Genomic DNA, 144,179 nt, shown 5'->3' on the forward strand with positions numbered 1-144,179 from the left:
ACCTCCATCCTTTGCCAGCTTGCTACCCACGGCCCGGCTAGCTGTCTGAATCACCGTGACCCCAACCAACCTCACTACTCACTGGACCCTTATGATCACTCGGCTAAGCATGCCTCTCCTTAATGTCAATATGCCTTGTCCATTGCTGTTCTGGTTAGTGTTTATTGGCTTATTTCATTGTAGAGCCTCTAGTCCTSCTCATTATACCTTATCCAACCTTTCAGTTCCACCACCCACACATGCAATGACATCACCTGGTTTCAATGATGTTTCTAGAGACAATATTTCTCTCATCATCACTCAATGCCTAGGTTTACCTCCACTGTATTCACATCCTACCATACCTTTGTCTGTACATTAAACCTTGAAGCTATTTTATCACCCCCAGAAACCTGCTCCTTTTACTCTCTGTGGACGTCCTAGACGACCAATTCTCATAGCTTTTAGCCATACCCATACCCTTATCCTACTCCTCTGTTCCTCTGGTGATGTAGAGGTGAATCCAGGCCCTGCAGTGCCTAGCTCCACTCCTATTCCCCAGGCGCTCTTTTTTGATGACTTCTGTAACCGTAATAGCCTTGGTTTCATGCATGTTAACATTAGAAGCCTCCTCCCTAAGTTTGTTTTATTCACTGCTTTAGCACACTCAGCCAACCCGGATGTCCTAGCCGTGTCTGAATCCTGGCTTAGGAAGACCACCAAAAACTCTGAAACCTCCATCCCTAACTACAACATTTTCAGACAAGATAGAACGGCCAAAGGGGGCGGTGTTGCAATCTACTGCAGAGATAGCCTGCAGAGTTCTGTCCTACTATCCAGGTCTGTACCCAAACAATTTGAACTTCTACTTTTAAAAAATCCACCTCTCTAAAAACAAGTCTATCACCGTTGCCGCCTACTATAGACCACCCTCTGTCCCCAGCTGTGCTCTGGACACCATATGTGAACTGATTTCCCCCCATCTATCTTCAGAGCTCGTGCTGCTAGGTGACCTAAACTGGAACACGCTTAACACCCCAGCCATCCTACAATCTAAGCTTGATGCCCTCAATCTCAAACAAATTATCAATGAACCTACCAGGTACCACCCCAAAGCCGTAAACACGGGCACCCTCATAGATATCATCCTAAACAAATTGCCCTCTAAATACACCTCTGCTGTTTTCAACCAAGATCTCAGCGATCACTGCCTCATTGCCTGCATCCGTAATGGGTCAGCGGTCAAACGACCTCCACTCATCACTGTCAAACACTCCCTGAAACACTTCAGCGAGCAGGCCTTTCTAATCGACCTGGCCCAGATATCCTGGAAGGATATTGACCTCATCCCGTCAGTAGAGGATGCCTGGTTATTTTTTTTAAATGCCTTCCTCACCATCTTAAATAAGCATGCCCCATTCAAGAAATGTAGAACCAGGAACAGATATAGCCCTTGGTTCTCCCCAGACCTGACTGCCCTTAACCAACACAAAAACATCCTATGGCGTTCTGAATTAGCATCGAACAGCCCCCGTGATATGCAGCTTTCAGGGAAGTTAGAAACCAATATACACAGGCAGTTAGAAAAGTCAAGGCTAGCTTTTTCAAGCAGAAATGTGCTTCCTGCAACACAACTCAAAAAAGTTCTGAGACACTGTAAAGTCCATGGAGAATAAGAACACCTCTTCCCAGCTGCCTACTGCACTGAGGATAGGAAACTATGTCACCACGATAAACTCCACTATTAATTGAGAATTTCAATAAGCATTTTCTACGGCTGGCCATGCTTTCCCTGGCTACCCCTACCCGGTCACAGCACTGCACCCCCCACAGCAACTCTGCCCAAGCCTTCCCCATTTCTCCTTCTCCCAAATCCGTCAGTGATGTTCTGAAAGAGCTGCAAAATCTGGACCCTACAATCAGCTGGGCTAGACAATCTGGACCTTTCTTTCTAAATGATCTTCAAAATTGTTTGCAAACCCTATTACTAGCCTGTTCAACCTCTCTTTCGTGTCGTCTGAGTTCCCAAAGATTGGAAAGCAGCTGCGGTCATCCCCCTCTTCAAAGGGGGACACTCTTGACCCAAACTGCTACAGACCTATATCTATCCTACCCTGCCTTTCTAAGGTCTTTCGAAAGCCAAGTCAACAAACAGATTACCGACCATTTCGAATCCCACCGCACCTTCTCCGCTATGCAATCTGGTTTCAGAGCTGGTCATGGGTGCACCTCAGCCACACTCAAGGTCCTAAACAATATCTTAACCGCCATCGATAAGAAACAATACTGTGCAGCTTGTATTCATTGACCTGGCCAAGGCTTTCGACTCTGTCAATCACCACATCCTCATCGGCAGACTTGATAGCCTTGGTTTCTCAAATGATTGCCTCCCTTGTTCACCAACTACTTCTCTGATAGAGTTCAGTGTGTCAAATCGGAGGGCCTGTTGTCCGGGCCTCTAAAAGTCTCTATGGGGGTGCCACAGGGTTCACCAAAGCCCCATATACTAACCACCACTGCGACCTGTATGCTCTCGTTGGCTGGCCCTCGCTTCATACTTGTCGCCAAACCCACTGGCTCCAGGTCATCTACAAGACCCTGCTAGGTAAAGTCCCCCTTATCTCAGCTCGCTGGTCACCATAGCAGCAACCCCCCTGTAGCACGCGCTCCAGCAGTATATCTCTCTGGTCACGCCCAAAACCAATTCCTCCTTTGGCCACCTTCTCCTCCAGTTCTCTGCTGCCAATGACTGGAACGAACTACAGAAATCTCTGAAACTGGAAACATCTTTTTCTCCCTCACTAGCTTTAAGCACCAGCTGTCAGAGCAGCTCACAGATTACTGCACCTGTACATAGCCCATCTATAATTTAGCCCAAACAACTACCTCTTCTCCTACTGTATTTATTTATTTATTTTGCTCCTTTGCACCCCATTATTTCTATTTCTGTTTTGCACATTCTTCCACTGCAAATCTACCATTCCAGTGTTTTACTTGCTATATTGTATTTACTTCGCCACCACGGCCTTTTTTGCCTTTACCTCCCTTATCTCATCTAATTTTCTCACATTGTATATAGACTTATTTTTCTACTGTATTATTGACTGTATCTTGTTCTCAACTTGCCTACCTGGTTAAATAAAGGTGAAATAAAAAGAAATACAGAATAATAAATTATATACAAATAGTCATAGATATAATACATGATAGACAGTATACACAATAAATAATTGTATCTGATACATTACTCTACTTGGGATGTGCAGAAAAGACATGCCGTGCTGTGAGACTGTGTGCACGCGTGTGTGTGAGAGAGTAATGGACAGAGAGTTAGAGCAGGTTGGTCAGAGGGGGGGATGAGTAATGTAATCGCTTGATGGACTCAGTATTCTGGTGGTGAATCCTGAAGCTTGCCAAGGTGTTTATACTTGCCATGCATTCTGGAAATCAGACTGTTACCATCTGTTCATGTTTCCTTTACTGGTTCCCTCTCTTCCACAGAGAATGGTAGAATCAGGCTGGAGAAAACTCAATGCCAGTCGAAACAAGGATGCATCTTAAAATAGAGACTCCAGCAGCTACACAGACTGATTTAGTAAAGTGGCAAGTAACTACTGGTTACATGAAGTGGAGCTTGTGTTGTGTTTGTTGGATGACTCTGAGAGGGAAGATGACAGGCTGTCACCACTGTGTCATCTCCCCACCACTGAACATTTGAATAATGCATTTATAACACAGGGCCGACATTGTAAACAGTTGCATGTGATACATGAATGTACCACATTGTGCTGGATGCCTGCTGTACTGCCACCTCTTGCTTCGCTGTGGAAAGTTACAGAGGATATGCTTTTAATCTTGGCTGAGGATCACACAGTTGCTTGGAACGCTATATTTCTTCCTCTACAAAATACTGTAGCTCACATGCATGGATCTTATTTGCCAATTTTCCATTCTGACTCCGTGCACCATAAAAGGCAAATGCCCTTTCTCTTCTCCTCCATATAAACAAATCTTGGTGCAGTGGGTATACAAAGCATAAAACCCAGCCTTTGGACAAAGCTGAGGCTGGAAATCCGCTACCGACCCGGGACCTGCACAGCATCGCACACTATTACACAGAGCTCTTCACGGATCCACGAATACCCGAGAGGGTCCAGATCCAGAATTCTAAATAATGTCACCATTCTGGGTCAGATCTGATATGATTGTCATGGTTCTCAGGTATGTAATTGTAACTGACTTGTCTGGAAGGATCCATACACTATAAATCCGAACACGACTGCTGCAGTAGAGAGTGAAAGAGAAATTCTATAATTGTACATATTTATGCTGCAGCTCTTTGCTTCTCATGTGTGTAGCCTGTTGGCCAATCAGAAGTAAAAGCGGCAATAGGCTACATTCATAGAGCCACCATGTGGTGCAAAGGTTAGGAGATATTTCATCAATGTAAGATGTAATTAAAATTATGGAATAGGCTACAACAACCAAATTTGTATGTTATGTTTGTTATGGTTACATAAGACAGAAGGTTACTTAAGGCAAACATTAAAAGGAGGGTGGTTGGTCAGGGTGGATGGCTAGACATAATGTGAACGTCTAGCAATCCAAAGGTTGCGTGTTCGAATCTCATTACGGAAAACTTTAGCATTTTAGCTAATTAGCAACTACATACAATTCAAAAACATATTTTACATCTACTTGGCATGTTAATTAACCCTTCCCCTAACCGTAACCCTTTAATCTAACTCCTAAACGTAACCCYTAACGCTAACTCCTAGCCTAGCTAACGTTAGCAACAACAAATTGGAATTCGTAAAATATATGAAATGGATGATGGACATCCACAAATTAATACATACCATACGAACATATCATACTAAATGGAGTGTCTCGGATTTACGCACAGAATAATATGAAATGCTCTGAGACCAGGTTGTGCTGTTGATATTCTGAATGGACTTGTTTGTAATCGTGTAGGACGAGAAAGCGCATGCATCCTCAATTAGCCTAGCTAGCTAGCTAGCCAGCTAGCTTAACTAGCTTCTCCCAGTTTGATGCAGTCAAGACAGGTACTACATAATCATATTGGATGCTAAATAACCTAGCTATGGCAGCTATTAAGCTACTATCGTGCGATTTGGCTTTGTTGGTTGTGGTCTCTCGTCTATCCCTCCTCCCTGTTCCCCTGTTCCTGTGTCACTTGCTCACAGTCACAGACAGAATGGCTCCTCTCTCTACCCCTCTCCCTCACACTTTATGAGTTTAAAAAWRWWWWWTTCTGCTGCTTCCCTCACTCAGACCGGGTCTGGAGCTGACCAGGTCTTTACGGAATGGGTCTAGTTGTCCTAGGGTCCGTTCGGAATGGATCTGTCACACCCTGATCTGTTTCACCTGTCTTCGTTATTGTCTCCACCCCCTCCAGGTGTTGCTTGTTTTCCCCAGTGTATTTATCCCTGTGTTTCCTGTCGCTCTGTGCCAGTTCGTCTTGTATGTTTCCAAGTCAACCAGCGTTCTTCCTGTTCTTCTGCCTTTTCCATTCTCATTTTACTAGTCCTACCGGTTTTGACCCTTGCCTGTTACTGGACTGACCATTCTACCTGCCTTGACCACGAGCCTGTCTGCCATTCTGTACCTCCTGGACTCTCATCTGGTTTTGACCTTTTTGCCTGTCCACAACCATTCTCTTGCCTACCCATTTGGATTAATAAACATTGAAAGACTCCAACCATCTGCCGCCTGTGTCTGCATCTGGGTCTCRCCTTGTGCCTTGATAGATCTCTATATTTAACACATTTATTTGTGCATATTYTGGAGTTTGGATGGGAAAGCCCCAGGTCCATTTTGAAACGGGTCCAACTTTTTGGACCGTGAAGGCCTCTACTACAGTCCCCCCAAACCTCTGCCTTTTTCAATATTCAATGTGATTTTATTAGCTTGTCTTTGCCAATTTCTTGCGCCACCCTTGGTGGTGGCCAATAAGTGGGACCATGGTTTTTATAGAGATGATTGATGCAGCTCAGCCTTGGCACGGCCCCATATCCCTCCTCTTCTCACTCGCGCTGGGTTATTGCGCTCTCAGCCAGGGAGGAAAGACTGGGCAGTTTGATGTACTGTATTCCACTCATCTCCATCTGGGGAAATGAGTGAGAGAGAGAAAGACAAAGGGGAAGGAGGGGGGGGGGGCACTGTCTAGCAACTCCATTAMGGAATCAGTGTCCAATCTCCTGGATTGCACCTCCTGACCTGACACACCAAATCCCCTATTAAATAATTTAACAATTKATTTTATTTTTCTATGTTCCCCTCCACTAACTGGCTTATTGACTCTGGTGTGCTCTGTGGGAAGGCCTGCCTTTAAATTGGCTAAAGGGGAGCTTAACTGCTTCTGATTGTTATTAGAAGATGCAGAATCTCATTTATTTGTTCTGGTGAAATGCACCATGGGTTATGATCAGGTCTGTGTCTTTTACAAGGGTTTCCATGGTCGGATTAGAGATGGTGCTCAAATTCTCGGCTCATAATGTTTCACCTGAAGATTTACACCATTAAACGAGAGCAATAAAATGTCTRAGTTTAATGGATGCGCAGCCTGAAACGCTTGTTCTCATCACGTCGGGATGGTTTTACCCCTTCTTAACCCCCCCTCCACAAGCAAACACACACACACGTATTTAGGACTACTCACAAAAACATACCTTTCGTGTACCATGCTTTCTGACATCATTGCACAGAAGTTAGACTAATGAGTTTGGAATAAAAAAATTAAAAATCACTTAAAGTGACTTACTCCTTGAAAGAAGTACACTTGAAATTTTATCAGATGGCCTCCAACATTGAAAAAACCTTTAACTATTCTGAAGAACCTTAGTCACTCCAAAAGTGAACCATCCACTGTCAAAGGAACCCAGCGGTTGCGCCCCTCCCTCTCATACCCTCACTACCATCCCCCCCCCCCTTCCCATCTGTCGCTCCCCGAGCCGCGACACAGGATTTGCCACACCAACTCTCCCTCGCAGGAGCTCCACCCACACCTGCACAGCCAACCAACCAGGTAACATACTGGTGTCTACCACGACAACAGCCAATAACGCTCTGTTTCTTCACAAACAGCCCAATGGCCAAGTATGTCTACTTCTGCAGGGTCTCCTACCAGTCAAAAGACTTCTCGGTCCTTTGCATATAGATTTTTGCACTACATAGATGCTTCACAATATAAACCGTATATCATGTTCTATAACTAATCAGAATGTGGTATAACTGTTATGTAACCAATTTTATTGTTCCCCAATTTATCAATTTTTTAAAAAGAAAATAAACCATTTAGATGATTGTGACACATTTATATATTGCTTACAAAGCCTATATATGAATTTTATGAAACTTCGTAAGAACTTCAAATAAAGCAGAACCGAGTTCTCTCAGGAACCTTCAATCAAATCAAATGTTTGTCACATGCACATGGTTAGCAGGTGTTAATTGCAAGTGTGGCGAAATGCTTGTGCTTCTAGTTCCGACCATGCAGTAATATCTAACAAGTAATATAACCTAACAATTTCACAACAACTACCTTATACACACAAGTGTAAAGGAATGAATACGAATATGTACATAAAAATATATAAATGAGTGATGGCCGAACGGCATAGGCAAGATGCAGTAGATGGTATAGAGTACAGTATATACATATGAGACATATCGGTCCCCGAGAGACTGAAGAACTAAGGAATAACCATTTAAGAACCTTTTGTTCTCCAATGGACTACAGGCTAAGAAACAAAACAAAAATTACATTTCAGTTGCTAGGTACTGTATAAGATATGAAAATCTGGATAGCGCACAACCCTAGTCTACACTTTCTCTGATCTGCAATTATTCTGTTGTGTACATAGAACTTTACTGCTCTCCAGTCCCTGTTTACTAGTGCAAGGGGAGAAGCAGCAATGCATTTCTCACAGTCTTGTTTTCCAGGTGTTTTTCCTATTCGGATAAAGTTCATCAAGGAATCTTCAACTGCATCTTCCTCTGTTGACCAATACCTTTTTGTACCTTTGGCACCTTTGGAAAGAGATTACATTATACATGACTACATTATGCCACAACCATTTAAATAAAGGTTGACTACAATACAGTACTTGAACGTCTCTATTAACTCTACAAGGTTGCAACTGTATATGCAGAGTGTGTTGAGGTTAAGTTAACAATCCCAACTAAATAACTACATAGATAAGTGTGTGGGAGAAGAATGTGCAATGCTGACATCAAGGCAGGCTCAATCTGTATGGAATCTAAGTCCAACAATCTGTTTGCAATGTAAACCTTTTAATAAAAGCAATAAGTATTAAATCAAGGCCTCCCCCAAGAGAAACAATGGTAATCCTTCTGTGTTAACATCTATCCTAACACATTCATTCCAGATCTAATGTTTTGACTTGTGACCAATCCAAACTGAACCATTCTGTGATGGCATGGTTGGAAATACACTAACTGATGAAGACAGAATTGATCTGGACCTAGTTGGACCATATGTTGACACTACAGAGTGAAAATGTACTGACTTAAGGCAGCAGGAAACATGTTTACTGTGTGAGCCTCTCTTTTGTCCCAGCTTTTCCTTGGTTATTGGCCCAAATCACTGACATCTTTCCTTGAAAACATCAGTGGAAATCATGTCAGTTTCACCCAATCCAACTTCCTATCCTATGAACCGATCCATAAGCGATAACTGTTGGAGCAACTCAAAATGCAGGTTTATAACAGCTGTGCCATTCAAGCCTATTGAATATGGTATAAGAGGGATGGCTACAGCCACCCAAACCCTACAGGTTGATACAGCCATGTAGTGAGAGGGGAACACGCAATACAATGCTGAAATGAAGGCTCCATCAGGGTGTATCCTAACCTTTTTCACACCACTGTACAATCCAAACTGAACCATTCTGTGCTGGCATGGTTGGAAGTACACTAACTGATGAAGACAGAATTKATCTGTTGTGAAGGGTTCTCAAATAATTAAAGAGCAGCAGTAAAATAACTGGTACAGAGTCAATGTGCGGGGGAACTGGTTATTCTCTTATAAGTATTTGCATATCGCTTCTTTCTCTTGTTCTGATTCTCCAATCGAGCTGTTTTCTTCTGAGGAACTTCTGCATCTCGTTAGTCTTCTTGTATTGCTTCTTTCTCTTGACTCCTGATAATTTATCTGAACTGTCTCCCTYTGAGACTAAATCAACGTGTTTACTGCTGTCCCCCCTTGTCTTTGGTTCTGAAAATTCATCCGAATTGCCTTCCTCTAATGATCCTGATGACCCTCGGACATAATCATCTCCACTGTTGTCAATTCTGGTTATTGAGTCAGTCTTGTATCCAAGCATATCTTTGGTCAACTGTATTGAGGAAAAAAGTATCAGGATAACTAGACAGATAACAAAGTATTTGGACACCAGCACATTTTGATTAGTTATGACTCTGGGCCGTCTACTTTAGATTTTGTTATAATACAATGAATATGGGATGGAAGTGCAGACTTGCCAATCTTTCATTTACAAAGCTGATTCACTAGAACTTACAGTATGTGTTGGTGATGAATGACACTAACTTACGTATATGCTGGCTGTTCTGATCAATAGCGGTGCATCATCCAACACATGGACTATCGACCCAGAGGTACTGGCAGCCTTGTTGTCTGACATCTAAGGATACAACAAAATTATTTTAGTAATGTGCAAATTAGGCAATAGGATATGAAAATGATTCAACCATCCCCAATATCCTCATTCTAAACAACTGACAAACCTGAGCTTCAGGATGTTTTTAAATCCTATTTGCATTTACCCTCCACTAGACCCCTGGTTTCAATATGTGGAATAAAATGTAATGATAAATGATTTCAGGTTTGTACTGCTGTGAAGACATAGGCCTTAACATTGTCATTTTGGCTTTGCAAAAAGCATCAAGATAACTCATAATAAACTTTGGTTGCTGATGTTCATATCTTAAATAGTCTAATGGACAAGTCCCTATAAGCCTTTGTCAGGAATCAGGACTAGGTTAATAAAGCCAATGCAACTGCATGTTTTACAAATGGTAGGCTATCTTATGATAGGACTAGTTATAAAATGACATTATAGGCCAACACTGTACACTATAGGCCTATTTCTTTGCCGGATTGGATAAGGTCTGCAATTGTCTTGCCTAGTGTGGCAAATTGGCAAAACATGGGCTGGTCATGGATGAGAAGCACATTTTCAAAATGGGGTAGAACTGAGGGAACATAAGGCGGACTCCAGGATTTCAGCTTCCTGTATTAGCCGTTGTAATCCGCTTGCCCTTGCTGCTTTTATTTGTAGATACTCACCCCAACAGGGGAGGGATGTATAATCAAAATGTAAAAATTGTCTGCTTAATGCTTTTGAGGGAGCAGCAGAAAAGTTTATCCAACCTGGGCCCCCTTGCTAGAATTGGTAGTTGTAGCACTTGTATTAGCCATGTAATAGCAGCAGTGTTGTAGTCGAGTCACTAAAGCATAAGTCAGAGTCAATTCACAAGACCCTATGGCTAACTCTGAGTTGAGTCAAAGTCACCAATGTTTGGGTCATGAGTCAAGTCACAAGTCCCTTTGGCTGAAAATCCCTTGAATCCCTGTCCAAGAGTTCAAGTCTTAGACAATGGCCCCACATTAATTTAATATTAAGTTATTAACCCAGTCAGATAGTGGCAGGAGGAATTTGATCAATCATTTTTGATATCCCCTTTCTTTCTGTGCCAACAAATGTTTATATGCTACTGGTGAACCCGATTGTCAGCTCGCTAGCTAATCTGGTAACATGATTGAACATGGTGTAGCTGCACAGCTTCTCTATCTTTGATGTAGTCTAAACAGAAAATGACAGACACAGACAGACAGACTTTTATAAACTATAGTGAAGTCAGATAGTTGTGGCTAATGTTAACATTATGTGGTCAACTGATCTTAGATCTGTGAAAAGGTCTAAAGCAACATCAACACGTTTTTATGTCAAATCAAATCAAATTTCATTGATGTTATTGTGGTAGCGAAATGCTTGTGCTTCAAGCTCCAACAGTGCAGTAATATCTAACGAGTAATATCTAACAGTTTCACAACATATACCCAAAATACACGTAAATCTAAGGAATGGATTAAGAATATATTTACATATGTCAGAGCGGCATTGGACTAGGATACAGTGGCATAGTATAGAGTACAGTATATACATATGAGATGGGTGATGCAATATTTACAAACAATTAAAGTGACTAAGAAACCGTAGAATAGTATAGAGCACAGTTTACACATATGAGATGAGTAATGCAAGATACGGAGACATTATTAAAGTGGCTAGTGTTTAATTTCCTAAAAGTGGCCAGTGATTCCTAATCTATCTCTATAGGCAGCAGCCTCTGATGTGCTGGAGATGGCTGTTTAACAGTCAGTGGTGTAGTAYAGAATACAATACAGTATATACATATGAAATGTGTGATGCAACATGTAAACACAATTTAAAAGTGACTAAGATACAGTAGAATAGTGTRGAGTGCAGTTTATACATATGAGATGAGTAGATGAGATGCTAGATACGGAACATTATTAAAGTGGCCAGTAATTCCTAATCTATGTCTATAGGCAGCCGCCTCTGATGTGCTAGTGAGAAGCTGTTTTTAGTCTCTCGGTCCCAGCTTTGATGCACCTGTACTGACCTCACCTTCTGGATGATAGCAGGGTGAACAGGCAGTGGCTCGGGTGGTTGATGTCCTTGATGCTCTTTTTCGCCTTCCTGTGACATYGGGTGCTGTAGGTGTCTAGGAGGGCGGGAAGTTTGCCCCCGGTAATAAGTTGGGCAGACCACACCACCTTCTGGAGAGATTTGCGGTTGTGGGAGGTGCAGTTGCCATACCAGGCGGTGATACAGCCCGACAGGATGCTCTCAATTGTGCATCTGTAAAAGTTTGTGGGGGTTTTAGGTGTTAAGCCAAATGTATTTGTTCAAGAAACACTACACTACAGTAACAAAAAAAAATATATATAATTAACTAAATTGATTTGGAGGCAGCAGCCAATAAAGATGTATACACCCCTCATCCTGTCGCCGGCTTGCTGCCTTTTCTCCAACCAATCGCGCCCTCCAAACCATAGGCCTAGGCTACCACCAAAACATGATATTTTTGAGTATTGTCTAACCAATAAGCCTACAAAAAATGGACACTTGAATATTAGCTAAGAATCAAATTGTTGGTGTGTACTTCTGAATTTATGCTATGGAGAGTGGCAAGACCAATCATTTCAGTGTATTAGCTAGAGGAGCCACACTAATGGCAGCTGTCCGAAAGGATCAGAGTGGGAATATAAAAGACGGAGACAAACATAAATGAACAGGCACTGCAAATTGACAAAATAGCTTAATTGTCACCCTAAATGCATGACAATCACTAGTGGAAAGATTTCTCAGAAGAGTGGAGGCTGTTATACCAGCAAAGGGGGGCCCAGTCCATATTAATGTCCATGATTTTGGAATGAGATGTTTGATGAGCAGGTGTCCACCAATAGGCCTAYATGCTGACAAAATGCACCATATGTGTGGCCTGCAAACGTACCATTCTGGACCTTCTAAGATGTCGGAATAGACCCAAATGGATCAAAATGATTACATAAAAAGGACTAGTCTCAATGCAGTAACAGTGATTTTGGTATTGGAAAAACAACGATGTTTGAGAAATTATGTAAATCACCCTAAAACATACAATTTAGGTCAACAGCGTAGATTGTACGTAGACAATACTGTTTTGATAATGTGTTGAAGCCCAGGTAGAATAATTTTCTGGTCAAAGAATTTGGCCCATACATTTCTTATATGACTAATCAATAGCGAAAGCACAGAATGGTCTTGTGTTATCTCCTTATAATAAAGCCTATCAGGCACACTGCAGTAGATATGTAAAGTGGTGGTCTAATCCATTATGTCCGTTATGTGGCTTTGCCCATTGCAACGTTTGAAAATTAGGTGGATACCTTGTAGAACTAGTTAAGCTACATGATTTCGTCAGACAGGCCTGCAGCATTGACTGGCTAAATAGGTTGACTCTATAAATGTTACATTTACGCCATTTAGCAGATGCTCTTGTCCAGAGCGACTTAAAGTAGTGAGTATACACATATTTACAGTTGACATTTTTAGTAATTCAGCAGACACTCTTATCCAGAACGACCTACAAGAGCAATTAGGGTTAACCGCCTTGCTCAAGGGCACAACGACAGATATTTCACCTTTGTCAGCTAGGGTATTTGAACCAGCAACCTTTCGGTTACTAATGCTCTACTAATGCTCTAACCACTAGGATACCTCTGGGGAGAAGAACAGTTAAAATGGTGACAGTTTTAGAAGTCATCATTGTGAGCTGTACAGTAATATGGGTTGGGCCTCTCTGTTGATAAGAGAGCGGCATTCTCTTTCATTTATTTACAAGGCAATTCTGCAAAAACGTTGTTTTTATATTACTTCAATACTAAACTGAACATTCAGTAAATACCAGACTCGCTCTCTGGACTGGTTGGCATCAGAGTTCCGGCGGGTTTCCTCCCTATAGGGGGCTCTTGATGTTCTCTGCAGTACTGTATGTTCTCCATAGGGGGTGCTAGCTGGTTCACCATTTTGGGGATCCCAAGTGGCGCTGCGGTCTAAGGCACTGCATCTCAGTGCTAGAGGCATCACTACAGACCCCGGTTTGATCCCGGGCTGTTCGTGATCGGGATTCCCATAGGGCGGCGCACAATTGGCCAAGCGTCGTCCGGGTTAGGGGAGGCTTTCATTGTAAAATAAGAATTTGTTCATAACTGACTTGCCTAGTTAAATAAAGGTTCACATTTTTTTCTCTCAAATTAAGGTATAGCAGGTCAAATACACCCACCCACAAAAATACCACCTTTTAAGGACCCTGACATTTTTATTTGATTTACAAACCAGGCATATTAGCATGCTATTTCCAGGCAATTACTGTGGTTTTCATCGCGRGGACCATTTTTTTAACCTAAATTGTCCAAAGGCTCTAATATGGAAGATGTTTATGCAAGTGGAGGTCCCAATATGGTCTCAAAAACAACACACACACACACAATCCAACCAAACTCTTTCAACCCAACCAACCAACCCAGGTCTTCCAAACCAAGTCAGCCAACCTCTAATTGAAAGCACTGTGAGGCATATGAGCAGAGAGAAGACAGAACTTGGCTGCGTCTCTAACTGGGGACATCTGTCTAGCTGTGCATATCATGCCTCCTGCCTCCAAAGACCTTGCTGTTTTTAAAGGGACAACTATCTGCCTTCCTGATTCCCTAATCCCCTCTCTCTCTCTCTCTCTAGGCTAATGTCTGTGTTGTGAGCAGTGTGTTCAGACTTTACCATGGTTAACCACGGCTCACAGTCTCTTTCTATCTCTCTGCTCTCCAACAGGCTACACTCGTAGGGCACATTCAGATTTTGGGGGCACTAGAATTTAAAGAACAATTTTAATGGTTTTCCACCATGAGTAGCTGAAAATCTCTTCAACATGTTATACAATCATACGTTTCGGCACCTATTGCCTTTTGTCAATTCATGTACCTCAGTTGGTCCGCAAAGTTACTTTTTTAAAACTTTTATTTTGTAGGTATTTTCTTAAAACTGCATTATTGGTTAAGGGCTTGTAAAGTAAGCATTTCACTGTAAGATCTACACCTGTTGTATTCGGCGCATGTGACAAATAAAATTTGATTTGATTTGAGGTTGTGGCAATATTCTTGTAAGTGTGCGCTCCCATCCAGAAGTAATGGAACTCTACTTCTGCCCCACTGGGTCCCTTGTCACTGGATTAACCCCTGGCTATTCTGCAACAACAGAACTCAGGGAGGGGCTAAAGGGTCAGGATCCTGGATACAAGACTGACCCTTGACCTGTTGACCCAGGGGTGTTCTGGGACAGRGCTGTTGACACCACCCTTGTGGGGGAGGGATAAGCATACTGGTCACAGGGGCAAGAAGGGTTCAAACCAGCCAGGCAGGAACACAAACAGCCATGGAGGACAAAAATCAGACATGGCTGATCAAATGGTCCAAAGCCCCTGTAACCAGACACACGCTGTAGTGACTTAAACGTCTATGTAAATCATGCATTCATGTTATGCTATTGTGGTGGCAGAATTTGACAAGTTTTTCACAAGACTATGCTTAAAGCTATGCTGTGTGGGGGAATCTGCACTCTAAAAAGAGATTCAAATGTTCTTTCAAGCCTCTCATGCTTTAATCATTTGTGTTGCTTTTTGCATGCCTCTCATGAGAAAAAAATACTTGAAAATCTATTTTTGAGCACCGATCCCCCACACAGCATTTGATGCTACTATTTTCATCCACACACCCCAAGTTCTGAGTGAAGTGGTTTCAAGAACTTTTGCATTTTTAATGCTTGATCTCAAGTTACCATTCAGCCCATGTAGTTCAGCCAGAAGTGCTTACTTGGACAAATATATAAATTCATTGTTCAAACTTTTTGTTTTTGCTTTGCACAGTACAACAAAACTATAGAAAAAAATATATACGGTATATATTATGTTTTCCCCCAAACTGGGAGTAACCGCTTACTCTGATCTCTTTTCATTTCACTGAATTGTGCTATGTATTAATCAAAAAGTCCWATTTTTTAATAGCGCAGTTGAATGACAAAGAGTGGAGCCATCCATTTGATCCAAACAGGATGCACAACACCAGCACCTGATATAATTGGCTGTATTTCATTCCACGTCAGCCATAAAGTGGGCACCAGATCGTTTATGACCTCGCCCTTGCCAAAGCATGCATCTCCATAGGTTTTGGTGTTACGTGTGTTTTTGCTTCCCCATGCTTCACTTGTGCCTGTGAGCTCTAAAGTGGCAAATAGCCTATCGCCACTGATGAATTTGTGTCCCCTGGGACTGGCTTGTATCACTGTGGGCTATCAGCGCATACATTACTCAGTTTAAGAGAGAATGATTATCACCATTAACAATTCAATTATCTAGTGTGGTGGGTAGTAGTGGTAGCAGAACATCACTGATAGACAGAGGGTGATACAAATACACACCATTATCAAACACACACACATAACGGGGGGGGGGGGGGGGGGTATAAATAATATTTATTTAACTAGGCAAGTCAGTTAAGAACAAATTCTTATTTAAAATGACAGCCTACCCCGGATGACACTGGGCCAATTGTGCACGGCCCTATGGGACTCCCAATCACGGCCAGTTGTGATACAGCCTGGGATTGAACCAGGGTCTGTAGTGACGCCTCTAGCACTGAGATGCAGTGCCTTAGACTGCTGTGCCACTCGGGAGACCAAATATAATATAAAAGGATCAAAGGATCTATTACAGTATTGTGGGTCTGTTCTGTTCCAGGCTACTGCACCCACTCAGCTGGAGAGGATGTCTTGCTCTTAGCTGGTACATTGGAAATCAATACCATACATCATAGATTTAAAAATGCAACATTTGAAGAAGTCAAACGAGTACGAAGAAATCTCTGTCTGTGGACACCTTCATCTAGACTGTCCTCTCCTATCCTCAGTTCAGTGGAGATGACGGAGAGGAGGAGACGAGGAGATGAAGCCAATTGTCCTGTCCTCCTTCTGTAGCTTCTTGCTGACTTTGAGGTTATGGTGCCCCCTAGAGGGTGGTAGTAAAAACAGAGAGAACCAATCTGCCTCTACTCCCGGCCTTTGTTTAAATACCACATTAATCCCGATGACTGATAACTCATCCTCATGAATAATTATGGACAGTTATACTGATAATGACTGGCCTTTCAAACCCACTTTAATCTATTCAAAGAAATGCTATGTGTCTCAGCATTATCTATTTTTGTCCTCATAATTCAGTCCTGAAATATTGTTTTGGCCTGTTGACCTTTGTTTTCTTTAAAGGTGAAACACAACTGTATTAATGAATTGTGCAATACATTTTCATTAACTGTATCTTCATCCTAGCTCATTCCCACAGTTAGAAATATATTTGGATCAATAAAGTTTACTATTTTTACGTGACTTCTCTTGGAGGGGAGGCAGACTCATATCTACACTGGTTAATTCTTCAACAATATTCTGTAGCTTTGTGCTTAGTCAATGTCACAGACACATTCTATCATTATTGGGTTCCCTAAATAATTTGTAGACGTGTTGCCTACCCTGACAGTCACAGCTTTATACTAAAATAAGATGCCAGAGAAAGGAGAGAAGGCTGCACTATCCACGCTCTCTCTATTTATTACTCTCTCATTCCCTTCCATCTCTCTCTCATTCCCTTCCATCTCTCTCTCATTCCCTTCCATCTCTCTCTCATTCCCTTCCATCTCTCTCTCTCATTCCCTTCCATCTCCTCTCTCATTCCCTTCCATCCCTCTCTCATTCCCTTCCATCTCTCTCTCATTCCCTTCCATCACTTCCCTCCTCATCTTTCTCCTTCTCCCTTTCTCCTCCCCCTCCCTCAATCATTTTCACCTCCTCCACCTCCCTCCCTCCCCCTCATTCCCTTCCATCTCTCTCTCCATCCCTTCCATCTCTCTCTCATTCCCTTCCATCTCTCTCATTCCCTTCCATCTCTCTCTCTTCCCTTCCATCTCTCCTCATTCCCTTCCATCTCTCTCTCTATCCCTTCCTCTTCTCCTCATTCCCTTCCATCTCTCTCTCATTCCCTTCATCCACTCTCTTCATTTCCCTTCCATCATGTCCCCTTCCTTCTCCTCTCTTTCTCTCACTTCAACCATCTTCCCTTCCATCTCCCTCCCTCCTCCTCATTCCCTTCCATCTCTCTCTCATTCCCTTCCATCTCTCTCACCCTTCCACTCTCTCTCATTCCCTTCCATCTCTCTCTCATTCCCTTCCATCTCTCTCTCATTCCCTTCCATCTCTCTCTCATTCCCTCTTCCATCTTCTCTCTCATTCCCTTCCATCATCTCTCTCATTCCCTTCCATCACTGTCTCCCTCTCTCTTCTCCTTCTCCCTTTTCCTCCTCCCACCCTCCCTCAATCCAAATTTCTTCACCTCCTCCCTCCCTCCCTCCCTTCTCGCCTCCCTCCCTCCCCCATCCATCCCATCTTCTTCTCCTCCTCCCACCTTCCCTCCCTCCATCCATCCCATTTTCTTCTCCCTCCTCCATCCCTCCCTCCCATTTTCTCTTCCCTCCCTCCCTCCCCTCCCTCCCTCGATCCCATTTTTCTCCCCCTCCCATTTTATTCTCTCTCGCTCTCTCTCATGATGATGATGTGCTCCCTCCCTGTTGGCTGATGATTATCAAGGCAGTGTGTTGCTGTCTCAGCTCTGAGCTATATCAGACACCTCACCAGTCTCCACAGAACCCCCTAAAGGGGTGTCAGATCACCCTCATCCTCTTAGCAAAGATGTCCAATACCTAACCCAACAATCTACCCTCTCCATGTCACAAGGGACCACCACACATGCAGTAACACAGTGTTCACACAGAGTATTGCCTTGGCTGAGGATTACAAAAGATGTCTCCAACAGTTGAATGTAGCCTAGGTGATATTTAAAATATCAAAATAACTATTCTGCGTTGTCTTATACAACTACCTGGAAACTCATAGCAATGTGAAGTGTCCAATAATATAAAAAGTAGAAATGGTCTACATTGACATTTATGCACTATTTTGGGCAACTCATCTAAATGCTTCCCTCTAAGTCAGAGAAAGTGAAAACAAAAATCATATTTTAGGCCTCCTAGCATTTGTCCACATAAGATTCAGATCATACTTTGGTCAGCTTCTCAGAAAACCGCTCTGTGTTGAAAAATGAGTCTATAGAGACTCATAGCTCATAATCAACAGAGTGAACAAGGACAGCAGGCCTGTACTTAGCCTAGGTCCCTCAAAACCCAAAGGTCGTTAAGAGGTTTCAAGGCATTCAGAAAATCAAGAACTGGCTCAAATGACTTATTATATACAGTGTACACAAACCTTGCTTTTGCACCACAGACCCTAGCGGTTTTGGGTGTACCAATCCTGGCTGTAAACACCAGGCGAGCGTTAAACTGACTGACTACACTGTGAATACCATGCTGGTCCTGGCATGGCTACAGCTTGYCTTGTGGTCAGAACCTCTGCCCACACACTGAGACAAGCAACAGTTCATAAAGTCCAACTATTGCCACAAGAGGGTGATCTGGTTCCAGAGGCTCAGGCTGAGGAAAGAGTGGTAGTAATGAGCATTGTCCTTCTTTTCTCCCATGGGAATTTTTGTAATTACTCTTCCTGGGGTCCAAACACATTAATTATATTACCTATAAAACAGTACATCATATAACATTATTACACCACTACATATCTACAATACAAAAGGTAYGTAAAATACCACTATACAACAATATTACAATGTACGTGTGTGTAGAATGTGTGTGCTAGCACTTATATGCGTATCTGTACCTTTTGTGTGTGTCCCTCCACAGTCCCCGCTTTTCCATAAGGTGTATTTTTACCTGTTTTTTTACATCTGATTATACTGCTTGCATCAGTTAYCTGATGTGGAATAGTTCCATGTAGTAATGGCTCTATGTAGTATTGTACGCCTCCCATAGTCTGTTCTGGACTTGGGTATTGTGAGGTGACCTCTGGTGGCATGTCTTGTGGAGTATGCTGGGTGTCTGAGCTGTGTGCTAGTAGTTTAGACAGACAGCTTAGTACATTAAGCTTGTCAACACTTCTTACAATAACAAGTAGTGATGAGTCAATTTCTCTTCCACTGTGAGCCATGAGAGATTGACATGCATGTCATTAATGTTAGCTCCCTGTGTACTTTTAAGGGCCAGCCGTGCTGCCCTGTTCTGAGCCAATTGTAAAAGTCMCWCTTTGTGGCACTTGACCACACTACTGAACAGTATTCCAGGTGCGACAAAACCAGGTGGGACAAAAGGACTTCCAAAAGGACAACCATCTGGGCAGCACTCCACCAATCAGGCCTTTATGGTAGATTGGCCAGATGGAAGCCACTCCTCAGGAAATGGTGCATGATAGCCTGCTTGGAGTTTGCCAAAAGGCACCTAAGAACTCTCAGACCATGAGAAAAGAAGATTCTCTGATCTGATGAAACCAAGATTGAACTCTTTGGCCTGAATGCCAAGCGTCACTTCTGGAGGAAACCTGACACCATCCCTACGGTGAAGCATGGTGGTGGAAGCCTTATCATGCTGCAGGCATGTTTTTCAGCGGCAGGGACTGGAAGACTAGTCAGGATTGAGGCAAAGATGAGCAAAGCAAAGTACAGAGAGATCCTTGATGAAAACCTGCTCCAGAGCACTCAGGACCTTAGACTGKGGCRAAGGTTCACCTTCCAACTGGACAATGACCCTAAGCACACAGCCAAGACAACACAGGCGTGGCTTCAGGACAAGTCTCTGAATGCCCAGCCAGAGCCCGAACTTGAAGCCGATCAAACATCTGTGGAGAACCTGAAAATAGCCTTGCAGCAACGCTCCCCATCCAGCCTGACAGAGCATGAGAGGATCTGCAGAGAGGAATGGGAGAAACTCCCCAAATACATGTGTGCCAAGCTTCATGCACAAGAAGACACGAGGCTGTAATTGCTGCCAAATGTGCTTCAAAAAAGTACTGAGTAAAAGGTTTGAGTACTTCTTTAAATGTGATATTTCATTTTTGTGTGTTTTATAAATTAGCAAAAATTTATAGAATCCTGTTTTTGCTTTGTCACTATAGGGTATTGTGTGTAGATTTATGAGGGGAAAAAACAATTTAATCAATTTTAGAATATGGCTGTAACCTATCAAAATGTGGAAAAATTCAAGGGGTCTGAATATTTTCTGAAAGCACTGTACATTAAGTTACTTACATTGTGTCTGCCATCGCCCCTGGGATAATGTACATTTGATGCAGCATTATGACAACTCAGCGTCACAATGGAGGCTGCACCATTRAGAGCATCCTGACTGGTTGCATTACTGCCTGGTATGGAAACTGCTCAGCCACCGACCGCAAGGCACTACATAGGGTAGTGCGTACGGCCCAGCACATCACTGGGGCCAAGCTTCCTGCCATTCAGGACCTCTATACCAGTCGGTGTCAGAGGAAGGCTCTAAAAATTGTCAAAGACTACAGCCACCCTAGTTATAGACTGTTCTCTCTGCTACCGCATAGCAAGCGGTACCGGAGAACCAAGTCTAGGTCCAAAAAGCATCTTAACAGCTTCTAACCCCAAGCCATAAGACTCCTGAACAGCTAATAAAATGGCTACCCAGACTACTTACATTGTCCCCACTTAACACTTATTTTTCTTAAAACTGCATTGTTGGTTAAGGGCTTGTAAGTAAGCATTTCACTGTAAGGTGACAAATAAAATTTGATTTGTTTTGATTAACTGAGCTGGTCTTGGGTCATTGATAAGTCATTGTCTCAACGCAGCCTTGAAATGCGTGGACAGAGTCCAGGAGAACAGATGATTTGGATGGACTCCTGTAGAGTATCTTCTGTTTCCAGAAGGTGTCAAAGTTATCTATAAAAGTGATTCCAACAGAGCTACAGTAATCTTTTAGCCAGGTGWGTAATGCCAGTAGCCTGCTGAATCTTTCACACCCACGGCCCAGCGATGRTACCGGACCTGAAATTATTGTCCGCTTTTTGGAATCTTTCAGTACTAGAATCAGTTCTTTAAAATCAATTTTCAGTTGTTCTGAGCTAGCCCTCCTGATGTTGTTTGACCCCACATGGACTAAGACAGTGTCAGCTCCCGGCATCTGTCGTGGAAAGGTTGTAAGCATCCTTGTAATGTTCTTGTGCTCCTGGGTAGCACAGGGTTTTTGCACTGGGAAACGAGATGTTTCTCGCCATAGAGCTGCCGATGATGACAGCTGGGGAAAAGCTGAGGAGGTCCAGCCGTTCTTTCGCCTCGAGTGGTTTAGAAGACCCCTCAAGGACCGAAGGGTGGTGGGGCCCGATGGACCTGAGACGGGTGTAGTATCAATCATGGATGATGAATGGGACAGTTTCTCAGGCAGCCTCAAGTTCTGATGAGGGTGGGAGCTCTGAGGTTCTGAACCCCGGTAGAAGCCACTGGAGAGGGAGACAGAACAGAGGACGAAGGCGCAGGTATCTCCGGATCTAATCTCGAAACGGAAGCCCCAAAGGAAGAAGGCACCGGAACCTCTGGATCCAGGGTGGGAAAGCCGTTTCTGGTCTGTGTCCAGTCCGGGATTAACATATCCATAACACTTCCATGGCGAGTGACATATCTCCATGGCTGTTTGGTAGGATCAAGAACAGGAACATCCCCCAAGTCATCCGATCACCAGGGAAGGGGTAGACCGCTTCGGGAGGGATCCCTGCAGAGTACTGGCCAGTCGGCTGTGGAGAGCTGACACGGCGACAATACTTCCATCAGACCAGAGCGGCATCTGCCTACTGAGGTAGAAGAAAAACAAAAAGTAGGCGGACGTGGATTCCCCAGTAGCTTGTGTCAGGTTCGCTACTTGTTTGCTTAGAGTAGCCACTTTGCCCTTGTAGTCCTCTGCAAGCAAACAGTTGCTACATTGAAAGTCCGGGTGGTCCACATTGTCCCGGAATAAAGCAAAGTAAACACAGCTCCTGCAGCGTTGAAAACGTTCAATAGCGACCTCCATTTGAAACAGCTGAGCCAGCTAGGCCACAGAAGCTGTGTTTCTGTGTCTCTCTCTTTACATGGAATCTGTCAGGATCCCGGGACAGATAGTAGCGTACACAGCAACTGAGCCGCGGGACCCAAAATCCAACCTCCCCTCAAAAAAGTATATAAAGTCACATCTTGACAAAAACAATAAACCGATAAACTGAGGTCTCTCGTTCAGCGTTCAACAGCGAATCAAGAAGATACAGGAGGTTAAAGGTGAGAGATACTGATGTACATGCTAGAGATTATATAATTTGTGTTATTGTGATGTCGTGTTTGATTGATCACGTTTGATTGAGGCTGTGTAATGGAGGAACAAAACACATCTATCAATCGTGGACAATAAATCAGTCAAACTTTGGACTTCAACCATTACCTCAGAGATTGACGTCTTTCTATACAACCATAGCCCATTGCAATGCACTGAGACATACGGTAACTCTTCCTCTAATATTTAGTCAGGACACAGGGATACCACCCCAACTCTTATTATGATGATGGATAACCCACCCAGAAACAAGAAAAGATTAAAGCAAGTGTACACAGACAGACAGACAGACAGACATGAACCACCACACACAAACCAGTTGGGTGAAGATCAGCTGAGGGGAGGACTGCTCAAAAAAAAATTCTGGAACGGAGCAAATGGAATGGCATCAAACACATGGAAACCATGTGTTTAATGTATTTGATACCATTTCACTTATGCCACTCCAGCCATTACCACAGCCTGGTACGGCAACTGCACCGCCCTCAACCGCAAGGCTCTCCAGAGGGTGGTGCGGTCTGYACAACGCATCACCAGGGGCAAACTACCTGCCCTCCATGACACCTACAGCACCCAATGTCACAGGAAGGCCAAAAAGACAATCAAGGACAACAACCACCCGAGCCACTGCCTGTTCACACCGCTACCATCCAGAAAGCGAGGTCAGTACAGGTGCATCAAAGCTGGKACCGAGAGACTGAAAAACAGCTTCTATCTCAAGGCCATCAGACTGCTAAACMACAATCACTTACTCAGAGAGGCTGCTGCCTACATGGAGACCCAATCACTGGCCACTTTAATAAATGGATCACTAGCCACTTTAAACAATGCCACTTTAATAATGTTTACATATCTTACATTACTCATATCATATGTATGTACTTTATTTTATACCATCTATTGCACCTTGGCTATGCTGCTCGGCCATCGCTCATCCATATATTTATATGTGCATATTCTCATTCATCCCTTTAGATTTGTATGTATTAGGTAGTTGTTGGGGAATTGTTAGATTACTTGTTAGATATTACTGCACTGTCGGAACTAGAAGCACAAGCATTTCGCTACACTCGCATTAACATCTGCTAACCATGTGTATGTGACCAATAAAATTTGATTTGATCCTCCCCAATTAAGGTGCCACCAACCTCCTGTGGTGTAGATCCACCCACACCCCCTGTTCCAACATCAGCAGAATGTGACTGATCGTCCTCTGTTTTTTTTTTTTTCATTCAATTTTTGGGGCTCGTTAACTGGTTCTGTGAAACCAAGGTTTGGTCCTGCCAACAGTTCCTCACCCACCCAGATTCCACTGGCTGTGCATATGTCACCACCAACTGGGTGAGATCATTGCCCGCTTTCTGCGTAGACTCACGTGACATTATTACCAATAGAAACCAATAACAAAACATAGCCGTGCGATCCAGACTTGGGTTTTGCTGAAAAGTCCAGGATAAAAGGACTTTAAACTGARAACAGAGACAATGTCTTTGCTGTAATGTCTTGGAGTGTCTGGACAGTTTTGGGTGGTGTTCCCTTCTTTTTTGGTTTGACAGCTTCCAATTCCATTTTCTCACCCTCTCTGTAGACGCACACACACGCAAGCACACAAGCACAGACGCACACACAATACTTTCACAACCCACCCATGGGCATGTAACACACATCCATATATAATTACCAATTTTCCAAAGTAATGGCATAGGAATGGTGGCCCACCCAAAACAGAACTGGAAACAAAAAAAGGGACATACAACATGGAAACTTTGTTGCTATGGTGAAACAAAACAAACTGTTGAGTGTGAACCGTCTGTCTGCTCCGTTGTCTCTGGCTGTTCTCCAGTACAGGCTTTCAAAACACACAGACATGCTCAGGGTTCCTCTCGGAATCTAGTTCAAAACAAGGATGTGGGGAAAAAGAAAACAGGCTTGTATACAGCAGGGTATGCAGTGCCTGTTGTGAAACTGATGAGTAGGGGCAAGAGTTTACACCGACCATGTGACCTGACTGGTAAAAACAACCCAACCGATGAGCACGAAGGGACCAGAGGAAGCAGTGGCGTGTGCAGAGACCTCGTGGCTCCCTGTAGGAACATGTGGCCGTGCCAGACGGAAAGACTCATTCCTCTTTCTCTTCCTCCTCTTTTCCTCTGTGTGTCATTCCCTCTCGAGAGTGCTCCTGTCTTTCAGGCCAGGAGTTCGGTCAGCAGTCCAACCGCTGGAGGAAGTCAGTCTCCTCTCTTTCTTCTTAGACCCCCCCCCCCAGAGAGACACAGTATGCCCTGGGGGTCTATTCCAGATATAGTTTTAGTCAGGGGAACTACCTAATAACTAACCACTAAGAAGTTCAGCATTTATCTCCAGGATAATCTTCAGATGTACTGTATATACTGTTCCATTCAGCTGTGTAGAGGTGTTCTGCATATCTCCAACAGTATGAGGTCTGCAGTGCCTTGCGGTCGAGCAATTGCCATACCAGGCAGTGATGCACCCAGTCAGGATGCTCTCGATGGTGCAGCTGTAAAACCTTTTGAGGATCTGAGGACACATGCCAAATCTTTTCAGTCTCCTGAGGGGGAATAGGTTTTGTCGTGCCCTCTTCATGACTGTCTTGGTGTGCTTGGACCATGTTAGTTTGTTGGTGATGTGGACACCAAGGAACTTGAAGCTCTCAACCTGCTCCACAACAGCCCCGTCGATGAGAATGGGGGCATGCTCGGTCCCTCTGTCCTGTAGTCTACAATCATCTCCTTTGTCTGTGATCACGTTGAGGCAGAGGTTGTTGTCCTGGCACCACACGGCCAGGTCTCTGACCCCTCCCTAGGCTGACCCGTCGTTGTCGGTGATCAGGCCTACACTGTTGTGCCATCGGCAAACTTAATGATGGTGTTGCAGTCGTGCCTGGCATGCAGTCATGAGTGAACAGGGAGTACAGGAGGAGACTGAGCACGGACCCCTGAGGGCCCCTGTGTTGAGGATCAGCGTGGCGGATGTGTTGTTACCTACCCTTACTCCTGGGGGTGGCCCGTCAGGAAGTCCAGGATCCAGTTGCAGAGGTGCTTAGTCCCAGGGTCCTAGCTTATAATGAGCTTGTGAGGGCACTATGGTGTTGAACACTGAGCTGTAGTCAATGAATAGCATTCTCACATAGGTGTTCCTTTGTCCAGGTGGGAAAGTGCAGTGTGGAGTGCAATAGAGAATGCATCATCTGTGGATTCGGTTAGGGCAGTATGCAAATTGGAGTGGGTCTAGGGTTTCTGGGATAATGGTTTTGAGAATTGCCATTTCAGTTAGTTCAGTTTAAAAGTGTATTTAGTCTAGGATTAGGTTTAATCTGTGCCCGCGAAACCGCCCCTATAGTATAGACAATTTTTTGCCTTTTATGAATGTGTTATTCAATGCATTTATTTTTATATTTTATTTCACTTTTATTTAACCAGGTAGGCTAGTTGAGAACAAGTTCTCATTTGCAACTGCGACCTGGCCAAGATAAAGCATAGCAGTGTGAACAGACAACACAGAGTTACACATGGATAAACAATAAACAAGTCAATAACATGGTAGAAAAGAAAAAAAAAAGAGAATCTATATACAATGTGTGCAAAAGGCGATGGTAGGCAATAAATCGAATAATTACAATTTAGCAGATAAACACTGGAGTGATAAATCATCAGATGATCATGTGCAAGAAGAGATACTGGTGTGCAAAAGAGCAGAAAGTAAATAAATAAAAGCAGTATGGGGGTGAGGTAGGTAAATGGGTGGGTAGTTTACAGATGGACTATGTACAGCTGCAGCGATCGGTTAGCTGCCGGATAGCAGATTAAAGTTGTTGAGGGAGATAAAAGTCTCCAACTTCAGAGATTTTTGCAATCCGTTCCAGTCGCAGGCAGCAGAGAACTGGAAGAAAAGCGTCCAAATGAGGTTTTGGCTATGGATGATCAGTGAGATACACCCTGCTGAGCGCGTGCTGCGGTGGGTGTAGCCATCGTGACCAGTGAACTGAGATAAGGCGGCACTTACCTAGCATAGCCTTGTAGATGACCTGGAGCCAGTGGGTCTGACGACGAACATGTAGCGAGGGCCAGCCGACAGGGCATACAGGTCGCAGTGGTGGGTCGTATAGGTGCTTTAGTAACAAAACGAATGGCACTGTGATAAACTGCATCCAGTTTGCTGAGTAGAGTATTGGAAGCTTTGTAGATGACATCGCCGAAGTCGAGGATCGGTAGGATAGTCAGTTTTACTAGGGTAAGTTTGGCGCGTGAGTGAAGGAGCTTTGTTGCGGAATAGAAAGCCGATTCTTGATTTGATTTTGGATGGGAGATGTTTGATATGAGTCTGGAAGGAAGAGTTTGCAGTCTAGCCAGACACCTAGGTACTATAGATGTCCACATATTCTAGGTCGGAACCGTCCAGGGTGGTGATGCTAGTCGGGCGTGCGGGTGCAGGCAGCGAACGGTTGAAAAGCATGCATTTGGTTTTACTAGCGTTTAAGAGCAGTTGGAGGCCACGGAAGGAGTGTTGTATGGCATTGAAGCTCGTTTGGAGGTTAGATAGCACAGTGTCCAAGAAGGGCCGGAAGGATATAGAATGGTGTCGTCTGCGTAGAGGTGGATCAGGGAATCGCCCGCAGCAAGAGCAACATCATTGATGTATACAGAGAAAAGAGTCGGCCCGAGAATTGAACCCTGTGGTACCCCCATAGAGACTGCCAGAGACCGGACAACATGCCCTCCGATTTGACACACTGAACTCTTCTGCAAGTAGTTGGTGAACCAGGCAAGGCAGTCATTAGAAAAACCGAGGCTACTGAGTCTGCCGATAAGAATATGGTGATTGACAGAGTCGAAAGCCTTGGCCAGGTCGATGAAGACGGCTGCACAGTAATGTCTTTTATCGATGGCGGTTAGATATCGTTTAGTACCTTGAGCGTGGCTGAGGTGCACCCGTGACCGGCTCGGAAACCGGATTGCACAGCGGAGAAGGTACGGTGGGATTCGAGATGGTCAGGGACTGTTTGTTGACTTGGCTTTCGAAGACCTTAGATAGGCAGGGCAGGATGGATATGATCTGTAACAGTTTGGGTCCAGGGTGCTCCCCCTTGAAGAGGGGGATGACCGCGGCAGCTTTCCAATCCTTGGGGATCTCAGATGATACGAAGGAGAGGTTGAACAGGCTGGTAATAGGGGTGCGACAATGGCGGCGGACAGTTTCAGAAATAGGGGGTCCAGATTGCAAGCCCAGCTGATTTGTATGGGTCCAGGTTTTCCAGCTCTTCTCAGAACACTGCTATCTGATTTGGGTAAAGGAGAAGCTGGGAGGCTTGGGCGAGTAGCAGCGGGGGGGGCGGGGCTGTTGGCCAAGGTTGGAGTCGCCAGGAGGAAGCATGGCCAGCCATTGAGAAATGCTTGTTGAAGTCTTCGATTATCACGGATTTATCGGTGGTGACCGTGTTACCTAGCCTCAGTGCAGTGGGCAGCTGGGAGGAGGTGCCTGTCTCCATGGACTTAACAGTATCCCAGAACTTTTTGGAGTAGAGCTACAGGATGCAAATTTCTGCTTGAAAAAGCTGGCCTTTGCTTTCCTGACTGACTGCGTGTATTGGTTCCTGACTCCCTGAACAGTTGCATATCGCGGGGGCTCCGATGCTATTGCAGTTCGCCACAGGATGTTTTTGTGCTGGTCGAGGGCAGTCAGGTCTGGAGTGAACCAAGGGCTATATCTGTTCTTGGTTCTGCATTTTTGAACGGAGCATGCTTGTCTAATATGGGTGAGGAAGTAACTTTAAAAGATGACCAGGCATCCTCAACTGACGGGATGAGGTCAATATCCTTCCAGGGTACCCGGGCCAGGTCGATTAGAAAGGCCTGCTCGCAGAAGTGTTTTAGGGAGCGTTTGACAGTGATGAGGGGTGGTCGTTTGACCGCGGACCCGTGGCGGATACAGGCAATGAGGCAGTGATCGCTGAGATCTTGATTGAAGACAGCAGAGGTGTATTTGGAGGGCAGGTTGGTCAGGAAATGTCTATTAGGGTGCCCATGTTACGGATTTAGGGTTGTACCTGGTGGGTTCCTTGAGGAGGTGTGAGATTGAGGGCATCAAGCTTGGATTGTAGGACTGCCGGGGTGTTAAGCATATCCCAGTTTAGGTCACCTAACAGAACAAACTCTGAAGCTAGATGGGGAGCGATCAATTCACAGATGGTGTCCAGGGCACAGCTGGAGCTGAGGGGGTCGGTAAGAGCGGCAACAGTGGAGACTTATTTCTGGAGATTAATTTAAAAAATAGAAGTTCGAACTGTTTGGGCATAGACCTGGAAAGTATGACAGAACTTGCAGGCATCTCTGCAGTAGATTGCAACTCCTCCCCCGGGCAGTTCTATCTTGACGGAAAGTGTTATAGTTGGGTATAGAAACCCCAGAATTGGTGGCCTTCCTAACCAGGATTCGGAACAGGCAAGGACATCAGGGTTGGCAGAGTGTGCTAAAGCGGTGAGTAAGGCAAACTTAGGGAGGAGGCTTCTGATGTTGACATGCATGAGGCCAAGGCTTTTTCGATCACAGAAGTCAACAAATGAGGGTGACTGGGGACATGCAGGGCCTGGGTTTACCTCCACATCACCCGAGGAACAGAGGAGAGTAGGATGAGGCCGGCTAAAGGCTATCAGAACGGTCGCCTAGAGCGTTGGGGACAAAGAATAAAAGGAGCAGATTATTGGCGTGGTAGAAATAGACTGGGCATAATGTGCAGACAGGGTATGGTGGGGCGCGGGTACAGCGAGGCAAGCCCAGGCACTGGGTGATGATAAGAGAGTTGTACTCTTGGACATGCTGGTCTCAATGGTGAGGTCACCGCATGTGTGGGGGTGGACAAAGGATGTACAGAGGTACGGAGAGTGGAACTACGGGGTCCATTGCAAACCAAAACAAATAATGTAACTAGCCTGAACAACAGATGCAAGCATATTGATATTTGAGAGAGACATACAGTAAGGCATAAGTGATTGCAGGTCTTGATTGGGAGAGCTAGCTAAAACAACAGGTAAGAATACAGCAGCAATAACAGGGCTAGTCTAACACAGCAACAACAGGTAAAAATGGCGACGACTAGGCAGAGAGGGTCGGAAACTACACACAGATCCTGAGTTAGCACAGAGCCGACAGATAAAACACAAATAAACAGAATGGAGTACCGTGAATTAATGGACAGTCAAGCAGCATCAGCTATGTAGCCAAGTGATCATAGTGTCCAGGGGCAGCCGTAGATGGAGCAGGGAGCCTCCACTAAGCTAGCACGCGGCGTTTAAAGTTAGTAGCCCGGGGGAGGTCTGCTCAGACGGAGGGGTCTGCTCAGACGTGGTCGTGTCGACAGAGAATCCAAGCCGGATGGCGGTGGCGAAAGAGAGGTTGTGAATGTGAGAATTGTGTTGCTAACTGGTGCTAGCTTCGTGCAGTGGCGCTAGCTGCAAGCTAGCTGTGAGGATCAGAATAGTGGCTCAGGGATACGGCAGGAATCGGCGTTGTTGTCGAGAGACAGTCCGATGCTGGTAAATTGGTGAGTAATATCCAGGCTAATAACAGGGCTGGGTTGTGGCAGAAGGTAAAAGCTACTAGCAGCGGCAAAAAAAATGCTAAATTAGCTTGTAGCTGATTTAGACCAGTGTTATGGGATTGGCAGGGCTCTGTGTCGGCAAAAAAAGGTCCAGTCCAATTGGCAAAAAGAGGTATTGTAGCCCAAGAATTCGCTGGTAGACCTCTTCGGCTAGCCGGCAGATGGGCCTAGCTCGAGGCTAGCTCAAGGCTAACTGGTGCTTGCTTCGGGACAGAGGCGTTAGCCAGCAGTAGCTACTCGGTTGCAGTTAGCTAGCTGCGATGATCCGGTGTAATTGTCCAGAGCTTGCGTCAGGAATCCGGTGATGTGGTGGAGAAAATCAGTCTGATATGCTCTGGGTTGATATCGCGCAATAAACTGGTTGATATCAGCTGTTAAGAAAAATGGCTATAGTAATAAAGGCCAAATTCAATATTTTATCAAATAATTTTCATACATTTTTGGGACACCTAAATGGGTCCTAAAATTCKAAGTCAAATAGCTTAATGATCCAAAACAATTCCATGTCAGTTTAGAACACTCCCCCCCCCGACTTAGATTTACCGGGGTTAATGTMTTTTATTGTGTATTTCACTGTAATATTGATTGGTGTATGAGTACACTTCACATACAATTAGATTTAATTAGAGACAGTGTGAGAAAGACGATCCATGCATGATCCTCATGTATATCCTATGACTATATAACCATGGAAACGAAACTCTCTCTCTGTCACAAGACACTATGATTCGATTTCTTGATATTAAAACCACATGGGTTCCACAGGCTCAYCCCTGTCTCATCTGACCCTGAAGTTCACATTAACCTCTCAAGCATCTTTTCGAACAATTAACAGGCTATTAATTATGTCCCTCCTCTAGCCTTCTCTGATAGGCTACTGTGCTCACTTATTCATTCCAGACACTGAACCAAGCAAAACTGACAAAAGCCCCAGTAAATAATTAAGCCTCCCTCTCTACCAAAACCATGATAGTGCAATGTGTGTTTGATTGGATTGACCTTATAGCTTCTTTATAGCTCCCTATGAAATTAAGTTCAAATCCCAGGGGTGTTGGAGAATGTGTAGGTTACTTCGTAGCGCTTTTCCCCACACTCTTAGAAAAAAGGGTTCAGAGAGTTCTTTGACCTTCCCCATAGGAGAACCATTTTTAGTTCTAGTTTGAACCTTTTTTAGTTCCAGGTAGAACCATTATGGGTTCCATGTAGAACCCTCTGTTGAAAGTGTTTTACATGGAACCCAAATAGTTATCAGGAACCAAAAGGGTTCTAGCCAGAAGCAAAAAGGGTTATTCAAAGGGTTTTTCTATGGGSACAGCCGAAAAACCCCTTTAGGTTAGATAGCACCGTTTTAAACCTATTACCATGCTGAAGAAAACAGCATAAACCAGCATATGCTGGGGGCTATAGTGCTGGTTTTGCTGGTGACCAGCCTTCATTGTGCTTTGTACACTTGCTGACCAGCTTATGCTGGTATGCTGGTGATATCATAAGCTGGCCACCAGCAAAACAACCATCAAACTGCTTAATCATTCAAGACAATAAATTACATACACTGAGTGTATTGGGCATGGACTACAAGGTGTCAAAAAAGCATTCCACAGGGATGCTGGCCCATGTTGACTCCAATGCTTCCCACAGTTGTGTCAAGTTGGTTGGATGTCCTTGACCATTCTTGATTCACACAGGAAACTGTTGAGCACTCAAACCGGTGCTCCTAGCACCTACTACCATACCCCATTCAAAGGCACTTGAATATTTTGTCCGAATGTCACACATCCACAATCCATGTCTTAATTGTCTCAAGGCTTAAAAATCCTCCTTTAATATGTCTCCTCTTCATCTGCCCTGATTGAAGTGGATTTAACAAGTGACATCAATAAGGGTCATAGCTTTCACCTAGGATTCACCCTGTCAGTCTATGTCATGGAAAGAGCAGGTGTTCATAATGTTTTGTACACTCAGTGTATATCATAAGTCCTAGTTTTTCCCTAATATAGTTGCTGCCACATCAGCCTGCAAGTCACATTATGTTGGCTTGCAAAGCACTGTTTAACCTTCCAAGGTCGATGTCCACACACCTGAGGAAATCAATTAGCATAATACATGCGTCTCAATCCACCGCATCCGTTTATGTCGAACTTCCACTTCCGGGTCTTTAGATTCAAATTAAAATAACAAAATGATTCTTGTTATGACCTTCTTAAAACAATTCCATATAGCTTAGTAGAACCCACCCTCACCTGGCTTAGTCAGGGTTTATGGGTTTATTCCTATTGGAATCCTGCCAGAGTGAGGAAATCCAACAATTGAAACTTTTATTCAGCCACAATCTCCATTCAGAATGACTGCCTGGTTTAGAGAGGTCAATTGAGACCACTTAATCCATTGAAATAAAAAAAGTATTAAAATTAAAATGTATTCACTCACTACTGTAAGTCGCTCTGGATAAGAGCAACTGCTAAATGACTAAAATGTAAACTGGAACAACCATTTCAGTAAAAGGTGCAATAAGTCCACCTAACAGATTGGATTAGTTTAGAAAAATYWGTTATTTATCTTTGTGTAGCATAAGATTCCAAATTCCCAATCTGGCCCTCAACCATCACGGTCACCTAATAATCCCCAGTTTACAATTGGCTCATTCATCCCCCTCCTCTCCCCTGTAACTATTCCCCAGGTCGTTGCTGCAAATGAGAACGTGTTCTCAGTCAACTTACCTGGTAAAATAACGGTAAAATAAAAAWAWWAAAATAAATTAATGGATCAATATCTTGTTATGGCTGCAGGGGGCGTATTGAAAAACTGGAAAATATGTGCCAATTTTCAAACGGCCTCTTAATCAATTTTTGCTCTTACAATATGCATATTATTATTACTATTGGATAGAAAACAGTCTCTAGTTTCTAAAACCGTTTGAATTATTTCTCTAAGTGGAACAGAACTATTTTTACAGCCCATTTCCTATCCGGAAGTGAGATTTCCAAAATCGATGTCGCTCTTCAAGACCTTGTCTATAAAAGGGCATGTCACTTAGGACTGTAGAAACACGTCATACGCCTTCCTCTGGGTGTCATGCGGAAGTGAGAGAAGAAATGACTTGATTATCTCGTCCTGGGATTGAACACAACCTCTTGGAGTGAGACTTGCGCACTTAATTTTTTTTTTCTGGGCGCGAAGTAGGACCTGGACTCGGCTCTGGAAAACACTCGTTAAGGTGAATATGATCTCTGGCTTCGATTTTATTTGATACATGTCACAATATCATCTCTAAAGTATGTTTTTTCAATATAGTTTCATTATATTATTGAATTTTATTCTGGACTTTAGACGTGATGCGACGCAAGAATTGGTTCAGAAACGAGAGGTTAGCACACGCACGGCCAGTGTGCTTGCTAATTCAAGAGGGAAATCGTTGTTCTGGATCGAAATAAAGACGTTTCTGAACAAAGGACCCTTGGAGAACATTCTGATGGAAGATCAACAAAGATAAGGACCCAATTTGGGATGCTTTTTCATATATCTGTCGAACTGTGCTATGCTACCGTTTGACTAGAATCAATGCGCTGTGTGCTAGCTATTGTAGTAAGCTAATTAACGATATATTGTGTTTTCGCTGTAAAACCCTTCAAAAATCGGAAATATTGGCTCTATTCACAAGATCTTTGTCTTTCTTTAGCTATCCACCATATATTGTTCTGAATGTTTTATGATGTGTAATTAGTAGTTGACGTTGGTGTCTGTATTTTCTCTGGCTACTCCCGTGCGATTTCTGACTGTAGCTATGATGGTAGCAGTAATGTAAAACTGATTTATAGCTAAAATATGCACATTTTTTGAACAAAACATAGATTTTATTGTGTAACATGTTATAGGACTGTCATCTGAGGTAGTTTTTTCTAGGTTATTTAGGTTGGTTCTAGGTTAGTTAGGTTGGCTTGTGCATGCTACTTGCATCCTACTTGTGCTGTGAAAAATGTCTGTCCTCTTTTTTATTTGGTGGTGAGCTAACATAAATATATGTGGTGTTTTCTCTGTAAAACATTTAAAAAAATCGGACATGTTGGCTGGATTGACAAGATGTTTATCTTTCAAATGCTGTATTGGCTTGTTAATGTGTGAAAGTTAAATATTAAAAAAAATAGATTTTGAATTTCGCACCCTGCACTTGAGCTGGATGTTGTCATAGGTGTACCGGCGACGGGCTGCAGCCATAACAGGTTTTAAACATGCAAAAAAAAAAAATGATATTGGTTGCTTGACAACTCAAACTTAATTCTTCTGCAGCTCCATGTTCGCCATTGTACATACTTCAGACTGAGACTGCCATTGTTTAAGTTATTTGTGGTGGTGTACAAACCAACTCAGAGTATCAAAGTCAATGACGAATTTTCAAAACTGCACTTTACCCACAAATGCTTTCTGGATCTGGCCCAACCAATCAGTTTGTGGGACCAATCAGAATGGTTATGTGTTTGCATTTTAGTAACCTAACGTAAAATAATTAAAGAAACGCTTCCAACTAGATCCCCTACATATTGGTCTTGACTAGAATAAAAAAATCTGTCAGGGAAGGTCTCCTCTGCAGTGTTCAACCAATCCAGTAAAAAAATATATAATAATTGTTTATTATGGAAGAGGAGTTAAGATGGAGTGTCGCCCTTGTTAGCGTCCAAAAGTGGAGGTCGCGTCAGTCTCTTTCCATTTCCCCTAAAAACCAGAACATCTGGTTGCTGGGTACTCAGCAGAGGTTAGTACTCAGATCCAGACTCACTGCAGAGAAAAAAACTGACGTTCGTAAACGTGGCGTAGCCAGAAAAAGATATCGAAACAAACAATTATTAAACTATAAATGCAATAGAGATTGCTGGGAAATGGGAAAATGATGGGTGTGGGTTTGCCAGCTAGACCATAATGGTCAGACCAGCTTGACCAGCTAGACCATGCTGGACCAGCATAGCTACGTCCGACTTTGTGATCAGAATTTACACCTGTTGCACCAACCAAATATACTACTAGTCATAGCTAAGTCCAGCTTAAGCAATGTGCGTTCATGAGATTTGAAGCTTCATAATGACGGTTGCTAGGCAAGTGCCTGTTGCTAAGATTTTACCATCCTCGTGGCAGTTCTAATCTTTGGGAGGCATGTTACATTGCCCATCACTTCGCAAAGCCCACCACCTTGCACGTACGTTTTCTTAACCAGAATTGAATGGATTCATTTAAGAATTACTCGGAATGAATAGTACTGAATTATGAAAATATTGGAATAAAGCAGGCTAATGCCATTTAAAGTGGAACTGACAGTGTTTAAGAAACATGAAATCTTATTAAAATATGTTCATATACACCCCCAGGAAGAATGACAATAAAAATAAATACATTCTGACAAGCGAGCACTTAGATATGGTAATTTTCACATTGTCATAAATTCATAGAATGTTTGGGAATAACCTTTCTAGGACACGTGTTCCGCTAGCGGAACCCCCCCCCCAACATTCCGCTGAAATTCAAAAATATTTTTTWGAAATATTTAACTTTCACACATTAACAAGTCCAATACAGCAAATGAAAGATAAACGTCTTGTTAATCTACCCATCGTGTCCRATTTTAAAATGTTTTACAGCGAAAACACAACATATTTATGTTAGCTCACCACCAAATTCAAAAAACACAGCCATTTTTGCCAGCCAAAGATAGCTTTCACAAAACCCAGAAATAGAGATAAAATTAATCACTAACCTTTGAACATCATCAGATGACACTCATATGACATGTTACACAATACATTTATGTTTTGTTCGATAATGTGCATATTTATATCCACAAATCTCAGTTTACATTGGCGCCATGTTCAGAAATGCCTCCAAAATATCCGGAGTAATTGCAGAGAGCCACGTCATATAACAGAAATACTCATCATAAACTTTGATGAAAGATACATGTTTTACATATAATTAAAGATACACTGGTTCTTAATGCAACCGCTGTGTCAGAGTTTAAAAAAAAACTTTAGTAAAAAGCACACCATGCAATAATCTGAGAATGGTGTTTTTGTAGTTGTTTTAGGATAATTGCCGAAAATAACTTAGAGTTAACGTCACATTCTGATTTTTTTAAGCATGTATGTATTGAGAAAAAGCACATAAAAGTATTTTTTCACTTTAATTAGCTATCCATAATTTTTCCTTGACTGAAGTATAAAGCTCTACGTCCATGTGAGAAAAACACATTATGACACTTTCCATCCACCAGATGGGACTGATTTGAGAAAAGTACCTACTTTGCCAAAACCCCATTTGTTTAATAAATAAATAAAAACAGTAATAGTCACTACACTTTCCAAACCACAAAGGCTGGATTAAAACATTTTCTAAAAAGGAATTTATAAAACTGTTAAGAACAAATTCTTATTTACAATGACGGCCTACCCCGGCCAAACCCTAACGATTCTGGGCCAATTGTGCGGCACCTTATGGGACTCCCAATCATGGCTGGTTGTGATACAGCCTGGATTCAAACCAGGGTCTGTAGTGACACCTCTAGCACTGAGACACAATGCCTTAGACCGCTGCGCCACTCAGGAGGAACCAAAAGGAGTTGGTGGTGGGCTTCTGGAGGGACTGACTGATTGATGTCGAAGGTGAGTTTACCTAGACATAGTAGTAGTAGGTTTTATTGTCAAGTTTGCTCTCATAAACTTAATTATACACCAATTTACAATCACAGATAATAGTGAACTAGTAAAATTCTACACTAGCATAAAAGTTGTAAACAAATTCAATGTAACTTTGGTGACTATGTAAGTACTTTTTAAACCTCCGGCTTTAGGCTGGATGTGTCAATGTGTAGTCCATACATGTATCATCTATGAGGATAATTATTGTTTTACCTCATTTAGCCATTGTTAGGTTCTAAATGAACCGAGTGAAACTCACAGATAATTAGTAAAGCTCAAATCAAGTCTACTCACCCAAAGGATCGAACAGCTGAACAGACAAAGACACTATGCCACCAGCACAAGTATATATACCCCCATTTGGGTGAAGTATCCTCCTTCTCTCTAACTTTATTGCCAGGCAGGAAGTTAAGTGATAAGGACAATAAACTGGTCCTTCTCCCTTAATGTGACCTGACCTGACCTAGGCCCCTATTCTTCACTAAACTACATCTCTCCATCCTTATCAGTGCCTGCAACCATGTGATCGCCTTTCCTTTACTCAATACATTCCAAGCTTAATTGCCTCCACAATATACATTCCTCCTACAGATAACCATTAACTTCTGGTTTAGAAACCAGACTATGGCACTCAATATTTCAAGTTTAGGAGTCAAAACCCATCACCATGAAATTCCTAGTTTAAAAGGGGCTACCTTCTGAAAGCTGTGTAATTTTCAATACATTGACATTGTGGGCCAGCCCCCTAGCAACTTGAGTTTCATCCAATGAGCTTCGGCCCCACATCATTTGAGTAACAGTTATCAAGATGCACACACAGCGGAGAGATAGAGAAAGCAATGACATCCTGCATATATCTGAACAGATATGACATAATACACAATTTTAGGGGACACGTTTAGGCTCTTGGGTGCTACTTTCAGAACTACTGGCAAAAAAGTATGCAAATCTAAATGAGAATATTTTTAATATAATACAGTTTATCATAAGCAATATATACAAAACAACAATAACACAAAGACAAGGTTTGGAAAATACAGGATTACTTGGGTAGACATTTACCTGACATTTTTGTCATTTAGCAGGCGCTTGTATCCAGAGTGACTTACAGGAGCATTTAGGTTGAACTGCTTTGCTCAAGGGCTCATAGATAGATTTTCACCTTGTCGGCGCAGGGATTTGAACCTGTTACCTTTCTGTTACTGGACCAATGCTCTAACTGCTAGGCTACCTTAATTTGTTACGCTGTGGTAAATAGTATGTGCATTGATCAGTTTAGTGATGTATGGGATTGGAGAGTTCTGATAGCGGCCTGTCCGTGTTATGGGACTGTTCAGTTTGTGGCTGTTGCGGGTTACCAATCCAGAGACGTGCTGTCTGCATGGAGAAAGCCAGTTTACAAACTGGGAGCTATGCAGGGACTTAACTTCTCTAAGATAGGGGGCAGCATTTTCACGTTAGGATGAAAAGCATACCCAAATGCAACTGCCAGCTACTCATCCCCAGAAGATAAGATATGCATATTGTTAGTAGATTTGGATGGGAAACACTCTGAAGTTTCTAAAACTGTTTTAATCATGTCTGTGAGTATAACAAAACTTATTTAGCAGGCGATTCCCCGAGGACAAACCATTCAGAGTTCTCTTTTTTGAGGTCAGTCTCTTTTCAATGGATGTTCATTGGGAATACAGATTTCTAATTGACCTTCTTGCAGTTCCTACCGCTTCCACTGGATGTCAACAATCTTTAGAAATTGTGTGAGTGTTTTTCCTTTGTGTAATGAAGAAGTACGACCATTTTGAGTCAGAGTCACTTGTGTCCTGTTTGTTCGAGGCACATGACCAGAAGGCTAGCTACAGTTTGTTTTAATCCTGTATTGAACACAGATCATCCCGTCTTCAATTTTGTTGATTATTTACGTTAAAAAATACCTAAAGTTGTATTACAAAAGTAGTTTGAAATGTTTTGGCAAAGTTTACAGGTAACTTTTGAGATATTTTGTAGTCAAGTTTCACAAGTTGGAACCGGTGTTTTTCTGGATCAAATGCGGCAAATAAATTGACATTTTGGATATATATATCGACGGAATTAATCGAACAAAAGGACCATTTGTGATGTTTATGGGACATATTGGAGTGCCAACAACAGAAGCTCGTCAAAGGTAAGGCATGAATTATATTTTTATTTCTGCGTTGTGTCACGCCTGCAGGGTTGAAATATGCTTCTCTCTCTTTGTTTACTATGGTACTAACTCAGATAATAGCATCGTTTGCTTTCGCCGAAAAGCCTATTTGAATTCTGACATGTTGGCTGGATTCAAAACCAGTGTAGCTTTAAATTTGGTTTCTTTCATGTGTGATTTAATGAAAGTTAGATTTTTATAGTAATTTATTTGAATATGGCGCTCTGCATTTTTACTGGCTTTTGGCCAGGTGGGACGCTACCGTCCCACATATCCCAGAGAAGTTAATGTGAGGCAGATTTGGTCCTCCGTCTGTTATAAAGATGATTGTGTTGAGGGCTTCACGATAGCTGGCGTATCATGGTTAGCAGATGTTTTTGCGAGTGTAGCGAAATGCTTATGCTTCGAGATCCGACAGTGCAGCAGTATCTAACAAGTAATATCTAACAGTTTCACAACAAAACCTAATATCTAACAAATTCCACAACAAAACAATCTAGTAAAGGAGTGGGATAAGAATATAGAAGTATAAAATATATGGATGAGCAGTGACAAAGCGGTTAAGATGCAATAGATCGTGAAGGATACAGTATATACATATGAGATGAGTAATGCAGATATGTAAATATCTTTAAAGTGGCAGTATGACCTGCCCAGGATTATTATTTTTCACCAGTTGACCAGTCAAGGTTTGAGTGAGGCCAGGGTACCAGGCAGGGATTAAGTAGTTTGGAGTTGTGTCTCAGCCACGTGACACGTGATTGAATTGAGATATTGACTGCAAACGAAGTGTTCAAAAAAACATATCAATTGTGTATGTTTTGTACCTGAAAAAGCACTTTACACTGACTGAATGGTTGCTTCATTTATCATTTTTCTTTTGTAGGGAGAGACGCATTCATCAAGCCAGATGAGGGGAGAAACCATCACTAACTCTTGAAGATGTACTGGTTTTTGCCACTGGGGCATCAAAGATCCCACTGTTTGGATTTGATGAAATGCCAACCATCAAGTTCCTACACAAAGCAATGTTGCAGGAACAAAAAATAATATTTCCAAAGGCCAACACATGTGTGTTAAACTTGTGGTTTCCTGTACATGCCACTTGTGAGGACTTTATGAAGTGGATGACCTCCGGTATCCAACAGTCACCAAAGGCCTGAAAGAGGCACAGACAATCTGGGGTGCTGGCATGCAAGCTTGCGAACAACAGTCTATATAGAGGGGGATAATGGAGAAAAAAAAAGAGGAAAATGCGTGTTTCTTCATACAATTAATTGGATCTTAATTGATCACTTTTCTGTAGCTTTTTGTTGTGGACTACACATTATAAGATGTAAGTTGTGTKTTAATGTTCAAGAAGGACGAGGACGGGATTTAGCCGTTCTACTTAGCTGAATGGCTTATGACCTCAGTCGTGGTTCTCTGTGAGGGCGTAAAGTGGCTGTCTTTCCACAGCAACTATGAGGTTGGAAAGTACTGTGCTCACTCGGACGGGCTAGGTTCAGGCTCTGCGTAAGTCCACAATGGCACAGGCAATGCCTACAAGGAGGAAGCCAACAAACAGCAGGCATTGTGATTAGAGGTCGACCGATTATGATTTTTCAAAGCCGATACCGATTATTGGAGGACCAAAAAAAGCCAATACAGATTAATCTGTCGATTTTAAAAATGTATTTGTAATAATGACAATTACAACAATACTGAATGAACACTTATTTTAACTTAATATAATACATCAATAAAATCAATTTAGCCTCAAATAAATAATGAAACATGTTCAATTTGCTTTAAATAATGCAAAAACAAAGTGTTGGAGAAGAAAGTAAAAGTGCAATATGTGCCATGTAAGAAAGCTAACGTTTAAGTTCCTTGCTCAGAACATGAGGACATATGAAAGCTGGTGGTTCCTTTTAACATGAGTTTTCAATATTCCCAGGTAAGAAGTTTTAGGTTGTAGTTATTATAGGAATTGAAGGACTATTTCTCTCTATACGATTTGTATTTCATATACCTTTGACTATTGGATGTTCTTATAGGCACTTTAGTATTGTCAGTGTAACAGTATAGCTTCCATCCCTCTCCTCGCCGCTACCTGGGCTCGAAACAGGAACACATCGACAACAGCCACCCTCGAAGCAGCCACCCTCGAACAACTACTCCAAGACTCAGAGCAAGTGACGTTTGAAACGCTATTAGCGCGCACCCCGCTAACTAGCTAGCCATTTCACAACGGTTAAACCAGCCTAATCTCGGGAGTTGATAGGCTTAAATTCATAAACAGCAGAGCTGCTGGCAAAACGCACGAAAGTGCTGTTTGAATGAATGCTTACGAGACTGCTGGTGCCCACCATCGCTCAGTCAGACTGCTCTATCAAATCATAGACTTAATTATAAAATAATAACACAGAAATACGAGCCTTAGGTCATTAATATGGTCGAATCCGGAAATTATCATCTCGAAAACAAAACGTTTATTCTTTCAGTGAAATACGGAACCGTTCCGTATTTTATCTAACGGGTGGCATCCATCAGTCTAAATATTCCTGTTATATTGGACAGCCTTCAATGTTATGTCATAATTATGTAAAATTCTGGCAAATTAGTTCGCAATGAGCCAGGCGGCACAAACTGTTGCATATACCCTGACTCTGCGTGCAATGAACGCAAGAGAAGTGACACAATTTCAACTGGTTAATATCGCCTGCTAACCTGGATTTCTTTTAGCTAAATATGCAGGTTTAAAAATATATACTTCTGTGTATTGATTTTAAGAAAGGCATTGATGTTTATGGTTAGGTACACGTTGGAGCAACGACAGTCCTTTTTCGCGAATGCGCACTGCATCGATTATATGCAACGCAGGACACGCTAGGTAAACTAGTAATATCATCAACCATGTGATTATGATTGATTGATTGTTTTTTTATAAGATAAGTTTAATGCTAGCTAGCAACTTACCTTGGCTTCTTACTGCATTCGTAAGGCGGGCTCCTCGTGAGGCATCGGGTTAGAGCGTCTGACTAGTTAACCGTAAGGTTGCAAGATTGAATCCCTGAGCTGACAAGGTATAAATCTGTCGTTCTGCCCCTGAACAAGGCAGTTAACCCACCGTTCCTAGGCTGTCATTGAAAATAAGAATGTATTCTTAACTGACTTGCCTAGTTAAATAAAGGTGTAAAAAAATAAAAAAAATAAAAACGGAAACATTGGCGTCCAAAATTACCGATTGTGATGAAAACTTGAAATCGGCCCTAATTAAAATCGGCCATTCCGATTAATCGGTCGACCTCTGTGATCCCCTCTCTGGATGATCTCCTCCAATCAGTGCAGCATTGGAAGTCACATTACTATGACAAGTACAATAAAAATAATTATAAAAATCATACACAACATTTAATAAACTCTTCTCACTTACATGTTTGGTGAATTTGGTGGTTCCATGGGGGGGGGAATCACAGCTGTCTCCATACCCAACTAAGGTGTGTGTGCGTCTTTGTGTATAATAATGGTGTTTAAATTCATTTTTATGTAGGCTAATTGACATATTCATGGTATTTATTTGAGGTGAAAGTTGTTGGTGAAGTTGTAGTTCTGAATACACAAATCATGGTTGCTGTTGAGATGGCAAAAAAATACACAAACCTGGCATGCAAAACAACATTTAATTTCAATATCGTTCACCTAATACCTTTTTTGYACTATTGGTTAGAGCCTGTAAGTAAGCATTTCACTGTAAGGTCTACACCTGTTGTATTCAGCGCACGTGACAAATAAACTTTGATTTGAACTTCGGTTAAGGTACGATTCAGGGTTAAGGGTTTGGTTATGGTAAGTGTTGGATCTTGATTAGTCATTTCTCTGGCCAAGCGTGTCCTTATAGTCTCTCCCTGTTGAGACATATTGCTTGATGTTGTTGATACAGGAAAGGGGAAAGGGCAAAATAAAGTTTGATTTCGATTCTAAATGTTTTTCTAGACAACTGATTCCTGACCTCTTCGAACCTCAGTTATTGCCTGCATGTAGTGTAGAGTGCCACCTAGTTATGAAAATGCTTCATTAGGTGGACTGTTTACTACTCAATCAAGTCTGCCATGTTAATCAAATTTACAACATAAAACAGGCACAGGAGGTTAGTGGCACCTTAATTGGGGGGAACAGGTTCATGGTAATGACTGGMGCGGAATCATTGGAATGGTATCAAATACATGGTTTCCAGGTGTTTGATGCCATTCCATTTGCTCTGTTCCGGCCATTATTAAAGAGGCATTCTCCCCTCACAAGCCTCCTGAGAAAACAGGGTATTAAGCTGATATGCTTAATATTCCAACAAGTATGAAAAAGACCCTAGACATATCTATTTCAAGAGATAATTAAATAAAAAATAAATGAAAGCTATATGTACAACAACTAAGATATTACTTGTTTACTTCAATATTTTATCAAACAGCTATGATAATCAACTCTCAAACCACTTTTGAAATAGTCTAGTCTATAGAACCATGCATTGCCGGAAGAGTTAACACCATATTAAAACCAGAGGTGCCTAAGGCATTAACTATTTCCTTGTAAGAAGTGTATTTATTCCCAGTGTATACAGTTGATGTCGGAACTTTACATACACTTAGGTTTGAGTCATTAAAAACTAATTTTTCAACCACTCCACAAATGTCTTGTTAACCTCTTTGGGCTGCAGGGGCAGTATTGAGTAGCCTGGATAAAAGGTGCCCATTTCAAACGGCCTCGTACTCAATTCTTGCTCGTACAATATGCATATTATTATTACTATTGGATAGAAAACACTCTAGTTTCTAAAACCGTTTGAATTTTGTCTGTGAGTAAAAGAGAACTCATTTGGCAGCACACTTTCTGACCAGGAAGTGGAAAGTCTGAAATCGATGCTGTGTTCAAGGGCCTGCCTATAAATAGCATGAACGTATGAATATACCTCACGTCATACACCTCCCCTAGAATGTCAAGAGGAAGAGGAAGAATGAGTTGATATTGGTCTGAGAATGAATGCATCCTCTGGAATGACTGTCCCCCATTTCGGTTCTGGAAGCACGTGGAGGACCTGTAATTGCCTCCTGAAAGCTGTCGTTAAACGAATACTATCTCCGCTTTGATTATACATTCACAATATCATCGTAAAGTATTTTCAATATAGTTTTATTAGATTATTGAAATTTTCGGGACGTTAGGCGTGCTTCTGTCTGCATATCAGGAAGGATAGCTTCGGCGCCACTTGGCCAGTGTGCTTGCTAATCAAGAGGGAAAAACAACGTTCTGATACCAAACAAAGACGGTTCTGGACAAAGGACCCCTTTACAACATTCTGATGGAAATCACCAAAGGTAGGACCATTTGTGATGCTATTTCATATATCTGTCGAACGTGGTACTAGTAGTTTTGCGCACAGAATTTGGCCACCACCGCTAATACATAAGCCTATGTCGAATGAAGATATTTAGAATTCTAAACACTGCGATTGCATTAAGAACTAGTGTATCTATCATTCCTATACAACATTATTTTTTGTAATGTTTATAATAGCTATTTGGTCAGAAAGGTGAGTCAAATAGAAATATCGCACATTCTGGAAAAAGATGCTACTTACATAAATGGATAACCACTGATTTCAGCTCAAATATGCACATTCGAACAAACATAAGTGATGTATAACCTGATGTACAGGACTGTCATCTGAGGAAGGTTATGAAGGTTAGTGCAAAATATCTTTGCTGGTTATTCGCTAACGCTAACTAGTGCCTATTGCTATCGCTCAACGTGCCTGATGGAATAATTGCGGTTGTGCGGTAGGCTATTGTAGTAAGCCTAATATAATGCTATATTGTGTTGCTGTAAAACACTTTTTAAAAATCGGAAATACTGCTGGATTCACAAGATGTTTGTCTTTAATTGCTGTACACCATCGATTTTCAGAAATTTTATTGATGAGTATTAGCGTATTTCACGTTGTCTCTATTATTACTCTGGCTGGCTCTGCTATATCTGACGAGTAGCTGTGATGGTAGCAGCAATGTAAAAACTAGATATACCTCAAATATGCAAATTTTCAAACAAAACAATAGATTTATTGTGTAACATTGTCAAGGGACTGTCATCTGATGAACGTTGTTTCTGGTTAGTTTGGTTGTTCAGGTTAGTTTGCTTTGGTGTTCGTGCATGCTACCTGTCGGTGAAAAATGTCTGTCCTTTTTGGTATTTGGTGGTGAGCTAACATAAATATATGTGGTGTTTCGCTGTAAAACATTTAAAATCGGACATTTACTGGATTCACAAGATGTGTATCTTCATTTGCTTATGGACTTGTTCATGATGTTGAAAGTTAATATTCAAAAATATTTTGGGAATTTCGCCTCTCTGCGCTTTTCATGTGAATGTGGAGGAGTTCCGCTAGCGGAACGCCGGCCGTGTAACAAAACTCATAGTTTTTGGCAAGTCTGTTAGGACATCTACTCTGTGCATGGACACAAGTAATTTTCCAACAATTTTTACAGACAGAATTATTCACTTATAATAACTGTATCACAATTCCAGTGGGTCAGGATTTACAAATACACTAAGTTGACTGTCCTTTAAACAGCTTGGAAAATTCCAGAAAATTATGTCATGGCTTCTGAAGACTGATCAATTAAGCCTGAGCAATTGGAGGTGTACCTGTGGATGATTCAAGGCCTACCTTAAAACTCAGTGCTTCTTGACATACGGGAATACCAAAAGAAATCAGCCAAGACCTCAGAAAAAAAATTGACAGCACCAAGTCGGCTATCTCTGGGAGCATTACAAATGCCTGAGTGCCACGTTCATCTGTACAAACATAGACAAGTAAACCAACATGGGACCACGCAGCCTTATCCAGCTCAGAAAGGAGACGCGTTCTGTCTCCAAGAGATGAACGTACTTTGGTGCGAAAAGTGCAAACAATCCCAGAACAGCAAATGACCTTGTGAAGATGCTGGAGAAACAGGTACAAAAGTATCTACACCCACAGTAAAACGAGTCCTATATCGACATAACCTAAAGGCGCACGCACCACATGCCTGCCAAAACCGCCATAAAAAGCCACTATGATCACACCACATGGGGACAAAGATCATACTTTTTGGAGAAATGTCCTCTGTTCTGATGAAACAAAAATAGAACTGTTTGCCATAATGACCATCGTTATGTGGGAGTAAAAGGGGGAGGCTTGCAAGCCGAAGAACACCATCCCAACCGTGAACACGGGGTGGCAGCATCATGTTGGGCTGCTGCTAGGATTGGCACTTCACAAAATAGATGGCATCATGAGGCAGGACAATTATGTGGAATATTGAAGCAACATCTAAGACTTCAGCGGAAGTGAAGCTTGGTCCGATGGGCCAAGACAATACCCCAAGCAACTTCCAAAGTTGTGGCAACAGGCTTAAGACAACACAGTCAAGGTATGGAGTGCCATCACAAAGCCTATAGAAATTATGTGCAGAACTGAAAAAGTGTGTGCGAGCAAGGAGGCCTACAAACCTGACCCAGTTACATCAGCTCTGTCAGGAGGAATGGGCCAAAATTCCTCAACTTGTTGTAGGACCTCGTGGAAGGCTACCCGAAACATTTTTCAAGTTAAACAATTAAAAAGCATGCTACAATATTAATTGAGGTTTATGTAAACTTCTGACCCACTGGGAGATAAGATAAAATATGAAATAAATAATTCTCTTAACTATATCTGACATTTCACATTCTTAAAATAAAGTGGTGATCCTAACTGACCTAAAACAGGGATTTTTTACTGGGATTAAATGTCAGGAATTGTRAAAAACTGAGTAGAAATGTATTTGGCTAAGGTGTATGTAAACTTACAACTTCAACTGTACCTACCAGTGTGTGCTAACATTTGTAGATACAAGCCAATAAATCCCTCTGCCATCTGGTTTTGGAACAACATTTCCAGATATTGGAAGACACAAAGCAACTACTGTAGACTGTTTGGCTGGATGCATAGTCAACAGAGACAGTAGAAATCATCTCAGTAGCTAACTTCCCAACTATGGACATAAGAATTACAAAAATCAAGGTTTATTATTAACCATATGTCATATGGGTTCATGATCTAATTGGTCAAGGAAGTGTCTCATTCTATTTGTATTATATGTTATTAGGGTGTTTAAATTCTTTATTTGGTCTACAGTGGTTGCTCCACTAAAAGTTTAGCGATTATGCTGCGGGACTTAGAGGTAATTTGTGGTTTAGTACGGTACCCTGCATCACTACTTCATTGCTCCAGACCAGCGCAAGGGTGAGTTAGAGCACTGATTATACTTTGGGTCATGAGGCGCTACTGTGTCTCTATTACTGTAACCTACTCCCGACCAGTCACGTTGTACAGCGCCTTAGTGGCGAGGTTCAAGGCACGAGGGCATGGGCCGCAGAGCCGCTCACAGAAGTCAGACYTAGCCAATGGGGAAGGGAGGAGGAGGAATGGGGAGAGGGGGTGGACCCCGCCCCACCCCACTGGGTTGCACAGAGCAACGCTTTAAGGGGAATTGCACTAATAATGGCGCTGACTAGGGAAAAGTTCCCACTGTTATTAGTGCCAGTCTGCACGTTCAAACTAAAACAATGTAACTAATAATGGCGCAAAAATGCCCCTTAGAGATKAATTCAGAGGGCAGATATTATTACATATTAAAGCATTAGACCTCTCACTAAAGGTGTCACTCAAAAGTTATACTTAAATCCAAACTGGATTTAACTAAAAATGACATGAAAAGCACACACTTGTAAATCCCAAACTCTAAAAGTGATTGGAAAGGTAGATACAAATTATTTGTGACATTGTGGTTACAATAAAGAATGTAAACAAGATATTAACAGTAATGATGGACAGCTGATGTCATTTTGAAAACAGGTTTTCAAACACTTGTAGCCAGATTAGCAGGACAATAGACTCTTTATAGCCCGGCTACTGTAGGTGTGAAAGTCACACATTTCCAGTACTCGTCACCCAGCCCAAACTCCACCCTTAACCCAGTCACCATTCAAAAACGAGCTGTTTATCTAAAAAAAATGACATTGAGACCAAAGAGAACAAACAAAATGGACATTGTTTTCATCAAGCCAGCTGTTTTCTGTGGTGCTACCCGTTCCAAAGTTAGGACCATAACCACGAGAGGACTTGAAAATGAGCCGGAGAGGATAACCAAAACTTAAAGGTCTTTTGGTTTCAGTGCATTTTCTTAAAAAAAAATATTTAGTGTATCAATGTGTAGGCATACTGTGTAATAAAATGGATAATTAAATAAAGGTTCAATTAAAACAAGTAAAAAAATGAATCTGTACTAAAAACATKAATGTGTTTTTGCATAGCATACAACCATGCCAACAACCATCCGTGAAGATCATTGGACAAAGGGCTGGACAACGGGCCGCACCGAAAAAAAACTCATGGTTGCCAAGAAAGCAGCTAGTTTTGCTTGATTCTTAAAATGTGTACGCAGCATTTGTGTGTTGGAGTCATTTTTAATTCTTAATTTATCTACCGTTTCTATCATCGGCCACTGTAATAGATGGGGGCTCAGGGAGGTACCATTCTGCTCATCTGATGAAGGTGCACATGGATCAGATTCAAACTTTGAAGACCGAGATCGAGTCATTGAAGGCAGACCAGSAGAAAGAGAAACATTATCTATGTGCAGAGATACGAGCGACAGCTGAAGCATTGGTCCAGAGCCAGGCGGCATTGTCGGGGAATGACGCGTTGAAGAGGGCGAGGAATGAGGTGGAGTCACAATCCATACCAGGCCCACTTGTGAGCTCTAGAAGTYCACCTCCGACAGGCAGAGTCAACATACCTGGTGGGTTCATCATGTCGTCGGTTCACCCTGACATTTGTATTCCTCTTCTGACAACAGAACTTGACCAACTGCTCGCCAGGCACAGCAAGGGCCGTCCGGACCGTTATGCTGTTCTGCTATAACCTAATAAACAAATGCAGGTGGCTTATATCTTCAAAATGCTTTGTTATCCAAATGTAAAAGCATATACTGTACAGTACTGTATTTCTTCAACACCATCTTTATGCTTTCGTTAATAAAATACTCTTTCAAAATGCCGATGTTTATCTAGTTATGGATCCGTAACGAATTGCTATGGGAATAAATATCACTGAATTACAGAAATATTGGAACAAAGTTGTCTAATGAAGGTAACAAATTGTTTCTTACTGGAAAATAGTTATTCAAAACACACACGGTCACGTTGTACAGCACCATTATGGCTATTAGCAGGTAGCTGGAGAATAGACTTGCCTATGAAGAGGGTAGGGGAGAATTCTATCGTTAAATGTATTTCTTAGTTAGGTTGGCTGTATCACAACCGGCCATGATTGGTTGCAATTTCAGTTAATCTACCAGAAAAGACAAAACAAATCATACAAAAAAACTATTATTATTCTGTATCACATCCGACTGTGATTGGGAGTCCCATAGGGCGGCGCACAAACTGGCCCAGCGTTTCTCTCCCTCTGAAAACAAAATAAAAGTTTTGGCCTTTACAAATATTATTTTGGCCTTTCTTCAGATTACAATTGCTCACTATCATTTTTTTGAAAATGAAATAACCTCCAAAATATCGTAAATATTATCAAGTTGATGGCACAGTCATATAGCCTGGGGCCTACATAAAGCTGAGTGACTCACTCACTCATGGCTTTGGATCAAGCGTGCTCCTAAACCTTAGTGCTGCTTTTGATACCATTGATCACCACATTCTTTTGGAGAGATTGGAAACCCAAATTGGTCTACACGGACAAGTTCTGGCCTGGTTTAGATCTTATGTCGGAAAGATATCAGTTTGTCTCTGTGAATGGTTGTCCTCTGACAAATCAACTGTACATTTCGGTGTTCCTCAAGGTTCCGTTTTAGGACCACTATTGTTTTCACTATATATTTTACCTCTTGGGGATGTCATTTGAAAACATAATGTTAACTTTCACTGCTATGCGGATGACACACAGCTGTACATTTCAATGAAACATGGTGAAGCCCCAAAATTGCCCTTGCTAGAAGCCTGTGTTTCAGACATAAGGAAGTGTATGGCTGCAAACGTTACTTTTAAACTCGAGCAAAACAGAGATGCTTGTTCTAGTCCCAAGAAACAAAGAGATCTTCGTTGAATCTGACAATTAATCTTGATGGTTGTACAGTCGTCTCAAATAAAACTGTGAAGTACTCTGCGTTACTCTGGACCCTGATCTCTCTTTTGACGAACATATCAAGACTGTTCAAGGACAGCTTTTTTCCATCTACGTAACATTGCAAAAATCAGAAACTTTCTGTCCAAAAATGATGCAGAAAAATTAATCCATGCTTTTGTACTTCTAGGTTAGACTACTGCAATGCTCTACTTTCCGGCTACCCGGATAAAGCACTAAATAAACTTCAGTTAGTGCTAAATATGGCTTCTAGAATCCTGATTGGAACCCAAAAATGTGATCATATTACTCCAGTGCTAGCCTCCCTACACTGGCTTCCTGTTAAGGCAAGGGCTGATTTCAAGGTTTTACTGAAACCTACAAAGCATTACATGGGCTTGCTCCTACCTATCTTTCCGATTTGGTCCTGCGTACATACCTACCGTACGTTACGGTCACAAGACGCAGGCCTCTAATTGTCCCTAGGATTTCTAAGCAAACAGCTGGAGGCAGGGCTTTCTCCTATAGAGCTCCATTTTTATGGAATGGTTTGCCTACCATGTGAGAGACGCAGACTCGGTTCAACCTTTAAGTCTTTATTGAAGACTCATCTCTTCAGTAGGTCTATGATTGAGTGTAGTCTGGCCCAGAGGTGTGAAGGTGAACGGAAGCACTGAGCAACGAACCGACTTGCTGTTTCTGCCTGGCCGGTTCCCTCTCTCCACTGGGATTCTCTGTCTCTAACCCTATTACAGGGGCTGAGTCACTGGCTTACTGGTGCTCTTCCATGCCATCCCTAGGAGGGTGCGTCACTTGAGTGGGTTGAGTCACTGACGTGGTCTTCCTGTCTGGGTTGGCGCCCCTCTTGGATTGTGCAGTGGCGGAGATCTTTGTGGGCTATACTCGGCCTTGTCTTAGGATGGTAAGTTGGTGGTTCAAGATATCCCTGCAGTGGTTTGGGGGCTGTGCTTTGGCAAAGTGGGTGGGTTATAGCCTCCTTGTTTGGCCCTGTCCGGGGATATCATCGGATGCCACAGTGTCTCCTGACCCTCCTGTCTCAGCCTCCAGTATTTATGCTGCAGAGTTTATGTGTCGGGGGCTAGGGTCAGTCTGTTATATCTGGAGTATTTCTCCTGTTTATTCCGGTGTCCTGTGTGAATTTAAGCATGCTTTCTCTAATTTCTTCTTTCTCTCTCTCGGAGGACCTGAGCCCTAGGACAATGCCAATGCCTCATGAAATCTTGGCCATGTTCTGTTATAATCGCCACCCGGCACAGCCAGAAGAGGACTGGCCACCCTCATAGCCTGGTTGCCTCTAGATTTCTTCCTAGGTTTTGGCCTTTCTAGGGAGTTTTCCCTAGCCACTGTGGTTTTACACCTGCATTGCGTGCTGTTTTGAGCTGGGTTTCTGTACAGCACTTGAGATATCAGCTAATGTAAGAAGGGCTATATAAATACATTTGATTTGATTTGATCATGTTGTGGGGTGCTTTGCTGCAGGAGGACTGGTGCACTTCAGAAAATAGATGGCGTCAGAGTCAGTACAATTATATGGATATATTGAAGCAACATCTCAAGCTGTAATCCTTCGCAGAGGAATGGCCTAGTGGTATCTTGTTGCCATACACATAATTGTCAACAGAAACTGGTTACCCGATTTTGTCTTCGTAACGGTCCAACACAATCAACCACCACATGTTCGAATGGTTCACCATAAGAGCGTCTGCTAAATGACTTAAATGTAATGTATTGGACAAAGAGGAGCGGGAGGAATAACCTGATTTGGTTTTCCGGTTATCTGACATGTGTGCATGTCCGACAGAACTGAGCCACATCTTGTTTTAAACCCGGCCAAAAGAAATGGCGAAGGATCCGATCATAAGTTTTTGTGATTCCTAAATGACCGGACCACTGGTGATCATGAGCAAGGGATAACACATTTTGTCGAAAGGCTGTAGGAATCACTATTTGGTAAACAGCATTCCAATCTCCGCCCGCGTCATCATGGGATGTCCATTTACGCCATGAGGAGATTACCATCAATGAAGTAAGCCACGTTCTTCTTCTTTACATCTTCCAATCTTCCAACAACACTAGAAAAACATTTAGCAAGTTTGATGTCAACCTTTTGGTTAGCAATAAGCTGCTCACAAGTGACTGGTAACTGTATTGCATCAGCAATAAGTTCAACATTCTTCGCTTCTTTCCTGGGCTGTTTGTCAGAGGTGATCAGCTTCCCAGAGGTAGCACACAACCCATCCTCTTGATCAACCTCTTTGAACAGAACAGTGTTCGACAAATCTATCACGTCACCCTCTTCTCGTGCCTGAGCACGAGTGACAGCACAAGCAGGGAACACATGTGGATAACTCTGTGCCAGCTCATTGGAGAGAGAGTGGTCACTTTTATCCATTACTTCCAAAAGGGTACTACCTTTCCTCCGGCAATATCGTTACCCATTATAAAGGTCACACCTTTTACTGGCAACATAGGACGTACCCCCACTGAATATTCCACTGATTAACTCAGTTGTACTTTCACAAAGTGCAATGGCACTGGGACAAACCCATTTCAATACCCTGAACTAACACACTGGAACCACAGTATGTATCGTCGATAAGGGCAACACATCAGACAATATAAACGACTGCGCCGCACCAGTATCTCTAAGGATTTTAACCGGACGCTGAGACGCTTCGTCATTCGCTAGGGACACAAACCCCTCAAAATGAACGGTTCATAACTACGGTCGGGGACTGGGTCTTTTAAACTACATTTACCCTGAGGCACCCGTTTCGTTTCAGACCTCACAACCGTACGAATTAGACCAACACCTGTTGGTGGCTTGGCACCAAGAGCATCCCTTGTTTACGTTTTAGCAGGAAGCAATCATTAATCATATGCCCCACTTATGACAATAGAAACAGGGACGCTCATTTTTCTGGCGTGCTTGATATACTGCTGGCCGACTAGGGCTATAAGTAGGCAATTCAGTAGCTCTACTCTCAGTATGAGCCGAAAACACACTCTTGTGCGTCAACACAAACTCGTCTGCCAACACAGACGCTTCTGACAGGGATGATACTTTCTGTTCGTTTAGGTAAACTACAATGCATTCAGGTAAGCAATTTTTAAACTCTTCCAACAAGATTAACTCCCGGAGAGAGTTGAAATCAGTTACCTTACTAGCAGCATGCCATTTATCAAACAGATTTCCCTTGTCTCTAGCAAATTCCACATAAGTCTTACTAGAAGACTTCTTATGAGACCTAAATCTCTGTCGGTATGCCTCAGGCACAAGCTCATATGCACAAGAAAGTAGCTTTGACCACCTCATAATTCAAACTGTCTTCCAGAGGTAGCGCGGACAAAGCCTCTTGGGCTTTACCAGTTAATTTACACTGAAGTAATAGGCACCATACCTCTTCAGGCCATTTCAATGCTACGGCTATTCTTCAAATACACAAAAATAGGAGTCAACTCTGACTCTCTGAACAAAGGTACTAAGGCAATCTGCCTACTAATGTCAAAAGTGTTGGAAGCTACAGCTGGTGAGGACACCTCACTAACAGGCACAGCAGGAACGAAGGCTAGCCTCGCTGTCTCTGCCTCCAGCTCCATCTGGCGCATTTTGAACTCCATCTGACGTTGTTCTTTATCTGCCTCAATTTTACACATCTCAACTCCGCTGTTCTCGCCTTTCCTCCAAATCTAACTTCCTCGTTTTGCCTCAATTTTACACATCTCAACTGGAAGTCTCCGCCTAATTTGGGCTCTCTCTTCGCCTCCAGTTGGAACTGTATGGAACGGACATCCCCCTGCATCACCGGTTGACTGTGGAGAGAGTGGATCAAAACGGGGCAATGCGGCTGGAGCTTTAGCCTCGCCCTCAGACACCACTGGGCTTAAAGGAGCAGCAACATCCCCTACAGGGGTTGTAGGCTCAGGCAGCGGTAATACAAGCACCTGCTTCCTCCAACAAAACATTCAACACTAGTTGTTTTAACCTCCGCTTTAACTAAACTCGGTGGAATCGATACCAATAATGGTCAGCCAAGGTCATTAAATCTACTCTACGACATCTATCAAAACTCCCACGAAGGGTTATCCAAAAAGGACTTCAAATCAAAAGTAGCCATCTTGAACTACCACACCAGAGCCAACAAAATAGCAAACACTTATGCTACTTCAACTAGACGCTCAACACTGAACTAGACCACTAAAACAATCTGCACAAGCGCATGGGTGTCAGTAAAGACAGATCCCGGATGAGCCCCCACTTATGTTACGAATCCCTTTGGCCCGACAGTCTAGGGGTGATTGTAATGGACCCGTAACATAACTCATGCAAATTATAATAGTGAAAACATAAGTGAAAAACAAATAACCACGACTACTAAGAACTACCGTCAAACACTCAAGGTTTATTTATAAACACACGTAAGTGGGGAGCAGGAAAAGGGCTGAGCTGGACCAAGGAATGAAACAAAATAATCCAAAAACACCCCTAAGATAGACTAGCCTATTGCAACAACCACTAACTAACTAACCAATAAACACAGGGGTGGGTCCCGCCCAGTTCTAACTAGTGTTTTTAACAACGTTTACCTACGGGTAATGTATGCCCATGGGCGACTTATCTGGTTACCCCTTTTCCACCATTAAACAAACACTCAAACACCAAAACCATACTCACAGGTGGGGACAAAGTGACATGTAGATGCAAAACAAACAGAGATCTACAGACATATGACATTGACAGAGAGATTAGCTGGGGAGAAAACAACTGACAGGGGTTTTAAACCAAGGGAAAGGGACTGTGATTGGGTAAGGAAAAAGGAGCAGGTGTCTTCCGATTAGCGACTGATTGATGACTGATTGGGGAATGATGACATACTTCCAAAGTTGTGGCAAAATGGCTTAAGGACAACAATGTCAAGGTATTGGAGTGGCCATCGCAAAGCCCTGACCTCATACCTATAGAAGATTGTTGGCAGAACTGAAAAAGCGTGTGTGAGCAAGGAGGCCTACAAACCTGACTCAGTTACACCAGCTCTGTCAGGAGGAATGGGCCAAAATTCACCCTTGTGGGAAGCTTGTGGAAGGCTACCCGAAATGTTTGACCCAGATAAATAGTTTAAAGGCAATGCTACCAAATACTAATTGAGTGTATGTAAACTTCTGACCCACTGGAATGTGAAAGAAATAAAATATGAAATAAATCATTCTCTCTACTACTATTCTGACATTTCACATTCTTAAAATAAAGTGGTGATCCTAACTGACCTTAGACAGGGGATTTTTACTAGGATTAAATGTCAGGAATTGTGAAAAACTGAGTTTAAATGTATTTGGCTAAGGTGTATGTAAACTTCCGACTTCAACTGTATGTGGTAGTGGTGGAGTAGTTGCCTAAGGGAACATGGTCTGTGAATGTATTGTAATATTTTTTTAACTRCATAAACTACCTTATTTGGCTGGACTCCAGGCAGAGTAGCTGCTGCCTTGGCAAATACAAATACAAATACTCCACACACAGAAACTCATACAAGGCCCTCCCTCACCCTCCCTTTGGTAAATCAGACCGTAACTCTATCCTCCTACTTCCTGCTTACAAGGAAAAACTCTAACAGGAAGTACCAGTGATGCGCTCAATACAGAAATTGTCCAATGAAGTGAATGCTAAGCTACAGGACTATTTCGCTAGCACRGACTGGAATATGTTTTAGGATTCATCCGATAACACTGAGAGTTTACCTCGTCAGTCACCGGCTTCATTAATAAGTGCATCGACGATGTCATCCCCACAGTGACCGTACTTACATATCCCAACCAGACACCATGGATTACAGGCAACATCCGTACTGAACTAAAGGCTAGAGCTGCCGCTTTCAAGGAGTTGGACTGTAATCTGCATGCTTATAAGAAATCCCGTTACGACCTCCGACGAGCAATCAAACAGGCAAAGTGTCAATACAGGACKAGATCAAATCCTACTACGCCGGTTCTGACGCTCAACGGATGTGCCAGGGCTTGCAAACTGTCATGAATTACAAGGGGAACCCAGCCGGGAGCTGTCAAGCATCRCACGCCTTGCAGATGAGCTAAATKCCTTCTACGCTTGCTTTGAGGCAAGCAACACTGAACTATGTATAAGAGCAACATCTGTTCCCGATGACATTCACAAGGCCGTGGGGTTAGGGTTAGGATACCAGGATGCGTACCAGGATGCGTACTTAGAGCATGCACTGTCCAGCTGTAAGTGTCTTCACTGACATTTTCAGCCTATCCCTGACCCGGTCTGTAATACCAACTTGTTTCAAGCAGACCACCATAGTCCCCTCACCCAAGAACGCCAAGGTAACCTGYCTAAWTGACTATCGCCCTGGAGCACTCACATCTATAGCCATGAAATGCTTTGAAAGGCTGGTTATTGCTCATATTAACTCAATCATCCCAGACACCCTGGACCCACTCCTATTTGCATACCGCCCAAACATATTCATACATGATACAATCTCTATTGTTTATCTGCTCTCATCCACCTGGACAAAAGTAATACTTATGTAAGAATGCTATTCATTGACTACAGCTCAGCACTCAACACCATAGTCACCAAGCTCAGGACCCTGGGACTAAAAACCTCCCTCTGCAACTGGATCCTGGAGTGTAGGCAACAACACATATGCCACGCTGACCATCAACACGGGAGCCCCTCAGGGGCCCCTCAGGGGTGTGTGCTTMGTCCCCTCTTGTTGTACTCCCTGTTCAMCCACAACTGCGTGGGCGTGCACGACTTCAATACCATCATGAAGTTTGCTGATGACACGACGGTGGTAAGACTGTTCACCGATGACGATGAGGCAACCTATAGGGAGGAGGTCAGAGACCTGGAAGTGTGGTGTCAGGACAGCTACCTCTCCCTCAATGTCAGCAAGACAAAGGAGCTGATCGTGGACTACATGAAATGGAGGTGTGAGCACGCCCCCATCCACATCGATGGGGCTGTAGTGGAGCGGGTTGAGTGCTTCAAGTTCGTCAGTGTCCTCATCGCTAARGAATTAACATGGTCCACACGCAGCCACACAGTGGTGAAGAGGTCATGCCAGCACTTCTTCACCCTCAGGAGGTTGAAAAGATCCTAAAAAAGTTCAACAGCTACACCATTGAGAGCCCAGTACATCACTGGGCCTGAGCTCTCTGCCATTCAGGACCACTATAAGGCTGCTCTCGAACGGCTAGATGTTCTTTACCATTCGGCCATCAGCTTTGCCACCAATGCTCCTTATAGGACACATCACTACACTCTATACTCCTCTGTAAACTGGTCGTCTCTGTATACCCATCGCAAGACCCACTGGTTGATGCCTCACTCCCCCTTATCTGAGATATCTACTGCAGCCCTCATCCTGCACATACAACACCTGTTCTGTCAGTCACATTCTGTTAAAGGTCCCCAAAACACACACATCACTAGGTCGCTCATCTTTTACGTTCGCTGCAGCTAGCGACTGGAACAAGCTGCAACAAACACTCAAACTGGACAGTTTTATCTCAATCTCYTCATTCAAAGACTCAATCATGGACGCTCTTACTAACAGTTGTGGCTGCTTTGCATGATGTATTGTTGTCTCTACCTTCTTGCCCTTTGTGCTGCTGTCTGTGCCAATAATGTTTGTCCATGTTTTGTGCTGCTACCATGTTGTGCTGCTGCCATGTTGTGTTGCTACAGTACCATGTTGTTGTCATGTTGTGTTGCTACCATGCTATGTTGTCATATGTTGCTAATCTTTCTATGTTGTTGTCTTAGGTCTCTCTTTATGTAGTGTTGTGTTGTCTCTCTTGTCGRGATGTGTGTTTAGTCCTATATTTTTATTTAATTTTTATTCTATTTAATCCCAGCCTTCTGCCTTTGGTAGGACGTCATTGTAAATAAGAATTSGTCCTTAACTGACTTGCCTCGATAAATAAAGGTTAAATGAAATAAATAAAACAAATACATATTTACCATGCGGGGTCAGAGGAAGGCCCAAACAATTGTCAAAGACTCCAGCCACCCAAGCCATAGACTGTTCTCTCTGGTAATGCACRGCAAGTTGTACCAGTACACTAAGTCTGGAACCAACAGCACCCTGAACAGCTTCTACCCCCAAGCCATAAGACTGCTAAACAAGACTGCTAAATAACTAATAAAATGGCTACACGGACTACCAGCATTGACCCTTTTTTGCAATAACTCTCTTGCACTGACTCACTGGACCCACACACTCATACATACTTGCACTGACACCCCAACACACACATACACTATATACGCCCACACACAAATAACATGCGTACACATGCATACTGACACCACATWCACTCACYCMCYCACTCACTCACTCACTCACTCACTCACTCACTCACTCACTCACTCACTCACTCACTCACTCACTCACTCACTCACTCACTCACTCACTCACTCACTCACTCTCACACGCTGCTGCTACGGTCTATTATCTATCCTGTTGGTTAGTCACTTTAGCCATACCTATAAGTACACTACCGTATAAGTACACTACCGTTTGTGGTCACTTAGAAATGCCATTGTTTTTGAAAGAAAAGCACATTTTTTTGTCCATTAAAATAATATAAAATTGATCGGAAATACAGTGTAGACATTGTTAATGTTGTTAATGACTATTGTAGCTTGAAACGGCAGATTTTTTATGGAATATCTACATCGGCGTACAGAGGTCCATTATCAGCAACCATCACTCCTGTGTTCCAATCGCACGTTGTGTTAACTCATCCAAGTTTATCATTTTAAAAGGCTAATTGATCATTAGAAAACCCTWTTGTAATTATGTTAGCACAGCTGAAAACTGTTGTTCTGATTAAAGAAGCAATAAAACTGGCCTTCTTTAGACTAGTTGAGTATCTGGATCATCAGCATTTGTGGGTTCGATTACAGGCTCAAAATGGCCAGAAACAAAGAACTTTCTTCTGAAACTCATCAGTCTATTCTTGTTCTGAGAAATKAAGGCTATTCCATGCGAGAAATTGCCAAGAAACTGAAGATCTCGTGCAAAGCTGTGTACTACTCCCTTCACAGAACAGCACAAACTGGTTCAGCCAGAATAGAAAGARGAGTGTGAGGCCCCGGTGCACAACTGAGCAAGAGGACAAGTACATTAGAGTGTCTAGTTTAAGAAACAGACGCCTCACAAGTCCTCAAACTGGCAGCTTCATTAAATAGTACCCACAAAACACCAGTCGCAACGTCAACAGTGAGGAAGCTACTCCGGGATGCTGGCCTTCTAGGCAGAGTTGCAAAGAAGAAGCCAAAAGATTCAGATGGGCAAAAGATAACAGACACTGGACAGAGGAAGATTGGAAAAAAGTGTTATGGACAGACAAATCTAARTTTGAGGTGTTCGGATCACAAAGAAGAACATTCGTGAGACGCAGAAGAAAATAAAAGATGCTGGAGGAGTGCTTGACACCATCTGTCAAGCATGGTGGAGGCAATGTGATGATCTGGGGGTGCTTTGATGGTAGTAAAGTAGGAGATTTGTACAGGGTAAAAGGGATCTTGAAGAAGGAAGGCTATCAATCCATTTTGCAACGCTATGCCATACCCTRTGGACGGCACTTAATTGGAGCCAATTTCCTCCTACAACAGGACAATGACCCAAAGCACAGCTGGGGAGCAGGTAGCCTAGTGGTTAGAGCGTTGGATTAGTAACTGKAAGGTTGCAAGATCAAATCCCCAAGGTAAAAATCTGTTGTTCAGTCCCTGAACAAGTTCCTATTCTGTTCTTAACTGACTAGCCTAGTTAAATAAATAGAAACTATGCAAGAAGAGCAGTCAGCTGGTATTCAATCTAATGGAGTGGCTGGCACAGTCACCGGATCTCAATTCTATTGAGCAGTTGTGGGAGCAGCTTGACCCTATGGTATGTAAGAAGTGCCTATCAAGCCAATCTAAATTGTGGGAGGTGCTTCAAGAAGCATSGGTTGAAATCACTTCATATTACCTCAACAAATTGACAACTAGAATGCCAAAGGTTTTCAAGGCTGTAATTGCTGCAAATGGAGGATTCTTTGATGAAAGCAAAGTTTGAAGGACACAATTCATATTTCAATTAAAAATCATTATTTATAACCTTGTCAACAACTTGACTGTATTTCATATTCATTTTGAAACTAATGTATGTTTTCATGTAAAACAAGGACATTCTAAGTGACCCCAACTTTTGAACTGTAGTGTACATAGCTACCTCAATTTCTTCGTACCCGTTCACATCGACTCAGTATGGTACTCCCTGTATAAGAGCCATGTTATTTTTACTGTTTATTGTTATTCACTGTGTATTTATTTTTGGAATAGGACCAGTAAGTAAGCATTTCACTGTTAGTCTATACTTGTTGTTTTACGAAGTATGTGACAAATAACATTTTATTTTATTTTCCTGGACCAGACACTCACCTTAATAACACCTCTTAGTGTTAGTTATCTTTCTGAAAAGAGAGTGTGGTGTGTGTGTGTTTTGTATACAGCTGAGCGAGAGCATAATGGGTTAAACAGCCTATGGTTTAATTTAAGAGCAGTGACATTGTCTGAAGAGAGGAGCAGGGCTGTTGGAAGCCCTTCCTGACTGGAGCTCCTTACCAGGCTGGGCTGTAACCTGAGCAAAGGGGGGGGGGGGGGGAGAGAGAGAGAGAGAGTGGAAACGAGAGAGGGGGAAGAAACAAAGTCAGAGAGTGAGGGAAGGAAAGAGAGGGGAGGGAGAAAGAGAAAGCAACAGAGGGAGAGAGAAAGAGTGTGATGTCAAACCAGCTGAGCTCAGAAAGTAAACAGAGCTTCAGACTGCAGCATGCTTTCTGCGGTATGGGGACTGCAGCTGGGGGAAAGCCACGGGGGGACCCCTACGCTCCCTCACACCGGCACCCACCACTCCCCCGGGACTCATGGATCTTCCCTCTTCATCACCCTCWTCATCCTCATCTCCCTGTACCAGGGGCTAGCATGGCCCTACGGTAAGAGCCCCTGCAAAATCAGATATGTCTCTCTCTGTCTCTCCACCCTTCCTCCTGTCTTTATCTCTCCTTCTCTCTTTCTCTTAAAGGGCAGAAAGGCTTTCAGAGTGCCTTGTGAAAGAAGAGCCATACAGTGAGATGTTAAGTAGAAGCTTTTGTAGAGGGAGGAAACAGAGTTTGTTGTTGGTTTGACTTAAAGAACCTGCTGTGGGATCCTGTATGAGTCAACCTCTTGGTGTTTTAACTTGTTATTGTCCACTTAAGAGTCATCACGCTCTTTCTTTCCTCACCCATTACTTATTGTGCAACATGATTTCACATCTGCTGAGCACTTTAAATTATTTAATTTCAACTGACCATCTCTTATCTGAGATATGTGCTGGATCCCAAACAAAGCCACACATTCCTTGTAAATAGATGGAGCCATTCCGAGCCTGTTTATCATCCTGTTAAAAATTTGGCAGTCTGTGTCTATTGACAGAGTGTTGTGGATGAGGTCTGCTCAGAAGCATCTGTCTATTGGCCCTCGTGACCATTTGAACCACTGCAGGGTGTGTATCATATTGGAGTGAATAATGCAGTCTCTGCTGATGTGTCTACCATACGTGTCTCTCAGAACTTTCCAGTGAACTACACAGAGACTTACTAACTATAACTAACACCTTCGGGTGTTATGGCAGTACAACAAAGCCTAATGTAAAACGTTTTATGAGGTAGACTACAACCGTTTTAAATGCCTGTAATGAAGATACCTCCCTTCGGCGATGAGAGATGTGCCCGAGTTTACTACTTACCTGATATTAAACAGCAATTACAGCAGTGAGGSTGACTCAGGCTATTTATTTACCAGTCGCTTCAAATTCCTTATACAATCAGTTAATGAAGGATGAAATCGGGTTGAGCAAAACAGCAATCACTATGGAACTGTGCCTAGAGGGAAGGTTGTGGGTTTGATGGTTTTTCTTAAAGAGCAGAAGTGATTACACACTGGAGCCAAGTATTTGGGGTGAGGGCAGTGAGAGAGAGGAAAGAGAGGAAACTTCAGAGAGCGAGAGACAAGGAGAGAGACAAAGTGAGACAGGGGGGGCAGGAGAGAGATATAAAAACAAAGACAAAGACAGATAAATCTTGTGAGAATCCTTAACTCTAAGGCTCAAGCTGAGTTCAGTCAGCAACAGGCTGCAGGCTGCCTGGACATTCTTTCCTGTTGAATGTGGGGTTCGCCCTCCACTGTGCTTCCAAAGGACCTCTGTACTTCTTACACATTTTATACTCTCCAGTCAGTCAATGACAGCTTATTTGGCTAAGATCCCCAGGAGGCTGGTTTAGGCTAATGGTTGGTTAGCAGTCGTAAATAGAGACCAAGGTCACTGGCAGATGGAAGAGAGGGAGAAGGGAGAGGGATAAAAGGAGAAAGAAGAGGGGAGAAATAAGAGGGAATAGGGGAGAGAAGAAAAAAGGGGAAAGGGTGAGGGGAAAGGGCAGAGTGGAGGTGGGAGAGGTGAGAGGAGAAGAGTGTCAAGTTGGCATAAATGGGTCGGGAGACAGGCGCAGGAATRYATAATATTTTTTTTTATTAAGCCCAAATGACGGCGTGCCGTGTAAAGGCACGGGGGCGAAGACCAAACAAACACGTGACAAAACACAGGGTAGAAACCCAAAACAAAAGAGCGAGGAGTACGTCAAATAAATAGCACATGCCCACAATGATTAACACATGGGACGAGATCCTTAATCATCTGCGCAATCCACAATGGCACGAAAGCCAAAACACACAGCACAGGTAYTCACACGCACCATGGACATTGTAACAATAATCGACCGCACAATGGAAACCAAAGGGCACACTTATACAAGTACTAATCAGTGGGAATAGGGGACAAGTGTGCGTAATGAAAGTTCTGAAGGGATCTGTGACAAAGAGAGAGTGATGGGAGAAGGATATGGAGAGTCTGCCTGAAAGATTAGTGGAATCTGTGTGGGTAGCTGGACAGGTAGGATGACTGACAGTGAAGGTGAACAGGTGGTCACGTGTCAGGTGACAGAGGAATAGATGAGACTGAGGTAGGAATTCCTTTAACCATAAAGTGGTATATTTACTGAGTAGTCTGTGCTGCATAACAAAGGAAACAAAATAACATGTATCCAATCAAATTCATAATCACAAAGATCAAATCATAACAATCATTCATTATTAACATAATTAGGGATTTCAACAATCCAGTTCATTTAGAAGTCAATTGTAATCACCCGTGAGTCATTTAGGCTCTTAACTATTTATCATAAATCATGAAAGAATACAAACAGTGAATGGTCATTCAATCTATAATCCCCTTTAGTCTGATATCAAAGTCGATCAGTTAGCAAACAATGACGTTTTTCATTTCACCCTTTCAATTGTCTTCATGTGTACATGTAATTAATTAATTATATATTAACCATATCGATTGCATAATTGGCCTATGAGGATCCGTAGGGCCGCGTCATTGACAATTCACATTACACCATATGTTTGAAGCGTGCGCTCCAAGCCGCGCTCGGCGGTAATAACTATAAACAATAACTGATGGCCCACTCTCCCGATCGCAACAGATAGTTCAGATGAAAGGTAACAGAAGTCGTGGACTTACGTGGATTCATGGACGCACAGAACTTCTGGAGCAGATGGAGTTAACTTCTCTAGGATAGGGGGCAGCAAATTCACTATTGGATAAATAGCATGCCCAATTTCAACTTCCTTCTACTCATTCCCAGAATATAAGATACGCATATTATTGGTAGATGTGGATAGAAAAACACTCTGAAGTTTCTAAAACTGTTTGAATCATGTCTGTAAGTATAACAGAACTTATTAGCAGGCAAAACCCGAGGACTAACCATTATTATTTTTATTTTTTTTTAAGTCACTGTCTGTTCAATGAGTTTTCATTGGAATACTGATTTTTCTACTCCGCTTCCACTGGATGTCACCACTCTTTGGAAATAGGTTGAGGTTATTCCTTTGTGCCAATGAAGAAGTGAGGACCTGGAAACAGTGTAACGTCATGTGTACTGTTTGAGAGTTGCGCAAGACTAGAAAAGTTAGCGTTAGTTGTTGATCTCCTGTATTGAAAACAGATAGACCCGTCTTCAATTTGATCGATTATTAACGTTTACAAAATACCTTAAGTTGTATTACAAAAGTAGTTTGAAATGTTTGTCAAAGTTTAGAGGTAATTTTTGAGATATTGTAGTGACTTTGCGCAAATTGGAAGCTGTTTTTTCTGGATCAACGCGCGCCAAATAAATGGACAATTTGGATATAAATGGAAGGAATTAATCGAACAAACTGACCATTTCTGATGTTTATGGGACATATTGGAGTGCCAACAAAATATTATGTCAAAGGTAAGGCATGATTTATATTTTATTTCTGCGTTTTGTGGCGTGCCTGCAGAGTTGAAATATGCTACACTCTCTTTGGTTTACTGTTGTGCTATCATCAGATAATAACATCTTATGCTTTCGCCGAAAAGCCTTTTTGTCTGGATTCACAACGAGTGTAGCTTTAATTTGATATCTTACATGTGTGATTTAATGAAAGTGTCACGTTCCTGACCTGTTTTCTGTAGTTTTTGTATGTGTTAGTTGGTCAGGACGTGAGTTTGGGTGGGCACAGTCTATGTTTTCTTTTCTATGTTGGTTAATGGGTACCTAATATGGTTCTCAATTAGAGGCAGGTGTTTTCATCTCCTCTGATTGAGAATCATATTAAGGTAGTGTTTTGTCACATTGTTTGTTGTGGGTGGTTGTCTTCCGTGTCTGTGTTGTTTGCACCATACGGGAATGTTTCGTTCGTTCATCGTTTTATGTAGTCATTTTTCCTGTTCGTGCGTTCTTCGTGTTATATGTAAGTTCGTATTTCAGGTTGTCTACATTCGTTTTGTTGTTTTGTAAGTATTCAAGTGAAGTTCGTGTTTTTCGTCTACACTTAAAAAATTCATTATGTCTAAATACAACGCTGCAGTTTGGTTCAATCCCTGCTCTCCTCTTCGGATGAAGAGGAGGAGGAACGCCGTTACAGAACCACACACCAATCCAGAACCAAGCAGCGTGAGTTCGAGCAGTGGACATGGGAGGACGTGTTAAATGGAAAAGGTTGCTACACATGGGAGGAGATCCGAGCTGGAAAGATCGCCTTCCATGGGAACAGCTGGAGGCGATTAGGAGAGCGGAGGCAACGAGAGAGAGACCGGATTTATGAAGGTACGCAGCTAGCACGGAAGCCCGTGAAGAAACCCAAACATTTCTTGGGGGGGGGGGTTAAGAGGTAGTGGGCCAAGGGCAGGTAGGAGACCTGCGCCACTTCTCAGGCTAACCGTGGAGAGCGGGAGTACGGGCAGACACCGTGTTACGCAGTAGAGCGCACGGTGTCTCCTGTACGTGTGCATAGTCCGGTGCGGGTTATTCCACCTCCCCGCACTGGTAGGGCTAGATTGAGCATTGAGCCAAGTGCCATGAAGCCGGCTCTACATATCTGGCCACCAGTACGTCTCCTTGGGCCGGCTTACATGGCACCAGCCTTACGCATGGTGTCCCCGGTTCGCCTACATAGCCCGGTGCGGGTTATTCCACCTCCCCGCACTGGTCGGGCGACGGGAGCATTCAACCAGGTAAGTTGGGCAGGCTCAATGCTCAAGGGAGCCAGTACGCCTGCACGGTCCGGTATTTCCGCGCCACCTTCCCGCCCCAGCCAGTACCACCAGTGCCTACACCACGCCACAGGCTTCCAGTGCGTTTTTCAGAGCCCTGTTCCTCCTCACGCACTCTTCCTATGGTGCGTGTCTTCAGCCAGTGCCTCCAGTTCCGGCACCACGCACTAAGCCACCTGTGCGTCTCCAGAGCCCTGTACACACTGTTCCTTCTCCCCGTACTCGTCCTGATGTGCGTGCCCTCAGCCCGGTGCCACCATGCCGGTACCACGCACCAGGCAAATAGTACGCTTTGAGAGTCCAGTGTCCCTGTCCCTGCTCCCCGCACTAGCATGAAGGTGCGTGTCCTTAGCCCGGTGCCTCCAGTTCCGGCACCACGCACCAGGTCTACAGTGCGCCTTATCCGGCCAGAGCCATCCGTCTCCCCAGCGCCATCTGAGCCATCCGTCTCCCCAGCGCCATCTGAGCCATCCGTATCCCCAGCGCCATCTGAGCCATCCGTATCCCCAGCGCCATCTGAGCCATCCGTCTCCCCAGCGCCATCTGAGCCATCCGTCTGCCCAGTGCCGTCTGAGCATCCGTCTGTCCCGAGCCATTAGAGCCGCCCGTCTGTCCCGAGCTGCAGAGCGCGATAGTCAGTCAGGAGCCGCTAGAGCCATTCGTCAGACAGGATTCGCCAGAGTCGCCAACCAGACAGGATCTGCCAGGCCGCCAACCAGACAGGATCTGCCAGAGCCGCCAACCAGACAGGATCTGCCAGAGCGCCAACCAGACAGGATCTGCTAGACCGCCAGTGAGCCATGAGCGTCCAGAGCCGTCAGCCAGCCATGAGCAGCCAGAGCCGGTCAGCGAAGCCGATGAGCGTCCAGAGCCGTCAGCCAGCCATGAGCGCCAGAGCCGTCAGCCAGCCATGAGCGTCCAGAGCCGTCAGCAGCCAAGAGCGTCCAGAGCGTCAGCTAGTCATGAGCGTCCAGAGCTGCCATGTATACAGAACTGCCCCTCAGTCCAGAGCTGTCTCTCTGTCCGGAGCTGCCCTTCAGTCCGGAGTTGCCCCTCTATCCTGAGCTACCTCTCTATCTTGAGCTACCTCTCTATCTTGAGCTACCTCTCTATCCTGACCTACCTCTCTGTCCTGAGCTACCTTGTTCCCGGAGCTGTCCCTTATTTTTTGTGTTGCCTCTTATATTAGGTGGGTGAATAAGAGGTGGTCATTCTGAGGGGGAGAAGTAAGCTGGGATTGACTATGGTGGGGTGGGGACCTCGCCCAGAGCCTGAGCCACCACCGTGGTCAGATGCCCACCCTGACCCTCCCCTAGACTTTGTGCTGGTGCGCCGGAGTTCGCACCTTAAGGGGGGGGTTATGTCACGTTCCTGACCTGTTTTCTGTTAGTTTTTGTATGTGTTAGTTGGTCAGGACGTGAGTTTTGGGTGGGCAGTCTATGTTTCTGTTTCTATGTTGGTTAATGGGTACCTAATATGGTTCTCAATTAGAGGCAGGTGGTTTTCATCTCCTCTGATTGAGAATCATATTAAGGTAGGTGTTGTCACATTGTTTGTTGTGGGTGGTTGTCTTCCGTGTCTGTGTTTGTTTGCACCATACGGGACTGTTTCGTTCGTTCATCGTTTTATGTAGTCATTTTTCCTGTTCGTGCGTTCTTCTCGTGTTATATGTAAGTTCGTATGTTCAGGTTTGTCTACATTCGTTTTGTTGTTTTGTAAGTATTCAAGTGAAGTTCGTATTTTTCGTCTACACTTAAATAAATTCATTATGTCTAAATACAACGCTGCAGTTTGGTTCAATCCCTGCTCCTCCTCTTCGGATGAAGAGAGGAGGAACGCCGTTACAGACACACACCAATCCAGAACCAAGCAGCTGTAGTTCGAGCAGTGGACATGGGAGGACGTGTTAAATGGAAAAGGTTGCTACACATGGGAGGAGATCCGAGCTGGAAGAGATCGCCTTCCATGGGAACAGCTGGAGGCGATTAGGAGAGCGGAGGCAACGGAGAGAGAGACCGGATTTATGAAGGTACGCACGCTAGCACGGAAGCCCGTGAAGAAACCCCAAACATTTCTTGGGGGGGGGATAAGAGGTAGTGGGCCAAGGCAGGTAGGAGACCTTGCGCCCACTTCTCAGACTAACCGTGGAGAGCGGGAGTACGGGCAGACACCGTGTTACGCAGTAGAGCGCACGGTGTCTCCTGTACGTGTGCATAGTCCGTGCGGGTTATTCCACCTCCCCGCACTGGTAGGGCTAGATTGAGCATTGAGCCAAGTGCCATGAAGCCGGCTCTACATATCTGGCCACCAGTACGTCTCCTTGGGCCGGCTTACATGGCACCAGCCTTACGCATGGTGTCCCCGGTTCGCCTACATAGCCCGGTGCGGGTTATCTTCACCTCCCCGCACTGGTCGGGCGACGGGAGCATTCAACCAGGTAAGGTTGGGCAGGCTCCAATGCTCAAGGGAGCCAGTACGCCTGCACGGTCCGGTATTTCCGGCGCCCACTTCCCGCCCCAGCCCAGGACCACCAGTGGCCTACACCACGCACCAGGCTTCCAGTGCGTTTTCAGAGCCCTGTTCCTCCTCCACGCACTCTTCCTATGGTGCGTGTCTCCAGCCCAGTGCCTCCAGTTCGGCACCACGCACTAAGCCACCTGTGCGTCTCCAGAGCCCTGTACACACTGTTCCTTCTCCCCGTACTCGTCCTGATGTGCGTGCCCTCAGCCCGGTGCGCACCAGTGCCAGTACCACGCACCAGGCAAATAGTACGCTTTGAGAGTCCAGTGTGCCCTGTCCCTGCTCCCCGCACTAGCATGAAGGTGCGTGTCCTTAGCCCGTGCCTCCAGTTCCGGCACCACGCACCAGGTCTACAGTGCGCCTTATCCGGCCAGAGCCATCCGTCTCCCCAGCGCCATTGAGCATCCGTCTCCCCAGCGCCATCTGAGCCATCCGTATCCCCAGCGCCATCTGAGCCATCCGTATCCCCAGCGCCATCTGAGCCATCCGTCTCCCCAGCGCCATCGAGCCATCCGTCTGCCCAGTCCGTCTGAGCCATCCGTCTGTCCCGAGCCATATGAGCCGCCCGTCTGTCCCGAGCCGTCAGAGCCGATAGTCAGTCAGGAGCCGCTAGAGCCATCGTCGTCAGACAGGGAATCTGCCAGAGCCGCCAACCAGACAGGATCTGCCAGAGCCGCAACGCAGATCTGCCAGAGCGCAACAGACAGGATCTGCAGAGCCGCCAACCAGACAGGATCTGCTAGAAGCCGCCAGTGAGCCATGAGCGTCCAAGCCGTCAGCGCAGCCATAGAGCAGCCAGAGCCGTCAGCGAGCTCATGAGCGTCCAGAGCCGTCAGCAGCGCATAGCGTCCAGAGCCGTCAAGCCAAGCCATTGAGCGTCCAGAGCCGTCAGCCAGCCAAGAGCGTCAGAGCGTCAGCTAGTCATGAGCGTCCAGAGCTGCCATGTATACAGAACTGCCCTCAGTCAGAAGCTGTCTCTCTGTCCGGAGCTGCCCTTCAGTCCGGAGTTGCCCCTCTATCCTGAGCTACCTCTCTCATCTTAGTACTCTAGTCTCTTGATGCTACCTCTCTATCCTGACCAACTCTCTGTCCTGAGGCTACCTATTGTCCCGAGCTGTCCCTTATTTTGTGTTGCCTCTTATATTAGGTGGGTGGAATAAGAGGGTGGTCATTCTGAGGGGAGAAGTAAGCTGGGATTGGACTATGGTGGGTGGGGACCTCCCCCAGAGCCTGAGCCACCACCGTGGTCAGATTGCCCACCCCTGACCCTCCCCTAGACTTTGTGCTGGTGCGCCCGGAGTCGCACCTTAAGGGGGGGGTTATGTCACGTTCCTGACCTGTTTTCTTTAGTTTTTGTATGTGTTAGTTGTCAGGACGTGAGTTTGGGTGGGCAGTCTATGTTTTCTGTTTCTTATGTTGGTTAATGGGTACCTAATATGTTCTCAATTAGAGGCAGGTGGTTTTCATCTCCTCTGATTGAGAATCATATTTAAGGTAGGTGTTGTCACATTGTTTGGTTGTGGGTGGTGTTGTCTTCCGTGTCTGTGTTTGTTTGCACCATACGGGACTGTTCGTTCGTTCATCGTTTTATGTAGTCATTTTCCTGTTCGTGCGTTCTTCGTGTTATATGTAAGTTCGTATGTGTTCAGGTTTGTCACATTCGTTTTGTGTTTGTAAGTATTCAAGGAAGTTCGTATTTTTCGTCTACACTTAAATAAATTCATTATGTCTAAATACAACGCTGCAGTTTGTTCAATCCCTGCTCCTCCTCTTCGGTGAAGAACGGAACGCCGTTACAGAAAGTTTGATTTTATATCATTTTTTTGAATTTGGCGCTCTACATTTTTCCCTGGCTATTGGCCAAGTGGACGGTAGCGGCCCACATATCCTAGAGAAGTTAAGAAAGAGAAAGACAGCGCAGATCAGGCGTATGCGTTTCTCCTTTAATGTGGATGAGATCTGTCGGTCATTGCCACCTGACCTAATAAAGCGCCCCTGGCCCAGCTGAGTAAGTGGCCATGAATTAAAGGATTATTCCACCAACTCCATGGGCCTTTTCTACAGCCACCCTGGAAATTTGTTAAATTCCACACTCCTCAAAAAGGCTCATTGCTCCCCGTCCTCCGTCATCTCAGGGAGAGGAATTAGTCGAGCAACTGGCCGGATATATGTCCGGTTCTTTATCTGGATCTCCACTGATCTAACGCGACCATCGGTCCCAGGCATGGTCTTAGTGATACGTCCCACCGGCCAGGATGCTCGAGGCARCTGAGGGTCCACCATCATTACTACTTGGCCAGTTTCCAGGCTGGCCATTTCTCTCCGCCATTTCCCCCTGTGCTGTAGGCTTGGTAGGTAATCCCGAATGAATCGGGCCCAGAAATGGTCAGCCAAGATCTGGCTGTGTCRCCACCGGCGTCTGCCAACGAGGTTGGTATCAGCATACATGGCTTGAGGAAGTGACGCATCTCGGCGTCCCATCAAGGGCATATTCGGTGTAACCGGATCGGGGTCAGCGATGTCTGCAGAGAGATATCCCAAGGGTTTGGAGTTCAATATCCCTTTCACCTCTATCAGGACGGTCCGCAAGACAGTTTCAGTGACAGTTTGGTCCCCCAGGACGACTCGTAAGGCCGTTTTTACAGATTTGATCTCTCGCTCCCATGTTCCTCCAAAATGAGGAGCTCSTGGAGGGTTAAATTTGAATAGGATTTGTTGGTCCATCAGCTGATCCTGGAGGCTGGGTTCCATGGCTTGGAAGGCTTCCTCCAACCTGGCTTCTCCTGCCTTGAAGTTTGTGCCTCTGTCAGCCAGGATCTTGTAGGGTTTCCCCCGTCGGGARATAAACCGCCGTAGGGCCATGAGGAATGCTTCAGTATCCAAACTCTCCAGTAGGTCCAGGTGGACACACCTAGTCGTCAAACACTTGAATAGAATGCCCCAGCGCTTTTCCACTCAACGACCTAGCTTGATCGTCAAGGGGCCAAAGCAATCTACTCCTGTTGACCAGTAGGGTGGTTTGAGGAGGCGCAAGCGAGCAGGGGGTAAATCTGCCATTTTGGGCACAGTGGCTCCGGCCCGCCATCTCTGACATTCTACGCAGGCGTATTGGTGCTTACGAATGGCTCCTCGTCCTCCAAGTATCCAGTACTTCCGCCTCATCTCCCCATAGACCCTCTCTGGCCTTGGGTGGAGAAGCTTCTCAGCGAGTAACGTCATCAGCAGGATTGTTTATGCTATCAACATACCTCCAGTCCTGGACTTCTGTCAGGTCTGGGATTTCCGCAATGCGAGTTCTGACAAACACCTTATACCTGCAGGACTCCGATGTGAGCCAGGTCAATACAGTGGTCGAATCACTCCAGTTGATGACCCTTTGGATTGGCAAGGTGAGCTTGGCTCGCAAGGTAGAGGCCAACTGGGCTCCGGAAAGGGCAGCACTGAGTTCCAGCCTAGGCATTGACAACTGCTTCCTGGACCTGGCCATGACAAAGGAGACATGGGTGTGTCCTGCCTTATCCTCCACTCTTAGATAGGAAACAGCCCCATAAGCTCGCTCTGAAGCGTCACAGAACACATGCAGTTCCAGGCATGATCCCAGTTGGTCAGCACAGGGTGGTACATAACATCTTGGCATTTGGACTTCAGAGAGCTCCRATAACTCTGTTTCCCAACAGATCCATCGTTCCACTAGGTCAGCCGGGTGGATCGGTTCATCCCAGTCCCTCTTGGTCTGCCACAGGTCCTGGACTAAGACTTTGGCCCGGGTTGTGTATGGCAGGATATACCCAAGGGGATCGTATTGACTGGCCAGTGTCCAATAGATGGTGCGCAGAGTGGGGGTTTCGGTACTCAGGGCTGAGCGGTGCTTGTACCCAAGGGTATCCGGTATGCAGCTCCATCTCAGTCCTAGAGTGGGCTCTTGTGGGTTAGCACCAGACTGTGGTAGCCATAGTTCACTGCTACTGGACCTGGCTTGTGGCGGGAGGTGCTGGATAACCTCTGCGCTGTTACTCGCCCGCTGTCGGACCTCAAATCCCCCTTTGGACAGCTTCAGCCGTGGATGGGATGCTCTGTAAGCAGTTGTCCACATAGAAGGCATTTTCCACTGAATCCCATACGTCTGCGTCACTGTCTGGGTGCTCCCGTGCGTGTCTCTGCAGAACGTATATGGCACAGCAAGGACTGCAGGTGGTGCCAAATGAGAGTACTTGCCATTCAATAGATGGTGGGCTCTGCATCTCGTTCCATATCTCGCCATATGAACCGGAGCAGTGTGGTGTCGGAAGGCAGTAGACGAATCTGATGAAACATGGCTTTGATGTCTCCACTGATGGCTGTAGAGTGCTGCCGGAACCGGAGAAGGACACCGAGCAAGGAAGGACCTAAGGTTGGTCCGGGGAGTAGACAGTCATTCAGGCTTTGACCAGCAGCTTGGAATGAACAGTTGAAGACAAGTCGGTACTTCCCACCGTGTTGCTGGATAACATGGTGAGGGAGATACCAGGATTCGCTGAGTGGGTTTCCCTCTTCATGAGCGGTCACTTTTGTGACATAGCCTGCCTTCACAAGGTTATGAATCTCCCGGTTATGAACTTCAGCAAGCTCAGGATTCTTCACCAGGCGTCGCTCCATTCCACGCAGTAGTGGGAGTACAGCCCGTATTGTGGTTGATGAGAAAATGTTGGGGAAATTGAGCGTTTGGAAAAWAGAATATCATATTGTCTGAAAGAGTTCAGTTCAAGTCTCAAGTTAACAGACCAAATGTCTAAAACAAACGTGCAAATTTCAGGCTCCTGTTTGACCTAGATTTCAGTATACATTTTTACACACGATACACCATTTAACAAAAGTGGATAATAGAGAAACGGGTGTATGTATTCAAACGGGCTTGTGGTTTCTTATCGGACAGATGTTTATTTAAAGCATTGCAGAGGTTGTCCATGGAGACCTATGTTTGGGATCAGGATCCATATGTGTGAACAGAGCTACAGTATCCCCAACACACTCCATCCCACATACTGTACGCCACACAGGAGGTTGGTCGCACCTTAATTGGGGAGGATGGACTTGTGGTAATGGCTGGAGCGGAATGAGTTGAATGGCATCAAATTCATGGTTTGATACCATTCTATTTCCTCCGTTCCAGCCATTATAGTGAGCTGTCCTCCCCTCAGCAGCCTCCACTGGTATACCACAACCCCCAGAGTAGTTTCCTTTTCCACGGCCGCTAAATCGCTCAGACCTCAAAATATTAGACATCTGCAGCCAGGGAGCACAGAGTCAGCATGCACACACAGGCGCACACACGCACACACTACAGCTATTCTGCTCTGCGTACGGGGACAATTTGTTTCGTAGCAGATGCAATGTGTCATCTTATTGATAGTCAATGTTTCCTGACACAACTGTTTATTTCATACAACTCAGACAAAGAGCCTGACACAACAGTGGTGAGGCCACAAGACACACAGCTCCTGAATCACAACACTTCCTGTGACATAAACACATGTAGCCATCAACAAGCGGCAGCAGAGAAATATGGAGATTTTTAACAGCTATGACAGAGCCCTGAATGCAGACGGCATTAATCTCTGATACGACACTCACTGCTCAGCAAAGCCCAGCGCATCAGTTTTCTCGCTCGCCCACATGCATGAACACATGCATTAACACATGCATGAACACACGCATTAACACATGCATGAACACACGCATTAACACATGCATTAACACATGCATGAACACACGCATTAACACATGCATTAACACATGCATGAACACACGCATTAACACATGCATGAACACACGCATTAACACATGCATGATCACACGCATGCCCGCGCACTAGCTCTCTGTGGTTTCTGACTCTATTGTGATCTTAATGGTCCTCAGTTGTAGTAGCAGGCTTTATATAAGGAGGCAGTCTACGGTATGGTGCCATTTTTAGAGCAGAGGACAGGGTATAGTTTTTTTGGGGTGGGGGGGTAGGTACAGTACTCACAGCTGTGCCTCAAAGCATTTGGATGTGAAATCAGAGATGAGAGGAATGAAAAGAAGTGTGTGGACTTTTTATACACAACAGATAAAGAGACTGTAGAGCAACCTTGAGTTTGACCCAAAAATAGACATTTATAGGGGGACTGCCATGAGTTGATATGAGTTGGCCTGCTGCCAGGGCTGGATTGCATGCTGGTTTATGGTCAATATTAGGATTTTGGCCAATATTTTTTTTGTGTATCAGTCAGAGCAGCTACATATTGTACGTGGTGTATCAGTCCATATGGTTTGTCCTTTATATGCTCCTTGTGTTTGTCTGATAGTGTATGACCTTTCTGACGGTCTTGTTGCTGTGTGAGACCTGTGGCATAGAGGGGGCAGTAAGGCAGCAGGGTAGCAGGGCAATAGGACAGGGCTCAGATACAGACATATCAGAACCTCTGTAGGAGGACTGTCTGAGTGTATATTCTGCTCCCAAAAACAATGATGTCAGCATCTGGATCCACATCAAAGCCGGATGGCACATGTTAACAACCTTACAACCTGTGTCTAAACCCAGTAATGGGATGGGGTGGGGGATGATGTTTTAAAGGCGGAAAGTGGGTCTCCTCTCTCCACCATCCACCAGGTGACAGGGTTTCTTTGAAGATGCTCAGATTATTGCTATTTTGGTTCCCCCGGCTCCTTGACATTCTTGTCGGAGCACGTCTCCCACAACATCTGGGATGGAAAAAACAGATACCAATTACATAAGGCAAGAGAAGCCACACAAACTGCACAGTGATCTGCATGCCTAGCCAAAAGCCTGGAAAATAACTTACCGGGGAGTTTTCTATTTGTTGGTGTGTTTTTCTTTTTTCTGTTCTAAGCTGTGAGCAGTTAGCACAATTGCGTAGAGCTAGCAGGGCTGTTCACAAGCAACCCAATCAGAAATAGTCTGTAGGCTATGTGAGGAAAGAGACAAAGACAATATCACAAAACATGCAAGCATGTATTTCTTAATCAAGCTTGTTGAGTGGTAAGGGGTTGTGTGGACTATCAGTGCCATGGGCAGGAGAGATTAATCCAAGCACAATCCATATCAGGTTGTTACAATGCACCGGTGTGGTTGTGGGCAGATCTGCATAATATTTGCATAAAGATAATGGCCTCATACTGTGATTGCCTGTGCACATAGAAAGGGAGCCAAAGAGACTATACAAGATTATGCAAACACAAACATGAAACCGGTGCCTTCAGTTCAAAAGAGGGCAAAAAAGGTAAGATTGACACATTCAAAGTCCAGACAGACAGTCTCAGGTTCAATATTTAATGCCTAAAGAAAAGAGCTAGGAGAGAAAGGAGTGTAGGAAAGGATTTGGTAAGTCTGTGCTATTTCCCTCACACTCTCACAATTATTTTGTCAGGCTTGGCAATTGCAGAAAACACCTAATTTAAAGATAATTAGTTTAAAAAATGCATGCCGTAGGAAATTCGCACACATTTTTGCAGGGGTGAAAGTAGATCTAATATCTTCCCGATACGGGGACCTCCGAAGTGTACTAAACATTTTTATAGGCCTAATCATAGAATTAGGCTATATATAACCCTATTAATTAATTAGGAACTCTGTGGGCCTAAAAGTAAAGATTTGTATTAGACTACGTTTTAATGTGTCATAAACACAACCAGTCATGAGGTTTTCATCTGATTGTCAAAGAATTCCTTCAAAAGGCTCATGTAGGATACCCGTGCACAGAGGTGTGTTCAAAATATAGTTGAGATTTTTTTATTTAACTAGGCAAGTCAGTTAACAACAAATTCTTATTTATAATGACGGCCTAGGAACAGTTGGTTAACTGCCTTGTTCAGGGGCAAAACAAMWGATTTTTACCTTGTCTGCTTGGGGAATCGATCTAGCAATCTTTCAGTTACTGGCCCAACACTCTAACCACTAGGCTACCTGCTAGTGCTTATAAGTTCTGACACTTGGTAGGCAATTTGTTAGTCAACTTGCCTATAATTAGATACATACAGTAGACCTACATGTTACGTCCGTCGTCGGAATGAGACCAAGGTGCAGCGTTGTAGGCGTACATATTGAATTTATTAAACGAACACCAAAAAAACAAGAAAGATAAACGACACGTAAAGTAATGTAGCGCTAAACTAGCAACTAACAAAAACAAGATCCCACAACAGAAAGTGGGAAAAAGGGCTGCCTAAGTATGATTCCCAATCAGAGACAACAATAGACAGCTGCCTTTGATTGGGAACCATACTCGGCCAAAAACAAAGAAATAGACAACATAGAATGCCCACCCCAAATCACACCCTGACCTAACCAAATAGAGAAATAAAATGGCTCTCTAAGGTCAGGGCGCGACACTACAGTTTCTCTTCTGTCATTATTACTTGAAGCTAGTCTAGAATACTACGTAAATAAAGCCTTGCTCACCAGAATATTGTCATAAATCAATAGAATGATCAATGTATCATCAACAACCTAGTTGACATCTTTAGCCTAAAGTTTTCCCTTTCTCTGCTTCTCTCATGGAGCAAGAACGTTTAGGGACTGGGGAGATTTCCYTTGCAAAAATCTGTTTCTCTGGTTTTAATAAAATGAAAAGCCGTGAAAACGATCCAACATGTTTCTGATAACATTTCAGTTTGTTTTGGATGCATATTTTCTGGGGTTGAAAATGAAATGCTGTCAGCTTTTWTGTCGCTGAAAGAAATTGCACATTTAGGCTACACAACACTAGTGCCAGAGTGTGAATTTCACCATGACATTCAGGGTCCTCTATCGAGACATGCAGTTTAGATGCTGGAATTCTTTGGGAGTGGACCAACATCCACAAGTTAGACACATTTTTAAAGTGATTTGTTTGACAATTAGATGAAAATATAGGCCAAAAAAAAAACGTTAGAACGTTTTCACTGCGGTAAAAAAAAAGGTTTGCTCCCTATACTTTCAATGTTTTTTCAGAAAAACGTGGGTAAATGGCGCATTTCATTATGTTTCGCCGACAAAACTGTTCTCATGGGCGCACAAATCCAAAATAATGTAGACCTATGCCATTGCAAAATCGAATGCTTCTAACCGAACATTGACATCTTCTAACCGAAAGAGTCACCWTATAGGCTTACTGTCATTAACACATAGCCTACTTGTTGGATAGATTGGATGCAAATTGCTGTCTAGCTGTAGGCTAGTTGTCCAGTGATATTGTCCACCATCATCWGCTGATCCAGGAAAGAAAATAATAAAGCTAAATAAATGTTCTACTACACTGAACAAAATAATAAACACAACATACAACAATTTCAAAGGTTTAAATAAATGAATTAGGCCCTAATCAATGGATTTCACTTGACTGAGAATACAGATATACATCTGTTGGTCAMAAAAGGTAGGGGCGTGGATCAGAAAACCAGTCAGCATCTGGTGTGACCACTCATCTCCTTCGCATAGAGTCGATCAGGCTCTTGATTGTGGCCTGTGGAATGTTGTACCACGCCTCTTCAATGGCTGTGCGAAGTTGCAGGATATTGGCAGAAACTGGAACACGCTGTTATACAAGTCAAATTAAATTAAGCTTTATTTATACAGCACATWTCAGACGTCGAATGCAACGCGATGTGTTTTTTACAGGAAAAAATGAATAAAAAACTATGAAAATAATAGCTGAAATATTTACTACACAACAAACATAACATAAAAAACAAAGAATGACACAAACTTAACAAATAAAAAGCACCCTAAGGAAAGCAAAGCAAAAAATATGTGTTTTAAGATCTCTTTTAAATGTGTCCACATTTTCAGCCCCCCYCAGGTTCTCTGGCAAGCTATTGCAGAGGCTGAGGACATAATAACCAAAGGCTGCCTCTCCATGCKCCTTGGTTCTTTGGGATAGTTAAAAGGCCAGTGCCAGAGGACCCGAGGCACCTACTGGCTCCAAAACTTAAAAGCATATCTGACGTATTGGGGTGCCCAATCGTGTATGGATTTAAAAACCAATAGAACATATTAAAATGAATTCTAAAACTTACAGGCAGCCAGAGTGCAGACACCTTAAAACTAGTGTAATGTGTGCTCTCCATCTGGTCTTGGTCAGTACCCATGCTGCAGCATTCTGTATGTTTTGCACTTGACCAATGTCTTCCCAACAATGCTCAATTGGTGACATGTATGACGAGTATGCAGGCCATGGAAGAACTGTAACATGTTCAGCTTCCATCAATTGTGTACAGATTCTTGCGACATGGGTCTGTGCATTATCATGCTGAAACATGAGGTGATGGCAGCGGATGAATGGCACGACAATGGGCCTCAGGATCTCATCACGGTATCTCTGTGCATTAAAATTGGCATTGATAAAATGCAATTGTGTTCATTGTCCATAGCTTATGCCTGTCCATACCATAACCCCACTGCCACCATGGTGCACTCTGTTCACAAAATTGACATCAGCAAACCGCTCACCCACACGACTCCATAGACACTGTCTGCCATCTGCCTGGTACAGTTGAAACCGTGATTAATCTGTGAAGAGCACATTTCTCCAGTGGCCATCAGAGGTGAGCATTTGCCCACTGAAGTCAGTTACGACGCTGAACTGCAGTCAGGTCAAGACCCTGGTGAGAATGACAAGCACGCAGATGAACTTCCCTGAGACGGTTTCTCAGTTTGTGCAGAAATACTTTGCTTGTGCAAACCCACAGATTCATCCGCTGTCCGAGTGTGCTGGTCTCAGACGATCCCACAGGTGAAGAAGTCCGGATGTGGATGTCCTGAGCTGGCATGGTTACACGTAGTCTGCGGTTGTGAGGCCAGTTGGACTTGCTGCCGAATCTATAAAATGAAGTTGGAGGCGGCTTATGGTAGAGAAATGAACATTATATTCTCTGGCAACAGCTCCGGTGGACATTCCTGCAGTCAGAATACCATTTGTACAATCCCTCAAAACTTGAGACATTTGTGCATTGTGTTGTGTGACAAAACTGCACATTTTATAGTGGCCTTACATTATCCCCAGCACAAGGTGCACCTGTGTAATGATCATGCTGTTTAATCAGCTTCTTGATATGCCACACCTGTGAGGTGGATGGATTATCTTGGCAAAAGAGAAATGCTCACTAACAGGGATGTTGACAAATTAGAGAGAAATACTTTTTTTGTGCGTATGGAACATTTCTGTGATCTTTTATTTCAGCTCATGAAATATGGGACCAACTCTTTACATCTTGCTATTACATTTTTGTTCAGTGTACTTCGGGCCATGGGTGGCACAGAGAACACCAGTATCCATGCTCCAACCTGAAAAACAAAGCAATGAGCGTTCTAAACAGTTCACTGACTGTCACAACTTCTGCCGAGGTCGGTCCCTCTCCTTGTTCGGGTGGCATCCGATCCACCTTTCATTTTCCATTTGTTTTGTCTTGTTTTCCCGCACACCTGGTTTGCATTCCCTCATTACTCGTCTTGCATATAACCCTCTGTTTCCCCCCATGGCTGTGTGTGGAATTGTTATGTGTAAATGTATGTGTACTCCAGCCTGGTTTGCGCCAGGTTATTGTAACCCGTGTGTGTTTAGTTTTCTGAGTGCCGTGTTTTGTTCGCCTCAATAAAGGGCTCCGTTTGCTACGCATTTCTGCTCTCCTGCGCCTGACTTCCCTGCAGCCAGTTACGCACTCCGTTACCCCTGGCCAAAGCAAACAAATCAATGGATTAATCTAATGCATTGGAATAAAGGCATAGGCTATTTTTATCAAACGCATGGCAAACAACTGTCGGAAATTAGTAATTGCAATGAAAATCTATGCTAAAGGAGCTCAGCTGAAGCCGAAATACAGCACTACTGTGCTCTTGAGTGGCGCATTGGTCTAAGGCACTGCATCTCAGTGCTAGAGGCTTCACTACAGACACCCTGGTTCTAATCTAAGCTGTGTCACAACTGGCTGTGACTCGGAGTCCCATAGGGCAGTTCCCAGTGTCGTCCGAGTTTGGCCGGCGTAGGCCGTCAGTCAGTAAAAACTTGTTTGCTACTGACTTTCCTAATTAAATCAAGGTTAAATAAATTGAAAAACTACTGAGTAAACAGGTTTAAACCATGACAGAGAGGTGGGGGTGTGTTTATAGGGCAGTAAGCCATATCTCTCTGCTTTGCATAATACCTGCTCTTCAGGCACATGCCAATGCACCAACAAGCAGATGTGCTGCCACTAAGGCCTGGCAAATAGTCATTAGTAGAGGAAGGGGTTGGTCTCCCCTCAGAGATACTGTATGTGTTGTGCATTCCTGCATGGTCCAGCACTGACAGAGAGAACCCTTTTCGTCACACTCTGAGAAAACACAACACATTTATCAGCAGAACTCTGTCTCAGTAAACACAGTCTGTCTCTTTACACAGTATAAACACAATATAAAGGAGATAGAGCAACTAGCTCTCACAGTCTCACGTCAGAATTAGACRTCATGTTTCTCAAACAGCAAATTTCAAAATCGTTGCAAATGTCAAATTTTGAAGAGTTTAAGTTTAAATGTAGGCATTAACAATGACATCTTAAGGTTAAGCGTTAACTCCAAATGGTTAAGGTAAGAGTTAAGTTTTGGAATAGGCTTAAAATAAAAAATCTCAAAAACAACATTCTATCACTCGATTCCAATTTGCAACCTTTGGAATCAGAGGCAGATGCTTACGCCCATCTACAACGCCCTACCAAAACCGAAACCTACTTGAAGGTAACAGCGCTCACTGTTGCCCCTAGTGGCCGGTTTCCACGTCATCTCCCGACGTCCTCAGACATGGATGGACGTCGAATACTAACTTGTATCACAGGTGATGTGGCTGGATAGAGACCAACAATTCAGAAGTTCGGCTTCTCACCATCTAACGAACATGTCGGAAGGGGTAGTAGTTGATGGAGTTTGGTATGAGGGTTTTGGCGTGGATGGTGGTCTGTGAAGCCATCCCCTGGTCATGGACCGGGGAAGCGAGCTGGCCTCCCGGTAGTGTCAGCCCCCAGTTGTGAACTGTGGTTGTGCTGAGCCTGCTGGCAGGGTCAACCCCCTGCCGTAGGCAGAGGAACTGTTTGCCCTCTTGCTGGCGGGGACAGTCCCTGGTAGTGGCCCGAAGTGGAGCTGGCACCCCCAAAAGGAACATCCAGCCAACTGGAGGGGTAAGTAGGGGTTTTAGACTTCTGTTTGTTGAATGAGCGGGAAAGCGRTCGTGGGCGCTTTCCGGGCATGAAGATGTCTGGTGGCTGGATTGTTTGTGCATTGGCCAGACGGTGATGGTGGAAGTTAGCCTTGTTGTGGGGGAAAGGGGTGTAATCCCGTTGTGATTACACCTGGGGCGCACAAGGGTTTGTTGGACATATCGGACGTGTATTGTGTTTGAGCGGATCCAAGTGTTTTAGGCTTCAGATGACCAACGGCCGAGGTGCTTGATAATGGCAAGGTAGCTCGCCACATAAGCCATTATGTTGTGCCATGATAGCAGCTCTGATCCGGAAGAATTGGGAGGAGTAGAGGTGAGCAGGGTAACCGGCATGGGAGATGGTGGTCTTCAGGTGTGCCTGAAACCAGTGTCTGGTGATGGGGTGGCCTCTGTCTGTTATGAACAGAGGCTCGTAAGGGGAAGAGTAAAGGGCGTGGTAGTGGAAGTAGGAGGAGAGGGAGGAGAGGGAATGGTTTCTGGGTCGAGGATGGTGAGGTCAGAAAAACAAGGTTGGTGGGTTGGACTGAAGATGTGTGCAAGGGTTGTGAATTCCGAGCAACGGAGGAACCCAAAGAAAGCAAGAGTGAAGATAGCTTCCATGGTCCGGTTGGTGTGGAGAGAAACGAGTCCTATCCTGAGAGTGGTGATGCAGGCAGAGAGGATATCAAAAGGTGATGGGGAGCCGGGTGAGTGCGCTGGAGGGTTGTTGCCTCTTGCGGTGGACCCTCAGTAGAAGTGCAGTCTGGGATGTGTGATGGCTGTGCAGGGGGAACCATGTAAGACTGAGTATGAATTGCAGACAACTGAGGTAGGTTCTAATGGTGGTGTAGGGGCAGAGGTGCTGGTGGGCGTACGTGACATAGGATGGGATGGTGGGAAGGTCGAGGTTGGGGTAAGCAGAGTGCGTGCTGGTGGTGGAAAGTTCTGAAGGAGTTCCATGGAGTCCGGTAGGTTTGTAGGATGCTGGAGGTGAGGCCATGGAGGATGGTGGCTCTGGTTTGCTGGGTGAGTGTGTTGATGTCCAGTCTTGGTTATCGGAGGGCTCTTGACCTGAAATGCCGTGGTGGGAAGGGGGCTCAGGCATTCCCATGACGAGAGTGGCCACAGCAAGTGCAGCTTGTCAACCTGGCAGGAACCTGGGACCGGTTGCATAAAACATCTTAAGTGTTTCGCTTAAGGATATAGCTTTCAGGAATGATTTCAAGGAATTGTTTAAGGGCGTTACATAGAGCCCATCAAATGTTTTCCTTAGGAAAGGGCATACTTAAGGGGTTATATGGTAATTTGAAGGCAAAAAGAGTCTCTGGTTACCATGGATACGACCTGATTCATTGACTGAAAGTCTCATCAAGGATATCATATTTATTTAATTTACAGAGTAGGTACAGTGCATTTGGAAAGTATTCAGACCCCTTGACTTTTTCCACATTTTGTTACATTACAGCTGTTTTCCCTCATCAATTTACACACAATACCCCATAATGACAAAGCAAAAACTGTTTTTTAGAAATGTTTTMAATTTTTTTTTTTAACAAAAAGCAGAAATTTACATAAGTATTCAGACCCTTTACTCAGTACTTTTTTGAAGCACYGTTGACAGCGATTACAGCCTTGAGTCTTCTTGGGAATGACGCTATAGCCTTGGCACACCTGTATTTGGGGAATTACTCCCATTCTTCTCGGCAGATCCACTCAACCTCTGTCAGGTTGGATGGGGAGCATTGCTGCACAGCTATTTTCAGGTCTCTCCAGAGATGTTCAATCGGGTTCAAGTCCGGTCTCTGGCTGGGCCACTCAAGGACATTCAGAGACTAGTTCTGAAGCCACTCCTGCGTTGTCTTTGCTTTGTGCTAAGGGTCGTTGTCCTGTTGGGAGGTGAACCTTTACACCAGTCTGAGGTCCTGAGCACTCCGGAGCAGGTTTTCATCAAGCATCTCTCTGTACTTTGCTCCATTCATCTCTCCCTCGATCCTGACTGATCTCCCAGTCCCTGCCGCTAAAAAACATCCCCACAACATGATGCTGCCAAAACCATGCTTCACCGTAGGGATGGTGCCAGGTTTCCTCCAGTCATGACGCTTGGCATTCAGGCCAAAGAGTTCAATCTTGGTTTCATCAGACCAGAGAATCTTGTTTCTCATGGTCTGAGTGTCAGGACCCGGTTACGAACTCGGGTCTCCGGTGTGAGAAACAGTCACTTAGCAAACTGAGCCACTAATAGTCGACAGAASCCAGAAGATGAGGCAGACACAGCAGTACTTGAGACGGTGTTTTAACAAAGTAAAAAGGAAAGTACTTCAGGCAAAAATATAAATCCACAGCGTCAAAAGTAATTCCAAGAGAAAAAAGGTAATCCTCCAAGACAAAAGGTAAATCCACAAGGTGGTAGATACAGCAGGGAAAAAAACTCAAAATAAATAAACAAGAACAAAAACAGAGTACCTCAAGAGAATCCAACTGGAGTAACAAATGTACACAGCATTGCTGGGGCTGGGTGCTAACATTCAAACACAGCGCAAAGAACTGAGGAAAACTAAGGGTTTAAATACATTCAAGGGAAAYGAGGCACAGGTGCAAATAATAACTGGAAACAAGGGAAAACAAAAGGGTCAAAAAAGCACAATGGGGGCATCTAGTGGCCAAAACCGGAACAATCCTGGCCAAATCCTGACACTGAGAGTCCTTTAGGTGCCTTTTAGTACACTACAAGCGGGCTGTCATGTACATTTTACTGAGGAGTGGCTTCCATCTGGCCACTCTACCATAATGGCCTGATTGGTGGAGTGCTGCAGAGATGGTTGTCCTTCTGGAAGGTCCTCCCATCTCCACAGAGGAACTCTGGAGCTCTGTCAGTGACCATCGGGTTCTCCCCCGATTGCTCAGTTTGGCCAGGCAGCCAGATATAGGAAGAGTCTTGGAGGTTCCAAACTTCTTCCATTTAAGAATGATGGAGGCGACTGTGTTCTTGGGGACGTTCAATGCTGCAGAAATGTATCGGTACCATTCCCCAGATCTGTGGCTTGACACAATCCTGAGTTTTGCTCTGACATGCACTGTAAACTGTGGGACGTTATATAGACAGGTGTGTGCCTTTCCAAATCATGTCCAATCTATTTACTTTACCATAGGTGGACTCCAATCAAATTGTAGAAAGATCTCAAGAATGATCAAAGGAAACCTGATGCACCTGAGCTCAATTTCGAGTCTCATAGCAAAGGGGCTGAATACTTATGCAATATGGTATTTCTAAAAAYCTCTTTTTGCTTTGTCATTATGGGGTACTGTGTGTAGATTGAAGAGGATTTTWAAAAAAAATCTATTTTAGAATAAGTAACAAAAAGTGGAAAAAAGGGAAGGGGCCTGAAATCTTTCTGAATGCGCTGTAGCTAGCTAGCCAGCTAGCTTTGTTGCCATGGATTGTGCACCTTCCATTGTTTAGCTAAAAATGTCCTCCTCCTAAAAAGATTCCTCCTCCTCCTTCACCACTATCACCACCACCAACAGGATGTCCTGCTCTGGCTGCATTCAAATACTAAAGACAAGCCCATATATTAATTAAATGTGTCATCTGAAACTTATTAAGCTCTCCTCCCGAAACTGTGTTATAAACTACACTAAATGGGGCAAGCGATAATAAACTGTACACCCATGGCACTCCTGAGATCGTATTATATGATATCCTGACATATTAAATCATATCATATATATGATACACTGTGGTATATTGTTTTGATATCACATGAATGTGCATGGGGCAGCTTACCATTTGAGACCACAAAGCATGAATTTCACTATCTCTAGAGGTCGGAGACGATGTGTCGATTGATATGATGACAATGCCAGACCAGCCATAAAACCTGTTGACCCTTTCTTGTATTTGCTGTAATGGCCTTGTTTATAGCTAAATAAAAGAGACTTTTATTTGTAGGTTCTTTTCAATGTGTTACCACATTTAATAGCATAAATGCCATGTTACAAACGACATCCTAAGTAGCCATGTTCCCAACTGCCCTCATGCTTTAGTGGAAGTAACAATATTAATTAACCTATTAATCCCAGTTGCCCTGTAGGCCAATATAAATTACAGTATTTCTAAAAATATGAATGGATTTTTTTCATTTAAATCATTATTTTAACGAGTAATATAGTTTTTGCATTCTGAAGTTGCTACTCAATCAGCTGGTCGTTAAACTGTTCTCTTCTCATGTTTTGACCCAGTCGTTAATTCTAATCATTCTATTCATTCGACGTTGCTACGCTGAACAAATCTTTGGCATGTAGCTAGCTAGCAGAGATTCAATGATGATGAGAGACAAGAACTTCAATAAATAATTGAATACATATCCAATAGGCGTACATAGGCCGCACAACGCTGGTTAATGAATTAATGAAATTCTGAGAGTTTAAAGTTTCCATGGTGAATTATTTGTTTCATGTTCATTGTTGGGATAGCTATCGTACTGGCATTTGTAAAATTATACTGTGCTGCACAGGTCATAGAGGGAGACAGGTAGGTTTATACCACCCCCAACTGTTGCAAACCAAACAGTAGCATGGAAAAATAATGTGTACACGCTTTTTTCCCCAAGGAAGATGAAGTTTATGAATTTCCTGCCTGGGCTGCGGGACAGGGGAATTTTGAGATTAAAGGCCAGTTTATAATTGGTCTAATGACATGTCTGTAGACAATTAGAATACGACAAGTGTCACTGGTCAAAACGCATTTCATTTATACTCCGGAATGTCTGTAGACCGTCACTGCGATGGTCTTCCTTGTCACACAGATATGAAAAAAGTATATTGTTGTGGTTATCGGACGGCCACAGCAACCAGACCAAATCCTCCTGTGCAGGCGTTCTAATATTCTCAGATATAATTATCCACTTTTATTTCATCACAGTGTGGCAGTGAGTTATTTTCAGGAAGCTCAACATTACCTTGTAAATAATTAAGATGTTGAGGGTTTATTTTCCTCTAATAATGAATAAAAGTAGCTAAAGTTAAGACATTGTCAGCTATGCTCACTATTTGAAATGGCTAGCCAAGTAGCTAACTAGATGGACTGTTAACCAGCCTTAACACTTCATGGTATTTTGCATCCAGGATCCAAACAACCCGTTTTATAATCTTGTGTAATCCACTTTATTCTTTAATCATATCAACGAGGATGACTATTTGACAGTTTTTACCGCCCTAGCGTCTGTACTGCTGTACATTGCTGTAGATCAGTGAGTGTAGCAGATGTGAGTCTGGGTGGAGTCCAGGTCCATAACCACGGGGGCTAGATTAGTCTACACAGACACTTAAAAGATGCCATAGAAATCACAGGCTCCAGTCACTGTCGCCTCCACCATGGATCCCCTCCAGACTGCTGCTGGTAGTGCACTTAGTACTGAGCTCTGCAGAATATGAGGCAAGGACAAAGTAGACCTTCTACTGTACTTCTTATAAAAGCATAGGGTTCATTGTTGCTACCTTGCCGTCTAACCTCGATGCGTGAATAGAAAAACAAACTGGATACGTGAAAATATATTCAGCCACTGCTGGAGGATAAATGGAAGTTGGTCAAATTGTCAAAACTGGATGCTGTAAGGCTTGTTGGCTTAAACAAAATACACAAACAGGTCAGAGACAAAAACATTTAACACGGTTATTATGTTCATTCTGTGGAATGTGGCCATTTACAGTGAGCATGCCTCTGATGCGGTCTGGTTAAATGTATGAGTAATTGACTCCAGTAACAATGCTAGTGAGGCAGGCTGAATGTGGAGTTTTCTCAAATATCCCTACATGCTCTTTAAACCATTTATGCTGAGGTCTTAAATGCAGGGAGAGACAGGGAGGAAAGATAAGTTAAGAAGAGAGAGCAAGAGAGAAAGAGAGAGAGAGAGACACGGTGTGACTGTGGTGAGGGTCATGCGACCAGAGCTGGTGTAGAGTCTCTTGCGAACTCCATGCTTCTGATCCTCGAAAACCTGGCCCAGGTGACCTCTCCCTCCCCACAACCCGGTCCATCAGCCACCCTGGGGAGCGGTCGAGGCGTGGGTCACCCCCCCTCTCATTTGTACTTCTCTTATGCTATCTCTCTCAGTTGCTCTCCCTGTCTCTTTCTCTCTCTCTGCCCCCCCCCGTCCCTCCAAACGAGGCCATGCCGAGGAGGATGCTTGTGGTCTTCAGACTAGGAAATCCACAAAAATGTCAATATAAATAGACACTATGAGTTACTCATTTTTAGTCAGGGAGAAGCAGACAGCCGGTGAAATCTGAAAACATCATACAATACAGAAGAGACGAGTATGGATGAGAACAAGAATACTAGGCCACATGTGTTTTKAACACATAAAACCATCTGGGGGTTATTGAAGGGGAGGGACAGGCTTGTTGAGCAAGGGGCTGGTGTTTACATGAGTAATAGCATCATACTGGAATTATACTGGAATCCTGAGGTCATAGACATTATGTTAATAATGCATGCCCTGTGTAGACTACACCCTGTTTAGACTACCCTCCCTGTTCTCACTGAGTAGAACATATTGTTTTGTTGTTTTACATTTGCCATAACCCTTCTTTTCAGGTTTACCACAGCAATAATACGTCAGCCAAAGAACAACGGATCCAAAACAAAGAGAATTGCAAAATCACTCATTGACTTTTCCAAACAAAGTATGAAAGCAGCGCCATTAATCTTCACTTAGCACTGCTAATACATTTGACCTGGCCTCTTATGTAATCCATTCTCACAGTGATTAATATAGAACAGTATGCCATTCCTACACTGTTCTTGGATGGCAAAGATTAGATTCTTAAGGAGAAGTGCAGATCTTCCCAGGAGTAGAATATAATTTATGAGTTCATTAATGTTACAGGGCCAGAGAGATGTGGGAACTGTAGGGAGAGATATCTAATGGCATTCCAGGACATCTGTACATCCTGTCCAGCTGACTGTCCTCAAACAGACTCTCACAGATTAATCAAAGCCTCAACACTAAGTCACAAACTCTGTGTGTGTATGGGTGTGTGTGAATGTGTGGGCTAAAACACAATAACATACTGCTGAGGTTGTTACCATGACAGACCTGCACAGCAACAGGAGTTCGGGTTAAAAAGAGGAGCCAGAGAGCTTCCTACTAAATTGAACAGTTCAGGCCTCATTGGCTGAATTTACACCTCATATGAAAACTGGAAACATGTATGTTGAAGTCTTCAATGCAGGGAGAGACAGGAAGAGAAGATTAGTTAGAGAGAGAGAGAGCAAGAGAGATAGAGAGCAAGAGAGAGATACTTTTTTTACTAAATGAATGTTCCTCATCATTTCTGGGTAACAATTAAGTTTCTTACTGTGATTGTTTTCAATTAAAATGGTTAGAAAAAAACTTCAATATTTTGTTAGCAAAGAGCAATTTTTTTCAAGCAAGAATTTGCTAGGACTATCTAGGAGTGGTCTGAGCGGGGGGCCGATTGAAAACTAGCTGTTATTACCAAATTAATGATGTCTGATGTAAAAGAAAATTACAAAACACACACAGATGAGCAGGCAGAGGAGGAAAATATGGATAGGATTTCCCCATTAAGTAAATTCATTTTGTAAATACAACTCCGGATCCAGTCTTCTCCATCACCCTCACTTTAATAAATACCAGCTATAGGCTGTCAGGATAATGGAATAGTTCCAAAAACTCCAAGCTAAAACATTCAATTATTTGAAAGTGTCTGACTTATGTATTTGACCCTGATGTACTGGTTGGTTCCCAGACTACAGGTACCTATATAACCACTGTCCGGGCCCAGAGTGGAACGTCATGTGTCGGGGCTGCTGTGAGTACGACGTGGTCCGCTGTAAGTGTCCCCTCCAGGGCACCCCCGTTGGCTACGCTGTGCCTTGCTGCCGCAATGCCCTCAACGAGTGTGACCCCTGCATCATCCACCCAGGTAAACCTGTCCAACACACCACCATGCTGGCTCAAAACCTGGGATGTCTATTCATTCTGGTTCTTTTGTCTGGTAAACCCATGGAGGACTGGTTGAATGCATTCCTGCATGCTGTGTATTCGATTTTATTGACAACATGGTCAGATACATTATACCTTGGTGCTGGATTTGTTAATACATGTTTAATTTGCAAAAATACACAGTATATGAGGTCATTCTACCAGTACATGTCTGAAATGTCTGTCCCTACAGTATCCGTTAGATCCAGCATCATGTCTTGACTGATGTTGTAGCCTCTATGCCATCTGCCTCCAAGGCTCTGTTATAAGCCTGGCAGACATACAAGAGCAGTTGTCAGAGCTGCTAGGAGTACTGGGTGGAGGAGTCAAGCGCAGAGAGCAGGGTTTCAAGAAAGTGGATTTATTTTCCAATAGACAGGGAAACGATCATGCCCTAAACACACGGGCGCATGAAACGACGAGTCCAAAAACACCGGACTAAACTGTCCCGAGAAAATAATAAAATCCACATCACAATCCAACACCAAATAACAGAATACAAGCCCGCACAACAGCCAGCGGGCTACCTGCCCTTAAATAGCCTACCCACCAAACTAAACWCAAAACAGGTGCACCCAATCAGCCCAAACTAACAGAAACAAAAAATAAAATAATCGATGGCAGCTAGTAGGCCGGTGACGACGACCGCCGAGCGCCGCCCGAACAGGAAGAGGCACCATCCTCGGCGGGATTCATGACAGCAGTGTTATGTCACCTAGAGTGAAATKAAGTGAGTTTCGGCCAACCACATTAGAGAGCGATGCCTGAACCCAATTATTTTCCAGAAAATAGAGAGCTACATATTGAGAGACATTGTACAATCCATTAAATTGACTTTTACTTTCGTTGAGTGCATCCCTCTGTCATGGAAATTACCGTCAGGGACACCTGAAGTCAATCTTAAATTAATCATTCTTTATTAACAGCAAACTGGAGAGGTTCCAACAAAATCAATGCATGCACCATAGTACACGTCGGTCAGGAGCTCCCCTGGGCAGTCCCGTTAGTTCTCTTATATACTGCTTACACAGGCAAGTTATATTTGCATGATTTTGCTAATTCATAATTGATTAATCATTAACATTTGGTTCATGCATGTGACCGACCAATACCTCGTGAGCAGTGCTTAATTTGAGTCGGATCCTGCCGGAACAAGATCTGGCACCTCTCCGTTTTGGACTGTTTTATTCCGGAACCTAATTGGCCGGATCCGGTACCACTTGTGGCATGAAAAATTACTATCACTTTTTGCAATGTACAAGACCAAAGTTCAAGTTGTGGTGCCTCTTCGTTAATTCTCCTGCCCCTCACAAAAAAACATAATGTGAAAAAGTWGATTTTCAGCCTGGGCCTAATATTCTATGAGTTGATTTGGGTTAGGCCGGCCCAGGTTTATGGTTTGCGAAACATTGTAATGCTTTTTTTCTGATAAAAACTAGTTCATTGCATCCGCCATGGAGCCCAGTTTCATAATATTTCCCAGCTGCTTGCCGTTGTTTTGAAGTAATCACAAAAAAACAGACCTTATTTTAGGGMATTCTTCACCCTGCCAGCTCCTATTAGTTCTATTGAGCACCGTGGCACCAACTCGCCTTCCGAAAGTTCTATTCCCCACTTATGGTTCTACGTCACAATGCCTGCTTCACTATTGCTGGCAATGAGACCTGCTCACGTTGTTTATAGTTAAAATGTAACTAACCAAAAAATTACTCATGGAACTCTGAGGTCGTCCCATTGATTCCTATAGGGGAAATATAGGCATGTCTGTCTGTTTCGCCAAATAYCTCGCAATGTTTATATTTAGATTTTTTCAAGTCAGACACCATTTTAATCATGAGAATCTCCTATTTTTTATTTATGTAAGTCTGGGCAGCGAGCTCGGTTGTCATCAAATGCTAGCCCCAAAATACTTTTTGCCCTTGGAACACTGAGCTCACCCCATTGTTTTCCTATGGAGAGGAATGCCGGTCTATTTCGCCAAATATCTCACAATGTGTATATTAAAAAAAATTCAGGTCAGGCACCATTTTAATCAGGAGAATCTCCTCTTTGTAACTATGTAACTGTGTGCAGCGAACTCATTTGTAATCGATCACTAGACCAGAAATAGTCAGAAGTTTTCATTTTTTCCCTACTTTCTCATTACGCAGACATAAGCACAGTTGACATATTCCTTTTAATTAGAAATGACGCCAACAAAAACAATAAACAATACAAAACAACCGTGAAGCTTAAGGGCTATGTGCCACAAACAAAGTAAACTTCCCACACAGAAAGGAGGAAAAAGGGCTACCTAAGTATGGTTCCCAATCAGAGACAACGATAGACAGCTGTCCCTGATTGAGAACCATACCCGGCCAAAACATAGAAATACAAAATCATAGAAAACAAAAACGTATGCCCACCCCAAATCACAGGGCGTGACAATTTCAAATACAGTCGAGGGAAAACACAGGTTGGAAAGCAATGACTCCTGCTGAAAAGAGAAGACTATACTGGAAGGCTACCGAAATATTTGATCAACTTCCAAATATTGTTTTACAAAAGAGAGCGGGTAGGCTTTTGGCACGAGCGCATCAACAATCGCCAGTGAAACTGGAAAGCATTTTTTGGACTATAATTTCATCCTCATATTGTAGCCTACAATATAATGTCTCCACACACCTAGGCTCAGGCTATTGATGGATTCAAGACAATGTTGTTTTTATTGATCTCAGATTCTGAGATTGTCAGTGCCATTTCGATCATTTGTGCAGTATTAAAAAGGATTCTGCCAAAGTCTAAAGTAAAATGACGTAGAATTGCAWGAAATGTGTTTGTGTGGACCCTTGGCWACTAAAAATGTTCCTCATGTGTGCAACTTCTGTAAGTGCCTCTACTGTACTCTACTGCTCTATGCCACTACCGCAAATGCAATGATATGCATGCAACGCTATATAATAAAATAAAATAAAATCCCATGCTTTCTGATGCCTCAGAAGTCCCCAGGTCACCCCCCTCTAGCACTCACTTTTGTTCCGGCACCTTCTGATTTACAAATTAAGCACTGCTCAAAAGGCTTCTTCTCTCCAAGCTGAGACCTTGAAACTGAGACACCCCCTTTGGTTCTCAAAACAATGTTCTGGGCGTACTGCCAAATTGCTTATACCGATTGAGAGGATTCCTCCCAGGCACGATCAATCAGTCAGTTGCATGCAACCCAGTCGAATTGGTTATGAGAAAAGCACAAACATAACATTTTCCTTCACACCTCTATGTTTGCTCTCCTGTTGTGTATTTACTCTGTGTGGGAGGTCTGTTGGCAATAACAAGGTTAATACAGCATAAATAACCTAAGAGAAAACATATTGCTGAAAAAGCACAATGAGTAGATATAATATTTCACCACAAGTTGTTGCATGAATTATTGCCCAATGGGAATATGCTAATACTTTCTCTTTATCAACATATATTCTTCATCTGCTTCATCTTCACATCACATGTACTCCTCGGCCTGAACTATTGGCCAGACACCCACACATTCTTGACAGATACACACGCACGCGCATTCCTTTCCACTCGGAGGATACTGTATGGAGGAGGAGACATGCTAAAGTCATGTGATGTTTACACTGATACCTGTTGGTGTTTATTTGTCCTGCTGCTGCATCTCTGACACCCATATCTCTGACTCCCTGCCTGTCCTCATGATGTCTGCACTGCAGAGCACCACAGAACCCCCAAAGTGAAAATATATCTGAAACTCAGTCCTTCTGGGGGTTTTCTGGACATTTCTATTTCAGGAAGAACACATGTGTTTTTGAGGTTTTGTTACCCTGGTACAGTAGATGATGAGCCTGATGAGTTTAGCAGGACTGAGCTAAAGAGCAAACAGGCACTAAGGGGAATACAGTAGAGGTATGTGGCTGATTGTAACCGAACAGTCATTGGGAACGGTCAAACCAAGACTGTGACTGAATGCATCACCCTTATGGTGAAGAGGTTTTAGATGTTTTAGTGTTCAATCAGCACTATATAACCTCTCACTCTTTGTCTCTTTCTCCTCGCATTCACCCTCTTTCTTTTCTTTTCTTTCCTCTCCTCTCTCTGTCTTAGGTTGCAGCATATTTGAGAACTGTAAGGGGTGTAACAATGGGACGTGGGGGCCCAGAGATGATTTCTTCGTCAAGGGGAAGTACTGTGCTGAGTGTCGACCCGGCTGGTCAGGTGGTGACTGCTTGAGTGAGTTCACTCCTTCTCCCATATACCCCTACCCACATTACCTCCCAGCATGGTTACGGGTAAAACTCACCCTTAACCACAGATCTAGGATCAGTTTACCTTATTCCCCCAGTTCAAACAAAAACCATCAGGGGGATTAAATAATATCTCACCCTGTATCAAGGTTATAGGCAACTTCTACTAGCTTCCCTTCCATGCCTTCTACCTACAAGCCAGTTAATTAAACTGAACCAAAATAGAAATGCAACATGCAACAATTTCTAAGATTGTGCTGAATTACAGTTCATATAAACAAATATGTCAATTGAAATACATTCATTAGGCCCTAATCTATGGATTTCATATGAATAGGAATACAGATACGAATCTGTTGTTCACAGATAACTTTAAAAAAGAGGTAGGGGTGTGGTTCAGAAAAACAGTCAGGATCTGGTGTGACCACCATTTGCCTCATGCAGCGTGACACATCTCGTTCTCATAGTGGATCAGGTTGTTGATTGTGGCCTGTGGAATGTAGTCCCACTCTTCTTCAATGGCTGTGTGAAGTAACTGGTTATTGCCGGGAACTGGAACATACTGTCGTACATGTCAATCCAGAGCATCCCAAACATGCTCAATAGGTGACAGTTCTACTGAGTATGCAGGCCATGGAAGAACTGGAACATTTTCAGCTTCCAGGAATTGTATACAAATCCTTGCAACATGGGGCCGTGCATTATCATGCTGAAACATGAGGCGGATGAATGGCATGACAATGGGCCTTAGGATCTCGTTACGTTATCTCTGTGCATTCAAATTGCATACGATAAAATGCCATTTCATTCGTTGTCTGTAGTTTATGCCTGCCCACACCATAACCCCACCGCCACCATGGGGCACTCTATTCACAATGTTGACATCAGCAAAGCACTCGCCCACATGACGCCATACACTTGGTCTGTGGTTGTGAGGCCGGTTGGACGTACTGCCAATTTCTCTAAAACAACATTGGAGGCTGCTTATGGTGGAGAAATTAACATTATATTCTCTGGCAACAGATTTGGTGGACATTCCTGCAGTCAGCATGCCAATTTTACTCTCCCTCAAAACTTGTGACATCTGTAGCATTGTGTTGATCATTATATAAGGTTCACCTGTGTAATGATCATGCTGTTTAATCATCTTCTTGATATGCCACAACTGTCAGGTGGATGGATTATCTTGGCAAAGGAGAAATGCTCACTAACATGGATGTAAACAAATGTGTGCACAAAATGTTAGATAAATAAGCTTTTTATGCGAATGGAACATTTCTGTGACCTTACATGTTGTGTTTATATTTTTGTTCAGTGTACTATAGGAGAGACGTCTGGCACAACCGTATGTTGGGTGGATGAAACCCAAATGCCGCAGGGTTTTATCATTCAATGAGCTGAAATGACAAGTCAAGACACTGTTAATCAATATCCTGGAATCTCACAATACCATGTGATATGTCATGTCTGGAGTATAGCTTTAACAATATTCAAATAACAAAATGTGCTGTGAGGCACAGGTAGAAAGACTTTTCATCAACAGCAGAAACTTGGCATGTATTTGCGGCTCTAGGCCGCAGGCCTGTGGTTTCTGCGTATTTTGTATATTTTTTCCAGCCTGCAGTTTTAATTTGTCTCCCACTTGAAATGTATTCTTTTTTTCATGTATTTTGTATGTGCTATCTAGAAACTAAATGGGTTCTTTGGCTGAGCCCATAGGAGAACCCTTTTTGGTTCCAGGTAGAACCCTTTACACAGAGGGTTCTACATTGAACCCAAAAGTGTTCCACCTGGAACCAAAAATGGTTATCCTATGGKGACAGCCGAAGAACCCTTTTGGAACCCTTTTATCTACGAGTGTATACCATTTTCTTACTATGTAACTAGTAACCAACATGCAATTCCTCAACTCTACAAGGCAAAAACATACAGTGTAATTTGTAAACATTTCTAAAAACATAATTCCACTTTGACATTATGGGGTATTGTGTGTACTGTAGATCAGTGCCTTCAGAAAGTGTTCACACCCCTTGACTTGTCGGACTACAATTGATTTAATTGTCATTTATTGTTAACGATCGAGTGGAATAAATCATACATACTGTATACACATTGTTGTCCTTAAGCCATTTTGCCACAACTTTGGAAGTATGCTTGGGGTCATTGTCCATTTGGAAGACCCATTTCCGACCAAGCTTTAACTTCCTGACTGATGTCTTGAGATGTTGCTTTAATATATCCACATAATTGTCTTTCCTCATGATGCCATCTATTTTGTGAAGTGCACCAGTCCCTCCTGCAGCAAAGCATCCCCACAACATGATGCTGCCACCCCCGTGCTTCACGGTTGGGATGGTGTTCTTCGGCTTGCAAGCATCCCCCTTTTTCCTCCAAACATAACGATGGTCATTATGGCCAAACAGTCCTATTTTTGTTTCATCAGAACAGAGGACATTTCTCCAAAAAGTATGATCTTCGTCCCCATGTGCAGTTGCAAACTGTAGTCTGTCTTTATTAATGGCGGTTTTGGTTCTTCCTTGCTGAGCGGCCTTTCAGGTTATGTCGATATAAGTTTCCTCCAGCATCTTCACAAGGTCCTTTGCTGTTCTTCTGGGATTGATTTGCACTTTTCGCACCAAAGTACGTTCATCTCTAGGAGACAGAACGCGTCCCCTTCCTGAGCGGTATGACGGCTGCGTGGTCCTATGGTGTTTATACTTGCGTACTATTGTTTGTACAGATGAACGTGGCACCTTCAGGCATTTGTAAATTGCTCCCAAGGATGAGCCAGACTTGTGGAGGTCTGCAATTTATTGGCTGATTTCTTTTGATTTTCCCATGATGTCAAGCAAAGAGGCACTGAGTTTTAAGGTAGGCCTTGAAATACATCCACAGGTACACCTCCAATTGACTCAAATTATGTCAATTAGCCTATCAGAATCTTCTAAAGCCATGACATAATTTTCTGGAATTTTCCAAGCTGTTTGAAGGCACAGTCAACTTAGTGTATGTAAACTCCTGACCCACTGGAATTGTGATACAGTGAATTATAAGTGAAATAATCTGTCTGTAAACAATTGTTGGAAAAATTACTGGTGTCATGCACAGAGTAGATGTCCTAACTGACTTGGCAAAACTATAGTTTGTTAACAAGAAATTTGTGGAGTGGTTGAAAAACGAGTTTTAATGACTCCAACCTAAGTTTATGTAAACTTCCGACAACAACTGTATATTTTTTTACATACATTTCTACACTAATATATATTGATTAGATACTGTAAGTATTCAAYCCCCTGCGTCAATACATGTTAGAATCACCTTTGGCATCGATTACAGCTGTGAGTCTTTCTGGGTAAGTCGCTAAGGGATTTGCACACCTGGAGTGTAAGATAGTTTCCCATTATTCTTTAAAAAATTCTTAAAGCTCTGTCAAGTTGTTAACCATTGCCAGACAGCTATTTTCAAGTCTTGCAATAGAGTTTCAAGCGAATTTCAATCAAACTGTGACTAGGCCACTTAGGAATATTCCATGTTGTCTTGGTAAGTAAACACTTGGCCTAGTGTTTTAGGTTATTGTCCTGCTGAAAGGTGAATTTCTCTCCCAGTGTCTGGTGGGAAGCAGACTGAACCAAGTTTTCCTCTTGGATCTTACCTGTGCTTAGCTCTATTCTGTTTATTTTTACCCAAAACAAAACTATATAGCCCTTGCCAATGACAAGCACACCCATAATGTGATGTAGCCACCACCATGCGTGAAAACACGTACTCAGTCATGTGTTGGATTTGCCCAAAACATAACACTTTGTATTCAGTATTACTTTAGTGCCTTATTGCAAACAGGATGCATGTTTTGGAATATTTTTATTGTGCATAGGCTTCCTTCTTTCCACTCTGTCATTTATGTTAGGATTGCGGAGTAATTACAATGTTTTTGATCCATCCTCAGTTATCTCCTATCACAGCCATTAAACTCTGTAACTGTTTTAATATCACCATTGGCCTCATGGTGAAATCCCTGAGCGGTTTCCTTCCCCCCTGGCAACTGAGTTAGGAAGGGTGCCTGTATCTTTATAGTAACTGTGTATATAGATACACCATCCAAAATGTAATACATACCTTCACCATGCTCAAAGGGATATTCGGTGTCTCCTTTATTTTATTTTTACCCATCTACCAATAGGTGCCTTTCTTTGTGAGGCCTTGTAATACCTCCCTGGTCTTTGTCGTGAAATACACTGCTTGACTGAGGGAAGTTACAAATAATTGGATGTTTTGGGTACAGAGATGGGGTAGTCCTTTAAAAATCATGTTAAACACTATTATTGCACACAGAGTGAGTCCATACAACGTATTATGTGACTTGTTACTTTACTTCTGAACTTATTTAAGCTTGCCATAACAAAAGGGTTGAATACTTACTGACTCAAGACATTTTAGCTCTTCATTTTTAATTAATTTGCAAACATTCTAAAAACATAATTCCACTTTGACATTATGGGGTACTGTGTGTAGATTTGTGTCACAAAATCTCAATATAATCCATTTTAAGTTCAGGCAGTAACACAACAAAATGTGACCGACCTCGGTCTTATGTCGCAAAATTTGAAATTGTAGTTTTTACATTGGATAAAAGTAGAGACTCTGGTATATCATACACTACAGTTGAGGAACAATGTAAAAGTAATTCTGCTTTGAAAGTTGATACATTTGTAACCTCACTTGAATGATTTGGTAAACCTACTGGAGAGCTCTCCTTTGTGTCAGGTTTTGGCCAGGACTGTTCTGGTTTTTTGTCACTAGATGTCCCCATTGCACCTTTTTTGTACCTTTTGTTTTTCCCTTGCTCTAATTATTGTTTGCACCTGTATGTCGTTCCCTTGTTAGTATTTAATCCCTGTGTGTTCCTCAGTTCCTTGCTCAGTGTTTGTATGTTAGCACCCAGCCCCAGCCCAAGCCCAAGCCTTGTTGTGAACATATATTTTTCTCTTGTTGGATTTTCCAGAGGTTCTCTGGTTTTGTTCTTTTGTATTTTGTATTAGTCTTTTGAGGTTTGTTTTTCCCTTGCTGTTTTTACCACTTTGTGGATTTTCTTTGTATTTTGGAAGATATCTATTTTTTATTAAACCACCATCTCTAGTACTGCTGTGTCTGCCTCATCTTCTGGGTTCTGCCGATTTAGTGACTGTTTCTCGCACCGGGTCCTGACACTTTGTCTACACACATTCAGCATCGTTCACACCCTCTTAAACCTTAGTCCCACCCATCTCTTTAACTTCTTATGGCTGCAATCCCGCTAACGGGATGATATGACAACAGCCAGTGAAAGTGCAGGGCGCCAAATTCAAAAAACAGAAATCTCATAATTAAAATTCCTCAGACATACATGTGTCTTATACCATTTTAAAGGTAATCTTGTTGTTAATCCCACAAGTGTCCGATTTTAAAATATGCTTTTCAGCGAAAGCACTACAAACGATTATGTTAGGTCACACCAAACCACAATAAGCACAGGCATTTTTCCAGCGAAATATAGCAGTCACAAAAAGCAGAAATATATCTAAAATTAATCACTAACCTTTGATGATCTTCATCAGATGACACTCATAGGACTTCATGTTACACAATACATGCATGTTTTGTTTGATAAAGTTCATATTTATATAAAAAAATCTGAGTTTACATTGGCGCGTTACATTCACTAGTTCCAAAAACATACAGTGATAGTGCATAGCACATCGTTTCAACAAATACTCATCATAAATGTAGATGATAATACAAGTTATACACATGGAATTATAGATATACCTCTCCTTAATGCAACCGCTGTGTCAGATTTCAAAAAAACTTTACGGAAAAAGCAAACCATGCAATAATCTGAGACGGAGCTCAAGAAAATAGTAAAATTAGCCGCATGTTGGAGTCTACAGAAACACCAGAATACATGATAAATGTTTCCTTACCTTGATGAACTTCATCAGAATGCAGTCCTAGGAACCCAGGTCCACAATAAATGCTTGATTTGTTCGATAATGTCCGTTATTTATGTCCAATTAGCTACTTTGGTTAGCGCGTTTGGTAAACAATTCCAAAGTCACAAAGCGCATCCACTATGACGTGAGAAATGTCCAAAAGTTCCGTAACAGTCAGTAGAAACATGCCAAACGATGTATTGATCAATCTTTAGAATGTTGTTAACATACATCTTGAATAATGTTCCAACCGGAGAATTACATTGACTTCAGTTGAGCGATGGAACGGAGCTGCCTCTCACGTGAACGCGCGTGTTAATGCGTGGTCACCTCATGGCAGTGGTGAATCATTCCTGTCTCCTTCGGCCCCCTTCACATTAGAGTCATCAGACAAATTGTGACCTCCATTGTTTTTTTTGTCTATTGGTTCTATTGACTGTTGACATCTAGTGGAAGCCGTAGGAAGTGAAAACTCATCCATATCTCGCTGTAATTTCAATGGGATCTTGGTTGAAAATCTACCAGCCTCAGAAAAAATCCAAACAGGAAGTGGAACTTCTCAGGTTTTTGCCTGCCATATGAGTTCTGTTATACTCACAGAYATAATTCAAACAGTATGCATATATTAGCAACTATGACTGAGGAGCAGGCCGTTTACTCTGGGCACCTCTGTGCACCTTTCATCCAAGCTACTCAATACTGCCCCTGCAGCCATAAGAAGTGAGGCCAAGTACTAAACAACCAAAGATTTCAAGACAGGGCTGGTTTATACTATGTCTATTGACAGTTGTTGCAGTGACATCATGAACATGCTATTGTTGTCCGACATCAAACTTGTCGTTGTCGTTTTGAAAAAGTATAAACACAAAAACTACAGGCTGCATGACATCAGCAGCCTGGTGGTACAAAATAGCATAACTCCTGTAGTGTATTTTAACACCAATAAATCCACCCGTTTAAAAATTTATTTAGTGTATCTCAATCTAGCAAACCAGGCAACTAAAAGCAACTAAACAATGTTTTGGTTTGTTTTTAGCTTGTTAGCTAGCTAGCTAATGTTAAGTTAGCTAGCTAGCCAGTTCAAATAATGACCATGCCGTATAGCTGACAATGTCTTCACTTTAGCTCATTTGTCTTCATTATTACAGAAAAATAAACTCACAACAAATCATTATTTACAAGTTAATGGCGAGCCATTATTTTTTACAGAAAATAGCTTACGGGTGTGAGTGTGACAAAAGAAAAGCAGGGCTTTCTACCGGAGAATTTTAGAAGTTGGACACTGTCTCATTGACCTAATGTTATATTCTAATTTGACTTTGGTGCAGGTCACATTCTTCACATTACCGTCTCTGGTAAACACATACTATTTCAAATAAAATCTAAGTTGATTTGTCACATGCACAGGTTACAGAAGGTGTAGTGAAATTGTTACTTGCATAGTAGAGTATTTTGTTTAGACATGTAGCTAGCTAGCTAAATAATTAACCATAATCCCAACGTTACAACCCTGCATGAATCTTCAGGTAGCCAACCATTCAGGTTCAATGTTGGCTAGCTAGCTAACATTAGGCTATAACTAGCAATGCAAATGGCTCTGCGATACAAATAATATTACTAGACAGATCATACACGTAACATTAGCTAACGTGCCAGCCAGCTAACATTAGCTAGCTAGCTAACAGTATGTTTTAACTTCAAATGAAATTACTTTCTGACAAAATTAGAAAGTATAATATCTGAAAATGTAGCTAGCTAGACTATCTTAACCGTATACATGGATGGGCCCTTCTCCCTCTCTGTCATGAATGCCATGGTTGCCCTTAGTTTGAAGATGTAATCCGGAGCCAGGTGTTTTATACAACAGCCTTCTGTGTGTTCTCTTTTCATCTCCCTCTGCGTATTTGCAATCAAATGGCAGAATTTCCTTCATACCCTTAGCTATCATACTCTAAAAAAGTAGTGAGGCGCGACATACACCTAGTTCACTGAAATGAGTCACAAATGTGGAAAAAGTCAAGGGGTGTGAATACTTTCTGAAGGCACTGTATGAGCTACACAACACAATGATTTACTTATATTGAACAGAAACTGGCCAAATTATGATTCAAATGATCAACTAGTATGCTGTCTTACAGTAACATATAATTACATCAAGAAATGAATAGCCTATTGCATTGCATAATTATGTAAAGTGTGAACTCTGAGTGGTTCTTTTCCTGTTTACAGAGTGTGGAGGAGTGATCCGTAAACGTCAGGGCCACATAGTCCTGGAGAGTTACCCGACCAACGCTCGTTGTGAGTGGACTGTTCAGGTGGACCGAGGATTCACCATCGATTTCAGGTGGGTGTGACCAACCATGTATTTGACCTGGGTTGTCTCTGAACTTCAAGACCGAGTTAGTTCACTGAACTTAAAAACCTCTACGGGATTGGTGTCCCCATACCGGGACGGTTGAGCTAATGTGCGCTAATGTGATTAGCATGGCGTTGTAAGTAACAGCAAACTTTCCAGGACATAGACATGTCTTATATGGGCAGAAAGCTTAACTTCTTGTTAATCTAACTGCACTGTCCAATTTACAGTAAAATTACAGTGAAAAAATACCATACTATTGTTTGAGGAGAGTGCATAACAAAAACATTTTTTATAAATTGATACATTCACCTCTGAAGGTAAATAATGTACTTACATTCAGTAATCTTGCTCTGATTTGAATCCTGAGGGTCCCAGTGATAAAATGTACCACGGTTTTGTTTGATAAAATCTATTTTTATATTCAAATGTAAGATTCTACAGAACCCCTGCTGCCTCCGGCACCACACCTATCCCGCCTAGCCATCTAGATGTGTGAAAGTTAGTGTATAAGCTAATGATCCATCATGTATGACATTCCCAGGAGTGTGTAAACTTAAATGTTATATTACCATACCATTTTTGTATTTTCTCTATAGTTATGTACTTATTATATTATGGCCTTTCTCTTGCATTTCAAAGATGATGGAACAAAAAATATTTGGAAAACTCATGTTTTTTTGTTTGTATTATCTTTTACCAGATCTAATATGTTTTATTCTCCTACAGTCATTTCACATTTCCACAAACTTCAAAGTGTTTCCTTTCAAATGGTATCAAGCATATGCATATCCTTGTTTCAGGTCCTGAGCTACAGGCAGTTAGATTTGGGTATGTCATTTTTTGGCGAAAATTGAAAAAAAGGGTCAGATCCTTAGGAGGTTTTAATTTAAGCCTGGTGTTGCTAAATGACAGCTAGTTCTAGCTAGTCTAGCATTGTGAAACAATAAGTGTCACTTAGTCATATTTTCCTCTGACATGAAAAGGCCTCTCTGGTGACCATCTGTAATAGTTATTAATACTTGACCCATTTAAGACTAGGTTGGAACCACTCATAGTCTTGAGGAAAGTCATTGCATTTCATTTATGTGATGTATTTTTTTATGTGATGTATTTTTTCCAAAATACATAAAACTTTGAACAGGCAAGCATATATTTGAGGGCTTTTATCATAAAAAAAAGCCACATTGAATATTGAGCTGCATTCAGTCTGTTGGCACAATACGTATTACATACAGTAATAGCAGACTGTGTTAAAATAAACAGATCCATAGTAAAACATTAGCATTTTTCACATACACATAAAGTTCCAGGTTAAACTACACAACCATGTCAAGCTCAAACAAGCTCCATGATCAGATGACAAATGCGTCTGCAAGTACAGTAAAGAAATAAAACAGGTTTCCAGGCCCGCTTGGGCTATCGTCACACGACATGGTCTATTGACAGAAAGAGATTGATGAAATATCTCCAAGTGAAGAAATAGGGCCTCATACTGCTGTTTTATGTATTTTATGACATACAAGCCACATAAACCATGAATGAAATAGTGCTCCCCTCTGTTTCATGTTGCTCTGCTCATAGTTGGACTAATGGAAAGTTATGAGTTTTGGCATCAGCCAGCTAAACCTTACTGGCAGGGCCATCTTCTATTTATTACTCACTACTCTTGGCTACATCACGCGTATTTATTGCCGTACTAATGACGGACAACAACAGACTCAGCGAGTTACACAGCAACACACGCTGCACGCCAATACTTTTAAGGCCCTAAGATATTCCTGAAAACGAAAACCCAGGTTCAATTAGCACAAGCTCCCTTTTTTCTTTTTTTAACTAGGAAAGTCAGTTAAGAACAAATTCTTATTTTCAAAGACAGCCTAGGAACAGAGGGTTAACTGCCTTGTTCAGGGGTAGAACAACAGAGTTGTACCTTGTCAGCTAGGGGATTCAAACTTTCAACCTTTTCGTTGCTAGCCCAACACTCTAACCACTAGGCTACCCTGCCGCCGTTGACCTAAGAGACTTTGATAACACTTAGGGGAACTTGGTATTGTGACAAAGTCTGATTTAAAATATGAAGTAAAATTCTCYTTTGTATGTTGAGCCAAAGATCTTAAATCTACCAATATAGATTGTAAACTCACACTGCATCCAAATCCTTGTTCTCTGTATTCCCTGTACTGTTTCCAGCTGGCATCACTCACTGTTCTGTCCCAACACAAATCCAAGCATGTTCATTAAAAGGATATACACCAATATGTTTCTCTCACCAATAATCCTATTCCTTTAAACTCCAATTAAAACAGGTCCCAAACCCACACAGACCTCTGGATGACCTTATATTCACAGAGAAAGCTGATGAAGCGTGGTGGGAGTTGACATCAGTGTATTCACCAATCATACTATTTAGCTTGGCAGTGTGACATTTTGAGTTAATAAGCAATCAAACATAAATGACACTTCAACAACTTACAATCAATCACTTACAATCAGACCAGTCACACGTTTGTATTTGATGACTGATTCTGAAGAATGAGATGAGATGTTTACAGGCATCAAACACACATACCATACATTTGTCACTGTGTTCAAAATATACAACTCTGATGGAAATCTGTGGGGATCCATATTGAGTGTTATGTGCAAATGTACTCTTAAATTTAGGGTGAACACGTCAAGTATCCCTAAGATGTTTCTAATAGCACTGAAGCTTGACTATTAATATAGCGTCTGTTTTCTATAACTGGACATGTGTTAAACATCCGTCGTTGTAAAATGTATGTCTAAAATATGTTCTGTTTTTGCAGTCCGTGTCACTAACAATTGTATCGTCATATCTTACATTTTTCACCTTAGCTCAGGTGCATTATTGTCCCATTAGTTCCATACAGTAACAATTGTAGCTTTGTTGCCTCAAATTGGACAGCATTAGACATGATCTCAGCTGAAAGCCTTGCAGATTTATTTTTTATAACGACTGAGTCAATTTGTTTTTAGCATTGATCTCTTTTGCAGGCGAGGGAAGCATAAAAAAAGATGACTGTATGAAAAAGTACTCATCAGTGTTGCCTTGGTAAAAAGATTCCATATCCGTAATAGATTTCACTTCCACCACAATGGGAGGAATTTAAACATTCAATTCTCACCTCCATTTAAAAGGAAGTGGGTTGTGCAAAGTAGTGGAATCACTGTTCCAATCACTACTGCTGGCTGTAGTAAAAGTCAGGGGTGTGAGATGGTGCCAGCCAGGATGGCAGAGCCAGTAAAGCCAGGTAGGCGCTCCCTCTCAGAGCGCTCCAGTAAAACAAGGGCTCTAGCAGGAAAGAAAGAGACGTCTCCCTACTTAGAGTCAAGGGGGGCAACGAGGTGCAATAACACACCATTTACATCATGTTTACATTTACATTTTACATTTAAGTCATTTAGCAGACGCTCTTATCCAGAGCGACTTACAAATTGGTGCATTCACCTTATGATATCCAGTGGAACAACCACTTTACAATAGTGCATCTAACTCTTTTAAGGGGGGGGGGGGGTTAGAAGGATTACTTTATCCTATCCTAGGTATTCCTTAAAGAGGTGGGGTTTCAGGTGTCTCCGGAAGGTGGTGATTGACTCCGCTGACCTGGCGTCGTGAGGGAGTTTGTTCCACCATTGGGGTGCCAGAGCAGCGAACAGTTTTGACTGGGCTGAGCGGGAACTGTACTTCCTCAGAGGTAGGGAGGCGAGCAGGCCAGAGGTGGATGAACGCAGTGCCCTTGTTTGGGTGTAGGGCCTGATCAGAGCCTGAAGGTACGGAGGTGCCGTTCCCCTCACAGCTCCGTAGGCAAGCACCATGGTCTTGTAGCGGATGCGAGCTTCAACTGGAAGCCAGTGGAGAGAGCGGAGGAGCGGGGTGACGTATATACCAAGAGAGAAACCTCTTAATTGGTTTTAAATGGAAAATCCAGGCCTGGCTACTGCAATGAAAACTTTCTGGCTGAAATAAACAGAGGAGTGACGGGATGACTGAATGGTATATGTGACTAGCTGAAACAAACTGTGCCAATTGGCTTCCGTATACACACCTTATAAATGTCACTGCAAGAGAATAGGTACGTTGTCAAAATACATAATTTTTTCACTTGCAATGTTTTAGCTGTAGACACATCTATTTCCAGGTTTATTGAAGGTGTGGAGATCAATTTATGTGGATTTGTGTCGCAAACCAACCCCCAAAGCCTATACTCCCATTAGTACTTCACATTGAGGTAAACTGTCAAAACCACTAAATAAACTCAGTTGACCTCTGCTACAGGTACAATAATTTAGAACAGTCTCCCCAAGCTACTTCTAACCACCTCCCTCCCTCTATCCCTTCCTCTCCACCCACAGGTTCATGATGCTGAGCCTGGAGTTTGACCATTCCTGTCGCTACGACTACATCGAGGTGCGTGATGGTGACAGTATCAACTCTCGTGTGATTGGTCGGTTCTGTGGGAACAACAGGCCTGCTCCAATCCAGAGCTCTGGCAACTCCCTACACGTCCTGTTTGTAGCCGATGGCTATAAGAACTTTGACGGCTTCTTCGCCACCTTCCAAGAAAGCTCAGGTAGGAACAGTACCTCCCAGAGTAGATTTAGTACCGAAAGTTGGCAAATTGATGAATAAGATCTGGGAATATATTGTGGTTTGCAAATATCCCATCATAAGTTGGGAAAGTTTAGAAAAATACTTGAGGGGTTCGGTAGCAACCTGAATGTTAACTTATGGCTGTTATGATAACTAAGCAGAGCACACCCTTATCAAACTCATTCCAGGGAATCCCTGCTTGGCAGCCTAAGAGAGAAACCACATAAGTACCAACTTAACCTGTCACTCAGCTCCTCATTCAAACCCAATCACCATGAACACACATGGTAACACAGTACTCCAAGCACTCCACTCAAGCCAAAAAATACTTACCACAGGCTACTGTACATTTTGGGGATGGGTGTTGGAGAGTAGACATGAATTTAAACACCAAAGTATTTTCTCACCTATATACAGTTGATACATTTTTTGCCATATCCCCAAAATAAACAATCCACTACAAACKTTGACTGTATTTCAGATCAATACTCAGGACAGATCAATGGTTCCTCTCCTGGTCTCCTTTGATTAGTGCAGATGAAGGGTGGGAGCGAGTAAAACATGCAATTATTTGTATATTTTTTAACTACTGTTATGTAGCCCATGTCATGTGTCTAAGCATCCTGTGTGTTTTCAGCATGCAGCTCCTCCCCCTGTCTCCATGATGGAACCTGTATCCTGGACACGTCCCACTCCTACCACTGTGGCTGTCTGGCTGGCTACACTGGACAGAGGTGTGAGAATGGTGTGTACACTAAACTTTGGGTCAAACTATTCACAGAGGTGATGTGACTTGTGTTACTGGTGTCTTCCAGCTGTATAGTACAGTTAAAACAAAGACCTCAGACAACAAGCATGCAGAGTATCTATGTTGGAATTCTCCCATGACCATCTCTTCAGAGAGTCCCATTAGTGCTTACAACAATAAGTCAATCACTGATCATCTCCCTATTCCCTACTGGCCATCTCCCTATTCCCTGCTGTCATCTCCCTATTCCCTGCTGTCATCTCCCTATTCCCTGCTGTCATCTCCCTCTCTAGCCCTGTGCAATCAGCACGAACATGAGCTGTGTCCCATGTCGACAGATGGTCAATAAACCACTATGACCACCTGACAGAATTCTGACTTCATGAAACTGCACCTCACCATCTGAGTTTACTGTATGTATGGATAGTAAACATCTTGGAGAGAAAGACCGACCCAGAGCGAATGACGAGAGCGAGAGAGAGAGGCAGAGAGGAAGAGAGGAAGAGAGAGTGAAAGAGAGAATGACAGATATGGGCAAATGGAAAATAAGTGAGCAAGACTAAGCTAGGCTAAGCTTCCCTCAGCCCATCTGAATCTGGGTCAGTCACCTGCCTGCCAACCAAACCATGCCAGGCAGCCCTCTACCTCGTCCTGAGAGGGCTCCAACAGGGCCCTGTATAGCTGGAGCTCCTTCTGTCCACAGCTCCACCACAACCCTGCTTCTTTATGGTCGTCTGGACTCAGGCCTAGGTTTCCTTACCCAGCATCACACCCCTCCACCCGCCCCTCTCCTCCCCCCGGACCCTGTGAAAAACAGCCCGGGCCAAGAGCCTTGTAATTTTTTCAGGGCTAAAATTGAGTCTATTCAACTAATGTTGAACAAAACTGCTTCTRTAATATGAAGCAGCTTTTCCATTGGATGAGAGGAGATCATAAAACGCATAGGAGAAGTGGAGGGATGGAATTTCATCCATCTGGTATTCCCGTGAGGAGGGATGGACTGCTCATTTGTGAGGTAGATTTAGGATAACACTAATGTCGTATACAACCTTTGTTAGAATAACATGATTTCAAGAAAGGATTCTTTCCTAACTCTCTGTATATGTCCGATGCAGTCTTTATTTTAGACTGAGAATATTGAACCATAGTTTCCGAGACGTTGGCAGGACTTAGTGGTGAATTAATTGTGCTTCTTTAATCATAACATCCTCTGTTAGCATTCCTTCTTAATGGCACTATGACTCATCCAAGTAGAGAGAGCCCAGTGGGAGATATACTGGCGGAGACAGACAGACAGACACAAGACAGACAGACAGACAGAGACAGACACAGCGACAGACAGACGACAGACAGACAGAACAGACAGACAGACAGCAGACAGACAGACAGACAGACAGACAGACAGACAGACAGACAGACAGACAGACAGACAGCAGACAGACAGACAGACGCAGACAGACAGACAGACAGACAGACAGACAGACAGACAGACAGACAGACAGACAGACAGACAGACAGACAGACAGACAGACAGACAGACGACAGACAGACAGACAGACAGACAGACAGACAGAGGACAGACAGACAGACCAGACAGACAGACAGACAGACAGACAGACAGGCAGACAGCAGAGACAGACAGACAGGACAGACAGACCAGACAGACAGACAGACAGACAGACAGACAGACAGACAGACAGACAGACAGACAGACAGACAGACAGACAGACAGACAGACAGGACAGACAGACAGACAGACAGACAGACAGACAGACAGACAGACAGACAGACAGACAGACAGACAGACAGACAGACAGACAGACGACAGACAGACAGACAGACAGACAGACAGACAGACAGACAGACAGACAGACAACAGACAGACAGACAGCAGACAGACAGACAGACAGACAGACAGACAGACAGACAGACAGACAGACAGACAGACAGACAGACAGACAGACAGACAGACAGACAGACAGACAGTGGTATGGGAGGACTTGGGTGTGGGCAAACAGAGGACATGATTGGTTCTCAATTCAACATCCCTATACATTTTAGCTGTATTTCCAATAAGAAAATGACTCAATAGGGTTGTGCACGTTTTTTATTTTCCATGTCTGGAATTCCAAGCGAATTTCCCCTGTCCCGTCCCACGTGCGGCTCAACTGAAGGGTGGAAACACTGGATGGCAGGGAGACAGTGATTATAGGGAGGGTTCCTCTGATGGTTTTGGACTACACTGCTGTCAGACCACGGCCAGAGAGAGGGAGAGAGGCATGGGGCGGGTCCTGCAATGCTGTGCCCCAATAGTCACAGTAAGGACAGAGTGATATAGAATGAACATAATAAGTCTGTGTAGGTGTGTGTAGGTGTGTGCATGTGTTTGTGCAGACATGTGTGTGATTGGTATTTAGCTTGGTTCCAGATCAGAGAGAGGAGACCCAATGGTGAATTACAAGTTGATGTGTGCTATTTGTGTCAATCAAGTTCTCTATTTCACAGTCGGGCATTGTTTACTTGGCTTGGCTCATCGTACTCTAGCAACTCCATGTGGCGGGCCAGGCGCCGGCAGGCTGACTTCGGTCGTCAGTTGAATCGTGTTTCCTCCAACACATTGGTGCAGCTGGCTTCTGGGTTAAGCGGGCGGGTGTTCAGAAGAGCGGTTTGGCGGGTCATGTTTCGGAGGACGCATGACTCGACCTATGCCTCTCTCGAGCCTGTTGGGTAGTTGCAGTGATGACACAAGATTGTATTTGGATATCACAAAAAATCCAATTAAATAAGAATGTGTGAGGAAGGTTGTTTATATTTCAGTGTGTGTGTGTAGCACTACATTCTGAGGTTTCCTAATGACTTTGTACATATGCTTTTGTGTCCTTCCAGTTGTAGGGTGCAGGAGGCCCCCAGTACCTGTCCATGGCTCCACAGAGGGGATATTCCATCACTCAGGGACGCGAGTCACGTTCCGCTGTGACCCTGGGTTCGAGCTGAGGGGGATCCGCACCGCCATCTGCCTCCAGGATGGCACCTGGAGCGCCCCTGCCCCCCAGTGTGGTAAGAGGCCAGAGAGAGAGGGGCACAGCACAACGAACAATTTAGATGCTTGGTGAAAGATCCAACCTGATTGACCTAAAAGACCTTGACACTGTAGGTTTGTTTTATACAATACCATTTGAGACATGTTAACACAACAGCTCCTCTAAGGAATAAACATATTTACAACTCATCTGCAAATTCAACAGTGTCTGACAATCTGACTCCCAGCATCACTGGTCCTACATGTTATCTGTGTTCCTCTGCAGTGCCTATGGTGAAATTATGTGCCATCCCAGCCAAGCCTGTCCATGGAGACCACTTCCTAGTGTACGGGCCCAATGATGTCATCATAGCCCTGCAGTACCTGTGCTACCGGCCCTACAAGCTGAGCGGGACGCACCAGAGGACCTGTTTGCCCAACAACACCTGGAGCGGAACACCCCCCACATGTGGTAAAGGTTAGGATCAGAGCAAGGCATGATGGGAATCAGAGTTTGGAGACAGTGGGAACAGGTGTTGATAGACATCAAAGGTGGACCTACTATTATTAGGAATGACTATGACTACATGACCAGGCAATTGATAATATTTCACTAGTAGAATGTGTACAACCATTCAGAATGGTTAGCCAACTGTATAACAACACTTATTTCAATTCAGAAATTCACTTGTTTTCTCTCTTTTTTTCTTACAGTGAATAATACACTTGCTGAACCAGGCAAAGACAAAGGAAATGACAAAGCAAGAGATAGAGAAAAGGACAAAGAAAAGGATGCAGAAAAAGAGAAAGACACTGACAAAGACATTGAAAAACCCAAAGACAAAGAGATAGACTATAATACAGGTATCAAAGAGGACGTGGCTGGTAAAGATCCAGACACAGGCCTGAGGAACACAACAGTGGACGGTAAAAAAGATGGTAAAGATAAAAACATAGACATTACTCTGGTTAACATCCCAGGACGAAACGAGGATAAAACGAGTGACAAAGAAAAAGAAACTGGGCTAGATAAACCTACTGGAGGTACCAAGGATAAAGTGGACAGTAAAGAAACTGATGACATTGTAAACACAGTGGAGGGAGAGAGAGAAAATGACGTGGGGAAAACCACCACAGACATAGATGGCAGTCCAGATACTGGGGGAGACACAGACGTGTTACGGGAGATAGGAAAGACAACAGAGATCCCTGAGATAGTGGTGGTGGAGGAAGATAAAGGACAGGAGGAAGAGAAGAAGAAAGAGGAACCAGTAGATAAAAGCAGTGATCCAAACATAGTGGATCCTAATGACTTAAAACCAAGGGGAGACACATTTGCCATAGATTACACTGAGTTAAAACCAAGGGGAGACACATTTGCCATAGATTACACTGATTTAAAACCTAGGGGAGACACATTTGCTGTAGAGTACACTGTTACGGATGTGTTTGGCACCAATGACATAGAGCAGGGTATGAATACAACAATGTCTAAAGACATTGTGAAGATTTTTATTCCAACTAGAAACAACAACACACAGTTCACCCCATATTCATCAGGAGGTCAGGAAAACGAGAAGCTGGTGGAAAAGCCACACAAAGATATCGGAGCGACTAAAGATATAGGCTCAACTAAAGATACAATGGCAAGTACAAACAAACCTGAAGAGGAAAATACTGGAAAAGATTCTGACAAAACAACTAAAGAGGAGTCTGATGATGAGAAGAGAGAAAACCAAAGCATCAGTGGTAAGACTCAGAATCACCCCAAACACTTCAGGTGCATGTTGTACGATACACTGCATTATTGAAACAGATATTATAATGACCCTTAGCATCTTACATTTTGTTCTCCACTCTCTCGCTCGCTCTCCACCTATCTATCTTACATTCTGCATCTGGTCTATTTCCCCTCTCTTCCCTCCGTCTCTCCTTCCAGAGGAGAGATGTCCCCCTCTCCCACAGCTCTACCATGGGTACCAGCAGGTAGTGCCAGGGCTGGTGCCAGAGACCGTGGATTTCTTTTGTAATCACTCCTACGCTCTGAGTGGTGACGCCAGACGCACCTGCCAGCCTGGCGGCACCTGGGGGGGCACTCATCCCCTTTGTGTGAGAGGTAGGCACTGATGTGTGTGTGAGTTTTTGTGAGTCCATGCGAGCGTGCATGCGTGTGTGCCTCTACTTTGTGATTATCAACAAGGGACACACTGTAGCACCTGCCAGTTGAGCACTATTTTTAGCAGCCTCTAATCAACCCAACATTGATAATGAAAGCAGCTGCCAGCCTGTCAGTAGGTATTAATGGGAACCCTGTGTGTGTTTGTCTGCAGCCTGCAGAGAGCCCAAGGTCTCAGAGCTGGTCAGACAGAGAGTTCTGCCTCCACAAGCTCCATCCAGGTATGTCTAACGACGTATAATATATTATGTTACAGAGCACACATAATAATACACATTATATAGTCTACATTAATTCCAGACGTAAGCATTAACCAACACTATACTGTATAGCCACATTGCCATTGAAATCATCATATATCAAAACCACATACATAAAACGTATAGTATATGTGCATATATATCAACATCATTGGCACACCACACGAGAGGGACCATAAACACGATGTACTGTATGACCCTGATTAATGCACACATCACAACAGAAGACTTAGCTCTTTTTTGTGTGTGACAGAACCACTTTACCACGTGAAGCCCACATATAAATTACGGAGCGGCTGCGGATCTGACTTTTCCTGGATCTTTCTTCCCAACAGCTAAAGGTCCCACAGCTTCTGTGCATGTGTACGATTCTCTACTTTAGGCACAGTCTCTAATCTCTACTCGTAGAGAACGGGCTATTCTGGCAAATGGTGCTCGATCAAAGTTGAATCAATATCTGCAAGATCACATAATGATAGATTGTACATAACAGAACCGAATATAATAGCATACTGTAAATGTAACGTTACTATAAGACCAAAAACAGAGATTTTAGGATGATTTTGCGAATGGTCGCATTTTTCTCTCATGCGCGCATAACTAAACAGTGTGCCACCAGGCAAAATATGTGMATTGATTGAAACAAAAGACAGGTAGGCTATGCTACAGTTTGTTAACAMTACCTGCTCTACAATTTGCTCACTGTACGTCATTCAAAACAACACTGTACAGAACTAAGAAAATCATTCACAATTGACAGTGAGAAATGTGAAGGGAGAGTGACCACACATTTTTTGGGACGTTAAGTAGAGGTAAAGAAACACATGCTCAGAACGTGATACAGATCTTTCCGGGGTTCCAGGGGGGGCGGTACGGGGTGGAACGGGGCGGTTACCTACAGATCCGCAGCCTCTGCCTATAAATTAACCATTTAAAAACCTAAAAATAGTTATAATACTGCTAGCCTCTTTAGGTACATTATACACTAGTTTGTTTCTGTAAAGGCATCTCAATGGACCCCTCTCATCTCTCAGGAAGACCCCTGTGCATAAGCTCTACTCATCCTCTGGGTTTGTGAAGATGTTCCAGTCTGTCGGTCCCACCAAAGTTCCCCCAATGCTATCCCAGCTGCACCAGGGGTTCCACCACCTCCACACTCACATAGCGTACGAGTGTGCCTCTCCCTTTTACCAGCACTCAGGCAGTGCACGCCGTACCTGCCTCAAGACTGGCAAGTGGAGCGGACGTCATGTCTCCTGTTCGCCAGGTGAGGGCAGCAAAGCCACATTACTTGATGTATATCTTAATATAAGGGAAGGTTTGTCTTGCCACCTAGGCATGCTAGAATTGTGCTTTCAAACCACACGTAGACACTAAGCAATCAAGAAAATTGGATTGAAAAAGTAATATTCCAGGGTGTGTGTGTGATGTGGAATAAGGTTTCCAAACAGTATCAAGTGTTGTTTTATCACTTTGGCAGATCTGAGGTTTAACATCTTCCTTCCTCTTCTTTCCCACCCTTCTCACGCCCGGCCACACTTTCCTCTCCTCCACCCTTGTCTCTCCATCCTTCTCTTTTCCCAGTGTGTGGGAAGCACCCCACATTTGACCCCCAGAGCCCGGCAGAGTACCATTGGCCCTGGCTAGCCGCCATCTACCAACGCCCCACCAACGGAGCAGGGACCAAGCTGGACAAGAAGGCCAGCCTTGCGGGGTCACTAAAGAAGGGGACTGGAGCTGAATCAGGTGCTGGGGCTGGATCCCAGGGGCAGGATGAGGCCTCAGGCTGGCAGCTGGTGTGTAGCGGGGCCCTGGTGAACCAGCGGAGTGTGGTGTTGGCAGCCCACTGTGTGACTGAGCTGGGGAAGCTGTACCCTCTGGATGCAGCCACGGTCAAGGTGGTGATGGGAAAACACTACCGCAGTGACCTCCGAGAGACCAAGGGCCTGCAGCATCTCAAAGTAAGAGAGGGGATGGAGAGGGCTTAAGGGTGGGGAGTAGAGAGTGAGAGTGGCTAAATGGGTTAGTGGGTGGGGGTGGGTAGTGAGAGTGAGTTTGGAGAGGAGTAGGGAATGATGAATGATGTGGTTGGCTGAGACCACCTGTATTCAGCCACACACTGCAATGATTAGACTGAAATACAGCTATGGTGTACAGTTCACCACMCATGATGTTACACACTATAAGTACATTTTCAAGCCTTATGAGATGGTAAAAGCTCAAGGTCTACATCTATATAATACCAATGGCTGGGTGGTTTTGAACCTGTGTCCAATTAAAATGTATAATTTCACAACCATGACATCATGTCTACTCCATCTAGCCATGTAAAACAGCCCCATGTTTTTTTTTTACGTTCAGTCATTGAATAAGTGCCAGAAAGCTACTTTGACCGTAAGTAAACACCAATGTGGTTGTGCGACATGGCTAGTCTGGATCTAACTAACATATACAGTAGCGTATTGGCATTTTGCAGTATATTGTAAATAATATGGTCTAATGGTACATTATGCGCTTTATAAAGGKCTGTCAATTAATATACACCACATTACCAATAGTATGTGGACACCTGCTCATCGAACATCTCATTCCAAAATCATAGGCAGAAATATGGAGTTGGTCCCCTTTTTGCTGCTATAACAGCCTCCACTCTTCTGGGAAGGCTTTCCACTAGAACCTCACTTTGTGCACAGGGACATTGTCATGCTGAAATAGGAAAGGGCCTTCCCCAAACTGTTGCCACTAAATTGGAAGCACAGAATCGTCAATAATGTCATTGTATGCTGTAGCATTAAGATTTCCTTTCACTGGAACTAAGGGCCTAGCCCGAACCATGAAAAATAGCCCCAGATCATTATTCCTCCTCCACCAAACTTTACAGTTGGCACTATGCATTSGGGCAGGTAGCGTTCTCCTGGCATCCGCCAAACTCATATACATCCGTCAGACTGCCAGATGGTGAAGCGTGATTCATCACTCCAGAGAACGCGTTTCTACTGCTCCAGAGTCCAATGGCGGCGAGCTTTAAACCCTCCAACCGACGCTTGGCATTGCGCATGGTGAGCTTAGGCTTGTGTGTGGCTGCTCAGCCATGGAAACCCATTTCACTAAGCTCCCAACAAACAGTTATTGTGCTTATGTTGCTTCCAGAGGCAGTTTGGAACTCGTTAGTAAGTATTACAACCGCTACATGCTTCAGCACTCGGCTGTACCGTTCTTTGAGCTTGTGTGGCCTACCACTTCGCGAATGAGCCGTTGTTGCTCCTAGACATTTCCACTTCAGAATAACAGCATTTACAGTTGACCGGGGCAGTTCTAGAAGGGCAGAAATGATGAACAGATGAACAGACTTGTTGGGAAGGTGGCATCCTATGACAGTGCCACGTTGAAAGTCACTGAGCTCTTCAGTAAGGCCATTCTGCTGTCAATGTTTGTCTATGGAAATTGCATGGCTGTGTGCTCAATTTTATATCTGTCAACAACGGATGTTGCTGAAATAGCTAAATCCACTAATTTGAAGGGGTGCCCAAATAATTCTGTGTATATATCTAGTGTATGTRCACATGATTGAGGAGTGTGAGTGAGTTGCCAGGTAACAAGCACAGCTAACCACTGACAGCCAAGCTGTCACCCTGCTGTTACGTTTGGCACAGGATCTCTCTTTTTTTGACACCGCCTTTCTCTCTCTATTCTTTCTCTTACCATCCCTCCTCTCTATCTCTGACAATTCCTTCTTCATTCTGACTATCCCTTCGCTCCCTGACCATCCCACCTGTACTGTTTCTTTCTCTGACCAGTCTATTTTCTCTCACTCCCTGATAATAATTTATTTCTGTCTCTCTTCCCATCCCTCCTATTTTCCATCAGGTGGCCTCAATCTCTATCCACCCCAACTACGACCCCCTGGTTCTTGACTCAGACCTGGCAGTGATCAAGCTGCTGGACAAGGCTCGTATCGGGGAGAAGGTCCTGCCCCTCTGCCTACCTGATACCCAGGGGGGAGAGGTGACCTCCAGAGAAGGGTTGGTGATGGGCTGGGCCCCCCTGCCAGATCCCCGTATCGGGGAAGAGGAGCAGGCCAGGGTGGGTGTGCAGCACCTGGCCGACGTGGTGCCCTGCGAGCAGCAGTATGCCCGTAAAGGGGTGCCCGTGAGCGTCACGGACAACATGCTCTGTGGCCGCCAGCGACCCGACTACAGCCCATCTAACATCTGTCCCGCGGACACAGGGGGTATCCTGATCCTTCCTGCCCAGACAGGCTCCACCCAGGACCCCTCTCTTGCCTCTCCAGGGTGGCGGGACAAGTCCAAAGGGGAGTGGCGGCTGCTGGGGTTGGTGAGTTTTGGGTATGACCAGGGAGAGTGTGACCCAGACCTGTTTACAGTGTACACACATGTGGCCAACTTCAAAGACTGGATAGARAGCCATATGAAGTGACATCACCAGGATGTGACTCGCCCTGTATCTCTCTTTTATCTCTTTCGCCCTGTATCTCTCTTTTCCTCCCTCTCATCAACCAACAACTCAATCTTTTTCTTCATCATTATTCCCCCCCCTGTGATCAGTGAAGATGAGAGTAACACTGGACTGTACAGTGCTCTGAGCTGACTTTAGGAGGCCCTAACACAAACTGATCAGGTAGAGCTGCCCTCCACTCAGCACAGTACTTCAGTGTTCAGGTTTTACCTTAAATTTGGTGTTAGACTTGAAAACAACCTGAAAACCAGTTCCCTGGGAAAAGCTGGTTTTCATTGTATTCTTTGATATGTATATATAATGTAATGTATTATTATTATGGCTCTGCACGTGGTTCAAGGGATGTACATATTGTATAGAAGGACATAAAAGTCATGTTGTTTTTAATTAAAGATATGTGGTTGTGTGTCAAGACACGGCGGTCTGAGTTGTTCATCGACTGTGGTTCTGTGAGCTTTCATCCAGCATTAATTCAAAGGATACCATGTGATTCTACTAAATAGAGTTGAGAGAGAGAACCTGGTGCTTGCTATGTAAATCAGACAGCCATTTGGCTAGGGCCAGAGAAAGCCTATGAATTAATCCAGATCAAGTATAAACAATGAAGGGCTGCAATCGAACACCTGCAAATTGAAGTCATTAACAAAATAATGTATGTGCCTACACAGTTAATAATGTGTGTATAACACAGTTAATAATTTAAGTGTTGACCCCTCTGCAAGCATCTAAAGAGAAAATTTGGTAAGTAATCGATGGAGAAAGTGTAGTGTGAACATTTAGCCACAGGGTGGCAGTTTTAAAACGTCAATTTATATGGATTTATGTGGAGGGATGCTCTGGTATTGGTATTTTGGTATTTTATTAGGATCCCCATTAGCTGTTGCAATAGCAGCAGCAACTCTTCCTGGGGTCCACACAAAACATGAAACATGACATAATACAGAAGATGAATAGACAAGAACAGCTCAAGGACAGAACTACATCAATTAAAAAAAGTAGTTCTACATATCAATACATACACACAAACTATCTAAGTCAAATAGAGGAAACAGGGTCAGCCCAAAGCTCACACCCAGAGGGAGTGGGTATTCATACACACCAAAATGGTACTAACTCCACTTTCTCTCTTACAATGTCCACAACATCTACAAAACATGAAGTCAGAACTAGCCCACAAGCCCAGCACAGTTTTTGATCAGCTTGTACTTATCATGACCATATTTGTGTGATGTGTGTGATGTACTGTAAGTGTGTGTGTGTCCATTGTTCTCTGCTATACATTGCAGCACATCTACCTTCGCCCACCTTGCTCTTTCTTCTCACACTCTCTCTCTTGCACACACACACACACACACACACACACACACACACACACACACACACACACACACACTCACACATTCAGACACACACACACACACACACACACGACACACACACACACACACACACACACACACACACACACACACACACACACACACACACAATAAAGAATATATATAAAGAATAATAAGAGATAATAAAAAAATATAAATTTAGTAGAAGAGAGAAGGAGTAAAAGAAAAAGTAATATAGTTATGAGAGAAAAAAAAAAAAAAAAAAAAATATAAAAAATTTAATAGAATAGATATAAAAGTTAAATAATAAATTTAAAGATGAAAGTTGAAAATAATGTAAGGAGAAAGGATAAAATAAAAAAATAGAAAAAAATAAAGAAATAATAGATGAATAAAGATATTAAAGATTTATTATAATAAAAAAATAAAAAGAAAAAAATAAGAATATAATATAAAAAATAAGTGAAGATGATGTATTAAAAATTGAGATAAAGAAAAAGAAATTAAAATTAGATAAATAAGAATTAATATAAGATTAATAATATATAAGAAAAATTGTCAAATAAATAAATATTAAATGAATAAATAATAGATATTATAATAAGAAATAAATTAATAATTATAAGTATATATTGATGGAATTATAAGAATTAATATATAATAGAAAAAAAAAGATGATAATAATATTATATAATAGATCAAGAAATAATAAATATAGAATAAGGAAATTAAGAAAAGAGAAATGAGAAAAAAAGAAATAGTAAGAGATACAACACACACACACACACACACACACACATCACACACACACATTCAGACACAACACACACACACACAGTGTCTGAAAGATGAACAGATGAAGGGGTATTTCTACCACATTGGGGGAACTGCTGTGTCTGTGATTGTTATAGGCGCTTGGGTTATGAGTCATGAGGATTCTGGGAAGGAGAATGAGCTGGTGTTACTGGTGATGCTTAGGCTGGGGTGCCATCATTGTGATAGCACTTCAAAGCTTATGAAGAGTAAACAACCAACAATTGCATATACTGTTTGTGATTCAAATACAATAGTGGCCTCATGGCAATGTGAAATGGAAATGGCAGTGAGATGTCCATCTTTCATTGTACAGGAATAGGAAGCATCTTGGGAGGTGTCTACAAGATTGCATTAGCAAGCTGAGAGACATCATTGTAGAAAATCTGCTCTTGCCAACAATTACATTCTGACCATAGCCTTCCCTTGGACACTCACTGCCCTGATAGGAATAGTCTGTACAAAGGAAACTTGGAGGGAGATCGAAGTTCAAGAAAATCTTTTGATGGACGGCATCCTAGAGACAGTATACTTTCTCTTTCACACAGGAAGAAGATTTCTGAGCTTTTCTGTCCCCTTTCTCCTCCTGTTTAGTGGAAATGGACAAGGGCCTCATTTAGGCCCTTAATTCCCCTGGGGAGAGAGCTCTTCTACCCCGGCTGGAAGCAGACGTATTCTCAGGCCCCTGTTAGTTCACAGGTCAACATCAGTATAGCTGGCCAACACTTCACCACAACTTGACTGTTCTGCTGGGAACTAGAGAATGACCCTGAGACCAGTGGAAAGCACCTGACAATGCTGAGAAAAGTGCTGCGATGAGGGCTCTATAGAGTGTTGGCACTGAAGAGGCAGAGGGGCAAGGCACTTGACACCTGACGTAGGCCTACACAAAATGGCCGTTCACAGTCCAGTTTCACAGTCAAACCAAGCTGTACTACGGATGTCGCTAGTGCTGCGTGTTCTTTAGATCCGCCTTGACTCACTCGTTGGAGACTCCAGGGAGAGGGAATTAGACAACAAAGAGAACGCCTTCCTTCCTGTCGACATGAGAGAGACGTAGGACTAGTCTTGTGATGTTCTCAGGGTTCTGCTGTGTCCATGGAGACCGTGCATTTACATTTAACCTCCCCATTGGTGTTCTGTGACGTGTTTACGTCCCCTCGCTATCACTACCACACAGCCCACATACACACACACCACCACCACACCCACACCCACCCCCACCCTCCTAGCCCCTGATCTACTCACCCTGCCTGCCTGCCACCCCATCCTCTCCTGCTCCCCTCTCCATCTCCATGTCCACCCTATGCATAGCTATGAGGGGCTTTAGGCACCAAACAGAACACATATATTATTCAGTCCTATACATGCGCAGACACATATACAGTACTTGCACACATAAGCACCTATATTCACATACTACTGTGTACATACACACACCCACACTCACCGATTCGGTAGTGTATTTAACTTCTTGTCAATACGGGGGCGCTGTTTTCACTTTGGAAAAAATCGTGCCCAAATGAAACGGCCTCGTACTCTGTTCTAGATCATACAATATGCATATTATTATTACTATTGGATAGAAAACACTCTCAAGTTTCTAAAACTGTTTGAATTATATCTGTGAGTAAAACAGATCTCATTTGGCTTCCGTCGTCGACGGCGCGCGAGGGAGCTCGACATTGTCTTCTGAAAAGCGTCCGGTATACACGGCGAATATCTCCGGCTCTGATTTTATTTGATACATATGATAATRACATCATAAAGTAGGTTTTTTCAACCGAGTTTTATCAGTTTATTCAACGTTTATTGGGACTTTTGGAGTTTTCCGTTCTTTGCGCCAAGAGAGGATGGGAATGTTAGCAACCTTGGCTAGCATTGTGGCGCGAATTCGACAGAAATGGACATTCTAAAACCAAACAACGATTTATTCTGGAAATAGGACTCCTTGTACAACATTCTGATGGAAGCTCAGCAAAAGTAAGACAACATTTATGATGTTATTTCGTATTTCTGTGTAATATGTTGATGTCTATTCTCCGCCGTGTTGGTGAGCACTGTCTCACAATAACCCAAGCTGTATGTTGTGGTAATGTTATTTTTAAAAATCTAACACAGCGGTTGCATTAAGAACCAGTGTATCTTTAATTTGCCATACAACAAGTATTTTTATGTAAAGTTTATGATGAGTTCTTTGGTCAGATTAGGTGAGTGTCTAAAATATCTCCGGACATTCTGGGGAAATGTTGCTACGTATTCACAATGTATAACCACGATTTGCAGCTCTAAATATGCACATTTTCGAACAAAACATAAATGTATTGTATAACATGATGTTATAAGACTGTCATCTGATGAAGTTGTCCAAAGGTTAGTGATTAATTTTATATCTATTGCTGTTTTTTGCGAAAGCTACCATTGCGGTGAATAAATGCGTTTGTGTGTTTGACTATTGTGGTAAGCTAATATAATTTATATTGTGTTTTCGCTGTAAAACACTTAAAAAATCGGAAATATTGGCTGGATTCACAAGATGTTTATCTTTCATTTGCTGTACACCATGTATTTTTCATAAATGTTTTATGATGAGTATTTATGTATTTCACGTTGCTCTCTGTAATTATTCTGGCTGCTTCGGTGCTATTTGTGATGGTAGCTGCAATGTAAAACTATGATTTATACCTCAAATATGCACATTTTTCGAACAAAACATAAATGTATTGTATAACATGTTATAAGACTCTCATCTGATGAAGTTGTTTCTTGGTTAGTGACTAATTATATCTCTATTTTGTCGGTTTTGTGAAAGCTACCTATGCGGTGGAAACATGGTGAAAATATGCGGTTGTGTGTTTGGCTATTGTGGTTAGCTAATAGAAATACATATTGTGTTTTCGCTGTATAACATTTAAAAAATCGGAAATGATGGCTGGATTCACAAGATGTTTATCTTTCATTTGCTGTATTGGACTTGTGATTTCATGAAAATTATATTATATGATATCCCTGTCCCGTTAGGCTAGGCTATGCTAGTCAGCTTTTTTGATGAGGAGGATCCCGGATCCGGGAGGGTGATGAAGTAGAGTTAAAGCCCAGTGTGTGATTTTACGATCACTCATTTATTTGCAGGCCTCTGACGAGGTGACCAGGCGGAGGTGACAATGTGATTTATTGGAGCTTCGTTTATTTGGCTTCCACTACAGCAGAAACCATGCAATGGATTCTGAAGCTGGTTACTGCTTCTCAGAGTGAGTGAGTGAGTGAGTGAGTGAGTGAGTGAGTGAGTGAGTGAGTGAGTGAGTGAGTGAGTGAGTGAGTGAGTGAGTGAGTGAGTGAGTGAGNGAGTGAGTGAGTGAACAGCTCCTGACTTGTTTTAACTTTTTGGTTGTTAAGAGTGAGATTGACACGATTAAATTAGCAAAAATGTATAGGTAATCAAATTGTACAACTGAAGATCAACACAGGAGGAAAAGATTGACAGAGAGTGAGTTAAAAGACCAATCTTCATCATGATAGCTAGCCAAATTCAAATCTGTCAGCTAGCTTACCGTCTAGCTCCAACTGTTTACTGGTGGTAACCTTAGCAACATGGCCACTGAGGCAGCGCTAGCAGCAGCAGCAGAGACTGAGAGAACTTCCCCCCCCCTTTTTTTGAATATCCAGCAGAAATCACATCAGAGAAGGGAAGAATCAATTTTAAACACAGAATTCTGAGGGAGAACCCAGAAACTTTGTTTGCTGACTGCTCACAAAACAAGACTGTTACAAACCTGTTATTTTACACAGACCACACTACTGCCTGGCATACAGCTGTAACCAGTCATTTCAGCTATACCACAAAGAAAGGCATCTGCAAAGGAAGGCAAATCCACATTTTTGAGGACAGCGATAAGGACCAGGAAAACAGGTTTCTGCCGGTAAACATGTACCACAAGGTGTGCACAATATGGTGCCCAAAAACACAGGATGCACTCCACATCCTGTCCCAGCCTGACTTTGGCACATCAGGCCACATTATTATTCACACCGGCACCAACAACCTGATAGAGGAGCAGGAGAGAGTAGGCAGGATGTACACAGTGTTTTTGGGCACCATATTTTGCACACCTTGTGGTGGGGGAAGAGTTTATCCTCTTGGATGAATTTCCCATTTGAGTCAATGAGGATGGCCAACTCAGTGGGTTTTACCAGATTAGTGCGTTCCTGATCTGGGGCTGGGGTACACAGGGCCTGTGTACATGGAGGGGTGTGTGGGGGTGTGTCAGGGGGGGAGGCAGAGAGCTTCTCTCTGTAGTAGGTGTCCCCATGTGAGCATCCTTGTTGATTGATGGCAGCATTCATGCAAAACTGAAAGCGCGAACCACTGCTTTTAATCAGGGCAAGGCGACCGGAAACATGACCGAATACAAACAGTGTAGCTATTCCCTCCTCAAGGCAATCAAACAAGCTAAGCTTCAGTATAGAGACAAAGTAGAGTCGCAGTTCAACGGCTCAGACACGAGTGGTATGTGGCAGGCTCTACAGTCAATCATGGACTACAAAAAGAAAACCAGCCCCGTCGCGGACCCCATTTTCTTGCCCACAGACAAACTAAACAACTTCTTTGCTCGCTTTGAGGAAAATACAGTGCCACCAACACGGCCACCTACCAAACCCTGCGGGTTAACCCTCACAAGGCTGCCGGCCCAGACAGCATCCCTAGCCACGTCCTCGGAGTATGCGCAGACCAGCTGGCTGGTGTGTTTACGGACATATCAATCAATCCCTATCCCAGTCTGCTGTTCACACATGCTTCAAGAGGGACACCATTGTTCCTGTTCCCAAGAAAGCTACGGTAACTGAGCTAAACGACTATCGCCCCGTAGCACTCACTTCCGTCGTCATGAAGTGCTTTGAGATACTAGTCAAGGATCATATCACCTCCACCCTACCTGACACCCTAGACCAACTCAAAATTGCATCGTCCACAGACGACGCAATCACAATCACACTGCCCTAACCCATCTGGACAAGAGGAATACCTATGTAAGAATGCTGTTCATCGACTGCAGCTCAGCATTTAACACCATAGTACCCTCCAAACTCATCATTAAGCTAGAGACCCTGGGTCTCGACCCCACCCTGTGCAACTGGGTCCTGGACTTTTTGACGGGACGCCCCCAGGTGGCGAGGGTAGGAAAAAACATCTCCACCCCGCTGATCCTGAACACTGGGGCCCCACAAGGGTGCGTTCTCAGCCCTCTCCTGTACTCCCTGTTCACCCATGACTGCGTGGCCATCTATGCCTCCAACTCAATCATCAAGTTTGCAGATGACACTACAGTGGTAGGCTTGATTACCGACAATGACGAGACGGCCTACAGGGAGGAGGTGAGGGCCCTCGGAGTGTGGTGTCAGGAAAATAACCTCACACTCAACGTAAAAAAACAAAGGAGATGATCGTGGACTTCAGGAAACAGCGGAAGGAGCACCCCCGTATCCACATGGACGGGACAGTAGTGGAGAAGGTGGAAAGTTTTAAGTTCCTCGGCGTACACATCGCRGACAAACTGAAATGGTCCACCGACACAGACAGCGTGGTGAAGAAGGCACAACAGCGCCTCTTCAACCTCAGGAGGCTGAATAAATTTGGCTTGTCACCAAAAACACTCACAAACTTTTACAGATGCACAATCGAGAGCATCCTGTTGGGCTGTATCACCGCCTGGTACGGTAACTGCTCTGCCCACAACCGTAAGGCTCTCCAGAGGGTAGTGAGGTCTACACAACGCATCACTGGGGGCAAACTAGCTGCCCTCCAGGACACCTACACCACCCGATGTTGCACACACATCACAGGAAGGACAAAAAGATCATCAAGGACAACAACCACCCGAGCCACTGCCTGTTCACCCCGCTAACATCCAGAAGTCGAGGTCAGTACAGGTGCATCAAAGCTGGGACAGAGAGACTGAAAAACAGCTATCAGACTGTTAAACAGCCATCACTAACATTGAGTGGCTGCTGCCAACATACTGACTCAAATCTCTAGCCACTTTAATAATAAAAAATTGGATGTAATAAATGTATCACTAGTCACTTTAAACAGTGCCACTTTATATAATGTTTACATACCCTACATTACTCATCTCACATGTACACCTGTATATGCTGTACTCTATACCATCTACTGCATCTTGCCTATGCCGTTTGGCCATCGCTCATCCATATATTTATATGTACATATTCTTATTCATTCCTTTACACTTGTGTGTAAAAGGTAGTTGTTGTGAAATTGTTACATTACTTGTTTGATATTACTGCTTGGTCGGAACTAGAAGCACAAGCATTTTGCTACACTCGCATTAACATCTGCTAACCATGTGTTTGTGACCCTACGTTGGCAAAAAGAGCCTTCACTTGGCCAACGCACTGAAGAGTTTTGTGAACGATGGTGTGCTATACTAAATAAATGTTCATTGGACCTGATGACCCTGATCATTGAACAACTTAAAAATGATATTTTCGAGATCGCAACCTCAGTTGAAAATTCAAGCAAGCTCTACGAGACGAGCTTAATGACCCTAGTAACGCTGACCTTCAGACTAAGATTACAACCAAACTGAAGGAGAGGAAAATCAAGAAGTATAATCGCGATTTGGAAGATAAGAAAAATTGACTAATATATCTCTGGCGAGACTCTAAGCACAAGAAACCAAAAAACAGGACGAGACAAGCCGATGACAGACGCCGAGTGCCTCTGTCAGACCGACTATCCACAGACAGCGCTATCTCTGGCTCCTCTACCACCGGTGAGCGTTTTTTTCTACAACAGAGGGCGGGGACACCGGGGACAACGTCGAGGCCAACACCCCCAGCACGTAAGAGGGTTCGACACATACGTCGGGGGAAGAAGAAATCCACTACCACCCCGCGACACCTATCAATTGAGACCCAGGACGAGCCCACAGTCCAACAGGAGCTAAATGTCTTCAACTTATCAAGTAAGACCCTGACATCCGCTCACCTCAGTGTTCTCAATAAGGGGTTAACATTTGTACCCACTGCATACATGAATGACTTTGATGTCCAGATAGATCTATTCATGTTTTTCCGTAATCTGAAATTGCGTGAATTYTTTGATAAGAGTGAAACTTACATGACTCCACTTGAAATGTCCTCCTCAGTGAGATGTATACATAGGTCTACCACGCTAATCAATAGACTTACTTGTCCTACCGTGAGTCGAGGAGGAGATGGCGCCATTAAGTAAGTGATTTACTGAAAGACAGACAGAAACACAAATCCTATGATAACCTGAGTAAAGACGAGAGAATGGCTCTTAAGGACTTAGTCAGATCCTTCAATTATCATAAAAAAACGTGACAAAGGAGAAGGAATTTGCATACAAAACAAATGTGACTATGTGAATGAATGTCGCCGACAACTATGTCATGACGTTGCCCTCTTTGGACACCGCGAGCACCATCCCCTTACCTCGGCACCATCTCTCTCGGTRTCCTACAACCAGGCTGCTGTGGTCAGAGAGGTCGTAAATTCCTAGGGAAGATCCTGCCTCATGGCCAGACAGTATAGAGAGAGAGTGAGTGTCATAGAGAGAACAAAGGAATTTCTTCCACCTCACATAACTGGAGAACCGAACGACGTTTATGTTCTGGAGAAGGTATAAAAGATTGGTGAAGAATCCAGCTACGAACTGGTCCGTTTGGTACCATTTTGTGAAACTCATGGGAAACAATACGGCCACATTACCATAACGCTGTTTATACAATAGCCTCAGATATGAGGCTTACATCTAATTGTTGTATAAGATGAATGAGTGAGGATGATACTGTTTGTGAAATTGTGTAATGTGATTTTGGACTGTTTAATGAAGGAAACTCCAATTCCCTTTGGAGTTTAACTAAATCAGAGGACCGCCCATGAGCACAGTTATCCGTCCTGGGACAGGCCATTTTCTGCTCTTCCGAATAAAATCCCACCCGGGTTTTCTATCACCAGACCGAGCTTACCTCAATTACGAGATGGCTAAAGGATGCAGATCGAGCTAACCTCAATTTTGAGGGGGCTAAGGGTTGAGACGAGACCAGTACCTCTATCATAGAGGGAAATAAGGTTTAAGTAGATTGCTGAATCTTTTCACCATCCCACGTGGTTAAACTCTTAGACTTTCGATACCGACAGAATAAGAACAAGTCTTTGATAATAATTACTAGTCTGCAGCTAGGAATTCGGTCTCATTGAACGCGAAGACCGACAACCGCCAAAACATCTATTCTATAACGACATGAATGAATGTCACTCTGAACTATCCATTCTAACCACGACAGAGAGAGAGAGAGAGAGAGGGCAGACAGACTCTCCAACAGAAACAAACTTCTCAACAGAGATCCCGACGACACACTGAGCGTAAATATATATATTGATTGCAATAGTTCCCGAATGAGTGAGCGTTCATGTGCAAAGGATTAGCATTTCAATTGTTATAATTATCACTCTGTCTAACAAGCCGCCATGCCGGGTTGGTCCACTAGGGCACATCCGCTATCATTTCCTTGTAACCATATCTACTGTTTGTTATGCATTTCTGTGAGTACTTAGTTAGTAAATACATATTTTAAGTAAATTGATGTATGGATGACTCATAGTGAAGACTGGGTTCGTGTAGACAACCAACAATTTATGACATTTGGAATGAGACTGACGTGAGGTAAATAATAATTCATTAATTCGAAGACTAATTGATCAGATATAAAAATATCTGAAAGTTATATTAGGAAAATTATAACTTTGTAATATGAATATTTTCCTTGGTGCCCCGACTTCCTAGTTAATTACAGTTACATGATTAATCAGTTTAATTGCGTAATAATAATTACAGAGAGATATTTGATAAATAAGTATTCCGTTTTAATGATGCCAAAGACACGACAACTATCTGAAGGTGACTTCTACCGCAAACTGAATTGTGACCCTACCCTGGAATTCCAGCATAATATCTCATCCACAGTGGAAAGCTGTTTGTAATCAGGGCAAATCACGAAAAAAGAAGTTGAATTTCTATGTGTGAAATTTCCCAAGATACCAACTTTCTATACAGTCGCTAAATTACACAAACAAGTGTCTCCTCCTCCAGGTAGACCCATTGTAGCAGCAATCGACTCTGTGACATCCAATATTTCTACATTTGTGGATTACCACATTAAACCGATGGTTGAGAATCTCCAATCTTATTTCTAAGACACTAGTAATATGATCTCATTGATAGAGGGCTTAGGAAAGATACCAGAGGGCACCCTGCTGGCCACTTTTGATGTGGCGAGCTTGTACACTAACATCCCACACACTGGAGGCTTGCAGGCGCTACAACACTTCCTTCAGCAGAGAGCCTCTACCCTTGCTCCATCCAATGATTGCATCTTACAATTTACTGAACTGGTATTATCCCATAACTACTTTGTCTTTGAGTCAGACTTTTTCCTTCAGATTCGGGGTGTAGCCATGGGCTCCCCTTTTTCCCCCAACTATSCAAACCTGTATRTGGGACAAGTTGAAGAAGCACTCCTTTATAAAACAGAGACACAYCCCTTACTTTCTAAAATACTTCTATGGAAGAGATACATAGACGATGTCTTTGTGCTCTGGGAAGGAAGTCAGCAGGAACTAAATTAATTCCAACCTCTACTAAACGAGAGCTCTGAATACCTCAAATTCACCATGCAGACTGATGAGAGAAAAATAATCTACCTGGATTTATGGATTATCAAAGAGAATGATGCATTACACACAGACTTATACACAAAGCCCACAGACCACAATACCCTGCTATATGCGGATAGTATGCATCCCCTTCCCCTCAACAATGTTCTACCATATAGCCAGTTATTCAGGGTTAAACTAATCTGTGGCCACCAGTCAGATTTTGACAGCAATGCAAAAAAAAAWGACAGATAAATTCAAAATGAGAGGCTACAAGGACAAAACTCTTGATGCTGCAATGATGAAAATATCTCAAAAACAAAGAGCGGAATTACTAAAAACTCAACCAAAGAAAAACAACGCAACCGTCTTTGGCACCAAGTACACCAAGGGTTCGGAGAAAATGAAAGCAATCCTGAAAAAGCACTGGCATATTCTGCAATCAGGCAAAACAATCGCACATCTCTTCAAGGAACCCCCACTGGTGGTCTAGAAGCATGGTCGCAATATTGGAGATAGTTTGGTGAGATCGGACATGCCCCCTGAGCCCACTCAGACACTCTTGACACCTATCCAAAATGGGAGCTATAAATGTGGCTCATGCGCACAGTGCAATAGCACCATAAAAACGTCTTTCTTCAGACACCCACATACAGCTCGAAAGATCCCTGTTAGGGGTATCATCTCATGCAAGACCAAGGGAGTAATCTATCTCATCACCTGCTCATGTTGAAAAGCCTATGTAGGACAAACGAAAAGACAATTAAAACAACGCATAACTGAACACCACAGCTCAATCAGATGTAAGAACATTGACTATCCAGTAGCAGCTCACTTTGTTGAAGCTATCCATCCCATCTCCTCGCTCAAATACACAGGCATTGAGCCTCCCTTTGTAGAGATAATACTACTACAAAGGGAGGCTTACTGGATATCCTATCTAAAAACATTGACCCCTAGTGGTCTGAATATTGACTTTGATCTCAGGCCCTTCTTATGAACACATTTTCCTTTATGAACAAGTCTTATAAATTGAAAACATATTTTTACAGCTTATTAGCATATACCCAATATGTTCCCCCTGTTGATGATGTTCATTATATATTAAGGTTCAACCAATATTGCAGTTATCAAAAATGAAATATGAAATTATTATGCGAAATGGAATGAAACAAGAATGTATACAATATTCCATTATGTTTCTATAAGATAACAATAGCATAATATATTTAATATGCCATATACTCTTTATTAACAGTTTCACAAATATAATTTTTATTAACTTAATCATTATGAAACACCCCTCACCACTGTCATTGGTTACACTAATTGCACTGTGCGTCTACATCACCTGGTTCAAGTATTCATGACATTACCTTGAGGAAGGCACAGTGAAGCCGAAATGTTGGTAAATACCCATTCAATTGCTGGGAGATTATACATGGAGTGTGCAACTTTCTTTATTTTGATAGTTTATAGTTTATTCGCCGTTAGTCAGCACCTCCACACAAACTATTATTCTGGGTGTGCTCATGTTTTTTATCTACAAATCCGAACTATAAATCTAATTGATCCCCTCAAAATTGGTAAATATCACATTTGGTTAAAACTGAAAAAATAACTTTTACTGACAGAAAAATATGTGTTCCTTTGCGCAATATATATCCCCCCTCAGAATCCCCATATTACTCAGGGGAGATCTTCCCCACCCTTGAGGAAGAGACGTGCCATTTCCAGGCCCAGGGAAATGTGCTCATCTGTGGGTACACAAATGCGTGCACAGGAACACTACCTGATCTAATGACCACATGAGGGGACAGCTTTATTACAGGCCATACTGTTTCTAACTGTCTTAATATCCCCCATAGAAACAACAGTCACAGCACCGTCAACAAAAACGGAAGGGATCTGTTGCAGCTCTGTAGAAGCCTGGGTCTGTACTTTGTCAATGGTATGTTATGGGGGGACTCTTTGGGGAGATTCACCTACTGCTCACCTCTTGGCCACAGTACAGTAGGTCTATATGAATACAGACATTGACCCATTCTCTCTCAGCTCATTCACTGTCAAGCCACTAACACCTCTGTCTGATCACAGCCAAATTACGTTGTTCCTCTAAAGAACAGACATTAAAACAACCACACATTCACAGCCCAGTAAGCTGTACAACATCAGAAATGCATACAGATGGGCCCAAAACAGCACAGAAGAATACCAGAAAGCAACCTGTAACCAAAATATCCAAACAATCTTACATAACTTTCTGGATACCACATTCACTCACAGCAGTAAAAAACATCAACTATAATTCAGGCAAATGGCAAAAGAAGCACAATTGAAATTGATAATTGATGCAGATTGTAAAATTATAAGGAAAAAACGTAGAACACTATCCAACCAAAAGCACAATAATGGTGAATTACGCCTTCATTACTGTGAGACTTTAAAACTACATAAACGTACACTCAGAACCAAAAAAACACAGTACAACAGCAAGCAGCTGACACTAATTGAGGAGTCCATAAACACAAACAACTTCTGGCAAAACTAAAAAAATCTAAACAAGAGGAATTAGCGATACAAAATGGTGACATATGGACAACTCATTTTAAAACACTCTACAACACCTCTCAAATTGACACAAACGCAGAACAACGCCAAATTCATGAGAAGTTGAATGGATTAGAAAATGCTATAAAGGACAATCAAAATCCATTGGACTCCCCAATTACTGACCAGGAGCTCTATTAGAAACTTCAGGCCCTCAAATTTAAAAAAGCATGCGGACCTGATGGCATCCTAAATGAGCTGCTCAAACTCATTAGTGCAAAATTTCAATTGGCTATATTAAAACGGTTTAATTTGATCCTGAGTGTAGGTTATTACCCTGACATCTGGAATCAAGAACTCATAGCCCCAATCTTTAAGAACGGAGACAAGTTTGACCCTAACAATTACAGAGGCATTTGTGTGAAACGTAACCTGGGGAAGGTTTTCTGTACTATTATAAATGTAAGAGTTCTAAACTTCCTTAATAAGCACAATGTCTTGAGTGAAAGCCAGATTAGATTTATACCAAAACATCACCCGACTGATCATATTTGCACCATACACACCCTGATAGATAAAGATGTCCACCAAAATAATACCAAAATATACGCTTGCTTTATCGACTTCCAAAAGCATTTGATTCTATTTGGCATACGTGACTGTTCTACAAAGTTATTGAAAGTGGTGTAGTGGTTAAAACATATGACATAATTAAATCAATGTACACTGGCAATACGTGCAGCAATACAATTGGCAAGAAAAGAACAGAATCCTTTAACCAGGGGCGAGGCCTTTGCCAGGGTTGCACTCTTCAATTTTTACATCAACAAATTGGCCACTATTCTAGAAAAATCCTCAGCCCTTGGTGTTGATCTCCACAATTGAGAGGTTAAATGCCTACTCTTCACAGATGACCTATGCCTGCTGTCACCCACAGCACATGGCCTACAGCAGAGCCTGGACCTACTAGAGCAGTACTGCCAGACCTGGGCCCTGGCAGTAAACCCCCAAAAATACTAAAATAATTGGTACAAAATATATAGAGTACTGCACACACTACAATTACTGTAACGGCAGCCTTCCCTCTCTTCACTAGAAGAGAGAGTGTAGCAGGGATCGGACCAACACGCAGCGTAGCCAGTGCTCAACATGTTTAATTAAACGAAAACAGTGAACACTTACAACGATATAAAACAACAAAATGTGGCAAACCGAAACAGTCCTATCTGGTGCAGMCAAAACACAGAGACAAGAAACAACCACCCACAATCCCCAACACAAAACAAGCCACCTATATATGATTCTCAATCAGGGACAACGATTGACAGCTACCTATGATTAAGAACCATATTAGGCTGGACACAGAAACAGACAAACTAGACACACAACATAGAATTCCCACCCAGCTCACGTCCTGACCAACACTAAACAAGCAAAACACATAAGAACTCTGGTCAGGACGTTACAATTACTTAGGTTTAAAAATAAGCTCAACTTGACACCTTAATGAGGCAGTGAATGAACTGAGAGAGAAAGCACACAGGGCATTCTACGCCATTAAAAAACAAATTCAAATTGAAATACCTATTAAAATTTGTCTAAAACTAATTGAATGTGCCATTGAACCAATTGCACTTTATGGCAGCGAGGTGTGGGGTCCACTTGCAAAACAAGATTTCATCAAATGGGACAAACACCCCATTGAAACCCTACATGCAGAGTTCTGTAAGATTCTCCTACATGTCCAGAGGAAAACTACAAACAAAGCATGCAGGACAGAATTAGGCCAATATCCACTAATAATAAAAACTCAAAAAATAGCAATTCAGTTTTGGAAACATCTGAAATACAGTGACCCCCTCTCATATCATTACCAAGCCCTGCAATGACAAGAGCTGAGCAAAGAAAAGTGTCCCCTCATCCAGCTGGTCCTGGGGCTGAGTTCACAAACTTGTTCTACTAACACACTGAAGCCTCAGGACCAGAACATTCAATCAATCAGAATAAACCAAATTACAACACAGTCAAAACAAAACTACATTGCTTATTAGGAAACACAAGCACAAAGCAAAATGCAGTGCTATCTGGCCCTAAAGATAGAGAGAGCGAAAGAGAGAGAGCGAGTGTCACGCCCTGACCATAGTTTGCTTTGTATGTTTTATGTTTTGTTTGGTCAGGGTGTGATCTGAGTGGGCATTCTATGTTGTATGTCTAGTTTGTCTGTTTCTGTGTTTGGCCTGATATGGTTCTCAATCAGAGGCAGGTGTTAGTCGTTGTCTCTGATTGGGAACCATATTTAGGTAGCCTGTTTTGTCATTGTGGGTTGTGGGTGATTGTCTATGTTAGTTGCTTGTGTCAGCACATTTCTTATATACCTTCACGTTCGTCGTTCGTTTATTGTTTTGTATAGTTTGTTCAGTGTTCTCTGTTATTAATTTCATGATGAAACATTCCACGCGCATTTTGGTCCTCCGCCTTCCAACTACTCCTCCTCAGACGAGGAGGACGACTGAGTGTGACAGTGAGACTGACTTTTTGTCTTTTTTACTGAAACTGTTCTCATTTCATTTTAAACAAAACTACCCCCCCCCCCCCCCCCATTAAAAATAAACACCAAAAATATCCTGTATTCATTCATGTACCATACACTTTCCATCTACCACATGATAAAAACCAAATAATCAAACAATACCTTCTACACGTAGATTCAAATCTTCCCCAGCTATGCAGACAGCCCCCCCAACACACCATATCTCCTGAAACATCTCCACACTTTTTATCATTCTATAGTACTCAACCCTAAGGCGTGCAGAGACCAACCCATTAAACAATAGTAAAGGGTCTGTTATCCCCCCACCTTTGACCCTGTTCCTCCTTGTTAGCCAAATAGCCAACTTCGCCTGAGCAAACAGAAAATTCAACAAACACATTTGGCCTTCTCCTTATTCGAATACCTGTATCCCATTATAAACATCCCAACAGTAAAAACCACCCCTAACCTCCCACACAGACATTCCAACAGAGACATTAACTTCTTGGCTGCAGGGGCAGTATTGAGTAGCTTGGATGAAAGGTGCACAGAGGTGCCCAGAGTAAACGGCCTGCTACTCAGTCCCAGTTGCTAATATATGCATATTATTAGTAGTATTGGATAGATAACACTCTGACGTTTCTAAAACTGTTTGAATGATGTCTGTGAGTATAACAGAACTCATATGGCAGGCAAAAACCTGAGAAACAATCCAACCAGGAAGTGGAAATCTGAGGTTGGTGGTTTTTCAACTCATTCCCTATTGAAGATACAGTGGGATATGGGTCATGTTGCACTTCCTAAGGCTTCCACTAGATGTCAACAGTTTAGAACCTTGTTTGATGCTTCTACTGTGAAGTGGGGCCGAATGAGAGGGGAATGAGTCAGAGGTCTGCCAGAATGCCTTGAGCTCGTGACGCTCGTTCACGTGAGAGCGAGCTCTGTTCCATTGCTTTTCTGAAGACAAAGGAATTCTCCGGTTGGAACATTATTGAAGATTTATGTTAAAAACATCCTAAAGATTGATTCTATACTTCTTTGACATGTTTCTACGGACTGTAATATGACTTTTCGTTGAACTTTTGCCTGGACCTGCCCGCGCGTCGTGAGTTTCGATTTTGTACTGAACGCGCRAACAACAAGGAGGAATTTGGACATAAATGATGGACTTTATGGAACAAATCAAACATCCCAATCAGAGGATTCCTGGGAGTGTATTCTGACGAAGATCATCAAAGGTAAGTGAATATTTATAATGCTATTTCTGACTTATGTTGACTCCAACATGGCGGATATCTTCTTGGGTTGTGTTGGTCTCTGAGCGCCGTACTCAGATTATTGCATGGTTTGCTTTTTCCGTAAAGTTCTTTTGAAATCTGACACAGCGGTTGCATTAAGGAGCAGTATATCTGTAAATCTGTGAATAACACTTGTATCTTTTATCAATGTTTATTATGAGTATTACTGTGATTTGATGTGGCTCTGTGTAAATTCACGGGATGCTTTGGAGGCAAAGCCAAATGTAAACTGAGGTTTTTGAATATAAATATGAACTTGATCGAACAAAACATACATGTATTCTGTAACATGTTGTCCCGGGAGGGTCATTTGAAGAATATCAAAGGTTAGTGATTAATTTTATCAATATTTCTGCTTTTTGTGACTCCTCTCTTTGGTTGGAAAACGCTGTATGCTTTCTGTGACTAGTTGCTGACCTAAACATAATGATATGTTCTGCTTTCGCCGAAAAGCTTTTTAAAATGCGCTGTGCCTGGCCCCGCACGTGCAGGGCCAAAGTCACCATAACAGCCAGGACGGGTTTGTGCAGGCTTTTTGCTCGAGACCTCCGGTGCGCCTCCACGGTCCAGTGTATTCGGTGCTCGGCCAAGGACAAGGCCTCCTGCATGTCTCCCCAGCCTGGTGATCGCTGTGCTGTGCTAAGCTCTAACCCTCCTACATGTCTCCCCAGCCTGGTTGAGTCCTGTGCCTTCCCAGAGCCAGGCCTCCTGTGTGTCTCGCCAATTCCGAGTGATGATCCATGGCACAAGCTCCAGTGATTGATCCATGGCACGAAGCCTCAGTGATGATCCATGGCAGAAGCCTCCGAGTGGATGATCCATGGCAAGAAGCCTCCAGTGGTGATCCAGTGCACGAAGCCTCAGTGATGATCCATGGCACGAAGCCTCCTGTGATGACCATGGCACGAAGCTCTCTGGATGATCCATGGCAAGAGCCTCCGTTGGTGATCCATGGCACGAAGCCTCCAGTGATGATCCATGGCACGAAGCCTCCTGTGATGATCCATGCACGAAGCCTCCAGTTGATGATTCCATGGCATGAAGCCTCCAGTGAGGATCCATGGCACGAGCCTCCAGTGAGGATCCATGGCACGAACCTCACCGTGAGGAGTTGTGGCACGAGGGCCTCCAACGAAGGACGTCAGTCCGGAGCCTGCCAGCAACGCCTTCTAGTCCGGAGCCTCCAGCGTCGCCTCTAGTCCGGAGCCTCCAGCGACGACCTCTAGTCGGAGCCTCCAGCGTCGCCCTCTAGTCCGGAGCCTCGCAGCATCGCCCTCTAGTCCGGAGGCTCCAGCGTCGCCCTCTAGTCGGAGCCTCCAGCGACGCCCTCCCACTCCGTGCCTCCAGCGACGCCCTCTAGTCCGGAGCCTCCAGCGACGCGCCTCTAGTCTGGAGCCTCCAGCGACGCCCTCCTGTCGGAGCAGCCAGAGTCTCCCTCCTGTCCGGAGCAGTGATGATTCCAGTGTGATATCATGGCACAAAGCCTCCAGTGATGATTCCATGGCACGAAGCCTCGCAATTTATCCATGGCAAGAAGCTCCAGTGATGTCCATGCACGAAGCCTCCAGTATGATCCATGGCAAGAAGCTCCAGTGGTATCCATGGCACGAAGCTCCAGTGATGATCCATGGCAACGAAGCCTCCTGTGAGATCCATGGCACGAACCTTCCTGTGATGACCATGGCACGAAGCCTCCTGTGATGATCCATGGCACGAAGCCTCCAGTGAGGACCATGGCACGAGGCCTCCAGTGAGGATCCATGGCACGAAACCTCCAGTGAGAGTTGTGGCACGAGGCCTCCAACGAAGGACGTCAGTCCGGAGCCTCCAGCAACGCCTTCTAGTCCGGATCCTCCAGCGTCGCCCTCTAGTCCGAGCTCCGCGACGACCTCAGTCGAGCTCCAGCGAGCGCCTCTAGTCCGAGCCTCCAGCGTCGCCCGTCATAGTCCGGAGCCTCCAGCGTCGCCCTTCCTAGTCCGGAGCCTCCAGCGACGCCCTCCACTCCGGAGCCTCCAGCGACGCCCTCTAGTCCGGAGCCTCCAGCGACGCCCTGCCTGTCCGGAGCAGCCAGAGTCTCCCTCCCTGTCCGGAGCAGCCAGAGTCTCCTCCTGTCCGGAGCAGCCACAGTCGCCCTCTGTCCGAGCAGCCAGAGTCGCCCTCTAGTCCGGAGCCTCCAGCGTCGCCTCTAGTCCGAGCCTCCAGCGACGCCCTCCTGTCCGGAGCAGCCAGGAGTCTCCCTCCTGTCCGGAGCAGCCAGACGTCCCCTCCTGTCCGGAGCAGCCACAGTCGCCCCTCTAGTCCGAGCCTCCAGCGTCGCCCTCTAGTTCCGGAGCCTCCAGCGTCGCCCTCTAGTCCGGAGCCTCCAGCGACGCCCTCCACTCCGCGGAGCCTCCAGCGACGCCCTCTAGTCCGGAGCCTCCAGCGACGCCCTCCTGTCCGGAGCAGCCAGAGTCTCCCTCCTGTCCGGAGCAGCCAGAGTCTCCCTCCTGTCCGGAGCAGCCACAGTCGCCCTCCTGTCCGGAGCAGCCAGAGTCGCCCTCCTGTCCGGAGCAGCCAGAGTCGCCCTCCTGTCCGGGGCCCGCTGCGAGGGTCCCCGGTCCGGGGTCGGCGGTAAGGGTCCCCGCTCCAGAGGTGCCACTAAGACTAAGGTGGAGCGGGGTCCACGTCCCGCACCAGAGCCGCCACCGCGGTGAAAAGCCCACCCAGACCCTCCCCTGTAGGTTCAGGTTTTGCGGTCGGCCTTACCTTACCTGTCCCGCCCTGACCTTAGAGATCCTTTTTATGTCTCTATTTTGGTTGGTCAGGRCGTGAGTTTGGGTGGGCATTCTATGTCTGGTGTTCTATGTTGTCCTTGTTTTGTATTTCTATGTGTTTGGCCTGGTATGGTTCCCAATCAGAGGCAGCTGTCTAATGTTGTCTCTGATTGAGAACCATACTTAGGTAGCCTGTTCCCACCTGTGTTTGTGGGTAGTTATTTTCTGTTTAGTGTATTTCGTCACCTTACAGAACTGTTCGTTTGTCGTTTTTGTTGTTTTGTTCAGTGTTCAGTTGTTTAATTAAAATATGAACACTTACCACGCTGCACCTTGGTCCTCTTCTCCTTCTCCCGATGACGTTCGTTACAGACACGTGGAGTTATCAAGCAGTAACAGGGAGAGCTAACACAAGTAGTCAGGTTTCAGGCAAGGTTATGACTGTGGTTCACCCGACCACCTCTGCTACACTGCATTTACCTTTGATTTAGGCTACTCCATCTCTCCACAACTACCACATAAATTGATACATTAACTGACATTTCCGATTAAGGCAACAACGTGACCCACTGAAATTGGTGAGCAATTGATTTAGAATTTGGTCGAATTAGCCTGCTGAGTTAAAGAAGGCAGTGGCTTTGGGAGTTTTTAGATCTCAGGCAAGGCTGCTTTTTACATGAGCGGTGTTCACCAAATAACCGCCAGTCATTCTAAACCCCCAATATAACCTTCACTGCTTCAACAGAAAATAGTGAACTTGTTGACTTCTTGTCACTACAGGGAGTGCTGTTTCAACTTCGACATTTTGCGTCTCCAAATTAAACTGCCTCGTACTCAATTCTTGCTCGTACAATATGCATATTATTATTACTATTGGATAGAAAACAATCTCTAGTTTCTAAAACCGTTTGAATTATGTCTGTGGGTGAACCAGAACTCTTTCTACAGCGAAAATCATGACAGGACATGCGAAGGTCTGAAAACTAGGCTCTGATCTCGGATCGGTTTTAAGCTCTGTGTGTGCCCTATGGATCGAAATGAACTGCACCCGCCTTCCCCTGGATGTCCGTAACCAATGAGAAGTGGAATGGTGTTTCTACGTATTTCTCAGAGCTTATAAAAGGGCAAGGAACGAGGTGCGCTCCCTTTTCGACTTCCGCCATTACGCAACGCAAGACCCCAGGATAGCATTTTGAAACGCTCAGTTATCGGCCTTAGATATGTCCGTCTGTAATTTAATTCGGTATAGGTGTTAGAAACATCATAACGAAGTTATTTGAAACCGATTTATATCAGTTTATGCGAGTATATTGCTATTTTCGGAATTTCGTAGTATTGCGTTTGAGGATTTGGACATGTGTGTGCCACGTAGCTACTGTTAGCTGCTAGTTCCGAAGTTGAAGTGAGAGTTTTACAACAAAGCAACGATTCTTTTGGACAAAAGGACACTTGCCAAGATTCTGATAGGGAGCTCGTCCAACAGTAAGAACTATTTATGATTTTATTCCGTATTTGTGGAAAAATGTAAACGCATTTTCGGCCAATATTGCGGCACTATTCTGGCTGTAACGCACATGTATGTCTTGTAACGTTAATTTTAAAAATCTAAATCAGCGTTGCATTAATAACCAATGTCTCTTTCATTAGCTGTCCAACCTGTATTTTTTTAGTCAATCTAATCGATAAATAATCGTAAACTTAGGTGCCTTCAAGATGGCGCCGGTCAGAATGCTTGCCATGTTTGACTGATTACATAGCATAACCACGATTTGTGATGCTAAATATGCACATTTCGAACAAACTCTTATATGCATTGTGTAATATGATTGTTACAGGACTGTCTCTGAAGAATTCTGAGAAGGTTAGTGAAAAATTATATATTTTGGTGGTGATAACGTTATTGCGCTTTTTTGCCTCGAATCAATGCTGGGTGATGTTAGCTCATGGTATGCTAATATATACGATATATGTTGTTTTCGCTGTAAACACTTAAAGAATCTGAAATATTGTCTGGATTCACAAGATGTTGGGCTTCATTTTGCTGTACGCTGTGTATTTTCAAAATGTTTAAGATGAGTAATTAGGTAATACACGTTGCTCTCTGTAGTTATTCTAGTCGCTTGGGTGAGTTTTGTGATAGTGGCTGCAATGGTAAACTGTGATTTATACCTGAAAAATGCAAATTTTTCTAAAAAACATATGCTATACCATAATATGTTATCAGACTGTCATCTATGAAGTGTTTCTTGGTTAGGTGGCTATATATATCTTTATTTAGTTCGAATTAGTGATAGCTACTGATGGAGTAAAAACTGGTGGAGTAAAAAAAGTGGTGTCTTTTGCTAACGTGTGTAGCTAATAGATTTACATATTGTGTCTTCCCTGTAAAACATTTTAAAAATCAGAAATGATGGCTGGATTCACAAGATGTTGGGGTTTCATTTGCTGTTATGCTGGTATTTTCAGAAATGTTTTAGGATGAGTATTTTGGTAATTGACGTCGGTCTCTGTAATTATCCGGCTTGCTTCCAACGCTATTTTCAGATTGCAGCTGCAATGTAAACTGTGATTATACCTGAAATATGCAAATTTTTCCAAAAAAACATATGCTATACCATAAATATGTTCAGACTGTCATCTTATGAAGTGTTTCTTGGTTAGTGGCTATATTGTAATAAATATAATTTATTATAACACAGCATATTGCTATTACGTTGTATAATACTAACTTCTTTCCAAACAGGGTTTCTCACAACTCATAAGCAGATACTGAGACCCACACACACCCAAGACAGATGGCTGACACAGACCTTTCATAAACACTGATAAGAAAATGGTGCTTGGTACTGCATCTTCACTGAGATACTGAGACACACACATACCCAAGGACAGAGGGCTGACGCAACCTTTCATAAACAACCTGATAAGAAGGAACATCTACGCACACACAAAATCTCCTCTTCATCTGAACATTTTACAGAGACACACAGAAAGTGTCAAAATAGGAACATCTACGCACACCTATCTCCTGTTTTAGCTGAACATTTCTGAAGACAAAGAACTCTACTCGGAACCAATGAGACAGTGATAGCCTGAAGGGGACCTCGCCCAACTCATCAGGACTCAACCTACTTCTGTGCTGTATAAAATTCTATGCACTCTGTATCTGGGCTTCTTTCGATAGTCATTTGAGCTTGATGAAAGGTCCTGCCGCTATTTTCAGATATCTTTACCTCTGAATAATTGCTTTTAATTAAACCTATCCCACCCTGTCCAGAGTCTCTACTTCGTCTCAGTTCTCCAGTAAACTTGTGATATCAACAATATATATCTTTATTTAGTCKAATTTGTGATAGCTGCCCATGCAGGAAAAAAATGGTGGAGAAAAAAAAGTTGTGTCTTTTGCTATCGTGGTTAGCTAATAGATTTACATATTGTGTCTTCCCTGTAAAACATTTAAAAAATCGGAAATGATGGCTGGATTCACAAGATCTGTATCTTTCATTTGGTGTCTTTGACTTGTGATTTCATGAACATTTGATTATATGATATCCCTGTGGCTTTAGGCTAGGCTATGCTAGTCAGCTTTTTTGATGGGGGGGATCCCGGATCCGGGGTTGTGACTCGTTAGAGGTACACACAATGACCTGACCAAATAATGACACCCCTCCAACAAACACACGAACAAACACATGCACAATAGCTTGTGAGTGTGTTATATGAAGGTAAAATTGTTTAACATTTAAATAGATATATAGGTGGGGGGCGTCGAGATTGTACCGTCAACCAACGAGGAGCAGCATTCCAAAGCACGAGACAGAGAAGAAAAGGGGTGAACAGGAGGAGGGGAGGTGGGGAAAGTGAACGCGCCAGAGCGAAGTGAGGCAGAGCTCGTTCAGTCGGATTGTTGAGCACYGGAGCTCCACGGATGACTGTGATAGAAATCCGTCTGTTTGGTTTCTGCTGCTGCGCTCGCTCTGCCATTGGCACACTGAAGGCTCGGCATTTCAGTGGTCGAACGTCTCTGAAGCGGATGCGCGAGACCCCGAGAAGGGAAAAGAAGAGACTGAAACTTATTTTCCAATAACTCCGTGATTGAAAAAAAAGGTGAGAGGCGATTATTATGCATGTACATTACATGTTTACAGTACACGAGCGTTTGCCTTTAAAGGGGATAAAAATAATAATATAWTTGCAGTACTAGTAATACATGAATGACAAATTATAATTATGATGATCAGCCCACGATAATGAATGATATAGGCCTACCTGATTATTTGATTATAGGCTAATTACTATCATTATTATAATTATTGTCAAAATCATGATTCTTCTTATTCTTCTTATTATGTCCATGCTTCTTTACTTAAAGTAAAGTCTTAATGTGGTCAGCCATCATATGGTCCAAACGCCCATATACTGCATTTATAATGGCATGGTCAGGAACAGTGTTGGAGCGCGCTCCGCCCTTAAACAATGGTCTGCACTTCACATTACGCRCGTGGGCTAAACAGGTGCATGTGGAGTCAATTTTAGGCAGCACATCAATCTGCACTCCCTCAAGACTCCAAAAAACATCTGCCAATTGTTACATTGTCTTCACATTGTTTTTATATAGGCCTAATAAAGGATTAACCTGCAACTAAAAGCTATAATTCAAGATGTGTTTCTGTCATAAAACACTCTCATCTAGTCTAATAGTGAGTCGCCAATGTTTGGAGACAATGTGTGGTAATTACGTCACGGTATGTTGTGCATCTGGGCTTCAAATTGCATTAATATAATCCTTCTACCAAACGTCTCCACGGCTCCATACCTCTGTGCCATATCGCGCATCTTGCACGAGCTGCATCATATCTGTTGCGCCGCGCAGCATTCCCASGTGTGTGGCAGGTAGCCTGCCAGGTCTTACTCAACCCGAGACATAGAGAACAATGAAGAGAGATCATTGATGGGAAGTTTGTTTTAGTGTTTTATGCCTGAGCTCTTCTAGCGGTCATTCAGTATCTTATCGGTGTTCAGTATCTTATCAGTTGTCAATGAGCTATTAATAAGTAGTCTACTACATGGCCATATCGATTGTGTTTGGTGAGCAGAGTTATCTTGCATTGACTATGAGTTATAAAGGCTTTGGTTTCTCGGAGCCTACCTGGTCTGTTGTTACTTTAGCCAAAGGATGGGAAACTGGCGGCCATCAAATCAATATATATATACAGTACTAGTCAAATGTTTGAACACATGTACTCATTTCAGGGTTTTTCTTTATTTTTACTATTTTCTACATTGTAGAATAATATTGAATTCATCATAACT

At 43.3% G+C, this 144,179-nt stretch overlaps 2 protein-coding genes across 4 annotated transcripts in view; both read left to right on the top strand.

Moving 5' to 3' along the window:
* Positions 1-61,391: 61,391 nt before the first annotated feature.
* Positions 61,392-118,294, top strand: LOC111962584 (inactive serine protease PAMR1-like). 2 transcript variants are annotated; one of them, XM_023985752.1, is made up of 14 exons: positions 61,392-61,625; positions 89,791-89,967; positions 94,122-94,247; positions 102,460-102,574; positions 106,964-107,181; positions 107,839-107,946; positions 110,836-111,006; positions 111,255-111,446; positions 111,683-112,717; positions 112,908-113,084; positions 113,299-113,365; positions 114,439-114,671; positions 114,989-115,365; positions 117,272-118,294. In XM_023985752.1, the coding sequence occupies exons 1-14, from the start codon at positions 61,463-61,465 to the stop codon at positions 117,839-117,841; spliced, it is 3,729 nt and encodes a 1,242-aa protein (XP_023841520.1). In that variant the 5' UTR covers positions 61,392-61,462; the 3' UTR covers positions 117,842-118,294. The 2 variants fall into 2 exon arrangements, with proteins under 2 accessions (XP_023841520.1, XP_023841521.1); XM_023985753.1 differs by having other exon boundaries at positions 111,255-111,440.
* A 24,432-nt stretch (positions 118,295-142,726) lies between these two features.
* LOC111962585 (excitatory amino acid transporter 2-like) overlaps positions 142,727-144,179 on the top strand; it is a 79,311-nt gene continuing 77,858 nt past the window's right edge. For both annotated transcript variants that reach the window (XM_023985755.2, XM_023985757.2), the window contains exon 1: positions 142,727-142,973. The gene's annotated coding sequence lies outside the window, so the exon portion shown is untranslated. The remainder of the gene's footprint in view (positions 142,974-144,179) is intronic.

This window comes from Salvelinus sp. IW2-2015, linkage group LG4q.1:29 (assembly GCF_002910315.2).
Source record: "Salvelinus sp. IW2-2015 linkage group LG4q.1:29, ASM291031v2, whole genome shotgun sequence".
Classification (NCBI taxonomy): domain Eukaryota; kingdom Metazoa; phylum Chordata; class Actinopteri; order Salmoniformes; family Salmonidae; genus Salvelinus; species Salvelinus sp. IW2-2015.